At 42.0% G+C, this 121,896-nt stretch overlaps 8 protein-coding genes across 20 annotated transcripts in view; 2 read left to right on the forward strand and 6 right to left on the reverse strand.

Annotated features, from left to right (window-relative positions):
* Positions 1-1,258, reverse strand: part of LOC309699842 (uncharacterized protein) — a 1,629-nt gene extending 371 nt beyond the window's left edge. The window contains exons 1-4 of the mRNA XM_082523026.1: positions 1,115-1,258; positions 591-911; positions 137-206; positions 1-42 (exon numbers count right to left, since the gene is read on the reverse strand). The exon at positions 1-42 is cut by the window's left edge and continues 16 nt beyond it. Of these exons, the coding sequence (XP_082379152.1) occupies positions 1-42; positions 137-206; positions 591-911; positions 1,115-1,175 (494 nt within the window). The 5' untranslated portion in view covers positions 1,176-1,258. The remainder of the gene's footprint in view (positions 43-136; positions 207-590; positions 912-1,114) is intronic.
* A 586-nt stretch (positions 1,259-1,844) lies between these two features.
* Positions 1,845-3,399, reverse strand: LOC309701359 (uncharacterized protein). Its single transcript, XM_082525486.1, has 5 exons — positions 3,282-3,399; positions 2,887-3,195; positions 2,683-2,806; positions 2,474-2,528; positions 1,845-2,338 (listed from the first exon to the last, which is right to left on the reverse strand). Exons 1-5 carry the CDS (start codon positions 3,343-3,345, stop codon positions 2,141-2,143), a joined length of 750 nt encoding a protein of 249 aa, XP_082381612.1. The 5' UTR covers positions 3,346-3,399; the 3' UTR covers positions 1,845-2,140.
* A 1,379-nt stretch (positions 3,400-4,778) lies between these two features.
* Positions 4,779-7,753, reverse strand: LOC309699912 (uncharacterized protein). Its single transcript, XM_082523149.1, has 5 exons — positions 7,702-7,753; positions 7,231-7,539; positions 6,850-6,967; positions 6,539-6,572; positions 4,779-5,014 (listed from the first exon to the last, which is right to left on the reverse strand). Exons 2-5 carry the CDS (start codon positions 7,529-7,531, stop codon positions 4,808-4,810), a joined length of 660 nt encoding a protein of 219 aa, XP_082379275.1. The 5' UTR covers positions 7,532-7,539; positions 7,702-7,753; the 3' UTR covers positions 4,779-4,807.
* A 6,220-nt stretch (positions 7,754-13,973) lies between these two features.
* LOC309700158 (gem-associated protein 8-like) lies at positions 13,974-16,377 on the forward strand. Of its 4 annotated transcripts, none has more exons than XM_082523604.1 (4): positions 13,974-14,078; positions 14,341-14,405; positions 14,600-14,939; positions 15,072-16,374. In XM_082523604.1, exons 2-4 carry the CDS (start codon positions 14,403-14,405, stop codon positions 15,329-15,331), a joined length of 603 nt encoding a protein of 200 aa, XP_082379730.1. In that variant the 5' UTR covers positions 13,974-14,078; positions 14,341-14,402; the 3' UTR covers positions 15,332-16,374. The 4 variants fall into 4 exon arrangements, with proteins under 4 accessions (XP_082379730.1, XP_082379728.1, XP_082379731.1 ...); XM_082523602.1 differs by having other exon boundaries at positions 13,975-14,078; positions 14,597-14,939; positions 15,072-16,344; XM_082523605.1 differs by lacking the exon at positions 13,974-14,078 and adding an exon at positions 14,088-14,189 and having other exon boundaries at positions 15,072-16,377.
* Positions 16,378-18,105: 1,728 nt separating this feature from the next.
* Positions 18,106-67,664, forward strand: LOC309700781 (neuronal membrane glycoprotein M6-b-like). 2 transcript variants are annotated; one of them, XM_082524583.1, is made up of 7 exons: positions 18,106-18,227; positions 57,314-57,500; positions 60,646-60,805; positions 61,336-61,504; positions 63,479-63,552; positions 63,644-63,709; positions 64,356-67,664. In XM_082524583.1, exons 1-7 carry the CDS (start codon positions 18,224-18,226, stop codon positions 64,506-64,508), a joined length of 813 nt encoding a protein of 270 aa, XP_082380709.1. In that variant the 5' UTR covers positions 18,106-18,223; the 3' UTR covers positions 64,509-67,664. The 2 variants fall into 2 exon arrangements, with proteins under 2 accessions (XP_082380709.1, XP_082380708.1); XM_082524582.1 differs by lacking the exon at positions 18,106-18,227 and adding an exon at positions 37,973-38,307.
* Positions 67,665-69,588: 1,924 nt separating this feature from the next.
* On the reverse strand, positions 69,589-74,848 carry LOC309700782 (ras-related protein Rab-9A-like). 4 transcript variants are annotated; one of them, XM_082524587.1, is made up of 3 exons: positions 74,531-74,642; positions 72,395-72,432; positions 69,589-70,520 (listed from the first exon to the last, which is right to left on the reverse strand). In XM_082524587.1, exon 3 carries the CDS (start codon positions 70,476-70,478, stop codon positions 69,936-69,938), a length of 543 nt encoding a protein of 180 aa, XP_082380713.1. In that variant the 5' UTR covers positions 70,479-70,520; positions 72,395-72,432; positions 74,531-74,642; the 3' UTR covers positions 69,589-69,935. The 4 variants fall into 4 exon arrangements, with proteins under 4 accessions (XP_082380713.1, XP_082380712.1, XP_082380710.1 ...); XM_082524586.1 differs by having other exon boundaries at positions 69,589-70,626; XM_082524584.1 differs by lacking the exon at positions 72,395-72,432 and having other exon boundaries at positions 74,531-74,848.
* Positions 74,849-74,930: 82 nt separating this feature from the next.
* On the reverse strand, positions 74,931-117,638 carry tceanc (transcription elongation factor A N-terminal and central domain containing). Of its 6 annotated transcripts, none has more exons than XM_082524579.1 (3): positions 116,567-117,638; positions 92,297-92,430; positions 74,931-79,195 (listed from the first exon to the last, which is right to left on the reverse strand). In XM_082524579.1, the coding sequence occupies exon 3, from the start codon at positions 79,188-79,190 to the stop codon at positions 78,219-78,221; it is 972 nt and encodes a 323-aa protein (XP_082380705.1). In that variant the 5' UTR covers positions 79,191-79,195; positions 92,297-92,430; positions 116,567-117,638; the 3' UTR covers positions 74,931-78,218. The 6 variants fall into 6 exon arrangements, 5 of the variants coding, with proteins under 5 accessions (XP_082380705.1, XP_082380704.1, XP_082380706.1 ...); XM_082524578.1 differs by having other exon boundaries at positions 92,297-92,497; XM_082524580.1 differs by lacking the exon at positions 116,567-117,638 and adding an exon at positions 93,346-93,782 and having other exon boundaries at positions 92,297-92,497.
* A 1,330-nt stretch (positions 117,639-118,968) lies between these two features.
* Positions 118,969-121,553, reverse strand: LOC309701348 (thymosin beta-12). Its single transcript, XM_082525477.1, has 3 exons — positions 121,432-121,553; positions 120,051-120,163; positions 118,969-119,958 (listed from the first exon to the last, which is right to left on the reverse strand). The coding sequence occupies exons 2-3, from the start codon at positions 120,148-120,150 to the stop codon at positions 119,927-119,929; spliced, it is 132 nt and encodes a 43-aa protein (XP_082381603.1). The 5' UTR covers positions 120,151-120,163; positions 121,432-121,553; the 3' UTR covers positions 118,969-119,926.
* Between the last annotated feature and the right edge of the window lie 343 nt (positions 121,554-121,896).

Consider the following 121,896-nt stretch of genomic DNA (forward strand, 5'->3'; position numbering starts at 1 on the left):
GTGTTGTTTCCACGACTGATTATTAGTGCATGATGTTTTCTGCTGAGAAAAAACACAATTAAAAAAAGAAAAGGAGGTTATAAATTTGCTATTTCATACTATTTAGTTAACTATTTGAGCTATAAAAAGCTCTTACTTGTTGTATTTCTTGCTGTAGACCAGTCCAAGAATAACTCCAGATGTGATGATGAACACAGCTGATCCAGCTGCAGCATAGAAGAAAGTTACTTCTGCAGAACTGTTTGTGGTGGCATTGACTCCGTCTGCATTATTTAAAAACTCTGAAAAGTAAAACAGGTTCTAATCAATTATAAGGGAACATTAGGATGCTACGCATTCTTGCCTGTCATGTAATATTAACTTGTATTAAGTGTGTTGTCATATATTTAAATTCTGAACATTGTTTTATAATTGGTTTGGTCAGATTAACTGCTTCACATTTTTCGTTAAATAAAGCTTTTTGATTTCTTTGACAATTACAGCAGACGTGTCAGTGATGATTATTATCACAATGTTACCACTGCAGAAAATTAACAGAGAAATACATAAAGTGTAAATCATAAAAGTTATTAAATAAATCCACAGTTTACCTTCCACAGTTACACTGAGATGAAGCTTTATTGATCCTCCAGTCTGTACACACTCACAGGTGTAGCTCCCGCCGTCCTCTGCTGTTAAATGTGTCAGGTGGAGAAACACAGTCTGATTTTCTGTCATCAGTGTGAACCTGGAGTCACATTCATGCTCAAAGTCGTGTCCATGTCGATACATCAGACTACAGTTTTCTCCTCTGCTCCTCTCTGTTTGAATCTTACACACTATCAGCAGGATAACTTGTGTTGTTTCATTGGTGCACAGTGGAGTGACATCTGCTTCTTTACTAATGGTTTTCACACGGTGCTCCTGCACAGCTGCAGTACAAAAAAATAAAAGTACAGTTCAGTATGAATTACAGCTGCTAAGTTAGCACTTCCTGTATTAAAGTAAATAAATAAATAAAACATTTATTGGTAAAGGAAATATTCTCTAAAAAACAACATATATTAACCGTTCAACATCAAAAACGCTCTACATAAGCGATCCTTTAGAAATAAAAGTAACTCGTGCACGATACCTTTTCTGCCTGTACAGAACGGCAGCAGAAGCAGAGCAAACCACAGTTTCCATCTACCCATACTGGTCAATACATCTAAACAACTCTTTAACTGCTGCTGGTTGTGTACACTGTACTCTACTGTACTGCAGGGTGGATACACCCCTTTGCATGTTTCTGCAGCTACCCAAGTTCAGAGGACTGAGCTGCTGTTAAAGCAGGAAGTACTTTTATGGATTCAAATGTAGCCTCACCCATTATTGTTAGGTTAAAATTATAATTCATGAAGCAAAAACATTGAAGGAAAACCAAACGCAAAGGAATGTAAATATTACATGCGACTGATGTGTTACCAAATAACACTCACATTACATCTGTCAGCCAAATCCACTCAAACCTGCAGTCCTCTAGTGGTTCCACACTCCCACTTAACATCTAAAAGTGACACACCTTTCTCCATCTCTGGAACAGTCTTCCCTCTTTTATAAAGTTTTCCTTTTTTTAAATTCAATTTGAAGATCTACCTATTTTCAAGTGTCTTTCAGGTCACTTTAAAACCCACCCCAGCGGGGCACATCTTGATCTTTGTAAAACATTTCAAAGCAACAACAGAGGATTAATGCACACATGTCAAACCCGGCACATGTACAGCCTCTGGTAGTTTGTGGTGCTGTACAATCCTCTGGTCTTTGAGATGCAGCTGTGTGGATGAGGTGATTGATTTGGGATTAAAAATACTTTATTAGATATTCTGTATTTATTAAATGTGATTTTAATCAAACAAACAGACATGAAGCAATATAATAATATAGATTTGTCTGAGATTCACAGTTGTGGAGTTGATGGTTTCACACAGAATTACATAAAATGCAAAAACAAAACAACAGAACAAAAAAGGCCTCTAAGCACATTTTCTACCCTCTGATTGACATGTTAGTCTATAGGACCCATTTTCTGTACAACAAAATATCTCTCTTTACTTTACAGATATTATAAACAGATATTATCTGCACCTTGTATACTAAGTAGATATTGAATATTTCCAACTTAGTACTTGATAGTTTCATAGATTGCATAATCAACATGTAACTCTTTTCCTTCTATTCCCTGAGTATTAATGTACATCACTGTGACATCACAGGTAGCTGGACTGGAGTTAGCATCATGCTGGGGGCGACCTGACGAGATAGTTTGGTAGACATCAGTGGTCGGGTGTTGAAGGCTCATGTAGGGGTCCACTTCATCCTAAACAACATTTCGGATTTAAACATATTTAATATTTATTATAATATTTAATTACAGTGCTGTTTGAAAATAGACACGCTGTCACATGACCCTAAACATTTTGAGAAGTGTGAAACAGAACTACGTCAAACTCACCAAAGTCTGCAGAGTTTCAGATCTGGTTAAGTTAGATGGTCCTGGTTGGTTTTCTCTGTTAGAATAAAAACATCAGAGTTTACAGGGTGAACATTAAATACCTCCAACCTGCTGATGTGGGCATCTCTTCGTGCTGCTTTCAAAGATGCTAAAAAAATCTGACATTTTTAAATCATGAAGCGTTATTTTACAAGTTAAAAAGTTTTCACCTGGGAGGATTTCTCCTCAGGGTGACACAGCACGTTATCCCAACCACAATGATGAGCGTAGCAACAGCAGAGATGATGATGACTGTTGCCATGAACTTCATGCCAGAAAACGTGTCGTCCTCTACTGAACATTGACGCAAAATAAATAAATCAGAGACGATCAACATTATCTTGAAAAGTATAAAAAAGACCAAACAAGCTTACATTCCACTGTGATATTAAGACTTAAAACCTGAGTTTCTCTTTCATATGAGCATTCGCAGGTGTAGTTGCCACTGTCTGCTGCTGTTAAACTGGTCAGGTGGAGAAACACAGTGTGATTCACGTCTATCAGCGTGAACCTGGAGTCACAGCCGCACTTTAGTGGCTGCTGTAGTCTGTATAGCTGGCAGCAGGTTTCCCCTGTGTGTCTCTCTGTGCTGATCCAACATTTCACTAAAACCAAAGTCAGGTTCTGACTGGTGCACACTGGAGTGATGTCTGGCCCTTTTCCAGTGGTTTTCACAAGAGTCACTGAGTGAAAAGGACAAAATTAACATTTTACCAACATCAGTACAAAGAGTAGAGCTTTCTATCGTAAACTAGGTTTAGTGCCGTACCTCTGCTGTCAGCGCACACACACAGCGGCAGAAGAACGAGCCATCCACGTCTCCATCCGTCCATAGAGCCAAGAGATCAAGCTCAAGTCTACCTGCTGTTCTTTTAATACTCTGTGTTAAGGTACAGTAACCTGTACGTGACCTGATGTGACGTGGATTGAAACAGAAGTGAACCTGACTGCTTCTACTTTCCTGTTAAAATACATCAGTTCCTATAAGTCTCATATACAGTGATGTGATTTAAAAGGCTTTCACAGCACTCTACACAGACCTGTGAAAAAATGAACACACTCTTGCTTTCTCCGTGGGACAGGTTAGCAGTCACGTACTGCTGATCAAATGCACTCTAACAAATAAAGTGTGAGCACTTATATAAAAACAGATGCTTTGACAGTTTTCAGGTCGGGATCACTCAGGTTTGTGCTGATACTCTGCCACAATCCTCTCAAGAAATTCACCTCAAGTTCAGATCGTGCGAAAAATGTAAAAACCCGGTTAGCATGTTAAATATTAAAGTTCATGACAGCACAGTTAGAAAAAGACTGAACAAGGATGGCTTGTTTGGAAAGCTTGCCAGGAGAAAAGAAGATGGCAGTTCACCCGCAACTTTGGTAGCAACGTTGCAAAGCTAACCAGCACAAACACCTCACACCAACTGTCAAGCACGGTGTGGGAGGAGATGTTTTGCACTTGTTTTGCAGCCACAGGACCGTGGCACTCTGAATCGACCATGAACCCTTCTGTAGCAAAGTATTCTACAGTCAAATGTGAGGCTTTCTGTACAACAGTTAAAGCTTGGCCCTAACTGGGTCATGCAACAGGAAAATAATCCCAAGCACACCACAAATCGAGACCTAAGCTCAACTTAAATGCAGCGGTAGGACCTTAAGGCCTAAAAGAAAGTCCCCAAACATCAATGAACTTAAGCAACACTGTAAAAATATAAAAATGATTTAAACGACCGATACAGAAAACGGTTACTTAGTTATTTCAGCTAGAAGTGTTTCTACAAACTATTTGATGGGGGTGCGTAGGAGTGCAGAGGAGTCCTGAGAAACTCTCTTTTTCACAAAGGCTGATGGGTAAACTTCAACTTCTCAGTTCTCACTTTCAGGTGCATGAATGCAAAAATGTTTCATGTCGGCTCTTATTTAAGTTTCATATAAGACGTCTGTGGTCAATTTAGTTTGTGGTCGACGTTTGGTGATTTTGTTTTTTTGTAAACACGTGCATATGTGTGGGAGTAACATCTGACACTGGCCACAACAACACAACTCACACGCAGCAGTGCAAACAGTTAAAAACAGCTGCTTTTAATTGAATGAATATAAAACCCTAAAAGCAGATCCCATATCTTATTGCATTGAAATTGAGGGCCTAGAGGCACATAGCAAAAGAAATAATGATTTAATGATATAAAGCTTGCTCTGTGGTTTTCTTCCATTGTTTAGTTTAACGAAAAACTAGCTGAAGATATGAACACATCAGTAACAAAAAGAAAAAAACAGAAAAGAAATCGTTGTTTCTTAAAAAGTTATATTCTGATATATGTCAAAACTTTGATCTCTCTTTCTTTTCTCTATTTCCTGTTTCAGCTGGGCGGTCACCGTAGTGATGGCTGCATCTCTATCTGTCGCCTCCTCGCTGTTGTAAGCCTGATGTCGCACAGTCTGGTAGAACTCATCTGACTCCCGGTAAAGGCTTGTGTATGTAGCATCATAATCGATTTTACCCTGTAAAAACATCCAAATGTGTAAGGTTTTTGTGCTCATAAACAAACTTTCCATATATATTTGGCAGCCAGTGACTCACTTTAAAAAACACGAGGTCACATAATAGTTCACACTATGAGCTTATGCACTCGGGCTGTGATCAGGAGACCTGTGCTGCTGCTGCTGAGGTTCGCCCTCTCTCTGTGGGCTTTGGCCAGCTTCATTGCAAGCAGATGTTACATGAGCAATAATGGCTGCTTCCCAACTTCCTTCTGCTTCTGCCAGATTAAAGCTAGCATAAAGGTGGGATTTGGGAAGTGATTGCAAAGAGTATCATCAGCTTAAATTCAAATTGAAGACTGTCACCTTTGACCTGCATGCAGGCGTGACCCCATCTGTGTTTGCTGAGCGAGTATCTCGGTGGCCTGAGCCGCAGGGAACACAGACAGCTCAACCAACAAGAGCTTGCTTTATATTTGTAATATATTAAGGTGACTATCAGATTTAACGTCTCCACATCATTTTGGTCTAAAAGTTAAGCTTGATTTAGATTAAAACGAGTGTTTAGGGTCAGTGACTTGAATGGAAAACTGAGGTTTCTTTATATTTTGGTGCTTAAACCTTTGGACAGTTGTTGTTCTATTGTAATTACCGAGTGCTCGGTCTCTGTTCATTTTGCACTTGACTGTCCATTGATTTCCTCGCTGCGTCTCTTATGAGTTTTCCTCGGCCTCTTCATGCCCTGTTAGTTTCTGGAGTTTTGTACTTCTTGGTGATTCTTCCTTTTGTAGCATTTATAGGGACATTACCATCCGCCTCACAGTGAAGCTTGGCTTTTGTTCTGCTCCGTACTCGCGTTTGTGTCTGACTTTAAGCCAAATCGTGACATTTCGAGCATTTTAAAGGTAAATAAAGGTTTCCACATAATTAAGCTGGAAAAAATGTTTCATGTCCTGCTACAAGTGTTGTTGCGAAACCTGAATCATACTGAAAGTCTGAGCTGTTCGCTTTACCAAAGTCCCCCTGGTCTTTCTCTCTCACTACTGACCCTGAACGGAAAGAAAAATCCCTTTGACTCTCAGTTCTCTGTCTCTAAGATGTGCATCCTTTAAAAGACATCCTTGTTTGTCTTAAGTGGGCTCCTCCAAAGCATTATGCTCTAAACACTGGCAGCATAACTGTCAGGCAATGTTTTTGAGAGTGTCGAACATTCATGAGGTTTTATCGCTTAGTGCCAAGTGTAACTTTTTCTTTTACACCATCTCTCTGAATTACAAGTGCACTGCTGCAGTGACATGTGCACATGGTGAAGTGCCAGCTGCCAACTAACTGAGAGGATTTTCAAGTGGTTTCATTTCTCAACTTTTATTTTCTGACTTATACAGAATTTATGCATCTCTCCAAGTGTTTTATGTTGCATTGGATAAGAGGGCTAGCTAGATTTCTAAATGTATAGTTTGTAGGAATGCACACAAAAAATTTGATTCTTTTACTGTGTTATAAGAACGCAGAACAACAGAATAAAGAACAAGAGGATTCACTTACTATTGATACAGGTGGCTCTTTCCTTGTAGGGTATCTGTGAACAAAAGTGACAGTTAGAGCCATGCTTCAGTGAAACAGATGAGGTAATCCTAAATCTATTACAGGTTCAGTTACATACAGTTTGATTGAAATTAGTGTCTAATGTTCTCTCTAATCTCTAATCTCTAAATGTTGACATGCACAATTAAATCATCTTTACAAACTAAAATTGTTTGATTACTGATTGTCCAGTTGTTTAAGTTACAGTTCTTTTCTCTGTGTGTTGTAAACACAAACTGCTTAAATTTAAAGTGCAAGAAACAAATTTTCACCTGCAGCGATTTTGTCTCAGGATAAATCCGAGGACAACTCCGACTACAATGACAATTCCAGTACATATACAAATCACAGTGATAGACATCAGCTGCCTCACTGGAGAAGTGTGAGCTTCTAGAAAAAAATCACAAAAGAAAAAGTTAGAAAACGTAGAAAAACAGAGCAAAACCAGACTTTAGACATTACCTCCAGTTTTAATGTTAGGATCAGTACAAGAGCTAATGTCCCTCAATTAGTTTTCATTTTAGTCATGATTCAAAAGAATGAGTCTGTGATGCAGGTCCGATTTATTCAACAGCAGTCTGCGCACAACTCGAACAGCAGCACAGGAGGCAAACAGAAACAGGTATGAGAGAAAGAACAAAGCAAACACGCACCTTCAGCCGAGATAAGGAGATGGATAATATCTGTCCCATCGCTACGGGAACACTCACAGGTGGACTTCCCACTATCCTCTGCTGTTAAATTGATCATCTGGAGAAACACGACTCGGTTTTCTTTTACCAGCCTGAACCTGGAGTCGCACTCGTTCTCAAAGCCCCGTCCATGTTGATACTGCAGACGACAGCCTTTTGGCCTGTTCCCTTTTGTCTTTATCGTGCACACTATCCAAATGTAATCCACTCTAGACTTGGAGCAAAGTGGAGTGACATCTTTTTGTTCCCCAATGGTTCTCATGATCGTCTCTGCAATTAAAGAAGATGTAATGAAGATCTGTTTGGCCTAATTGCGCCAACTGTCTCCAAAAAGGGGTTAAAGGCTACTTTAAGAACAATAGGTCAGTGCTATAGTCTGCTGTTATTCTACAAGACTTTAAAACTGATGGGATGTGTGTAATCATACAGTACCTTCAGTGTCAAAACTCAAAGACAGAGGCAGAAACAGAGCAAACCACAAAGCCCTCTGGTCCATAGCTGCAGCAATGTCCAAACAAATCAAGACGTTATACCCAGAAGAAAACGAAACCTGCTGAATGCAATCCTTTGACACACTAATCATCAAACCACAAGAGAAAAAGTATCAAGTAGAAGTGGAGTCAAGGTAGAAGTGCCGAGACAGGGAAGCGCAACAAGCAACTGCTTCTAATTGTCAAGTAACATTCAGCCAATGACTAAACTGGAGGGTCTTCATTTTAATCAGAACATTAGTGCTAAAGCACATTGGCCACAGTGTTTATACTCCTCAGAGGCTTTCACATCAAAGGTTTTAGATATAAGGATATAATAATGTATCATAATAACCCTTTACACCTTTAAAAAATATTTTTTAAGTCTCAGATGAACGCTAACAGCCACTTTTAGCCACAGCAGAAAGCTCTGCTGGTTTGTTTTGGCAGCCTTTTACATGGGATTCTTGATGTAATCCCAAAGGGATCTGTGCTTCCTCCTGGAACTTAACTGAGGTGCTTGTCAACCAAATGTGTAACCCACACATGACCTATTACACCGTGTCATGATCTCTTTAACAAACACTCAACGCACTCTTACTGCTTCTGATTGTCAAAGATAGCAGCGAGATGCTGCTAATCATCAACTGATCATCAGCACGTGTGAGAGCCTCTATAAAAGGGGGCTTTGCTGGTCTGGAGCATTCAGGTGTGTTTTAATACATTATGTTCTCATGAGGTCTGTGACAAAAAGTGTTACATCTCAGACGCTACAGGCCTCAAGTATCATGTTAAACGTTAAAGTTCGTGAAAGAAAAGACAGCGAGTATGGCTTGATTGGAAGTGTTTCCTTAAAACAAGCCCCTCTTTTCAAAGAGCAGAGCAGCTTGGGTTAGCTTTGCAAACTTGCATCTCAGCAAACCACAAGACATCTGGAACAAAGATCAAAGTGGAGATGTTTGGTCATAATGCACAGCACCACGTTCGGCTAAAATTAAACGAGCATATCACCACAAACACCTCATATCAACTGTCAGCACGGTGGCGGGGGGGTGATGACTTGGGCTTGTTGCAGGCACACGACCTTACCTTGGGTACATTACCTTGGGTTGACCTTGAACTCTGCTGTGTACCAAAGTATACTCGAGTCGAATGTGAGGCCACCTGTCTGACAGCTAAAGCCTCGCTCAACCTGAGTCATCTAACAGGACAATGATCCCAAGCACAACTCAGCAGCAAATCTACAACGGAAAGTAAAGAATGAGGTGTCGCAATGACCCAGTCCAAATCCAGACCTCTGATCTTGTATGAAAGCTGCATTAAAACATCCTCAGCTACAAGCAGACAGTTGAAAACTGAAACTGCGACAGAGAGACAGGTAAACAGACAGAAATGTAAAATTAGACACCAGACCAAACAAGCAAAGGCACAGAGCGGCTGTTGCTGTTGTCTTCAGTATAGATCTGAAAGGTTGTCACGGCGGTAAATGTGCATGTGATGATATAGTTGAATGATATGGTCAAGTAGTGAACAAATGAAACTAGGTCAAAACATCACAGTAATGCATGCTAGCTGCTATTTCATTTCTGCTTTCAGCTACTATTAATAAACAGAATCATGTACAGGATTGTGTTAATGCAACGCTACATGTATTACAGAAAGAAGCACGTTAAAGTCAACGTGGCTGTCTGGGACAGATGTTGCTCCTGAGCGAAGCATGCAGGCTTTAAATGATGAGCAAAGCACAAATAGGACGGAGACAGAAGCAGCGTTTAGGGTCAAACATTAGAAAACTCCCTCCATGATCATACAGACATGTGACTGTCCAGTGCTCTTACAGTATGGGAGGTAATAAATCTTTGAATGTTGTTTATTTTAAGGTTTCTACTGTCCGACTTTGGTGTGTTGTAACCTTAGTTTTCTGTGCTTAGCTAACAGGAGTGCTACCCAGTGTGCTCTTCTGCTGCTGTGGCCCAATGTGCTGTGCATTCAGAGATGCTCTTCTGCCTACTTTGATTGTAATGATTGGTCATTTGAGTGACTCCAGCCTTCAGCTTATAGCAGTCATGCTCCCCTGACCTGTGGTATCAGAAAGGCCTTTTTCCACCCAGAGAACTCCCACTCACCTGATATTTCCTCGCTCGCACTATTCTCTGTAGAGATCACTGTGTGGGAAAATCTCAGTAAATCAACAGTTTTTTAAAATACTCAGACCAACCAATCTGACACCAACAATCATGCCAAGTTCAAAATCACTTAGATCGTCTTTCTTTACCATTTTGATGCTCAGTGTGGACTTCAGCAGGTCATCTAGATCGTGTCTACATGCCTAAATGCGCCAAGCTGCTGTAATGTTATTTGCTGATTAGCTACTTGCATAAATGAGCAGTTGAACATGTACCTAATAAAAATAGAGCAGCATGGACTATAAGGCTCGCAGTGAATAATGGTCAGGTTACAACAGATGTTTTGATGGAGGCGTTTGTATCATAACAGCTGCACCATCAGCTGAAAGCAAACAAGTCATGAGCCTTTTTAACAGGATGCAACAGATAGCACCCCAGAGCGAGACCCCCTCCTACACAGACAGTGGCAATGATAGTCCATTGTTCCAAGATGCAAGATGCTTTAGCAAAGGCAAGGCTATGTGCACATAAGGAGGGGGCGGTAATACTCCAAAACATACGAAGCTTACAAGAACTTCATAGGAAGAAAGCAAAATAAGAACAAAACCGCAGCTTCAGGAGCCTCTCATAGTTTCAGGTGTGGGTTTTTGTGGCCTCCTCTTTGTGCCGTTTGCTCTTGTTTGTTAGTAATGCTGGTTAGATCGCTGTCTGATAATGGCTTTTCTTTTTCATCTGAGAAATGCAACCAAAAAAGAAAAAAGGGGGAAAGCAAAGCTCAAAATCAAGTATAACAGATGCTGCCTGACCAGCTTCAGCCTTGTTCTATACATTGTTGTGGGTGACACATAAACAATTATCTCTGAGACCTGCCAGCAGAAGGAGAAGAAAAGGCAATCGCAGATATGATTACAAACACTACAGATATCGGAACATAAATCATGCATCACTGGACACAATTAAGTTCTCATTAATTGTGTCGACTTTTGACACTTTGGGGATGAGGCAATGAAATTAATCCAGTTGTTGAATGATAAAACAATAATCCAAACTACTAATCCTCCTCTGTGCGATTCACGAGGTATTATCACTCAGTCAGCAGCTTGGGGTGATATTTAAGGAAGCGTTGACAACATATTTGATGATATCCAGAACCACCGAAATAGAAAATGAAGTACTTATTATTCTTTTTGCTTGTGCTGTTAACACATCCATGTGAACAACACTGAAAAGACACATCTGTCTTTTTGCATTTCCTCTGAAAGCTTTGAAGCCTGAAGCCAATGCATGACCCACTTATACAGTCAGACATCTCAGCAGCACTCAAACACTCTCTTCGGCTTTTACACCCCCTTACTCAAATATGACAGCGTCCTCGCTTGTATAAGGTCACGTGTGGCATTTCTACAACTCTGCGATCAAATCTTTATTTCCAAATCATATTTAAGTTCATTCAAATTACTCCAAACTTTATTTTAAATCAGAATCTTTTATTGTCATTAAGACAAAAGCACAACAAAATGATATCCTGATTCATTCAAATGCGAGGAAAGCAAATCTAACTATTGACAAAAATAGAAAATGAAACTCTTTCTAATAAATAAATACATATGTGTATATACTGTGGCTTGCAAAAGTAGCCCCCTTGAACTTTCCCACATTTTGTCACATTACAGCCAAAAACATGAATCAATTTTATTGGAATTCCAGGTGAAAGACCAACACAAAGTGGTGCACACGTGAGAAGTGGAGTGGCAAGATCTGAAAACTGCTGTTCACAAACGCTGCCCATCTAATCTGACTGAGCTGGAGCTGTTTTGCAAAGAAGAATGTGCAAAGATTTCAGTCTGTAGATGTGCAAAGCTGGTAGAGACAGACCCTAAAAGACCGGCAGCTGGAACTGCAGCAAAAGCTGGTTCTACAAAGTATTGACTCAGGGGGCTGAATAATTACACACACCCCACTTTGCAGTTATTTATTTGTAAAACATGTTTGGAATCATGTATGATTTTCGTTCCACTTCTCACGTGTACACCGCTTTGTGTTGGTCTTTCACCTGGAATTCCAATAAAACTGATTCATGTTTGTAGCTGTAATGTGACAAAATGTGGGAAAGTTCAAGGGGGCCGAATACTTTTCAAAGCCACTGTAAGTTACTGCTTGAGTCATTATTGATTGCAAAGTTCATGAATTCATGAAAAAATTAACTTGGTGTGTTGCTGCTCTGCCTGCATGCATGTAACAGCATGTCATTGTGCATAATGTGAATTAAAAGGCTGCATCTAGTCACATAAATAAATTCAGTGTACGTAATACTGCTTTTCAAAATAAAAGCAATTTATGGAAGAATGAAAAATATTTATTATCGCTTTGAAAAAATAATAAATGCCTATTTTGTCCTTTTGTAACCGCACAATCACACAAAACGTCCTTAAATATAATTCAGTACCAGTGCAGACACTGGTCTATCTAACAGCAGCCCCAAAAGTCAATCCTGATGGACTCACATGTTAAATAGCCCCACTAAGCACCATCAGAAATCATGTGCAACACCTTGGATTTTGCTAGCTTGCTGAATACATGAGTTGCATCTGCAGGCTACTAACCAACCCGCAACCCTTAGCTGACAGCTTATAACGCCACGCTTTCATGCAAGACCTCTGTCTCAACAGTGTACTTTAACTGGATGAATTTCAAGTGTGTCCCTAGTGAACATAACTGGCCCTGAAGCATAAGCAAACTGATAAGCAGGTTGGAGCCCCCCAAGAGCACAGGAAAGATCTATAAATGTGTATTTATTGTGTATGTGTTATATTTATAGTAGAACGTAAAATATGGGGGCCTTTCTGTGTGGAGTGCATGTTCTCTCCATGTTTGAGTGGGTTTCTCTCAGTCCACAGACATGCACTTAGTGGGGTTAGTTGAATTGTTGATTCTAAATAACCCATAGGTGCGAATGGTTGTCCATCTTTTTGCATCAGGCTGGCAGTCAGTCCAGAGTGTACCCTGCTTCTCGACCTGTGGCAGCTGGGATAGGCTCCAGCCCCCTGAGACCCTGATAAGGATAAGCGGAAGAGAATGGAAGGATTTTAAGAGACTGACAATTTAAAGCTACTAGTTTAATCATTTTCATTGTCAGAGCTGGGGTCACATGCATGCACAAAGATACACAAGATGTGTGTCTTTGTGGCTGAAAACAAAAAAAGGAAAAAGAAAAAAAGCAGCAGAATAAATTTCAGTGAACCGTTTTAAAACTGCACCATCTGCTGGGTCATTTTATTTCAGTCCAGCACAGTAAGTCACAATAATGTTTGTGCCAGATGTATTATGAGCAAGAACAGACACTATATAGTCAACATTGTTCATCGGCGTTTGCATTTCAAAGGTGTTTTCACCCACCTGTCTCCCAATTGCATGTCGCTGTACATGGATGATCTGCAAGTCAGATGCTGATTGGTTGACAAGTTGACCAGAATAGGGAAAGAAGTATAAGTGGAGTTTATGGGGGATGGAGAAACCTGAAAGTACAGTGGCTGTAGTGGGCATTGTTGTTAACACTCAGTTTCATTTCATAACTTTGCATGGTAGACCAACAATAGCACAAGCAACACTTCCTCCATCTGACAACAAGCACTGTCTTCAAGTAGATTTGGCCTTCACACTGCACCTGCTGAAGCATAAAAGAAGCGTTAAATGTGGGGCGGTCCCTGAGGCCTGGCATGGTCTCGCAAACAGCTTTTAGATGAGGGACGAGAATAAGGGCAAGTGCACAAATGACATCAACAAAAACAAATAAAAACCTCTAAATTATTTCCTTTACTTACCTTATTTACTTCGTGACAAAACACCTTTGTGTTTCACAATGTTGGAGTGAGATTTTGCAATTGTATTAGATGAATAAATGTGTAATTTAAAAAACAGCAAAGCGAGTGTCTCTTGTGTAAAGCTAATAATTCAAAGCCAGCGAAATAAACTAATCTTACCGTTTTACTAGCATAAAAAGGAAAGAATGAATAAATTCACCAATAAATGTAATATGCAGCGGCGTTTTTATTGTCATGTGCGACGTCCAACTGTTGAACGTGGGTGCATGTTCGCACAGGATCCACTGGGTGGCGCCAAATAGCCAGCAGTTATTGTGCAGGGACTCAAAGGCTGCTGGGAAATTTTCTCCGAGGAAGTAAGATGAGATGCTAAAGTAGCTGGCTCCACAGAGGTAAGAGTTTGATAATGTGAGGCATTTATCGGGTCACAACGCTTACACTGACACATTAATGATGTGAAAAGTCGGAGTGTGTTGTTGGCGTGTGGCTGGGTGAAAAGTGACGTACGTAGCGTCCATTTTTGTTTGCCAGGTGTCAGCACGCGCCTCGCTAACCCGCAATGTGTTTATGAGAGTTTCTCAAACACCTGCGGTGTTTACTTTACTCTCTGTTGGCTGGTTTGCCTTCGTAAACCACTTTGTTCATAAATTGCAGGTTTACCGATGACGAAACATTAACAAAGAGGAACGTCTCAGAAGTTGCAGCTGTCTGCAGTCATGGTGAGTAAACTGAGATAGAAATGCTTTTATTTTGTAGGATCACGCCACTTATTCTACCCTCAACTGACAGACGAGGCATTTTCAGGAGCACTCTTTAGCTCATGTTCTTGTATGCTAATCACTGCGATCAGTCAGAGAGGACATTTTCAAATGATCAAGCTGAGAAGACCTTTGCTCATCTTTCTCATCAGCAGGAGGACATAAGCACTGTGATGTCCTGGTTTTCCAGCCCGGTGTACAGCCGATACTGGCAGCACTATCGGCAGGCCATGGCGTGGCATCAGAGGCACAGGCGCGCCTACAGAAAGGCCTTGGAGGCTGCCTACGGCCCCTGCTGCTACCAGGAGGAGGGGCCCGGTGACCGGCCTCGCTATGCTGACTGGAGCTCTGCAGAGAGCAACAGCGAAGACAAGGAGGACGATGCAGAGGAAAGTAGCTCGGAAAGCGAGATTGAGTGCGATGTGAGCAACATGGAGATCAGCGAGGAGCTCCGGCAGTACTTCGTCCAGACTGAGCGACACAGGGAGGAGCTCAGTAAGTAAACAAAGGGGAGCAGGTGCTTTAAAAGGTCCATTTTTAAAAGCGCAGCCTCTCCAGATGTTTAGTCTAAGGTGAGGAGCCTGTCTGGTATGTGTCCAAAAATGGTCCGTGTTGTCGTTCTTGCAGAGAAGCAGCAGCAGATGGAGGCGGAGCAGCAGGGCAGCTACGTGCCGGCCGATCAGGACCTACACAGCTTCTCGTTGCGGAGCAGTGTCGCCCCTCCCTTGGAGCGACCCGGCGAAAGACGCACGGCCGAGATGAAGAAGCTGTACGGCGGGGATGCGGCCAAGATCATGGCCATGGAGGCGGCGATGCAACTCAATTTCGAAAGAAACTGTGACCTGAAGCAGCCCAAGTACTGGCCCGTGATCCCGCTGAAGCTATGACGCCGTAAACAGTTTGATCTGGAGACGATCCATGCTCTGATCCCTCTGCGAGTTGCTGATGTAGAACTAACGGGTTTAGGAGGTTTGAAGTTATTTCAAGGAAGAAAACAAAACTTCTGCTCGGCCAAACACGAACATCCCCGACCTGTCGGCTGCTGCTCCAGATTAAAAACCTCTGGCTGTGGCAGTACGAAACACGAGGTTTACCCTACTGCATAAATTGGTTTTTAATTTATGGCATGAAACACCAGCACTTAGTCCCCCAAAACATCCTGTTGGTTCGGCGCTAAAAAGTGAGAAGCAGCGTGAGCGGAGGGTCAGAGTTGCAGTAAATTTGCCCCCACAGGTGATGCAAATGTATTCAAACAGCCTGCGCCTGTGTTTCCTCCTAATCTCTTTTTGTTTACCCTCTGGCTCGGTGATGTTTCATGCTGCAGTAGCTCCTCTTATGCCTGTCAACTTAGTTTAACCACAAAAAACATTGTCAGCCCCACGTCCTCCCCCTCCCTCCCCTCCCTGTGTTCAGATTTGGGAGCGTTCCTGCATGGCTGCCTCTGCCTACACAACAAGAGTGATTTGTTGTTGCTACTTCTAAAGTGCGGTTCTCCGATTCTGACATTCACTGGCTTCAAAGCCACTCGTGTGAGTTCTCTGGGGAGGGGGGGTGTTGACTATTCTGTTTTATCTTGTTTGTGTTTGCACCAAGCTGCTCCGTTTTTTTTTTAAACGGGAGGATGTGTATTTTATATGATTTCTGTTTGTAATAAAGTGTTTTCTGTCCACATGAAACTTCCTTTGCTTTCAGTAATTTTTAGTGGCATCGCTGTGAGATGGAAATCCGATTATATAACTGCTCTTCAGCACATTTCTGTACTCAGAAATAAAACTGTGTAATTCAAGTTGGTTGGTTGGTTGTTTAATTAGAATTTTTATTTTCTCAACATACATTAAAGCTTTTAGTGTCAGACTTGGAAGATTTATTTCTGAATTTGTGGGGTAGTGGATGCAAATGCAGTTTTATTTTTCATTAAATGTAATGATTTAATTATTAAGTGTTGACACTAAAAAAAAAATGCAGGCATTTTGTGTTTTTCTTACTTATCAAAAAAGAAAAAGGAAGTGAAACTGTGATGCTAGCACTTTCAGTACTCTGTATTCAGCTGCTCAGAAGGGACGTTTGGTATTTCAGTCCTCTGATTCCCCTCTGCGGGGTCATGAGATAAATCGGATGGGTCGCGAGATTAACGGGAGCGGATCTCTAATCTTTTTGTGAAGTACTGGATACTTTTTCCCCCTCAGTGAGCTTCTAAAGAGCTTTTAAGCACCTTGAGCGACTGATGTTGTGATTTAGTGCTATATAAATAAAATTTAAATTTAAATATAGAAAAATTACATATTTGACCAGTCTTCTTCATTGAGTTGGTAGACTTCATTTAATTTGTTTGGTTTCCCAGCATGGACCCAACCTTTAAACATAGTCCTCAAATTTTCAGAATGCTTGAGGTTGAGGCTTTCAGAAGGGCTTTTCGGAGTTCAATGTTAGCCTGCTTTTCCATTCCAAAACCAGTTTTGATGTATATTTGGGATCATTGTCCTGTTGGAACACCAAACTGGGTCCACATTTGAAACCATCTAACTGTTGATTTAAGGTGAAGTTGGAGAATATGGAGGTAGACTTCGTGCTAAAGAAGTACCAGTAGCAGCAATACAGCCCCAGAGCATGATGACAGCTGATACACTGTTGTTAGGTTGGAAAGCTTCACCTTTACTACTGCAAACTGTGACCAAACACCTCAACTATAAAACTTTTCTCCAGATGGTGTTTGGCTCGTCTACGTGGGCAACTGCAGATTTTATTTGAGCTTAAAGGTGCTGGTTTTGGAGCAGTTGCTTGTATCTTGGTTGGGGTTGGGTTGCTTCTAAACCTCGTAATCAATTTCCTAAAGATGAAGGTTTGGTTCTTCGTCCAGGTCTTTGTAAAGTGGTGACACATCGGAATGACTTACACTTGTTGTTTTAACCAACTGATTAGCCAGTAAATAGAGTAAATAAATGCAAATTAATTTTAAAATCACATTTATCAATAAATAGATACATGATTTAAAAAACATGTTATACAACAAGATAACATGTTTGTTGTCTGCAATTCATTATGATTATGAAAGTCACAGGAACACATTAGAGAACATCGGGTAATTAAATCTTTTCAATTATTTTCAATTATTATTCAATTAAAAATGAAAACTATAAATAAAAACAAGCTCATGTAAAAATATACTATTTTTATTGACAAATAAATATTGAAAAAATTAAATATTTTTCAGAAATATTTTTCATATAAGTTGTATATTCAAAATTGTTATTATGACTCATGAGTCAGTGATTATGGGCGTCACAGGAAAAGTAAATGACATGATGATGTGATGATATGATCATTTCATGAGCAAAAAATAAAGAAATATTTTCATGAATAATTTATTTATTTATTGCCAGTGAATAAATAAATAAATAATAAGCTATTTAAGAAGAAAAAACACATACATAAATATTCAATGAGCGAACAAACAAATGTAAAACAGATTTAAATGAGTTAAAGCTGGGCTGCGCTTTGTTAAAGTGGACCTCTGTCTTATAATTAGGCGAAGAACTGACCAGGACACTTGTCTTGTGCGTTTGGATTAATGAAGCCTTATCCATTTCTAACCCCGGGGTGACGTCACCCCCCCCCCCCCCCCCCCTCCTCCTCCCCCCTCTGATTCCAGAACGGGCCGTGCAGTTGTTTTCATTCTGCCTCCCCCCTCCCCTCTCCTTCCCGACCTCTCCAGACAACCTGTGGACATCACCTTACAGTCACTTACAGTGTCCGGACCAGCTTCCACAACAGCTGAAAACATGGGTAGGCGAACTGTGTTTTTACATGTTTGCTGTTTTTGCTTATTTTGCATTTCAACTCTTGCACAGGGGAGCGGGTTCATTTCGTGATGGATGCTGCAGAGATCTGTCCTGGCCGTGTTGAGCTGCGTGTTGTCGGTGTGATTCTTATTTGCATGTCTGATTATCACTTTGAAGCCTCGGTCTGTTAACTTTCACCGTTTCACTCTGAATATCTTTGCAGCCTTTTGTCACACGATCACTCTTCTGACGCTCATTAGGCAGTTATGGTTTCAAATCAACGTGCCCGCGCTCTCCTGCGCGGTCGTGTATCTGCTGATTGATGTCACACTGTGCCATCAGAAGACGCTGTTGGTGTCTTGGCAGTGGTGCACGCGTGTGAGTGGAAAGGGCATGGATTAAAGCTTTTACACCTTTAGAGAGAGGGTGGATGTAGATTTCATTTTAGATTTAGACTAATTTTCCTTCCAACAATCCGGACATGTTCCAGATCTTTTTAAAGATGTTTTATAAAAGTTCAAAATGTACAAAAATCCCATCCTCGCCAAATCACGTGATGCATTTCTCCTGTTGCAAGGTAAAAATGTGACATTCCTTGGCTCTCGGCTAGCACACAGCGGTTACCTCTCCCCACCTTATCTACTCATGTGAGAGTCGATGTTGATTGGATTAAGAGGGAGTGATCCGCTCCCCGCTGTGGATTAAACGGGCTGGACACGGAAGACAGTTGTTGCGTAGAGGTGGATGCTTGTTCCAGGGTTTTTGCACACTCGTTGTTCTTTTATTAGCTCAAATCTGATTGGTAATCTCATTGAGATTAAGATTTGCTTTGTTTTCAACAGGAAACAGAAAGTATGGCACAGGAAATGAGAAGAGAAATAAAGAAATACAAGAATTGTTCAGAATTAAGGGGTTTTATTTAAACAGTGGGAAGGGAAATATCTTTGTAAGTAGTTGTGCAAAGACAGTTTGATGTTCTCCTCTTGACTCATAAATTGGAAGAACTGATATAAATGGCCACCATAGTTGTATTACTAATGCCATGTACACTATTTAGTTTTATTTTCTAGCTGAAAACAATGAATGTTCAATTTTGGCACACAACTGGACACATTGCCAGTTTAATTTTTTAGGACTTAAAGAGCAGAAATTAATAAATTTTATTAACAGGCCTAAAAAAGCTTTTTTTATTTATTTTTTTTAAATATATATATATATATATATATATATATATATATATATATATATATATATATATATATATATACATTTTTGAAGAATTAACCACACATTTACATAGTATTGGCCCTCTTCTGCCGTGCGCATGGAGCGTTTAATTCTCTGAGGGGCTGTAACTTTGGTTTCTTTTGGTCAATTTACATGATTGACACTTCTTTTTAATCGTTTGAGCCAATAGGATCACAGTAACGGCTCATTCAGTGAATTTTGGTCTGAACATGATGAAACTTGGTGTTTGGAGTCAGTAAAAGCTCTGGAAGCAAACCAGCCTGTCTTTAGCCGGTTACATGAAGTCTAAAGAATTTCTTGTTCATCTCCAAAAGTTGATTCTGTTCATCTGGACGTAGCGTTTTGTGGGAGAAACGTTTCGTCACTCATCCAAGTGACTTCTTCAGTCTCAGCTGACTGCAGGTTTCCCCAAATCTTATAAACAGTATATTTGCATAATGACTGAAACCAGCCCACTGAAGGAACAATGGGCTGGGAGGTCAGTTCCTTAATCATTAATATGCAAATTCGACAACCACTGATCAATGGTCTTGAGTACCATTCACAGAGAGTTGGGAAATGTCTGCAATCACAGCATTAAGATGTAAGATGGCCAAAGATGTACCCTTAGGCCCCCTCCTAGATTCAGAGATGGTTTTTCCCTTTTCACGTAAATGGCCTCCTTGACTCCGCGCTCAAACCAGCGTTCCTCCCTGTCCAGGATGTTACATCCTCATCATTGAACGAGTGTCCACAGGCCTGTAGGTGTAAATAGACTGCAGAGTCCTGGCCTGATGAGGTAGCTCTTCTGTGTTGTACCATCCTCTTAGCCAGAGGTTATTTGGTTTCCCCGATGTATAAATCCTGGCAATCCTCCTGGCACTTAACAGCGTACACTATGTTACTCTGTTTGTGTCGGGGGACCCCATCCTTTGGGTGGACCAATTTTTGGTGCAGCAAATTTCTTGTTTGGCTTTGTTTGTTCAGCGGCCTTCTGCACATTTATGTGACTGCTTGTTTAATCGTGGCTTGTTTTCGGTGTGTTTGGTGGTTGTAGAAATTGTTTTTATGACATTTTAGCTGAGATTCAGAGGTTTCTGTGGATACCACACGTCTTTCTCCCCCCGTGATTAACATGATCTCCTCCTTTTTCCCCCGGTACCGGGGGCGTGGGGCTTAAGGCAAAAACCTTGTAAATAAACCATGTTGCTCTATTATGTTTGCTTGGGAGGACCATCCTGCTTTTTTGTGATACACAGAATCAAGAGGCTTCAAAGTGGACAAGCATTTAAACAATCAACAGATTTGCATATGTACATTGTATATAATGTGTACAAAGATTTGTGTATCTAAAGTGAAACATCTACATAATGTATGCCAATATATACATATTGTAATTTTTTGCTAGAAATTGACACCAAGAAACTATGGCACCAATACTGGTTAGTCCCAACTTATAGTTGCTGTAGTCATTTAGAATTATCTAAAATCAAAATGAACATTTTCTCTAATCTAATGCAGCTTACCTCTATGGGGCACCGTTTGTCAAGTGAAACACGCTGAAATTAACGGCAACATTTTTCCACATTTAGCTCAAAGCCCCATATACCTCATGCTAAGGTTGGTATATTTGAAGTCTAGGGTCCTTTGCTTTAGGAAGAAGATAAACTGAGCTCTGTGATATTGAACAGAGGTTATATACCAAGCAGTGTATTTATAGTATACAGTATTAATTCATGGGTGCAGAGGGATAGCTGTTGACATGCTAACACTTCTTCTTCATGGCATGAAAAGAAAAAACAAACCGAGGACAAGGCGCAGTCTGGACTAGTGCTCACGTTCACGTGTCTTTTTTTTCAGAGGAGAAACAGATTTCAGAAAAACTGCAGAGACGCATGTTTCATGTTTTTGTTAAACTGGCAGTTTCGTCTGTTTGTGTTTTACTGGAGGCTGACCTGAAACCAGCAGCGTTCAAGTTGATCTCATTAGGCCACTTATTCAAAGTGTTTCTACCTCTTACTTCTCTGCCTATTCCCTCCACGTCTGGATCTCCCCCTCTCTCTTTCTTTGCTTTTCTCTCTCCCATTCATAACATCTGTTTCCAATAAGCCAGCAGGTCTGTTTATCTCCTTTAGGCTGGTGAGAAGTTGAGAACAGACAGGATGTAGCCAAATGACATGATTTACTGCAATGGAGAACAGGAGCCATTTTTCTACAGGCAGCCGTCGTAAACTTCTCTACTTTCAGCTCTCCAGTTTTGCCTGTTATTTCCCCCCAAACTGCTACTTTAGTCCCATCATCGTCAGCATCATCATCCCATCTTTCATCTGCATCTGCTCCTCTCATCATCCCCCTGCTCATTGTCTTCATCATTATTCTTTCCACCACCACCCCTCCTCCCCTCCGCGTCCCCCTTCGTGAATCTGCTCTTTGTGCTCTCGTTTTTTTTGCTGCAGTTCGTCTCTGCTCGACTGCGCGTGGAAACTCGTGTCCTCTTCCATCCTCTCCTGTGGATTTTGCTCGGCGCTGATCTGCAGAATGGATACTGAGCACCACAGCCGTCGAGCAGACAGACTTCAAAGGCTTCAGATTTTCAAGGACTGTTTTATTCTGAAGGAATAAATGATCACTGAGCTGGCAAAAAGGGAGAAAAGTGGACCGATCCACTGAGCTGATTAGAACAGCAGAGTACTGACACTAAAGCACTGCTGTCATTATGACAGCTTGACTGTGCCCCAAAACAGACCACAAATACTTGTTTTTTAATCTCTGTTTATTAACTTTGCAAATATGAAGTCACTGCATGGTATGCTTGTGTAGAAAACTGAATAAAGTAACCAACTATGTAATCTCTATAAACAGTTACTATATGTAAATGCATAAAATGTGCACCAATCATTTCAGCAGATTGTTTACCTGCACGCAGGCTAGTTGCGTGCAGGTAAACAATCTTTTTCCTGGAGAAAAGCAGGGTGACCACCTGATAGTCATTTAGCTTTCCTTTTTTTAATATACTCTTGTAAACAATGGCTGGTGCACAGATATGGGAATCTCCAAAGACTGTAGTTTGCTGAATGCACAGGAAGCCCCGTAAAATTGTCCGTGACGCCCAAAGGCTAAGTCAGCAGAGTAGCTGATGGGTTCCCAGATTTTCAGCTGTGCATGTGTACTCAAGAAATAGCCCACTTCAGATGTAGTCGCGCTACTGGAAACGCCTCAGCTGGAAATGCCTTAGTTGGAAATGCCTTAGTTAAGCGCACAGGAAGCTGCTCACATGGTTCCCACTTGCATATGGTGCCCAGTGCTGTTTGCACATCAGCACAATCCAACATCACATGAAATTTGCACTTGGAAGCTAGCAGGTCAAAGCGACTGATCTGATCTACCGATGCTGGATATTTGCATTCTCATTTGCACCTGTGTTGGATGATGTCTAGAGAACTTCAGGGCTGCAGTGTCTGTTCAGAAACAGCAAAATGCTTCCTGTGTCTGCATAGGTTTGCTCCTTGTAGTCCAGCTTCCTCAAACTATGGAAGCTGGTTTCCACCACTGGAACAAGAACATTTGTGATCTGTGAGTCACAATTTTGAGTTATTAACTCAAAGTTTCAATTTAATAACTCTTTTTTTTTCTTTTTTCTTTTTTGGTAGTTTTGACTGATTTCTTAAGACTTTTGAGATAGCAAGTCAAAATTTTGAAATAATAAACCAAAGTTGTGGGGAAAAAATATTATGTTTTTATTACTTCTTTGGTTTTTTTTGCAGTGTTGAAAAATGATTCATGAAGCAATGATTTTGAGTAAACTGCAACTGAAATATATTTAAAAAAAGGAAAACTTTATTCATTCCGATAGTTAATCATGAAAGAAAATGTGCTTGGCAAAAAAAAAATTGAATGTAAATTTCTGAATGAACTGGAACAAGTAAAGTTCATTTTACATTGTGCTCCTGCAACAAAATTACTCTGTGGATAAAACAGCTGTAAGTGTGGTCACAGATTTTATTGCAACCTATTGTAGCAATGCGTTTCTGTCACACTGTGAGGAAAGTCCTAACATTTTAGTGCCAGTCACACCTCTCCAAGCACCTTTCTATTGTGCCGTTATTCCCTGTGCCATGTTGTTCTCAGGCTTGTGTCGTTTTTGTTCAGTCAACAGAGTCAAGGAAGACGCTTGTAACAGTTAGGTGAAAAGCTTGTATGCTTTTAACTCCTGCAACTACCTAAAACAACATCCCTCCCTCTTGAAACTCTTAGAGGAGGTTTGATTTAAACTGACTGGAGCAACGCAGACCTCAGTTTTTAAAGCTGAACTTTGATGAGGTACTGTGGGGCTGGTGAGAGGATTGGTGCCGAGAGCATGGTGGACTGTTGATGATCACACGTGGAGCTTGAGAAAGACAACAACAGTTGACGTGGTTTGCTGAGAGTTAATAAATACCTGTTTGTAAGCCTTCATCGCAACTATGCACAAAGCGCTTCTTTACAGTCTCCTAAATGACGAGAATTAGTTCCTCAAAAAGATTTGCTCATTGAATCGTGCAGTGCTTGATCGGAGCTCCAGCTGTGCAATCACACTCGCTGAGCTCACAAACAGCTGAATGGTTTACACTCCTCATGATTCATGGCCTCCAGGTTTCCCTGCTGAGTATGAGAGAGATGGTCTCTGCTTTGTAATGACTTTTAAGTGTTTTCTATTTCTTTTAAGATTCAATCAGTTTCACTGTTTAACGTGTTGAGCCTGATTCCAACAGATTAAGTGGCCCACTCTCACTTTGAAGTGCATTTAGTAAACTAGCTGTACAGTGGTTTGTGTTTATCTGACAACCTTTAACATCTCAAAAGAGAGGAAAGAACTGCGTATGTGTAAGCACATGAGAGGCCATTATTACCTTGTTCTAACTCCAGACTGCTCATTACCAAGAAGAAAGAATTTAACTCTACCCCTATGAACACATGACTTGAATCTTTTCCATTTTACAAGAGATTCTGACTTCCAGTGGTTGTGAAAAGAAGATCATCTAGAATTACTTGTTTGTATTCATTTTCACTATAGAGCTCTCATTTTGTCTTGTCTTTATGTTCAAATATAGTGTGCGCCTTTTTCTGAAAGAGAGAGAGAGCTGAGTGTAAAAGCAAAGCTCTTGATTTACCGGTCTATGTCTCTGCCCTCACCTATGGTAATGAGCTCTGGGTAGTGACCAAATGAATGAAATTGTGCATACAAGCAGCAGAAATGAGCTTGCTCCGAAGGCTGGCTGGCCTCTCCCTTAGAGATGGGGTGAGGAGTTTAGCCATCAGGGAGGGTCTCAGACTAGAGCAGCTACTCCTCCACATCGAAAGGAGCCACTTGAGGTGGTTTGGGCGCATTCTGGGTGAGGTGTTCCAGGCATGACCCACTGAGAGGGCAGACCCAGGACACACCGGAGAGGTCTGGGAACGCCTTGGAGTTCCCTCAGACAAGCTGGAGGACGTGGCCGGGGAGAGGGAAGCCTGGGCTTCTCTACTTAGGCTGCTGCACCCGTGACCCGTCCCTGGATAAGTGAAAATAAATGGATGGATCAGCTGCAGCCCTTATTGGGAACGGTCTTCACTTGGCTGACTAAAACTGTTGCCAAAGTGCTTGCTCATAGGGGGTCATATGATTGTTGGGTTTTTCTCTGTATCTATGAAGTGCCTTGAGGCAACTTATGTTGTGATTTGGCGCTATATAAATAAAATTGAATTGAATTGAATTAAAACGTGTTTGTCCTACTGCAGCCTCCATAGCTGGGATAGAACTGAAATAGGTAAGAAAACTGAATTCAGTTGTCTTCAATCTACTGGCATCTAGTGATGAGATTTTACACACTGTAACTTTAAAAACTCCTAAATAGTTACAGATAACAAATGTTTGGGAAATCTGTTCATGTTTAATTCGTCTAAAAGAAAAAAATATCAGCCTTTGGAGATTTTTGAATCACCAAATATCAGTAACAGTCTTAAAAACTATCATTATTTTGCCCATAACAATGTAAGAAATGAACTAGTAGTATTTGTTTTTCTCTCTTACTACGCTTTTTATTGATTTTGCTATTGTTTGAAGGCATCTTACTCTTTGTACAGTGTGTTTTAATGTTTTGAAAGCTGTTGCTTAGTACCCGCCCCACTGATTCGGCCTTGACTGAGGCCAATATGTAAACACAGCCCTCACACTTGCTTTCATATTCAGGCTCCTTAAACTCAGCTCAACAGCCACTTTTTATGTGTCGGAATCAGTCGGCGTTGAGAGGACCTGTTGCCTTGACAACGCACTGATGCACAAAGCTGCGAGGCGGGCGTCGTTTCAAATCCCGGCACATGCAAACAGTCACACATCAGATCTCATGAGCCCACTCGGGCAAGAAATAGACAGTACATAAAAATACATACACATGACCCACAGACAGCAGGGGATGCCATTCTGCTTCACCTCCCCTCCCTCCCCTGCTGTTCCCCCACCTCTGCAGTGATGATGATGGTGAAGAAGATGATGATCCCACCCTGCTTTGCATTTCCTCCACACAGTGACTCATGGCGCGCCTGCACACTGTAGATGGGAAGCATCTCTTATCCCACATTGCTGCCAGTGTGTGCTGCAGTTCCGTACAGTAGTTCACAGGTGCAGCAGTCACATGACTCTTGAAGGGGGGGGGGGGGGGGGGTCATATGATGCAGGCAGGCAGTCTGAAGTGGGGTGGGGGTGTGTATATATATATGTATGTTTGTTTGTGCGTGGTTGAGGTCGAGGCTGGGTGTGCGCGCAGTTGTTTGGATGACGATGACAACGTAACATCATGTGGAGCAGACTGTGGACCAAATCTGGGCCAGCAGGATTAGTGGCTCGTCTGATAAATTGCTGAGCGGAGGGTGCCCTGGGGGGATGGGCGTGTAGACGCGTGTGTGTGAGTGTGTGTGTGTCTCTAGGTGTGTGTAGGTTAACCCATGCGTAGTGACAGGAGTCAGCTATTGTAAATAAAATGAAATGTATGGGAGATGCTCTCCCAGTTAGATTTTATTTCTGCACAGGAGAGGGTGGGCGTTCGGTCAAGCATTTTGATTGTGTGAGTGAGTGTGAGGATGAGGGTGAGATGCTGAAACAGAAGCTTCAGTGCTCTGTTGTATTGCAATTAAGACTAAGAAATCACAATCGCAGGGAAAACTCTGAGCACAATGACGTGCAGGCATTTCAGCCAGCATGGATGATGACGAAGCATGACGGGATTAGTTTGCATGAATTTGCATTAAAGTTGCCCGTGTGCCTGTTTCAAGTGTGGAGTGGAGCTAGAGATGGAGGGGACAGGAACATGGAAAGAAATCCCATTTGTTTGGAACATTCCTTTAAAAATCCACAAAAACACTGGCCTGAATGAAATGTTTGTATTTGTGTTGACATCTTTAGAGTTGTGTGTACGTGTGTGTGTGTGTGTGTGTGTGCATTCAAGGTAGATTAACCTTTGTCAGCATCCAACGTTTTGATTCAGGAATGAGAGGGAAGTGTCTCCTTGGCGACCGACGGCAGAGGGCGGAGGCGAAACTGGGTCATCATAACCACAGATTAAGAGACCAGATCTGGACGCACATGCACACACCAATGAGCAGACACACACACGCAGATGAATAAAGCCAGACAAGTCACAAAGGCACATTGTTTCTACTGATAAATTAAAAGGATTGTCTCAGGTTAGAGATGAGCAAGGTGCAGAACTTCAGCCTCACTCTCTGGCAAAGGTTTTCCTTTTAGGGGAAGCCAAAAGCCCATTAAAAAAGCAAGGATTAGACTAAAGCGACAGCGGGAGGCTCATAAAGCCGTCGCTGAGACAATGTTTGTGTGTGCGCGCGTTAGTGTTTGTACCAGTCTTTGCATGTTTTTGCTCGCTTAAGTGATGGTCTGTTTTCAGCATTAGTGATACAACTCTTATATTTGACTAATGGAGGCAAACACCCAAACATCAGCTGCTGTCACACATGAACTCTGGACAGTGTCTGCAGAGTCAGAGTCTCTGGTTGCCCTTTCTCGCATTTAGCAGCAGGAGATTCAGACACATTAGCGCATGCAGGAGGCAGGACAAGTCACACCCAATCACTGGCTCTGAATTTGGCCGACAGTCACCCACTCTGTCCTTATATGGCCACATTGGATTCAACCAGTCTGGCTGAGTAATGTAAAGAAAAATCAGTGCTCCAGTGTATGTGTGAAACTGGTTATTGTGGGGTGAAACAAGCAAGCTGTGGAAAGAAGAACGAGTACACAATACAATTTGATTCGTGAGCCCAATAAGTAAAGTTTACAAAAAGTAACTTAATCGATGCTTTCTATTTACCTTAGAAGTTCGATTTCGAAAACTTTAAGGTGATTGCTTTGGTTGCAACGGTAATATACATCCATCCATTCTCTTTCGTTTATCCAATTCAGCGTCGCAGAAGGCTGCAGCCTATCCAAGCTGTCATAGAGCGAGGGGCGGGGTACACCTTGGACAGGTTGCCAGAAACAGACAACCATTCAGACTTATATTTACACCTATGGGCACTTCAGAATCACCAGTTAACCTGACCTCACTAACTGCATGTCTTTGGACTGTTGGAGGAAGCCAGAGTACCCGGAGAGAACCCTGACAACCACAGGGAGAACATACGAACTCCACACAGAAAGGCGCAGTCAGAAACCCAGAACATTGTTGCTGTAACAGTGCTAACCACCGTGCCACCATGCTGCCAGGGCTGAAAATGAAGCTAAGACAGAAGTGCCATAAACTGCAGTTCCTCTAATGGCTACTTGAGTGATTCAATTTCCCATCAACTCTGATATTAAAATGCACAACTATACAAGAGATATAACCATGTTTGCAGCTTGGTACAAAAATGGCTTTGGTCTGAATAATTAGTATCCTTCTTCATATTCTAAAAGTTTGGCAGCCACTTACTTCAGTTCAGTTCAACTCATGTCAAAGCAGTTTGTATTGTACGATTAAAACCTTACAATAATAGAGAGAAAAAACCCTAACCCATGAGCAAGCACTTGGTAACAGTGGGAAGGAAAAACTCCCTATTAACAGGAAGAAAGCTCCAGCAGAGCCAGACTCAGGGAGGTGAGGCCATCTGTCACTGACCTGGTGGTGCTGTCTTTCTGGACAAATATGGTTGGTTTGTTTTTGTTGCATAATTCAAGCTGAACTGAAACTGTTCAGTTCTGGTATTTTATACTCCACCCTGTCATGCCCTTGTAGTCCATTTTTCAGAAGTTTGTTCCTATGAGCTTACTTGGTTGGCATGGTAGCTACGTACATCACTTAGCTGTAGCTACAGGCTACTAATAACTGTGTCATCATTTCAGCTAAACCTTTTGCCATCACTCAATTTTGTAACAACAGTTATTATAAAATAGGTATGTGTCAACCTGAAACTGAAAGCTTTATATCCATGCAACCAAAAAAGTCGACACAACTGCAAAGCAGAAGAAACGGCCCACCTTTAATTCTCCGTATACTGTTTCTCCTGAAGGATCATTTCATTCTCACTGACATAGAAGTTGCATTAGACAAAGACAGGCACAAATAGCTCTGAGTGGCGCACAACTGATTTCTCTAGGCACGGACCAACAGATACTGCAGGTCATCATGAGGCCATCCTCTGGGATCGGAGCTCATGGCTTCATAGCTCAACAAAACAGATGCTTAATGGTGTTGAACAGCGTGTCAGGAAGACAGTTAAAAGGTCAACGCGATGCCTGTAGTGAGACTGAGCGTCACACACAAGACAAAGGAGCAGATTATGGAAACAATAACAGGCATTTGAACTTTAGTGCTCTTTGTCACTGTACATTCATCCTGCAATTTGTTTGCATTGGTCTTTTGACAAAGTGATGCAACCGTTCAGATGTATTTATTTTGCAGCAAATCATAGCATAAATCATCTCAAGGCAGTTGACACAGTAAGGTCAAGACCCTTTTAACTCTTTTCCACATAAAGACAAACTCCCCTGTACCCTCAATGACAGTTGTGACCTCAGTATATATCAGTAAAGGTGTGGTTTAATGACCCTTAGTATAGTTTCTGGGTTTTGAAAAGGCCATGGGCAGACAATAACTTCTGATGCACACACAGTCATTTTGTTCCAGATGGTCAGTCACATTCGGTGACTCAGACAAAAAAACAAACAAACAAAAATAGTTATATTTATTTATATAGCACATTTAAAACAACAACTGTTGACCAAAGTGCTGTACATGTAAAATAAGATAAGACAGGCCTTCTTTAAACTGCAGCTCAATTCATGTTCAAGCCTTTCACCTCTATCTACCGAAACGCTGTCAAACCTAAAATGAGGACGTGGGCGCAGCGAGTGAAAGATTATCCAGGCAACTTATCAGCTACCTTGGCTTATCAACAACCTTAGGGTTGCCAACTGTCCTGTTTTAGCCGGGCCAATTCAATTCAATTCAATTCAATTTTATTTATATAGCGCCAAATCACAACATAAGTCGCCTCAAGGCGCTTCATAGATACAGAGAAAAAAACCCAACAATCATATGATCCCCTATGAGCAAGCACTTTGGCAACAGTGGGAAGGAAAAACTCCCTTTTAACAGGAAGAAACCTCCAGCAGAACCAGGCTCAGGGAGGGGCGGGGCCATCTGCTGCGACCGGTTGGGGTGAGAGAAGGAAGACAGGATAAAAGACATGCTGTGGAAGAGAGACAGAGGTTAATAACAGATATGATTTAATGCAGAGAGGTCTGTTAACACATAGTGAGTGAGAAAGGTGACTGGAAAGGAAAAACTCAATGCATCATGGGAATCCCCCGGCAGCCTATGACTATTGCAGCATAACTAATGGAGGATTCAGGGTCACCTGGTCCAGCCCTAACTATATGCTTTAGCAAAAAGGAAAGTTTTAAGCCTAATTTTAAAAGTAGAGATAGTGTCTGTCTCCCGAATCCAAACTGGAAGCTGGTTCCACAGAAGAGGGGCCTGAAAACTGAAGGCTCTGCCTCCCATTCTACTTTTAAATACTCTAGGAACAACAAGTAGGCCTGCAGAGCAAGAGCGAAGTGCTCTAATAGGGTGATATGGTACTACAAGGTCATTAAGATAAGATGGGGCCTGATTATTTAAGACCTTGTATGTGAGGAGCAGGATTTTGAATTCAATTCTGGATTTAACAGGAAGCCAATGAAGGGAAGCCAAAACAGGAGAAATCTGCTCTCTCTTTCTAGTCCCTGTCAGGACTCTTGCTGCAGCGTTTTGGATTAGCTGAAGGCTTTTCAGTGAGTTTTTTGGACATCCTGATAATAATGAATTACAGTCGTCCAGCCTGGAAGTAATAAATGCATGAACTAGTTTTTCAGCGTCACTCTGAGACAGGATATTTCTAACTTTAGAGATGTTGCGCAAATGGAAGAACGCAGTCTCACATATTTGTTTAATATGTGCATTGAAGGACATGTCCTGGTCAAAAATGACTCCAAGGTTCCTCACAGCGTTACTGGAGGCCAAGGTAATGCCATCCAGAGTAAGAATCTGCTTAGATACCATATTTCTAGGCTTTTCAGGGCCAAGTACAATAACCTCAGTTTTATCTGAATTAAGAAGCAGAAAGTTAGCGGCCATCCAGGTCTTTATGTCTTTAAGACATTCCTGCAGTTTAACTCATTGGTGTGTGTTAACTGGCTTCATGGACAGATAGAGCTGGGCGTCATCTGCATAGCAGTGTAAATGTATGCTATGTCTTCTAATGATACTGCCTAAAGGAAGCATGTATAATGTAAACAGAATTGGTCCTAGCACTGAACCCTGTGGAACTCCATAATTAACCTCAGTGTGTGAAGAGGACTCTCCATTTACATGCACAAATTGGAGTCTATTAGATAGATATGATACAAACCACTGCAGCGCAGTACCTGTAATACCTACAGCATGTTCTAATCGCTCTAATAGGATATTATGGTCGACAGTATCGAACGCTGCACTGAGGTCTAGCAGGACAAGCACAGAGATGAGTCCACTGTCAGAGGCCATAAGAAGATCATTTGTAACCTTCACTAAAGCTGTTTCTGTGCTGTGATGAGCTCTGAAACCTGACTGAAACTCTTCAAATAAACCTCTGCAGATGATCTGTTAGCTGTTTGACAACTACTCTTTCAAGGATGTTTGATATGAAAGGAAGGTTGGAGATTGGCCTATAATTAGCTAAGACTGCTGGGTCTAGAGATGCTTTTTGAGTAAAGGTTTAACTACAGCCAGCTTGAAGGCCTGTGGTACATAGCTGATTATTAGAGATAGGTTGATCATATTTAAGATCGAAGAATTAATTAATGGCAGGACTTCTTTGAGCAGTTTTGTAGGAATGGGGTCTAAAAGACACGTTGATGGCTTGGAGGAAGTAATTATTGAAGTTAACTCAGAAAGATAAATTGGAGAAAAAGAGTCTAACTTAACATCAATGGTACTAAGAGTAGCTGTAGATAATATTACATCTGTGGGATGATTACTGGTAATTTTTTCTCTAATGATAAAAATTTTATTTGTGAAGAAGTTCATGAAGTCATTACTAGTTAAGGTTAAAGGGATTGTTGGCTCAAAAGAGCTCTGACTTTTTGTCAGCCTGGCTACAGAGCTGAAGAGAAACCTGGGGTTGTTCTTATTTACTTCAATCAGTGATGAATAGTAAGATGTTCTGGCTTTGCGGAGGGCTTTCTTATAAAGCAGCAAACTATTTCTCCAGGCTAAATGATGATCCTCTAAATTTGTGACACGCCATTTCCTCTCCAGATTACGAGTCATCTGCTTTAGGCTACGTGTTTGAGAATTATACCACGGAGTCAGGTACTTCTGATTAGAGACCTTAGTTTTCACAGGAGCTACAGTATCCAGAGTCGTACGTAGTGAGGAGGTGAAATTATTAACAAGATAATCGACCTCTGTTGGAGTAGCGTTCAGATAGCTGCTCTGCTCTATGTTGGTACAGGGCATTGAAGATGATAACAGTGGGTGGATTATATTCTTAAACTTAGTTACAGCGCTTTCAGAAAGACATCTACTTTGATAAAGTCTACTCTCCACCGCTGTGTAATCAATAATTGTAAATGTAAATGTTATCAGGAAATGATCAGACAGGAGAGGGTTTTCAGGAAACACTGTTAAATGTTCAGTTTCTATGTGACGAGTGATGATTGATCACTTCCTACGTGGATACAGCTTAAATCTTAACAACTTGCATTTAAACTGTTGTGCAGCTATGCTAATGGCTCTGTTAGCTCACAACACAGAAGTGGTGTGTGCCAAATGCTAATTCCGAATTAACATGCTAATGGAAAGCAAGATGATGAATAAACACAAGATATAGCTGATATTTAGTATAACTAAAGTACAGTATAAATTAAAGAACACTGACCTGTCAATGATGCTGAATGAAAGTTATTACCGGTCAAAGGAGCTTGCAAAGAAAAGCGTCTGGACTTCTTTAAGTTGCTTGAAGACGTTTCACCTTCATCCGAGAAGCTTCTTCAGTTCTAAGGTCAAATGGTGGAGAGTCCCAGATATAAACCTAGTGGGAGTGACCCCCCACAGAGGGACAAAAGGACCCCCTGATGATCCTCTAATCGCCTGAGCCAAGGTGGGAAACTGGGCGTGGGTCCCAATCAGCCAGAGTTTCGGGCGAGCTCATTGTGAAACCTGGCCCCACCTTATCATGCGAATTCCTGAGGTCAGATGGCCCAGGATGTGAGTGGGCGTTAAGGCGTCTGGGAAGGGATCTCAAAACTGGATTATAGATAGCAGACAGTTGGTGTCGTAAACCCCCGCCTCTGTTCAAAGATGGTCGCTCACAGTGGACATAGATGGCTTCTTTCACTCCTCTTTCAAACCATCTGTCCTCTCTGTCCAAAATGTGAACATTGGCATCCTCGAAAGAGTGTCCTTTATCCTTAAGATGCAGATGGACTGCTGAGTCTTGTCCTGTGGAGGTGGCTCTTCTGTGTTGTGCCATGCGCTTGTGAAGTGGCTGTTTGGTCTCTCCGATGTAGAGGTCTGGGCATTCCTCGCTGCACTGTACAGCATACACCACGTTGTTAAGTCTGTGTTTTGGCTTAAAGAAGTCCAGACGCTTTTCTTTGCAAGCTCCTTTGACTACGATGACCTGGGTGACTGAGAACCTTCACAGACAGAAAGTTATTAACATTTCTCCTAATGGGGAAATTTAGAGTGAACTATCCAGCAGTTGTTGAGAAATTTCACAATCATCAAATTGCTCTCCTGATATTTAGACTGTAGTATTGATATTTTAACCTTTACTGGTGGTGATGAAAAACAAAGCTTGCTGAAGTCAATAGGAGTTATCCTCTGGGGATCATGAACATCTCTGGGAAAGTTCTTCTAATCCATCATGTAGTTGTACAAAGATTTCAGTCATCTCCATAAATGTGGTTAAGGGTGCTTCCTGCTGCACTTACAGATGTGCACTCAGAAGAAGCGAAGCGTCTTGTGGGTGATTCACGCTAGACAACTTGCTTATTTATTTACACGCACTCTAACAGTGCACAAGATGATTCTTCCTCACAACAACAGGAAGCGTTCAATACACTGGCTGCATGTCATCAACAGTAGCCTTCGGCTGAGCTGGTCGTGGGAGCAGAAACGATTTTACTGATAGCACACTGAGAACTTTCATGTCATGGTTATCTCCTTGATTAGATTTTAAGTTTTGGCTGATGGGACATAGAGCCACAGCCACATGAGAAGTTTTCTAGGAACTGATAGGATCGCTAAAAGATCTCAATCACTGCAGCCTGCCGGCAGTGTTTCCCATCTCCATGGAAACAGCAGAGCCTGTATCACTCTGAGACAAGACTGCGCTGATAAAAAGGATGTGACCACCTCCAGAGTATCACGATGGTGTAGAAATATTTAGATTGAAGTCAGTTTGAAGCTGCTCATGGCTATCGTTGCAGAGGCGCTCATAGGCCCGGCGTTCTCCTTTTCTTCCTTCTTTTATTCAACATTAGCTGCACATCTGCTCCCATGAAGGAGCTGCAGTGTGCTCGTTACTGTAGTACGACCCAATTTGAGCGCCACTTTCCCTTCTGTGTCGTTCTAATGAGGGAAGACAGGCAGTCGACAGGCACTCATGCCTTTGCCTTTAATGGACCGAGAGAGTTGTGCAGGCAGATAAGAAAGTTTCTGCAGTGCTGCAGAAGCACAGAGGCTTTTTTTCAAGCTTAACAACTACTTTAAAATGACCTAGATGTTGGATATTTTCCAAAATCAGCTGTTGCATGGGTCACTTCTGATCACGGGCTTCAAAAGTTTGCATTTTAAATATTTACTGGCGTCACTGACATTTCCCTGCATGCCCACAGAAACAAGCACACTGTTTAGGGTCCAAACTACAGTCCTAGTCTCACTCTGTTGTTAATCATTTCACAATAATACACAGAGGCACAGTTCTATACCTGACTGCCACCCCAAACACACAAACACAGTATGCATCCCTTTGATGAGTCAGTTCAGTACAAAGGAGCACGACTCTAAGGATGGCAACATGGCACAGTTGGTGCACCCTTTTCCTTTCATTTTAAATGAATTGCCATGTAATTTGGTACATGGCAATTCATCTGAAGAATATTCATTCTTCAGATCCTGCTGACTTTGGTAATCTTCCCAATTTGTTGTTTTAGTGAAATGTCTGAACAATGAATTCATGCTGTAGAACCACCAACAGATTTTAGCTGCATTTGTGAAGGTTTTGGCTCATTCTGTGACTCACACACTTAATAATGTTACACAATAATCTGTGAGGTGAAGTAAGAGAAGTTTGGAAGAACTCTGTCTTAAGAAATCCTGCTTGGAATTCCACCATAAAAAGAAACAGTTTTGTTGCGCCTTACTTGGTAGGAATTATGAGGACTCTGACTTTCTGACGTCTCTGGAACGCCAAACGGCATGTTGTGTGTGTATGCGTGTGTGTTTTTAACATCGTGCACATGTGCATGTGTGTGGCAGGGTGATCGTGAAGAGTGCCAGGAAGCACTGTATCTCATCTTGTGGACAAGTCCTTAATCTGTGTGACCCAGCAAGGGATTATGGGGGTTCTGAGAGAAAAATGGGACTTGAAGCTCACCCTTCCAGCCTGGTAACTGACAGTTTGAGTTTGTGTGACTCGGTCCTTTTGCATTTCTTCCCTCCTTTCTTCCATTTTTTTTGTCCCAACGCATGACTGTGTTTTGCTACAGATCAAATTAACTACAAAACAGAATTATACCATTTACTGATTATTCAATATCCTCATTGTATGAGCTCTCATTGTTCTATATGGACTACAGAACTGCATAGACTGTAGTGCTTGGCAACTAGTACAGCTAAGTGAAAAGGAATAATCCCCAGACTTAAACTGAAGTCATTTGGTTAATTTGACAGTGAATATAAATGGCCAACTTAAGCATAGCAGCCCAGTAATTTCACATTATGTGTCCGGAGGGAAATTTGTTTAGAAAAAAGCTTCATGTTGAGGTATTTGGATACATTTGCCAAGGTTGTTGCTGATCCTGTTTCTACTGACTTTAGTGGGAAATGCTTTGTTTTAACAAGATGATGACTTTAGCCTCAAGCTATCAGTGCTTAGTGGGCAATAAATGCAAAAATGTATTTATAAATAATCACTTGATGGTCATTAAGGTGGATTTTTTTTTTTTTTTTTGGCTACATTGTAAAAAGAAAGAAAGAAAATTTACTGGTAATTTTCAGCCAATACATGATCCGTTTTTTATGGAAGTTTGCGCAAAAATGGTAATTCAGCTCATAGTTTTTCTTTCCTTTCATTTAAAATGTTTTTTGCTGATTTTTTTATTTTGTATTTCTGTGTCTAAATTCCCTTTTAAAGCTGTATCCATTCATTTTCTCTCACTTTTTAAGCAACAATGGCAAACATTTGCTGTTTCAGGTTCTCGAGCAGAACAGTTTCCTTCATGAAATTATAATGATTAACTTGTTAATTAAAAACTCCAGATGAATCATTATGGGAGCTATTCACAGCCTTTGTATCACTGTGGATTTTTTTTTTTTTTTTTTTTTTTGTGGACCACACAAAGAAATAATTATGCTCTATGATAACTACATGTTTTCGTATGGCAGAAGCTCAACTAATCATCTGGCTCCGGTGCTGAAGTGTGCTGTCATTAAAGGGAATAATACTTCTTACCAAACTCCCTTGACTCCTACATGTTTTCGTGGTGTCTCGTTGGGTGGTCATTCATTTATGCAGCAGGCTCAGGTTTCCTTGTGGTGCTTAGAGCCATTCAAATGTCAAAAAGTCAGTGTGATTGGAGACCCTCTTGCATATGGTGCAGGGCAGGGTGTTAATTTCAACCCTCAGGGTGAATGGACCCACTAAATGTCATATATGTCACGTTAGCCATTCTGGCGTCTGATGTTTTGTTAGATGAAAACATCAGGGGCTGTTGGGGTGGGGTGGGGTGAGGGGGGATTTCCTAAACTGTTTTTGTGAGCTGAGCTTTGTCTAAAACAGGGACGCGTGGGCTCAAATTAAAATCTTATTTAAGAGGATTCGGGACAGATGGTGTCCCATTGTTTGGGGATGTGTTTATTATTAGAAAATGGGGTGAATGATGAAAACTGCACAACACACTCCCTCGACCCCCACTTTGCATAAACACCCCCACTTTGTAGGCATTTCTCTGGGATTCAAGGACCCACCTTGATCGGTTTTTCATTAGATTGTGGGAACAACTAATCAGCAGTGAAATGCAGAGGTGAACGTGTCGCTTTGTACCAGTTCGGAAGCTCTAATTGGTCAAAGATGGTTCGGTCAGAGCTCAAATGAGTTTAATTGAAGCTACTTAAACACAAGAGGAAAGCAAGAGATTGATTTTGAATGAAACATAACCATTATGCAACACACAACCAAGCGTGCTGGCTGTTAATGAGAGCTGGCTGGTTGCTCAGAAGTGTTAAAATAACTGATGTTCAATGTGAGAGAAAGCTGAAAATCAGTCACTACCCCCTTTTCCCAGCCTTCCTGCTCAGGTTCTTGCTCGCTTTTATTTCACACAGTTACACTCTGTTACAGCATCTCCCTCTTTTCCCCTCTTCACTCCCTCCCTTCCTCTTTCTGCCTCTTTCCATCCTTTCCTTCCCTCCCTCATTCTCTGTTTCTCTCTTAGCTCACCAGATGGAGAGGGGGCGGTGTGTGTGTGTGTGTGTGTGTGTGTGTGTGTGTGTGTGTGTGTGTGTGTGTGTGTGTGTGTGTGTGTGTGTGTGTGTGGTTGTGGTTGCATGGTTACTCGTGAGTTTGCATATTGAAATCACCTGCACATTTTGTCCTTATCCAAGCAAACAATAAAACAAATCAAAATCACAGGAATCCACAGATGAAACAGTCTGACAAGATTTTATTATTATTATTAATTTTTTTTTGCAATAATATGTCACCAAAATATATTTAGAGAGTAATTTACATCATGAGGATGATTTTGGGCGCCAAAAAGGGAGTCGGCAGCCATTATTTTGGGGGCATTGTTCTGTAACACCGATGCGTGTGCATTTGCATTTCGAAACTGAATTGTTGATATAGACAGAGAGACGGTGGCGAGCTTAAACAGAGAGAAGGAGAGATAGCGGGAGAGAGAGAGGGAGGGTGTGTACGAGAGAGAGAGACGGAGAGAGAGAGAGCATCCAGTCACCAGGATAGGCTCCATCATCCACACACTGTAAGGTACAAGTGCAAGTAGCCTGCAAGGAGACTATATTCCCCTAAAATAATGGACGGGACAAAGCCTGCCATGGAGTCCAACGCAGAGGAGACTCAGGACGAGGGGCAGGAGAGCAAAGGTACGCTCAATCCGCAGCTGGCATTTGCGCGTTTTTGGCATTTTTTCCCCCTGTCTTTGGAGACATTTGCGTCTGCGCCAGCGCGAGCGGGTTTAACCTACTTGCAATGGCTTTCTCGCTTGCGCGCGACACAATAGCATGGCTTTTTTTTGTTCTGCGGCCGCACACCTATTTGAGGGCGATTTGGCGACGTGGGAATATGGTGATCGAGATTATTTCGCGCGGTTTCGAGCGCAATTTAACGTCTTGGTTTGCGATTTCAAAGAATGTGTGTGCGTGGGGGGGGAGACGGATGCAGGAGAGAGACAATGAGGGGGTGGGCGGCTTGATGCGCTCGGGAAGGTTGCTCGTTCTGGTTTTATGGAGCATGCATTAATGCCAATTTGCTTTTGCGTTGCTGCACGATCGTGAGCTCATTCCTGCCTAATGAGCGGCTGATAACGGGGCCGCGCGCCGTGCACGGCTGCATTATTGTTTTCCGCCAGGTGGATCCTCCCGCCGCAGCCGCTTTGATTGTTATCGGCGGTCTCCATGAGGGCTGAACTGTCAGGAGCGCGATTAATCGAATATAGAAGAGATTCTTATTTGTTGTTGTTTTAAAAAAAATAATTAAAAAAATCAGCTTTTATTAGACGAACCGGAGGCTACGAAACAATCAATGATCCTGTTGGCGCAAAAAGATGGTCGCGTCCATCATTTAGAACCCAGGCGCACTCGAAACAGAGCCTCTGTGTGATGCACGCATGCCGATTTGGACCCCTGCGCCATGCTCGTTTTTATATAATGCAATGAAAATGCAACAATGTATGTCACACCATCAGTGGTTAAAATACATTTAGACCTTTACATGCACATGGAATTAATTTACAGGCGCAAATGTGCAAACAGCCTGTCACCTGTCAAAGACAAGCAAGCAATTAGATATTTTTCCCTCAAAATCGTGCTCAAACTGTTGCTCATACTGACTCTGTGTAGGCGTTTCTTTGTGCGTCGGAGGACTCGACATCCATACAGAGTGGATGTGACTGATTTGTTTTCGTTGTGGCCTGGTAGTAAAAATCACATCCTGCAGTTTGGGGGCAGCTGAAAACAGGCCCTGGTGATTATAGACTTACTAAAATGTGAATGTGCAGCACAAACAGTCTGAGGTGTAAGTCGTAATTTAGTCAGTGATGGGTGTTTTAAAGATAAACACCTTTTTTATGTTTACACCTGGGGAAGGGTTGTGTTTCAGCTGATCAGACATCCTGCCCTTAGGCCTCCTTAGAGAGGAGGATAGGTGACACCAAGTCAGAGTGCATACGCCCGGAGGGCTTTGCACAGACACTCACCTCACAGCGCCATGCAGTGTCTTCTGCAGATTGCATTCACAGTTGTGTGTGAACCCATCTTAAAATGAAGTGTTTATGCTTGAAAACCGGCTAAAAATGACTAGATTGGAAGCAAATATTTACATTTGTACTTTTAGTATTAGATTGGATTCGGTAAGTTTGGAAGGAAATCTTTATTCCTAGTTGGAAATCAAACTAGAAGCACATTCTCTGCCAGTAAGTTTATGTGGTTTTGCTGGAACTCTATTTTATTCCTTGGTCCTGTCTCGGTGATATTGCTGGGTCACCGTTTGTCTGTGACGTAAAGTTCAAAAGCGTGGGGTGTCCCTCAACAGTAATGTTTCAAAAAGATATTACATCATCTTCTCCCAAGGCATCCTGTCACGCGCACGCCCATGTCCAATGAGAGCCTTTTGTGTGACTTCAGCTGAGAGAGTGGGCGAAGCCTCTTTAAAGGCCTCTAAAGATAGAGAGCCATATTTATAGCTATCGATAGATCCCTTGAATTCATTAATGACTATTTTCTGAATTAGCGACATTATAACACAACTGCTTTCTCCCAGTTCTGCAGCCTCGCTGCTGTGCTCCAGGTGTGATGTTGCGCAACCAAGTCCACCTACACCAGTGGCCCAAAATAGACCAGATTGGAGGATGGCCTATTTGTTGGTGTAATCATTTGTGTGTGCCTTTGACATCTGGAATGTGACCATAAGCTTGTAGCATCCCTTAAGAAGCTGAAGACTTAAAGTTGGGGCAACAAGGCGAGCGCTGTCGTGTAAGGCGCTTGTGTCCGTGTGTGCCAGCATTTCTGAATCAGGAAGCACATGTACGAAGTTTGGAGTAAACACTTAAACAATCCCAGATGCTTGGTGTCACAGTCGGAGGCTCAAGGCAGGATTTGTGCTTAAATTGTGATGCTTGAGTTCCTATTTCTGCAGCGGATTCTTCGTGTTTAGTTTTAAACGACTGATTAAAGAACTGCTTATGTCAGCTGATTGCGGTTACATCCATTGTGGCACCGTGGGTAACAGGAAATTGTAGCAAGAGCAACAGAAAGTAGAGTTTCTTCTCTTTGTAGAGGCTTACACTTTTTTCATTGTAACATCCACTCAATGTCATGGACACATTTCGTGAAAATCTAAATGAATGCTAAGTGCTACCTAATAGAATACACCGCAAAAGCAATGGGGGCCTCCACCCCAATGGAGACAGCCACCTCCCGCCAAATAGCTTGAACAGCATCTTTGTGATAGTTCTTATTATAGCAGGCGTTTCCACCTGTACATAAAAGACAGATTTACGAAGTGTCTTAAACCTGCATTCTCTCTAACGGCCAGCAGAGGGCAGCTCTGATGGAATTCCAATTGTATAAAAGGCAAAAGGGAAACTGCCGTTTGTTGCCTTGATCTGTGGCCTCAGGAAATTTTTTTCTCATGAGTTTATGGGCTCAAGCACTAATTTAAAGTTTTATTGAATACAGCACAATGCTCATTTTTTAAATTAACCCCTTATTTCTGTCCAAAGAGATGACCAAGAAGGATATGTTTGAGTGGGTTCTACATTGTGACTGACAAGTTACTATTGAATGAGCACACAGCATCCTTCTGAGCCTGAGTTAAACCCACCCATTTCTCATCCGTTCCAAAACTATGCTAACCAAAGTCCATCTTTTATATACAGTATGTATGTCTTTAGGATCATTTCTGCGACAAACAGAGAAAAAGTGAAAACATTACAATTTAAAAATCTGTCCATAATGTAAATATTTTGAGTTTCATGCTCAAAAGTTCTGTACTTAAGAGGATGTGTAGTTAGATATAATTTTTTTAACTTTCTTGCCAAAGTCAAGTCTGTCAGTTAGCGTTTAGCATGAAGACAGGAAGCAGTGAAGCAGCTGGCTTTCATGGTGTGTCTAGCTTTGGTTATTCTTAGAATATTATAAGTGAACTGAGTCATAAGTATGATATTTTAGCACATACTTTGGATTATTTCTCTTCACATTACTTGCTTCCATTAGCTACATGTTCCCTTAGCTTCAGCTCCATTAGCCAATCATGGCAAACAGAGTCTTGTTCTTAATTGAACCTTCATTGTGTCTGTCTGCAGGGTCTCTGTGTGACATTTCGCTGAGAGTAATTACAAACTGGAAAATGAACACAGAACACAGACGTGGTTTATAATCAGGGGGTGGGTGGCGGGTGGTGTTTGGGTGGGTTCGGATTGATCCTTTTGCTTGATTGCTTCCTATAATCTCTAATCTGTGCGTGTGCGTTTGTGCGTTGAGGTGCTCTGAGCTCAGATAACAAGACATCATCTGTGCTCTCTGAGGTGCAATTATATCAGATTTCATTAGGCTGAGACAGTTTGATTAGCGAAAGCAAGCATCTCTTTTTTAAAAACATTTTTTTACCTTTTTACCTTTTACTCCCTGAAGCGGCTTTAAGCGCTTGAAAGTGCCCCTGAGCGCATTTCAACTTGCTGCTTCTGTCCTGCCCTTTGTTGTAAATGCTTGGCCTGTTCACACACACACACACACACACACACACACACACACACACACACACACCGTCCTTCCCTCTCCTGCTTGTGTGTGCGTGCAGGCCTGCTCTTACATAACCCAGTGCCGGCTCGCCGTCTTTGGTTATGATGTTCAGATCAGAACCGTAAGAGATTACATCATTGTCTGGAAGGATACAGGTTTAGTCGAATTTTCTGCATGGAAGGGCAGAGCTGCTGCTGCAGCTTCTGAAGCACAAAGCGAGTTCCTCTTAATCAGGCTTTGTTTTTTATTTTTTTTGCTTTCTGCTGTCTTACCCGCATCTGCATTTAAAAATTCTGAATCTTACAAGACTCTCGCGCTAAAGCAGACTGAAGGGTCTGCATGTCTTTGTGAATTTCAAAACGCTCCTTTTCTTGCCTAGAATCCAGGCCAGCGAGAATCTCTCCAGATTTGACAGCTCATTTTAGGAAAAAATAAAATTTATTTTAAATCAAATCAATTCACTTCAATCCTTTCACTCTTATTTTGAAAGTTCTGTTTCCGCTAAACAACCAGTCCTGGCCCTTCCTGTCACATGTTTCCTAGAGAATCTCTCGCCCCATGGTCGACAGACTCCAGAGCAACCATAACTAGTTTTCTTTCTGCTCTAGGAGTCTTCTTTGAGCTGAAAAGTCAGTCTAAGCAGGCCCTGCTGCAGGTAGAGAGCTGCTTTGCTGCACTAAGCTCATCCAGGATGCAGTAAGAACTGGTTTCTAAGACCATCGACCGGGCATCCAATCAGAGACTGTGTGATACTGCAAATTTTTTGTATGGATCCGGCACCAAGTAAAGGCAGTGCCAGTAATGCCAATTTGCTCATTTTTAACACATTTTTACATCACAAAAGTAACAATCTGAAAATGTGCTTCAGTTTTATTCATAAAGTGACAGCAAGGTTGCACAAAGAGGAAAATAACCACTGTGAGGTGTGATGACATCCTGGCCTTATACGTGTATATATTTGGGGGGGGCAGACAGGGGTCACTGGAGAAAAAAAGCTTCAGTGCTACAGTCCAGCTGAGCCCAGGCTGACACCTTGAATTTAAAGGCCAACCTCTGTTTGATGATCCTCAATCAGGTGAGGCGGCGGTGAGGAGCCGGGCGGGGCTGTTCTCCCTGCTGACATTTGGTTTGTGCTTCTCGTGAATATCGGGGTAGTTTCTCTCCCCAGCTGTCTTTACTACATCTCGATCAAGCTATTCTTTAATGTCATATTAAAAAGTTTGGGCTCCTCTCTTGACCTCTCATTTTTTATTTGTGTGTGGATGTAAAGCACCAACAGAGGATTTATTTGCCAAGTAAATATATGTCCAATGGAGATTTTTGCTCCTTTTTTGAAGGAGCATGCCGCCTGTGTTCAGTCTTTTTCTGGCTTGTAATCCACTTTACAGACCAAATCAAAGCTCTGCTGCCACACACACACACACACACCCACACATACACATAAATCTTAAGAAGCTTCCTCTCCACACTTGTGAAGGAGTAAGATTTACCAGAAAGCCACTCATTATTCAGCGCTTATATTTGTCTTCAGGGCAGGAAACTGGTAAATTCATCACTCGGCCTACACGCATTTATCTTCAGCGGCTTTGTGGAGCATCCCAATATTTTTCTCTCTTGCAAAGTAGAAATTAGATAAAGTTCAGGTCACGATATACCAAAGTTACACTGATATGAATATTTTTTGAGACGTGTTGGTGTAAGCCATGCTTACAGGTGCTGCTTCCTTTATCGGTGCTTTGACACAGTGTTTCAGTCACCATTAAACTGGGAGCTGACACCTAACAGTCCGGCCAAATGCAAACCTCGCTCTTTCTCTCACACACCCACGTCTACTCGAATGCACAGACTCGCCTGAGCTGGAATCGGTCTCCTACTCGACTTTGTTACAAACAGCCTCCTCTCACTAAGGCTTTTACTCCCTTCACTTGCTTTTTATGGCAGACAAAAAAGAAAAAAGCTCCCACACATCAACTATATGTAGTTATGTCCTTGTGAACTTTTAATCTGTTTGTTCATCAATGCCAAAAATATTATATGAACCTGTAACACCAACTGCATCATATTTAATATGAATTTTTGAGACCTCTACATCATCAGTATGACTTTATTTTTTTATAACCAGACACATTTAGAGCCACTGAAGTAGCAAAAATTATACTAATTCAAACTTGTACATGCAAGTTGGCAGTTAATGTCTTTTATTTTAAATTTGTCAGAAAGTTCAGTTTATTTCATAGTTCAGGCTTTACAGGGTTAAAACAAGGACAAGTTACATTAATAGTGATTCAAGGCTTTATTTATTTATATAGATAAGCATCAAAGACAAATAAGAAAAACTTAAGAAGTATAGTTTGTCTTTTAAAAAGTGAAATCTTATTTGCTAGTGCCTTAAACCTTAATTCTTTCTAATGGCCAGCAGGGGGCGACTCCTCTGGTTGCAAAAAGAATAGAAGTGCATGGGAAGATGACTCTTTTTCCCACTTGATTTAATGTCACAGCAGGAATGTTCCTTATGGGGTTATGGTCTCTATCACCAGTTTAAACTCTGTATTTGGCGACACATGAAAATATGGTCCCATTTTAGTCAAATAGACAATATCGCAGCATTTGCTTTCAGATCGGGCTACCGTGTGATTCTCTGTCACAGAAGCGTCCTGTGTGCTTCGTTTCTCAGTCAGATCCTCTCAAGATAGTCAAAGATGCCAAAGTTGAGGCTTCAAAATATCCATAAATGGATGATTTTACATGCATTTTTATGTAGCTGGTGATTTGCTGTGCTATCAGGTCAATGTTGCATGCAAGGAATCAGCAAAACTAAAGGAAAATCTTTTTTTTTCTGTGCAAAACACAAACTACACTTGTGATTCTGTCTTTACATGCTTTAAAAATCCCTCTGACAAATCTGACCCCACGTGCTCTGGCATCTTCACTGTTCCCACCGATTAATTTGTCATTAATTTTTTTTCTGCTTCTCTCCTCTGCTTCTTCTGTCTCCTCTCTTCTCCTCTTTGTCTTGTCCTTTTCCCTCTCTCTCATTCCCACATTTACACTAATGCGCACACACCCTTCGCCTATCCTCCTCCCGCCCCGGAGGTGTGTGAGGTTGTGGGAGCATGTGAAAGCCGTCACACAGAGAGAGGCTCATGTGTTCCTCATTTGAAGCCATTTGCCCAAAGCATGCTGTCAGCCTCCATCTGGATATGTGTGTGTGTGTGTGTGTCTGTGTGTGCGCTTGTATTTGTTTACGTGTCAATGACCAGGAGTGGTTGAGGGGAATGTCTGTGTCAGTGCTTCGCTTGCACTAAAGGAAAAGCTCTATTTTTGTACACACATGTGGGCGAGACCGTGTGGTGCACCATTGTGCTCTTACTCTCGGTCCCTGCACTGTGGTCACATTTTTTTTATTTGGCTCTGATCTCTGTGTGTACACACAAAACAAGGACTATGTCGTGTTAGAGTGCCTTGCTATTTATTGTCTGCATGAAAGCGCGCTGCACTGAGGAAACTCCCTTTAAAAGAGCCTTTTGTTTCTCACCTTAAAAGGAATCTTTGTATTCGCTGCGTCACAAAGGAGTTTTAAAAAGAAAGCATGGTGTTTTACAACATGTCAACAGAGTTTTGATATTGTTAGTTTAATTTCACTTGGTTTCTGGAGTGGGTTAACTCATTTCAGCTTAGTTTTTATTGTGTGACTTACAGTGGCAGGTCCAGTCTTTTTAATTATTAAAATATGGACATCAGGTGATTTAGGAGATTTTTCTACATCAGCGTGTAAATTTGCCCAAAATGACTAAACTAAACTTGAGAATGTGCCATAATTTCATTCAGCTAATCATATGACAGCAAGTTAATGCATTCAGAAACAGTTAACATGACTATGAAGTTAGCACTTGGGGGAAGGTGATTTATGTGGCTTTGAGCGTGGTTGGTGCCAGACAGGCTGGTCTGAGTATTTCAGAAACTGCTGATCTGGTGAGATTTTCCCACAAAACCTCTCTGGGGTTTATGGCCAGAAAAAGAGAGAATATCCAGTGAGCAGCAGGTGTCTGGATGAAAATGTCTTGTTGATGCCAGAGGTCAGAGGGCAATGGCCAGACTGCTTCAAGCTGATTGGAAGGCAACAGGTAACTCAAATAGCCACTTGTTACAACCAAGGCATGCAGAAGAGCATGCTGGGTGTCACTCCTAAAAACAGATGTTTGGAAAAATGTTGGCTGGTCTGATGACTTTCAAATTTTGCTGCAGCATTCAGATGGTAGGATCAGAATTTGGCATAAACAAGCATGGAGCCGTCCTCCCATGTGTGTCATAAAATTGGTCATCAGACAGTTTGTCTGCAACTATTCTGTAAACTGGTCTTTTAAGTAAATGCCATGTTTGCTTCCTAAAATGGATCTTGGGAGTCACAGTTAAATTTCTTGCCCCAAAAACCTGTACGGAAAACCCTAAAATTCATTATCATCATCATCATGGTTGCACTGGTTTTGTTGTTCCGACTGCATCTTGAATATTATGTTTTTCATGGTGATGTTTGACAGTATACATCCTACCATTCTTAGCTTTTCTTCTTACTCTAAAGTACGCTACCTACCTCGCATTAAATACCTTGTTATCCCCCAGAACTTCCCTGGATGAGGTCCTACTAGGGCCAGTTCTTCCACAAACACAAGTTCAGTTCAATTTTAGTTAACCAGCACCAAATCAGAACAACAGTTGCTTCAAGGCGCTTTATATTTTAAAGTAAAGATCCTACAATAATAGATAGAAAACCCCAACAATCACACGACCCTCTATGAGCAAACACTTGAAGCAGTGAGTGGCAGCCAGCTGGTACAATTGGTCTGAGATGAGGGGTCAAAAGACAGACTGTGAAAGAGAACCACAGATTAATTATAATGAATGAATGAATGCAAAGTGGTGTGTAAATATTAGTGAAGGTGCAGGCCTTTCTAAGACAGCTAGCTACTTCCTACTGTGGAAGACGGACCTCTTAGCTCGCATTAGCCTCACAATCATGCCAACATTAACCAACATTATCCGCTAATTCTAACATTCTGAGGACTAAATTAAAAACAAAATTACACCCAAACTGCTGATGTCTATAACTGTGTTGCCCTAGCAAGAAGCAACAGATTGCTAGAATTTGGAAACACATACCCCTGCTAGTGCAAAAAAACTGTAATCTGAACACATCACCCTCCAACGCTGCATCTATGTTTGAATCCCAGACTGCAGTGAGTGTATGACTAGCAGCAAGTGGCAGGTTGGCGCAGCATGTCTTGTTCCTGAGTGATGCCAACCTCCTCTGGCCCCCGTCCATCACCCACTGATGTCCAATCTGCTTCTCTCATCCATACCTAATAAAATTCCTGACGCCGATTAGCGCTTGTGATCATTAGCCACAGCTGACACCAACAAGTGACTCGCCGGAGTTACGTGTAGGTCATTCTGTGGCTCGATTTCAGGCAAGAGTCTCAGTCCTGCTTTTTTATGTACGATTCATCTCGTAGCCTTTTCTTTTTATATGTATAAGAGATGTAACTATGTGAAGTCAGCCACCGCAGAACGTGCTTTTGTGTTATACTAAATGAGACTTGTAGCTCATGTTTTAAAGTTCATGCTCAGTGGTGCCTTTGTGCCACACACACAGACTTAACGTGCAGAGTCCCTGAGGCGGCTGAAAGTGAATCTCCATGATCACATCGAGTTGGAGGAGAGGCGAATGGGCCAGGGGAGGGCCACTGACTTCTTTGACGTCTCAGGGAAAGTGACATTAGCCAAGTTGGTTGCGTAACCGCTGAGCCATTCACTCCAATGGCACCGCACTTCTGGCCAGAGGGGCCATTTTACATTTTGGTGGAACAAGACTCAAAGTAATAGCTTTGACTGCGCTCCACTGAGCCAGCAGACGGTGGCTCAGGACAGGTGACCCTGCCTCTGCATACGAGACGATAGGAGACAATGGAGAGCGGTTTAAGTAGTTTTCACACAGGGTATGAGGTCAGTGAACTATCTGCCATCAGGCTTTAAATCGTGTCACTGCACGCTTAAGGCAGGTGCTTTTAAATGAACTCCTTTAGTGCTGTGCATGTTAATTGCACTCGCTTCATTATGCCAAATAGCCCCAGAGGAATACAGTGTTCTTTCATCATATTGTGCGATGAAACGCTCCAAATGACGTGACTGCCTGAAGATAAATCAGGGGTCCTAAACTTCATGCTGCTCATTATTTTTGTCCCCTTTTTGGAAGCGTCAGTGTCAACCGTGGTGGTTTGGATGCAAACTGGCAACAAGCTGATTTTGACAGTTTGTGTGTTTTGCTCTACATCTGTGTGAGCATCCGCTCTCATGTGCGCCCCATCTGTGTAGGCATTTCTGTAGAATTTATTTTAACATGGGTAAGTGTGTTTGCTATGTGTGTCTTGGGATTTGCTTCTCCCTCTCTCTCCCAGCTGGCAGCGTTTAGCTCAGATTGACTGCTGAAAGAGAGAGAGAGCTTTGCAGGGGAATGAACACGGCACAGATCAGCAGGATAAAAAAGTATTGATCACGCAGCGGAGTGCCGAGAACGGGATTTGAGCGTCGCACGTTCCATCAAGCTCAGTTACGCCAGGGCAGATGCTGACCCTGTGGCCCTTCGTAATTCTGCAAAATCAGCCAAGGGTTTCTCACAAACACAAGATTTGGGTCAGTTATGTACCGTGGGAAATAAAACAGCAAAAAAAACCCCAGCATGTCCTTTTAATCAGCTACAAGCTGGTATATTCCTCAGAACAGAAATCAAAAGATCAGAAACTATCTCCAACATCAGGAACTTATCATTCCTTTGAACTAAATGCAAATGCTTGTGAGGAGTCCACACTTTCCACATATGAAAGTTCATGTCCTTCTCAGTTGAACGTACTCAGACATCTTCTGGGTAAGTCCATTAACGCACAATGATTAAGCCAGTTGCATATTTTGTTTTTCTGCAAACATGACCTGATGTGACCAAGTCATCGGGATGCTGAAAAGAAAAAAACAAAAATGAAAGATGTCTAATAGTTGCTCTACCACACACAGGTGATATGTAACTTCTTGCTAATTTAAGACGAAACCCCTCATCAGAAAAGCCCTATCCATCCATTTTCCAGTTCAGAGCTGCAGGGGAGCTGGAGTCCACCCCAGCTGTCAAGGGGTGGAAAGACGGGTTGCCAGTCTGACAGACATTTATGCTCACCCAATTTAGAAACACCACTTGACCCACACATGTTTTTGGACTGTGGGAGGAAGCTAGAGGATTTGTGCCCACAAAAGCACAGAGAGAACATGCAACCTCAACACGGAAAGCCCAGCCTGGGGTTGAAACCAGGACCTGTTTGCTTTGGCAGTGGCTCTAACCACCACACACTTAAACTCTGTTGCACTGACAGGATGGTACATTTGTCAAGGTTCTGACACTGATTTGTTCACGGAAACAAATGTTTTCTTTTGAGCAATAAGTGAAACTTTTTGAGTGAATTACAGGCTTTTTGCGGGCAAACCATTATGTGCTGCTTTGTTTCTTATTGTTCTGAAAAGCGGCCGAAAACAACTTCAAAGTGTCGTTTGACAGATGGAGGCAAAATGAGGAGAAAATCTAAAGAAAATAAAACAAAATGAGTATTCTCGTGTTGTTTCTTTGCACAGAACAGTCTGCAGAAGACACATCTGACAAATCATGCAGATACAGCAACTGTGCATGTGCTAATAACCTGCCAGATAATCCGTGAGATAATTATTTTTTTATTACAGAGATGAGAGAATGCAGATAGTCCTGTTTATAGTATATTAGTCAAATTTGATTAAAATTAATTGCAGTGAGTAATTGTTTTGGCTTCTATTTGCATCTACGCCACAGTATACTGATTATCTTTAGATTCAGGACCACGACAGCTTATCATCTGCTGTCTTTTTGATCAGTCCAGTTGCTAAAAGTGCAAGAAATATACCCTAAATTCTGCTTTTTAACATTTTTATCTGCATAACCACTTAAATGGCTTCAGACAAAATGCATATGGCCTACACCGAGCACTGTGCTTGATTCAATCACAGGTAGACACTGAAAGGACTGACATTGCTGCTGTTGTGTAGACAGATCCTTTGTAGAAAACTGTCTGGGCTCCAGGAATTTCTCACGGTAATTTTTTTCTAACATTGTATAGTCAGAATTATTAAAATGTTTACCCAGAACATTACTGGCACATCACAATGGTTGCAACCAATCAGCGTTTGCAACTTTGTGCCAATGTGCATAATCTGGCCTAGCTGTTGGCTTCCTTACAACCAGGCTGATTATCCAACTGTTCATGTTTCTTTTTTGTTGCGGTGATGTAGCCGTGTTCCCAGATTTAGTGAATAATGTTGGTGGAAAAAACTGGTTAAAGAAAATACTGAGAAAAAGCAAATTGAACTTCGTAATGCTGCGCTTTTGATGTTCTCTTTTGCAGTTTTGAAGAAGCTCTGAAGAACATTTTATCCCTCTCCACAAAGTGGAACAATGGAAATCTCCCAAGCTGTAGTTTGTGCGTGGCTGTGCCGGGAGTCTGCAGCCATTGAGCAGATGGGGCTTTTTTTTAATTTCCACCAGAGGAGGCGCAGTCATCCATCCCCCCCTCCCATCTCTTTTTTCTTCCTTCACTTTCCCACACCTTTCCCACTCTCTTCTCTCTTGTGGGAAACTACCCATAATGCACTGTGAGGAAATTGCCCCATAATGAATACAACACTTCTAAATTTGAATGGAGCCTCAGGCAGTGGCCAGATCGGCCACTGAAATATTCACAAAGCTTTAATAACGCTGTTATTCCTGGCAGATGCACTGTGCGCACTCACAGTTGGCGATAATCATGCTGTGCCACTAGGTTTATGGCAAATCATTAACTATCAGGACAGTGGGACACCTTTACTCTCAGTTTATATTTAAATCTGATTTATAGAAGCACAGAAATCGATGTAGCCAGAGAAATATAGTGCATAAATTTAGGCAATATTAACTAGACATTAGCAGATCCTGCTACCGACTGAGAAAACAATGATATATTGACCTCAGTTATTTTTCCCTTCATACCTACTTAGATGTCTGTTATTAAAACCAAATGCTACAAAATGTGACAAAGTTTATAATGCGAAGTGTATTCGAGGGATTATTTCATAGCAAACGCTCTTCATTTTGTGTCGTGGGTGTCAGGTGATTGACAGGAAGCGGAGCGTAATCACAAAAGATGTCAGCAATCTGTGACAGCTTCTGTCTCCAACCACATCCATTGCGTGCCAGGCCTCATTTATCCAGTCAAAGAGCCTCAAAGGCTCTCTTGTCCAATAAGACTTGGGTTAGAATTTGATGAAAAAAATAAGGCTTTGGTTCTAAAACAAGGCTAACTGTTCAGAAAACCTGAAATGAGGATGAAGAAATGCCACTGTTGTTAAATATTTAAGGCCTCAACCACACGGGCCTAGCGACCAGCTGGTGAAACCCTCATAACCTGTGGTTCCTTGGGGAAAACGTGTACTCTTGGTGTATTACCAGTTGGCAACTCTTTGCTGGTTATTGTTGGTGCTGCACCAGAAACCTCCTGTTGATTGCTGTGTTAGCTGCAGTTGATGGTGGTAGGTGTGCCCCACTTTGGACTGTATGCCACTTTTAAAATATTTGCATTGCTTTACACTGACAGTAGGCAAATGGTGGGTAGTGGAAGTTTTTACATCACCAGCTTTCAAGCTTTTCGTGATGATAGAGGCACTTTTACCTCACAAGTATCCGATTTAAGGATGTGCTGAAATAGTGAAATAGTTCGAATGAATCCACATTAATGTCCCGCTGTAACACAAACAGATGTAGCAGCTGACTGTCAACTCCCATGATTTGTTGGAGAAAAGGCGCTGTTTTGGTCAGAGACATCTTTGGAGAACATAATGGCTTCAGTTTCCCTTCATAAGAGACTGCAAAACTGTGAAAATGTTCAAAATCTTAAAATACTCTTTAAGGCTGCACATCTACTGCTGCAGCTCGTGCTTTTCTAAACTGGGGGCTTGCCAGCTTTCACTCACTGTCATTAATACACATGAATATAGACGAGCATCTCACGTACGTCCACTTCAGAAAACTAAGCTTTAACTAGTTCCTGGTGAAGCATCTGTTAGCTGAATTTCCTGCATCACTTAATGAAAGGTGTAACTTCAGACCATGAAAGCTTATCATGGTCAGTAGTTATAATAGTTACAAGTTATAACATGTGTGAGTGGGGCACGATACTTCCACATCAGCAGTCTATGTGGCTTTTTGTGGCATGTACTAACAGTATACTATTCTTACTTGCAATTTCTGTTTGACCCAGTTCCCAAAAAGCGACTTTAGAGTAAACCAGATTGCCTTCCCTCCGTATTTCCTGTGTTATAGCTTCAGTTGCTTTAACGTCCTGCAGCTGGTTGTTATTTTTGTTTTGACTTCCATTAAGCACCGATCTCTGGGTTTTGATTCAGGCTACATCACTCTGAGTGTACGTGTGAGAAGAGCGCAGCGGCTGCTAAGGACTACGCTACCGCTGAACTGGGTCGCGGGTAACACGTTGCTATGGCAACTGCCATTTGCGGCCCTGGGGCCAAGAACTGCTTTTCACTTACTCTTTCTCATTCTTCTCTCTGTTGTTTCTCTCTCGCGTTCCCTTTCTTCACCTCCTTCTCTCTTTCCTTTTTCTTACTCATCCCTTTGTTCCTCTGCTTGCTTTTATCCATCTTGTTGCCGCTCTTCATCTCCATTCACCCTTTTCCTTTTTTTTCTGAAACTCCTGACTTTATGCTGCCTTCAACTCTTTTATTCTATCCCTGTGTCTTTAGCCTTCGCTCTGTGCAGAAAGCAAAAAGAGCAGGCGTCTGTTATCATCCTTTCTCTTAACTCTTACCAGCAGCCACAAATGTATAGTTTTGCACTGTAGGCCGAAGCAGCTCACTTGGAAGGAAAACAAGCTTTTTAACAGTAGGGGGATGTTAATCCTCAGTGGCAGCTTTGACTGTCATATTATTTGCTGCTCTGTTGTTTGACAATATTAGCAGAAAGTCTTTTGTTCTGACTTATTGGTGGGGCACCTTCACAGACAGCCTGTGAAACGTCCCCACAAACTGATGCGTCGTCCTTGGTGTGAGATTGTTGAGGTGATATATGATGCAGCATCGTAGCGGGAGCGTAACATATTGTCTCAGCGATTAACTCCAGTTGGCTCACTGTAAGTGCTGCATGGGCGTGCAGTCATATTTCAGTCGAAGAGCAGAGAAGAAGGCAGAGATAGATGCAGCGAGCTATAAACCAAGAGAGATGGGCCAGCCTCGGTGTTTCACCTAAATTCTACTCTAATGAATAGCCCATTGATTTCCATTAGGGCTGGCTTGAGCTGACCACTCTGGCCTGTCTGTTTCCCATTAGCGCAGTTTTAAACTGAGGCTGACAAACAGTCATAGCCAGAGGCAGACCAGAAGAAGCGGCCTGACCAGTGTTTAAAGAAACCTATGAATTCATCCATGACGCTGCATGGAGCCAAGGAAAATACAGAGTTAACAGCAGAATATAAGCCTTAAAATCCAATCACGCTATCTCAGGATTTGCCTTAAATGAACAAAGTCACCTCGGTCACATCCATGAATAGACCTGGACGATAATATCTCCCGGAAGTTCTTGATTTGCATTTGAAAAAGCAGGGTTATCACGTCTCTTTTGGTTTTATTCTCTTTTCCAAATTAAAGAAAAAGAAAGAAAGGTCAGAAGACTTGCACACTAAATTGCCTGTTGACACAGACGTTTTATAGCAGGATGAAGTGTCAGCCGAGAGCAGCTTTTAAACCTCCTGGTTGTCATTGTATCGACCACCGACTCCATTGCAGGCCCCCTGAGGCCTGGCCTGCTTCTGGGCTCAGGAGTTTAGAGCCATCCAGCCTTATCAGCTGAACTTCTCCATCAGCCCGTTTTCTTCATTAACATTAATAGGATTTGGATCTATTACGCAACGAGGCTCCGCTGCATTATGCAACGTAGAGTCTTCATCAACAGCAACACTCTTTGGAGGGGAGCAGTTGCATCTTAGACTTATGGTTCAGTTATGTTCACGCAGATGTAGACTCTGAGCTTTTAAAGAGGGACATGGGCATTGACCAGAGTGAACATTTCTTTTTAGATCAGAGAAAAACAAAAAACTGTGTGACGTCTGTGCATAAAATCTATTTCAGAAGTTGTTTAAAAATGTGTGTAAGCTTTGTAAAGTAATGCTGTTTATTAAATTGTGAAAATATATGTATGTATATAATCTTTTTTATAATTATTCAAGGGGTGGAATAAAAGTCACACTAAACATTTTTTGTCATTACGTATATGTAAGGATATGTAATTAAATTCAATTTAATTTTATTTATATATCATAAAAACAGTTGCCTAAAGGTGCTTTAAACTGTAAGGTAAAGACCCTTCAATAACAGAGAGATATGTAACGGTTAAAAATGATGCTTGCAAGCTTTTCCTTTATTAGTTTCTACAGTTGAGATTTTTACTCTAAATTCCGCAAGAAGAAAAATTCCTTTTAAACTGTAACAGTGACAGGAAGTGCACATTTTTATACTTGTGCATAGAACAAATCATGTTTCTGGTAGTGAAAGTTTGCTTCATCAGCTGCAAACACAAATTCTCATGTCAATGTGACATTCCCGTGTTCAGCAGGAAAACCTTTTCCCCAGCAGTTTAGCGTGTTAGCATGCTAATCTTTGCTAATAATCAATACTAACAACAGCAAACTACGATAACATACTGAAGCCTGGCTGGTTCAAATTCTAACATTTACAGTAGTCACAGTGTAGTGTGTAAGCAGGTCAACTTTTGGTTTTGGTTTAGAACTAAACCCTGAAGAAATCTGAGGAAGCTAAAATGTTAGCTTTGAAGGCATTTGGTTATCAACTAAAGCATTAATCAAGTAAGATTTGGTGTGAAGAAAGCATATAAGGGATCACCAGTAGTCACCAGCACATGTCACATCGGTTAGCATCATCCACTCTTGTTAAATAATTTAAGTCTGGAACAAATTAATATCCAAAAGATAAGCATTACCATCTGGCTGCACCACTGCATGGATGAATAAAACACAATTTATAATATTCAGGTCGTGGAAGTCAAAGCTAATCCCCGGTCTATTTCAGGAAGCAAAGTGCTATTGTTGTTTTTCCTTTGTCAAGTTATTTATAAGTTAATTAGCTTATTATATAAGTGACTTAATTAAATGGGAACATATAATGTGATAACTAAATTTAAAAGGTAATAATCGCCACATTTAGCTTCAGCATGGTGGAGTATATTTTCTCCCAGCAGTAATTTTATTGATGATTCTTTCCCCCGGGGAGGCTGAAATCCAATCTGCTCCTTTAAGCTCATCAATAACGAGTGTCCACAAGCTTACAACCCTACCATGCTCTCTACTGTGTAGTGGCAGAGAAGGTTTTTTCACTATAAAATGACACTCTTGTTGCATTTTGGTGAAACTTTCTTCCCTTCCGGCCAACCTTGAGATGGTCTTGTGTCTTTCTGCGTATGCACGCATTCAAGTGTGCGGTTTAATTGCTTTGTGTGGGAGGCTATCACCTCGTGTCATCACCTGCCAGAGTCTATTGATTGAGCTTGACGTTGATAGAAGCTGTCAGAGAGTCTTAGCGCCGGCTTGTGTGGATGTTGAAGTGAATTTCATGTTCTGATAGAATCAACTGTCAGATGCATTAAAGAGCTGCGACTAGCACGAAGGGTGTTATTCTCTAATGCTCGCTATCAACTTTAGTAGCAGGGGCTGTCAGCTATAGATCGTCCGATCTCTGCAGACCTTCATGTGCAGGTTCTGAAACACGCGTAATGTGATAAATCACATTTCCAAGGTTTCACATACAGGAATGTCTGAATTGAACAAACTTCTGAAAATAAAATTATGATGCTTCAAAGCTTCCGGTTGGAGCGGGTTGTCATGGAAACAGCAAAGTGGCACGCACAAGACATTTCATTTTGTCTTTTTTCCTGAGTAACTTCGTGGTTTATTCGAGGAGTTATTAAGATTCGAACTCTCGAGCTCAACACAGTGTTTTATTTGCCCTCTTCATCATCAGTCCTTATCCTCTTGATTGTGAGAGGAGCAGAGGCAGCAGGGTGCACAGTGTTTGCAGCACCTGTATCTCCCAAGCCCATAACTCATGCAGGGAGCCTCACACACTGCTGCGGTTAATGGAAAACAAATTTACTAATTCATCATCATCACTGTGTAGAAACTGCTCGTGCACAAGGGATAATTTTAAATTATTCATCACTCTCTTTTGACTTCTGAAAAAAGGCAAAATCAGCTGCAGAAAGCTGGAAAATATGCACACGGGCACAGGCAAATCTCAGTCGTTTTCCGCCTGCCCTAAGAAAATGTCCAATTTGTCAATTTCTTGTTGCATAGAAATCCCAAATACTTAAAGCATAAGAACTCCAAATCTGTTGTAATCATTCTGGTCTACAAAAATAACGTAGCTCATAGGAATTTATTTTAAACCCATGTAGATTAGGTCATGAGTTAATCTTGCAAGTTGGTCATAACAAAGAAAAAAACTAAGTAGTTTTAAGATTTGAGCATGTACAGCATGTACAGTAGCACAGCTTACATGTAATATTCAGCTCAAAGTGAACACACTCTTACTGTGAATGATGCCATGATTAGCCGCTCGACATTCCCGACATGGAGAGGTGTTCTGCTCTGAAAGATGAGCATAAAGCCCTTGAAGCGTGCACGCTTGATTCAGCCCCAGCAGTGCAAACATCCATGCAGGTTTCTGCCTGAGTAAAAATCAAAGAGCGGTGGACAAAAAGGCCCGTCGAGTGTTGCGCTGAGTGTCATCAGCAGAGGCAAACAAGTCTCTATGTGAGATGTCACGTTGCCACAGTCAGCTTTCGTTGCTATCATTAAAATCATACATTTGAATTGCGATTTTGCCATGTGTGTGCTTTCAAATCTGACCTATTTGCTCTTGTATCCTTCCTTAAAGCTTTCTGTCTTTGAAGCTTTCTAGCAGCTAAATGCAAAAGAACACCTATGGCTCAGGCTCTCTTTGTCTCCCCCTATAGGATGCTTCGAGTGCTGCATCAAGTGTCTGGGCGGGGTGCCCTATGCCTCGCTGGTGGCCACCATCCTCTGCTTCATAGGTGTGGCTCTGTTCTGCGGATGTGGCCACGTAGCGCTGACTGGGACTCTGACCATGCTGGAGAATCACTTCTCCAGGGTATCTAGCGACCACGCCACCCTCACTGTGGTGTAAGTCCACTGAGTTTCTAATCCAAGTGTAGTTCATCACTAAGGCGTTCTCTTACTTATGATTTTATCACATGTCACTTATGGAAAAGATTAGACATGGATAAGTCCTGTCACTGTATTTCACTTACTCCCCTTCTTTTACTTAAAAACTGGTATGACCAGAATTTACTGATATTATGCTTGCAATGATCTGCTGAGAAGAACCCGCCACATTGTGTGCCATAACTTAGAACCCTTAAACTGGTAAACTGGTCATGTTAGAAACAGTCAGAAAATTATTACTTAAAAGGTCAAGGTTAGAATTGTATGGAAGAGGATTAGGGCCACTGAAAGGGGGGGAAAAGGGATCTGAGATTAAAATCTGGAAAACAAAAATCCAGCCCCAACCCCCTTTTTTGGCCCTAATCTTCTCCCACAGGACTGAAATATATTTTTTGGTGATTATATTTAAAATGGATCCTGACATAAATATAAATCTTGGGGTGCTTATACACTCTGTAATGTCAGGTATTCAGAAATCTTTATCTAACTTAAGTTAGGCCCACAATGCTGACCTGGATAATCAGCAAAGAAAAGGAGTCGATGGACCGTATAGTTCTGTTTTCATTTATTCAGGTTTTGCAGTTATATGACTGCTAACCACATGACATAAACTATTTTGGATTTGTAAACCAGGTTAAGGTTAAGCAAAGAAAGAAGAAGGAAAAGTTAATTCCATAAATATTTGCTACAGGTTGCTCGCAGCCACGAGGTGAAATTGGTCACAAAGAGATGCAAAACCCAAGAACCTCCTCGTGATTACCTTTAGCTGTGATCACCCAGAGTTTATGTTGAACATGACCCGTCTGCAAACACTTGCCAACTAATTCACTGAGTGATCATGAAACTGTAAAGCCCATGACGCAAAGCAAAAAGGCAAAAAGTGGCATCTACACTAAGCCAACCTCAGGCATGTTTTTATTCACACCTTGTCAGGTGTAGATAATAGACATTTATGCCTTGGAAACACCCAGAGAATCTTGCACTGCCACTGTAAGTTGAGTTGAGTAGGGGTTGCAGAGGGCCATAACAGCCACCGTCTTTCATGCAAACTACATGCATTTGCAGTAATCTGTAGCAACAAGGGTTTTTTTTGGTGCAGCACACTCTTTGTGATGGATTTCTCCCAATTACAGCCTCCGATAATCAAACACCAGCTAATCAGAGAATGCAAACCTTTCCCCAGCAACCAGTGGTTGTATTTTGTCCAATATGGCGAACAACTCTCATCAATGTGCCCCACAAAAGAAACCTCTAACAAATCCCCCTAGTATTTTGGTTTAAACATGTTAAAAAAATAATCCGAAATATAACAAAAGCTCTCATAAACCATAAGTTAGTGGATAGAACTGTCTTTGATTACCTTTCACTATAGTCTACATATCATCATAAAGTTCAAACTCTAGTCAGAGAAAACAGATTTCAGTACGATGGTTATCAACATGGTCTGTTAAGCCTTCCTTTCTGCTTCCTGTTCTCTACTTGTACACATAATAGAATAGAATAGAATTCAACTTTATTGTCATTGCACATGCACAGGTACAGGGCAACGAAATGCAGTTTGCATCCATCCAGAAGTGCTTTAGTGATATAGATATATTACAATATATATTAGCAATAATATAGATATGTGAGTATATTACAGAAATGGGTCTATTATGGTATGTTATAATGTACACGGTATGATGTTGTGAATATTCTATAACTATAAGTATGTACAGGCTGTAGTGAGTACAAGCTATGTACAGGATATGAACAGGATATAAATATGAAAAACTATACAGAATATGAAATAAATAACTTTACAGAATCTGAGATATACAGCTATACAGAAATGGGAACTATGCAAGTTGTAAACAGTTGTAGGGTTAAAAATTATCGAATGTACAGAATGATTATTTACACAGAGCTATACAGTAGTGCAGTTAAGATAAGTGAGATATAATTCCTACAGAGGCTATAAGAGGGGTGTTTCATGTGTCATCTGACTCTTCGTGCTGACAAAGTCATCCCTATGAGTTCTGTCTAGTCCACTCAGAGATGTCGTCAGATTATGATGATAAAGTGGTGATTAAAATTTATAAGGAACATAAAAAAGAAAGAAAGACAAATTCATATTTCGATCTTTATCTATCGTAATCTTGGGATTTAGTGCAGAGCATTAAAATAAACATTTTAACTTAAATTCATGTATTTTAACGCTGCTGTTTCCTTCTTACGTGATGGCTGCACGTTAGAGCTGTGAAACTTTAAATATAAACATTAAACATTACTGTCCCGTAGTCTAACAAAAGAAAAGTTATTATTAAGTTGCCTGAATAGGTGTTTTTGAAAATAAATACCCTAATCCGTTTTTTAATCTAATATTCTAGCTTCAGTTCCAGCAGTGGAGAAAAGACTTAGCAAGAGATTAGAACCAAGTATTAAAACATATATATATTGTCTGCTTCACCAGCTGCATTCAAATGCCAGTGACACTGTGCTGCCGTTCTGCTGCTGTAACATTACACTTCAGCTTCATTCTGAAGCTGCACATATCCTACAGTAGAGTATTTATATTATACTTAAAACATGTTGTGGATAGTAGAATCAGCGAAACTGTGCGATCTGAATCTATTTTAAACTGAAACTCAGAACATAACCTGAGTTATTACAATGATTTAGTCAGGAAAAAGACAGACTGATAGAAAATTCTTTAAGCACAACAAAGCTTCCTGACCAATTAATCCAGCTCTGTATCACATCCCTTTGTCCCAAAAGTCTACATTTTAAGTAAAATTTAAATTATGTATCACAAATGTCTAACCTTAACCAACTTTAGCCACAAAAACTGCATCTAACATTAGCTAAGATGAACCACCATGAGCTAATGGTACTATTATCTAAGGTTACCCAACGATAGTCAATATAATACAATATAATCTTGATCTTTATCTCTTTAAAAAAAGGTAAAAGTAGTTAAATGAAACATAAAATAAAAAGGGTTTTAGCTTACACGAGCTAACATTAAACAGCATAAAACATTAGCTTAGGGTTTCATTGGTGCAGGTTCGTATAACCTTGATGTTTAAAGCTAATTCCTTGCTTTGCCTCTGTTTTTGTTCAGGATTCAGATTTTTCAGTACATCATCTATGGCATTGGCTCCTTCTTCTTTGTGTACGCCATCGTCCTGTTGGCTGAGGGCTTTTACACCACCAGCGCCATCAAGAAGGAGCTGCAGAGTGACTTCAAGACCACCGTCTGTGGACGCTGCATCACTGCCTTCGTATGTGAACACACAAATACACACACGCACACATAAGCAGCTGCAAATCATCACACCCACTGACCCAGTTAGACTTCAAATTAAAGCCTCCAAATGAGACTTAATGACTTTGATGTGTATTTTAAAATGTTCCTGCTTAAAGTAGTTTAGTGGCTTAAAACAACAAACAGAAAACGGTCCTTCAGTATGCTTTACATGCCTGAATAAGGGTCATCAAGTATTTCAGAGACCCAGTCACACGCATTTACACGTTTATGAGCACGTGCGCATGACGAAGACAGATATAAACAAATACTTGCACATACACAAATGCTTAAAATCCCACTCGAGCCTTCAGGGTAACTCTGGCACTGTTTGTCCTTTCTACCCTGATTACTCTAATTGCTGCAGATGTCGGCTAACATTAGCGTAAACCCTGATTTGCCTCTGATTTGTGTCCGTATAAACAATCTCAGCCTTTAAAAAATATTCTTTTCTTTTTTATAAAATCACAATTTTTCTCTTTATTTCCACTTGTCTCCTCTCCTCAGTTCATGTTCCTGACCTACATCCTCTTCCTGGCCTTCCTTGCCATCTTCGGCTTCACGGCGATCCCGGTTTTCCTCTTCTTTAACATGTGGAATACCTGTGCTACCATGAAATCTCCCTATGCTAACATCACTTCTCCTGACTCCATCTGTGTGGATGTCAGGCAGTACGGTCAGTAACTTAGAAATGACGTGAACTGTATTAGTTAAGTTTATGTCTGATGCATTCTTTCGGTGATTGAATGAACCGTACATGTGTGGCATACGTAGATTTTACAAGTGAAATTGGCTGACATTAGCCCATTTGAGCTAGGTTGGCTAGCTAGGTATAGGCTAGCTCATAATTCTCTGAACTTTTATGAGATATTTTGTATCTTTCTGTACTAATATCATAGTTTTCCCTATAAAGGATAAACATTAGTATTGAGAGGCTAAAAAATCGTACATAAATTAGCACTGGAACAATAATAAATGTTCAGATACTGACGATGAGAAATCTGTCAATTTAGTTGTTTTTGAAACATGCAGCCTGTCAAAATAAATTAATCACTTAGCACCAATAAATCTTTGAAAGCCTGGTTTTTATTCTAATAGTCATTGCTGTAAGGCTTTGCAGTTCCCTAGCATTGTTTCTTACCTCCTTCTCCAGTCAACAAGGCCAGTCTGCCCTTTATATTTTTCCTGTAGCTCTTGTTCTGCCCACCTTATGTTATCACAGCTGACACATTTTCATCACAGTTTGTGCAGGAGTAGTACCTGCCAGACAGGTGGGCCTCCATTACTTGGTTATAAACAGTTTGCAAATAATATGTACAGATGATGTGTCGTTTGTAACTCAACAACCATTCCTTGTTGCTCCAAACTCATGTTAGCTCATATGCAGGGCTACATGCAGCCTGAAGGAGAGCTTGTTTATTCAAATGTGCTATATGTAAATTAGGAATAACAAAGCTAAACTGCCTCCTCCTAAACCTATTAGGCTTATTTTATTCTTTTTTCGAATCACATGTAAAACCACATACTGACAATGTATACACAGTGGTTCTTCCTGAGGCAAATGGCCGACCTCACAATGAAAAATATACATATATACACTGTATCTGTTTACTATGTACAGTATAGTATGTATGGAAACATCCAAGAAGATATGCAACATTTGGAAATCATAGGTTATGAAAATCTGTACAAAATATTTTAAAGTGCTGTATAAAATGTAATAGAATTGTGGCATTGCTGCACCAGACCAAAGATTTAGATGATGAAACCTGCTTTCATGCTAATCAGTTCACTTTAAAACCATCTTCAAAAGATGTCTTAAAAAATAATAAATCTGTCATGGTACCGGTCTTTAAAGTTCAGGAGAAATTCCCCTGATCAAGAAATATTCTGGCTAACTTTAAAAAGTCTGCAGCAAAATAGGAAAAACATCCAGGTGCCTCTCTCATTTCCACACAGGCGTTACCTGCAGGCAGAAAACTCTGGAACAATTTTTCAGGCTTATAAACGTCACCTATTCATCTCCAACCACTTTAAATGTCATTGTCTATGCACGAAGAGGTCAAACGAATACATTTAGATTATTGAGAGCGTGACTGGATCTCTATGAAAATCCACCTCAAAGCAGTGTTACAGCACAGCAACACTCCCCTGTGATTGCGTGTGTGGTCATCAGTCTGATGGCCCAACGTACAGTACGTGACCCACATTTGAAAGACAGCTGGCTCGCTTACAAAGTAGGATGAGGATCACATATGCTTCATTGGCTGCGGTGCTGCACTAGCACGGCGTGTGAAATATTAACCCCAATTACTCAGTCGTCAAATTATTGTCAGCAGTTTTGGAGCTCCAGCTGATGAGTGATTGAGGAAAGGTTTTAGAAGCTAAAACAAGCAACTGCACACAGTTTGTTTTTTACAGATAGCAGCCTATAGCAGCAATCCCCTAAAGTGATTCTACAGTAAAAAGAAAGAAAGAAAGAAAGGAAAAAGGGATTCACAATGACCCACATTTTTCCAGCAGCAGCCCTGTTTCCTTTAATCTTTATCTGCGCCTAATGCATAATGCCTTCAATCATATCACACAGTCTCTGGGGAGGAAAAAGCTTCTTGTCTCAGTCCTGTGACGTTTCATCTCTCTGATCCCGCAGGTGTTATTCCCTATAATGCCACGCCAGGAAAAGCTTGCGGAGCCACGCTGGGAGAGATTTGTAACACCAGTGAGGTGAGAGGATGCTGACCTCCTTTGTTTTTTTCCTTATTCCCTCGCTCTCCTTTCCTCCCTTCACTAACCTAGCTTCTCTTTCTCCCCGCAGTTCTACTTGTCCTACCACCTCTACATCGTTGCGTTAGCCGGCGCAGGAGCCACCGTCATCGCACTGGTAAGCTCCTCATGATCCCACCGATGCGGTAGTGTGCCGCTCAAAATATGCATGTTGCTATGGCATGATTATCTGTTTCCACGGCAACCTCTCCGCCTCTCACATATGTCCTTCTATGGGTTTCTGCAGCCCGCCTCTGTGCATGCGCTCACCAAGGGTCAGTGTTTTACTCTGCTGCGGAGGTGGGCTTTTTTGTTTTGAGTCCAGGGAGATGGAGATGCTCAAAAAAAGCATTAAGCAGTACTCCAGATGTTGGCACAGGGTCAGCTGGAAGCTCTGTGTACTTTGATGTGTTACAAAAGGTGGAAAGACATGCTAGAAAAAAGTCACTGAGGAAAACTGGCTTGTACAGTAATGTTGCTCTGGAACATTTTCATTGTTCTCAGGTTGGTTTCTATTAATATATTTGGATGTTTTCTACATTTAGACATCGCTAAACTTCAGTGGGCACAAATCAGTAGTGTGGGATGAGACACTTGGGGATTTGGCACACAGATGTAAAACAGGGTGTAACAGGACATACCAAAAACATGCACGCAGAGGTTTTTGAGCACATTTTGAATGCATGTAATAATAGAAGTAGTAGTAGTAGTATGGAGTTAGTTCCTGTGCTTGAACATGAAGAAAAAATCTTGTATCTCTTCAGATCCACTACCTGATGATTTTGGGGGCCAACTGGGCCTATCTGAAGAGCGCCGCCTCCACGCACGATTACCAGGACATCAAGACCAAGGATGACCAGGATCTGGAGGCTGAGGCACGCTCCAAGGAGGGCCAGAACTCGTCCTCCTACTCATAAGGACAAGAGAGCCCAACACCACCATCCGTCTTCTCTCCACACCACAACCCCCCATCCCCTTGCAACAACTAACACCCACCCTTTCCCTCCGTTAAAACAAACCACCTCGGTCATGTTTGATAGTCCCAAAACCTCCTGATTCTCCATCCTCTTCCCTTCCGCAGTGTTCATTAAGGGTTGTGGGCACGTCCTCACACCTGAGGGGAAGAGAATAGAAAGTCAGGAGAAGTGGCAGGCCCAGACGGAGGCGGATGCTTTCAGAATGGGAGAGCTCGCCCGCGGGGTCGAGCTCAGGTACAGTACATCAGTTCAGAAGCGTCTCTTCCCTCGTGCTTTTGGGCGGCGACTCGTGAACGTGGCCCGGCTGTGATGGCCTCGCGCCCTGAGCCAACACAGCCTCTCGACACACAGCTCCTAACAGCCTAAAAAAGATAAACATTGTTCACTGCCTGCATCGACCATAAAAAGCCAGGCAGTGATCAACTTCCTCTGTTTTTTTGGTGTTTTATATGCATATATATATGAATATGAATATATTGTGCGAATGTGTACGAATGTTGTTGTTTTTTTTAATACTCTCTGAAAAGTATGCCAGATACTATTATGATCTTTTTTCTTCTTTATGTTTTTGCGCTCATAGGTTTTTCTCCTTTACTTTTCTTTCCATCTTTAACTTCTTTTGCTAATGCTCGTTGTTGCACTATTAAATAAAGAAAAAAAAGGGACAATGAAAATCCCTTAAAAAACATGAACCACTCCAATCCCTTCTCTCATAGAAATACCTAAAATTATGTCAAATCATGTGGTATCTCAAGGATTATTATGCATTTACATGATAAGAGTTTATTTACTCATTAAGGCACTCACAGTTTATTTAAGACCGGAGAGGTAGCAACCTTTGAAGCAAGGAAAAGCTTCGAGGAATACGCTCATTTGCTTTCAGGTCAAGGATTAGAGGAAATGATTAAAAGCTGTCTGTATGATTTGTAAAAAGCTTCATCATAGCGCTACGGTTAGCATAAAGACTGGAAACACAAAGACTGGTATTGTGTCTGATTTAAGATGTTTCACTTCAGTGTAGTACACAGTGTACATAATCATGTAGTGTATGAATTTTGATTTGTTTCAGCAAGTCATGCACCTACAGAAACAACAGTTGTAGCGTTGGATCAATTGTTGCGCTAGCTAATGTATTTTGTGAACATTCCTTTTTGTTGAGATGCCGACCAAATATTAACCTAATTCACTCTACAATGAAGATGATTAAGTAATACAAAATGCAAAAATCAATCCAAAAACAAACACAAAAACACTAATGCAAGCAGCTGAAGAAAGATATCTGCTGCTGTTAGCTAGCTAGCTACCTAGCATTGGTAGGGCCTGCTGGCTGAAACATTGTTTGTAAAGCCCTCCTTTTCCAGTTCATAGCTAAAAATTGTTTGATGGGTCCTCCGTTACCACTTTTGGGCTAATAATTAATTGAAGGGCCTTGTTTTTCCAGTTCTTGGCTAATGTTTGCTGGTTCCTCTTTTTCTGTTATTTTTCCGCTACAAGATGGTGGTCATTATTAAAAGTGAGAAGTTCAGCCTTACACACTTCCTGTAGCCATACTTTTTAGTATTAATGCATTTATGCATTCAAAACAGCAAGTGCAAGTAAAGAAGTACATCATTTTAGTACTTTCTTACGCATTTTAGTGCTTGATGTTTATTTACTGACAAAGGTGGTATGGATCTACTCATCTAGCTCTTGGCAAGAAAACATATTAGCATACTTCTGAATATGAAACTGATCTTTTGAAGACCAAAATGGGGTTTTGCTACACTCACCACCAGCCGCAGCAGAAATCAAAGATAAATCTGTCCGGGTCTTAAAAAACAGACACACACCTCAGGTATTAAACCAAGTCTGATTTTCCACCAGTTGTGTACTTTTCCTAAAACATCACCATTTAAACTCTTCTCCAGACTGCAGTCCTGTGTGAATTATACAGTAAAAACTTCTTCTTTCACTTCCTTATTTTGAGAAAGTTCACCTGTAAATAGCCGAATGACCCTAAAAACATGAAATGGCTCCGTTCCCAAACCAATGAGAACACAATCAGTCATTTGCCATGCAATTTTTTTCCCACCAATATATGTAAATGTACCCTTTGAGATATGTGTTTAGCACTCAGATACTAGTTCTGCATTTGATATAATAATTGTAATGTAACATCTTAAATGATATGTCGTGAGAGGGACAAAGTGCAGTCACATGATATGATGGATTGAGGTGCTTGTGACGTATACATTTTAAAATGTGACAAAAAAAAATATAGTGGAAATTGATTTTTAATGTTTTACCAGTTTTAGGCAGCTGAGTTCTTCTTGTAAATTAGTACTAATTATTTTATGGAACATGTCTGTGCTTATTTTTGTTCGACGGCCGACCAAGTGAGTGACTCGAGACATGAGTGGGAGTCACTCTTTTCTTCATTTCTCCTATTTTATTTCCTTTTTTTTTATACGTCATGCCTCTCAAATGAGCCACAGAGACTGTTTTTGGATGTTTACACTGAATAAAACAAGTCAGGAATTTTCAGACATTAATTTTATAACCAGATATTGTTTAATAATCATGAACTATATTCTATATCAGTCATTACTGGTTAGTTCACCCTCAAAAAACACTGAAGAAAACAATTTTTTGAACTTTGATGAGATGAAGCATGTCAGTATTGTCCATGTGTGCAGCTGTCTATTCTGTAAAAAAAAGGACTATATTGCCATGTGTGTTATGTTTGATAAATATACGTGCTTTGCCGCCAGGTCGATGTAAAGGCAAACTTCAATTTCCTATAAGACGATGCGTGTCAGGGTGTTGTTGTTTCCTTGTTATTTGCATGAAGGAGACATGACTGTGTCTTTGCAGTTTTTCAGGTGATGTGTAGTCAATTGTAATGACAACTATGGTAGGCGGTGTTTGCCCCCTTCCTTCCTCCCCTTCCACCCACTCTTTTCTAAAGAAAACTCCATTGTACTTTGATGGCATTGTAGTCCCTGTAGGTGTTTCATTATGGTTTTATTTTTTAAGTTGGAAATAGTTCTATGACTCCTATATAGTGATGATTTTTGTAACCTTCTCTAGTAAAACCGATATTTTTTATTATCGTGACACCGTTGCCTCCCGCCTCTTCCTTGTGATTTTTATGGACACTTATTTAAAAAATTAAAGTGAAAGTATAGATAAGAGACTTCTCTTAAGGCTCCAACTGGTGATTTGAATCAAAAATGTATAAAAAAAAAAAAAGAAAAACACAGCAGAATAGCGCTTGGAGTGCATTTTTGTACAGTAATGGGAACAAAATGCAAAGCTTCAGCTTAAATATCAAACATTTCTCTAAATAAAAAGCAATGTTGAAGGGAAAAGGGTACACATGAGCATATTCTCTTAATGTCGTTATGCTGTTTTGTTATTTTTAAAGAGTGATCTGGATTGATTTGGGATTTAATCATTTTTACTGATCATTTAAACTTTCCAAGTTCATCTTGGTATTTTTTGTGTTATCGTGATGGCAAACAAATGGCATTGAACACTTAATACTTCCTCTTTGGATCGTGCCTTGGCATAGAAATTAATCTTCTGTTCACTGACTGTTCCAATGGATAAATAATCAGATCATCTCAAAATTTTAAGTCAGTAACCTGAAATTTTGACTTGGCTGCCTGTTAAATAAATACATTTTATCTATTTATTTATTTTTCAAGTGGCATGAAGAAGCTTCAATAGTGATCTAACTAAACATTTTAGCGCTAATTAAAACAATCATTTGCATTGTAGCCTTTTTGATCTAAAATAGTAGATAAACACAAGCGTTAATAATTACATTAATTAAGACTCTGTGCCAAATAGCATTAGTAACACCTGTTTGTCTATTATTCTAGCAATGCATACATCAAATTAAAACGTTAGATTAGTTGAATCTTTGAAGTCGTTTCCAGAGTATAAAAATCCTACATGACTCATGAGCTTGGCAGCTTTGCCAGCAGGACAAAAAGAACAAGTCATTTCTGAAATCACAGGTAATTCCAGCTGAGATAATTGTATGCTGCTGCCACCGTCTGTGTCACGGGGAGAGAAAAGTAGATGTTTCTTTCTCAGAATGCCAAAGGAAATTAGCAGATATGATCATTTTTTTCAGGCAAGCATGTGGTTCTAAATATTTGAGCTGTGAAACTACTGAACACCTACAGTTCCAGACTATAAAGAAACTGAAAGACGCCACACAAACTCAGTCTGCCCACACGGGTGTTTTCACTCATGTTCTAACAAAATTGCTGCAAAACATTTTTTATTATTTAATGGATATTATTTAGAGTCCAAGGAGAGCTCTCCTAACATTCAGCCTAATTTCTAACACATCTGAGGTCTAATGCTAACATACAGGAAGAATAGTGTGACGCTGGAACGATCTCACCATTTTCTGACACAGGGGCACCACCTCGTGGATTAAAATGGTACTGCAACACAAGTGAACCGTACAGATACCAGGTGTTTCTCCAGTTTTGGGTTCTGTTTTATTATCAGTTTAAAAAACACAAACTCCTTTAACCATAATTACAGTAATTTAAGCATTACAATAGCTGATGAAAAAATACTAATAAACACAAAACATTAACTCCAGCTAGCAACATTTTGAAAATATCTGGTTTGGCATTATGACGCTGCCAAAATAGAAAATAATATCATTTAGTTTACATCCATTTATGTGTTTATATAGATGGAAAAGAAGGTGTGTCGTGTGTTTCTAAGACAAAAACATTACTAGCTTTAAATTTAGGTTGTTTTCTGAGAGGTATGCATCTAACTCGCAGGTCTGTTTAAGGATAATTAGTATTAAACTGCTGTAAAAGCCATTTTGTAGCTTAGGTTTTACTCCTTCATATTGAGCGCAGCGTCTGCTTCGGTGTGCAAAAACAATCGTAAAGGACTTTCTGTGGCTTCCAGACGCAGCTCCATCAGTGACATAAAAACCATCAGCGAGTCTGAAACACCAACTGGTGGAAATCCTGTGTTTAGTGGTTTAGAGGTGACACAATTTAGCTTGTTTTCTTTGTTTTTTTTAATAAATTGAAAACCCCATTTGAGTTATTCACAATTTATAAATCGAAACATCCAAATGAGAAATGTTAATGATTCAATTTGTTTCTGTGAGAGACTGAATGTAACCGACATCATAACGTGTAGAAATCATGAATAACTGCACAAAACTGCTGATTTGCATCAAGACTCCAGCCGAGGACGTCACAGGCTGCGTTGTGGAGGAGCTGCTGAGCCACCGCCAGTTCCCATTTTCTGCAGAAAACACACTCCCTGTGTGCCCTCTGCAGGAGTATCACATGATCTCCTGCTCGCTCACTTCCTGTCACACACTGAAGGCTGAGCTCAGCAGCAGCTGTTCTGAGCCTGACTCTTCCTCTGCAAGTCCACCGTGTTGGTGTCAGTGCTGATGAGGTGACCATCTCTGTCATCTGTCATCTGAATGCGACGCACTGCCTCCTCAAAGGCCGACGCTACATTCGTAGCGTCCCTGGCGCTCGTCTCAAAGTACGGGTGTCCGCCGTTTTCGCGACACCACTTTCGAGCGTCCTCCCCAGACACCTGACGCTCAGGGATATCCAGTTTGTTTCCCAGCACCACAAAGGGGAAGCTGTCGGGGTCCTTTATGTCAGCATAGTAAGTAAACTCCTTCTTCCAGTTCGCCAGGTTTTGGAAACTCTGTCCGTCGTCCAGGCTGAAGGTGAGCAGGCAGCAGTCGGAGCCGCGGTAGAACGGCGTGCGGAGGCTGCGGAAACGCTCCTGACCCGCCGTGTCCCAGATCTGCAGGGTGACGCGGCGCCCGTCCACCTCCAGCTCTTTGTTCAGGAACTCCACGCCTATGGTGTGGAAGAGGTGCGAGTCGAACTTGTTGGTGACGTATCGGTTCATGAGTGACGATTTGCCCACGCCACCGTCCCCCAGAAGGATCACCTTTAAGAGAGCGGATTTGGACATCATGAAGCCTGGTGCTTTGGACTGACTACTCTGAGCAAGGAGACCGCACGGGACGGCCGAACGATGAAGGAAGCAGTTTGACCTGCAGAGGAAAAAAGTCACGATCAACTCAAAGAATCGTTTTAAATATGGAAATGTTCAAACAAAAGAAAATAAAAACAGATCTATTTATTTTACTTAAGTTCCAAATGTTCATGGTAATATGATGAATGAAGGTGGTCATACCAAATATTCACCCTCAAGCTGGTTGGAATTGCACATGCTCTGTTTGTGCCTCATCTACTGTAATCGCATGTATGTTTGCATCAATTCAGTAAAACGCCCCATTTTCCTAGAGAAACTTTCACAGCACTGCACAATGATATAAAAACGAGACAAACAGACGAATTCGTTCGGCTCTGCACTGCAGTATTAGTACTCTACCAGTATATATGTGCAAAAGTGGGGTACACAATGTAGCTCCAACAGCAGGCGGAGGCAAAATACCTTCATTTAAGGTCATAAGTACAAAAGTATGTTATTGAATGCGCTTCAGAAACATTGTGTTCAAGAAGCCATTCAGCTAAACAGTAAATAAAGGTAAGAATTATGAGGAAGCATGAGAATGAGGAAGGATGAGGCTACCTGCAGGGTGTGGTTGTTTGCTCCACAACACGCTGCAAGGTTCAAAACACTTCCAGTTAGTGACCTTGTGCTAAACAATACTCCCAGTGACATTAATTCCCATTTTTAGCTGCACAATTTATGTTTAAACAGGAACTATTGAAATGATTTCATATTGTTATTCTTGGATTCTACTAAAGTAGCTTTGCATGATTTCAGCGTTCAGAATAATCCTCATTTATCTGATATAGGGGCTTGGAGCAGCCTCTCAGTTCATCTTCTGTGTCCTCTTGTTCTGATTGGCTGCCCATCATAGATTCGAGTTTTGTGAAATTTAGATGTAAAAGAAGTCATATGTGAAAAATGCTAACAGGCACTGCACGTTTACAGTTTTCTAATCAAGAGTTCTTTAAATAATCGAGGAAATAAACTTGCAGTTCAATTATTAAAGAACAAAAGGTGAATCTCACACAAAAAAACTTGGGTTACTCATAAATTACTAAAGAGAAAGCCGAACCCTGGGGTGTGCATTGCTGTTGGATTCAACACTATCAATCCTGCAAATAAGAGAATATCGTCGATAAATCGTTGCACATATGAGCTGGAAACAGCAGCTGAACCAAAGGAGAAGGAAAATTTGTCACATTTGCTTTCTTTGTTTTTCTGTATGAGCATCTTCCACACATTGACACGTTGCTTTACAAATACTTTGAGATCAGATGAACTGTGGGTTGCACGGTCACAACAAAGGAAGGTCCAAATCCATCCTCTGTGGCCTTTCTGTGTGGGTTCTCTCTCAGCACTGTGGCTTCCTCCCACAGTCCCAAAACAATCACGTTAGACTAACTGGTGACTCTAAACTGGCTGTAGCTGTGGATATGATCATGACAGTGGTTTGATCTGTGACAGACTGACAACCTGCCTGCGTATCACAGCTGGAGCAGACTCCTACCACAACCCTGAATTGGAGAAGTGGAAGAAAATGGATCATTAAAACTTCTCCAAGTTCTTTTGTGGCCTTCAAGTATTATTTGCACGATTTCCAACTTGGACCACGTGAACATCTGATTCAAGTCAGTAGACTAGCTAATCCTATTAAACCACCACAGCCCCCTCATTACTCTATGCAACAAATACACTTGCTACTATACCATGTGCACAATGTTGTGCATGAAATGACCCCTGCTAAACATCACATGGACATGATCACAGGACTGCTGAGTCATTCACAAGAGAGTTTTCCTCACCGTTACTTCTGCACATCGATCACTTCAGCATCAGCTGCCTGTAAGACAGACAGAGAGTCGCAGATCGTGAAGTGGCCAAGGGTTTAACCCACGAAGGCTCAGCGGCAAAGACAAAAAACAGCCTAATGAGGATTTAAGTGCAAATGTAATCCTGTCCCACACACTGGCATACTTTTCATGCACCTTCAGGATAACAGTCTTCAGGATCATCTCTGAGGCAAACGTGGGCACTCTAACGGCTTTGTCACACGAACACCATCACCTCATCTATCACAGCCACGGTGAGACTGCACCGCCGCATTACTCACACAGGTACCAATCCTTATGTTCTACGTTTGATGTCATGCATGCAGTGGGTTTCAGTGGCTGAAACACTCCTTCAGCGTAATACAGTCTGTCCTCAAATCCTTTTTACAATGCTACCATTTTGTTTGATTATTCTAAAAGTACACTAATTATCATTTGTAGTTTTCTGCAGGATTTTGATCCTTTGACTGTCAAGAGAACAAATATGGTAGTTCAACCACTGCAGAGACGACAGAGACACAGAAAAGGCGGCATGAACACAACAGGGGACACAGCAGAGGAGGAAGGAGCAAAGAGAAACATTTAAGATTTCATAAAGCACACGTGAGACACATAAAGTGGAAAAAGTGGGTGGTTTTGACTGGTTTAACGCTCAGTTTCACTTCACTACAAAGTCTATTATGACTTCTGCCTTCTCCACACACGGGGGTGAAGTAAAGGAACCAAAACAGCCCATGCTGCTGTTCCACATGTCCATGATGCTGCTTCCAGGTGACGGTGCTTGCTAACGGCTCTAAATAACCATGACTGTGACTTTAAGTTATTGCTCAGACACGTTTCTGAGCATTGTTATATAATATGTCCTACATGTAAAAATCACGTGCTGTCTGCAACAGTTTAGGGGAAGAACGGACTAAACCCACCGCTCCATAGGAAAGTTTGAGTTGCAGAGTCACCTCTGACTGAAAAATAGGCTGAAGGACCAAAGTGGGGCAAATAATGTCTTTGCAATTAAAACTTTAAGCACAGAGCTGCTCAAAGAACCTGTGACAGTTCTAAAAGCAGCAATGCAGCAGAAAAAAGAAACGGGAAAGAACCCACACACACACACACAGTCACTCACTCAAGAGTCATGTGCTTCATTCAGCAGGATACAATTTGAAGAGAGGGCTGCTATGCGTCTGTGTGTGTCTGTGTGTGTGCGCGTCTTTATTTTTCCTCCATGAAAATGTGCGTTTCCTCCCAATGTTGCACTTCTGAGCCTTCAAAATAAAACAACCTTGTATCCTGCATCTTCAAATCAAAGCAGCATCCATTATGCTCAGTCAGCAGGGTAATCATCAGCCGTGAGTCACGGCAGCACAGGCCGTTCAGGTGACACACCTCAGCTGAGGGAGAGCTAATAATTGACAGTATTATATCCGTAAACAACACGAAGAGCTGAAACAGCTGCAGCCACATGTGATACCAGTTAAGCCCTCTCAGACAGCTGGCTGTGTGTAGGCTGTAAACGTCGCCGTGAGAGGCACAGGAAGCGTTTGCACTATAAGTTACTACATTATAATGACAGCACAGAGTCAGCATTCTGGGGCTTTCCAGCTGGCAAACACGCACTAGATCCATTTTCGGACACGCAGGAAACCTCGAGTAACGCTTATGTTTTTCATAGTTTCTTTATTATTATTATTATTATTATTATTATTATTATTATTATTATGATTATGATGATGATGATGATGAATAATGTTGTCATTTGTACCACTTGCTGACAAAACAGCATTAAACAGTTAAAGGAAACACCTCGATGAAACAGCCATACACTAAGTTTGCTTTCAAATTAGGTGTTCATCACTGCAGAATCGGCGCACATGACGTATGAAAATGTTATTATTGTTACGCGTATTTAGTCGACGTCAAAATCTGGAGACAAATCCTTTTAAAGAGAAGTCTGAGCTTGTCCGATAATGGAAGCCTCTCGTAAAACTGTTGCTGTCCGATAATGGGCGCGCTGGTAGTTGCACATTCCCGACTTTCCTAATCCAATTAAACCCACAGAAAGTTGGTATTTTCGCGGTTGAAACTGAACTTTTCGCCTTTCGGTAACCGTACCTGTCGATGTGCCAATCGGTGCTGGATTCTAGCGGTTAAATTCCTCCCGTTTTCCCCGATGGGCCGCTGCTGATAGCCGGTGACATGGCGCTGCGGTGTCCCTGCCGCTGCTCTCTGGCCCCGCAGCTGCGGATGACGCTCATATGACCCGGCAGGGGCTGTCACGCCTCCCGTCACCAGGCGCGTTCCTGGATCAAACCGACGCATCCACAGTCTAGTGTGAGTTTCTCACTGTGAAGAAATGAAAGTGAAATATACAGTTGGCAGTGTGTGTGTGTGTGTGTGTGTGTGTGTGTGTGTGTGTGTGTGTGTGTGTGTGTGTGTGTAGGTTTGAAATAGACACTGCGATCCTCCAAAGTGTTCCAGAATAAGGCAGAAAATGACAGAAAGCATAAGAAAATCAAAGATTTCACAGTTTTATTGAATTATATTAAGATTTTTGTCTTGTTTTTGTTTCGTTAAATACACGTTTACTACTTCAGGCCTCTACAAACCACCACTATGACATGTTTGTATTAAGAGGTTTTAAGCAGATATGAATCGTTTGAAGGGATCATAATCCACAAACTGCAACACCGTCCCTCCTGCACTACAACAACAAGTGCAAATATTAAACATTTATGCACCTCTGTAGGTTTATTCGTCTGCAGAAGTAAAGAGCTCAGACTAATGTTTTGCAAATATGTACGAGAAGGAAAGGAGGTACAGCTGTGGTAAGAAGCTTACATACACTCTTCATGAGTCACATGGCCATTCTGGGCTTTTAATTATTCGTGGGGCTGTTGAATGATTGTACTACACACATGTTTGATGAGTTTAGAAAACTAAAACTGGGTGCAAAAGTTCAAATTTATTTTGGATTTTCTCTAAGCCACACAGGGTCAAAAGTATAAACACACACACTCATATTTGGTTGTTGCTTTGCCAGTTGTACTTCAACCAGATGCTTTTCATAGCCATTAACAATCTTTGGGTATAATTCTGTATATTTTATTAATGATTCTTCCCAGAGGAGTGGAGTTCATTTAAATTGGTTGGTTTCTTTGCACAGCACTGGCTTTTAGTCATAGTCCACACATTTTTAGGACTGAGGTCAGGACTTTGAGAATACCTAAGATTAATGTTAGCCTGCTCTATCAATTTCAAAGCGAAATTTGATAAACTTGATGTGTGTTTGGGATTATTGTCCTGCTGAAACACCCGACTGTGTCCAAGTTCCAATTTGAGGTTTACTTGAAGAATTTGGAGGTAATAATCCTCCTTCTTCATTATTGCATCCACCTTGTGCTGTATACAGAACCACTGGCAGCAAATCAGCCCAAGAACATGATGCTACCACCACCAAAACATACATCATCGGCTTGTCCATGTGAGCAACTGTTAAATTTCATTTGACCTTAACAGTGTCAACTTTGGACCAGGGGATAGAACTCACTTTACCTTGGACAGTGACACTGGTGTTCCAGGATTTTCCAGTCCATTTCAGGCTTGAGCCTTGGTGGTTCCTGGGCTGTTCTGGAATATCCTAACCAATTTCATCCTAACAAATCTGACATTCTGGTTCTTTTTCCAATGGTGACACATCTGTACAATTGTTTGAACTGACAATTATGGAATCTGCAGTTGCTTAGAAATGGCTCCAAGAGACCTTCCCAACTTGCGTATCCATCCATTCTCTTCCTTCCTTCCTTTTAACCAATTCAGGGAACCAGGAGGGCTGAAACCTATCCCAGTTACCATAGGATAGAGGCGGGGTACACCCTGGACAGGTTGCCAGTCTGTCGCAGGGCTAACACAGAGAGACAGACAACCATTCACACTCACATTCACACTTACGTGCAATTTAGACTCATCAGCTAACCTAACCCCTCTAACTGGACTGTGGGAGGAAGCCGGAGTAACCAGAGAGAATCCAAGCAGACTTGGGGAGAACATGCAAACTCTACACAGAAAAATGGTTGATTCAAACCCAAGACCTTCTTGCTACAAGACAGCAGTCCTAACTATCTCGCCAACAGCTGCCACTCCAACTTATGTAAATCTACAAGTCTCTTCAGTGAGTTCCTTGAATTTTCCAGTTGTTCTGAGTATTCTGAGTCAGTCCAATGAGTGCTGTCAAACAAATCCTTTTTATGCTGCAAAGATAAACTCCCTGCTGCACCCAATCATAATCCCTAATGAGGAGCTAATAGGCCTTAGCTTTGTTAAGACGTTGTAGAACCTGCAGCACATGACTGTTCTTTAGAGTAATTAAAAATGGATTCCATACAATCGTTCCACCCTTAAAACAAAACAGCTCAAAGAAACCATTAAAAGCCCAAAACTAGCATCACAGCCATGCCCTTGATGAGCAGATGTAAACTCCTCACCACAGCTGTATGTGGCTGCAGAGCATCAATCTGACAGGCCACGCCACTAAAATGCTCCTTATCTACTAAAAAGATAAGGAGCACGTGCGAGGAGATGGATTACAGACAAATGCACCAGTGTTGAGACACCAAACACTTACTGGAAAGATATGGTTTGTTTGTTTTTTCATATTTGGCCATTTTACCTTCGGCCATCCTGGAATGAGTCTGCTGCAAAGATCAGAAAAGCTGCAGTGGGCCAGGACGTGACATAAATAATGACGCAGGAAGAAGAGCTGAGGATAAAAATAAGTGATTTTCTCTGTAATATCTTCACACACACATAAAGACTGCTTCATGTGACATCACAGTGACGTGTATGTGAGTCATTGTGCCACGCTGGCTGGAGCACCACGGGATATCCGCCCCTCCGGCTGCTGGGGAGGGCAGATTACTGGCTCACATGCTCAGAGTACTTCGGGGGTCACATGTCTCATCTGCTGGATTCAGTTTGCCACAAATGAATGGGATACTGTAGAGCAGAGGCATGTTTTAAAGAATTCCCCGCCAGTGGTCAAGGCATTAATGGATCTTTAGATCAGTAATGTAAGAGAGAGCGGCCAGTAAAAGCAGTTAAATGAGCTACTGTAAGTAGAAATAAAACGAAGGGCTATTACAGAGAGTAGAGACACAGGAAATGATTCAGCGGGAAGAAGATGACGACAGCTGCTTCTTGAAAACCCATGGTTTCAGTCGGAGACTGCAATGACTTGGCATTTCAGCCAGTAAAGATACAGTTTATGCTTTCAGCTGTGGGTTTGAGTGGTCACTTCATGAAAGACAAAGCACAAATCCTGTGGGAAAAATCTGGTTTAAACCACAAGTTTCCACTCTGCATCCCATGTGACCAATCCTCCTGTTTCAGAGCTGAGTTTATGACACTCAAATCATGTAACTGGTCACAGGAAAGCCTTTATAATACCAAATGATGTACTAGGGGTGCAATTTTACAGCGGGCAGAACAGCTGAAACAACCAATCAACTAAATGGCTGGTGATTCATCTGCAACAATGGCAGATTAAGTCAATGTATTATGTAAATGTGTAAAGAAAAGCCTTCAAAATGTATTATTTCAAAACTAGCAACACTGAGTATCTGAGCTAGGAATCTAAGAAGGTCATGTTCCAGATTTCTGAACATTTTTAACTCCATAGACTTCAAAAATAAGAAAGTAAATCATTAATGAAAGTTCTACACAGCATGACTGTTAAAAATCTGTTATTTTCATTATCAGTTAGCCTGCTCTTAGCTGCTGAGTCATGTATGTTATCCATGTGGATTCAGAGGCAGACCCAGCTGCTGTGGTACCACTGCTGGCCACACCGGCTGCAGGTCACAAAGGTCATTGCATCCTCGTCTGGGCCGCCCTGCCTCACCCACGCAGGCAAGAACAGAACCCCTCTGGACACCTGCGTCACCCTACAGTCGGACCCCCCGCATCTTTTGCAGCGAATCTTCTCCGTCCGCGTCCCCTCTATCCCTTGAGGAAGCTGCCTCTCACTCACGCCCTGGGAGGAGTACTCCTCCCTCAGCTGCCGCAGCTCTGCGCTGGCCATATCCTCCGCAGACATGCGGGCGAAGGCCTCGGGGGACAGGGAGCCGCTCAGGAGGCCCTGATGCAGGTGGCCGCTTTTGGGATTCCTCAAGTTGGCCACCTTGCTCCTCACACAGGCTTTATATTTGACCTGGTTGTGTTTATGAAGTTCGTGGACGTGCCGCTCGATGTCTCGCGCCAACTCAGCAGCCTTGTGCTGATCGGGAGCAGAGGGGCAGAGGGCAGCAAGGAGGAGCTGCACGCATTTGGTCCTCACGTTATCTGGAGATGAAGCAGAAGTATGAGCTTTGGGTCCAGGTTTAGCCTGCATAGATGACTGTTCTCCTGCAGCATTCCCCTCTCCACCATCACATGTTTGGGCAACAACCGCACCACCCACGGCCTCTTTTGGTAAAGAAACACCGGCAGGGAGCTCAGGATCCTCACTCTCCTCTGTGCACTTCACCCCTTGCCTGTCCTTCGTGTACTGTCTCTTCCACTTGGACAGCAAGCTCTTGACTGTCTTCTTCACGCTGTCATCATTGCAGGTTCTCAGGAGCCTGTAGAGCACTTTGACGATGTCCGTTGTTTCCAGCTGTTCCGCTGTGACGTGAGACTTCTGGAGGTCACCAAGGAGGGTCATGATGTTCCCATAGCGTCTGTCTGCACTGAATTTCTCTATCTGAAGAGCACAGCGGAGCATCTCCTTTGGATCCATCGTGGCTGCAAAGACACAAAAGCAAAGATGAAACAATGAATGTTTTTTTCTTAATGTGGTGATGTTTGCCCCTCACTGCAAAATGAAGCAGTGCTCTCCTGAAAGCACAGCAGTATGTACCACTTAGAAACACATTAAAATAGACTTTTGCACGTGTTTACCTGAGTTCCTTCATGGTTTGCAGTTTCTTCCTGCTAACAGTGAACCTAGCAAACGTCTACACGGGAGCAGCCATGTTGAATGTGTCTTCACGGGAGAAAAATGCCAGCATTCACCTCTAGATGGAGCTGTAGCCTCACAAAGAGAGGGTAGTGCAGGTAGTTTCCCATCAGTTTCTTAAAATGGAACTATATGTATATGTATGTATGCAATCTTTTTTCCCTAAAAACAGGGATTGATGCAATATTATAAATGAAACCTCTTTGCAATGAAAGTGACCCTGAATCCCCGAATCATCCTTTGAGTACACTGTGGCCTGTTTAATCTGAAAGTATCCCAGCAGAGCCTTCCAGCTGTGCTGTCAGTCTGTGATTTATCTAAAATGTACTGTGGGATTAGTGCTTTATGTGAGGATTTAGGTGTGTGCTTTTGGATTTTGCAGGTTACTCCCACGGCCAAACTTCTGTCTATTTTAACGCCTCTTTCCTGTTTTTCCCACAATAACAAATGTGGATGAACCTGCGCTAAACCACACGAGGAGCTGAGGGTGTTGTCCAGACAAAGTGTTCGATTTCAAATGTGTGTTGCATTAATGGCTATTATTATAGCCTTGTGTTCCTTCTTTTCAGCCCCTGAGATCGAGATGAAAGATATTTGGTTCGGCGTGCAGAAACGTGTAATCCTCGCATCCAAGCAGCCAAATGACCTGCAGACAGGAATTTAGTGGAACACATCTCGTGACAAGATGAGGCAAGTCTTTCAGCTGTGCTGCAATTACATGTTGTGATGGAAGAAGATGATTGAGTGTTTAGGATAATTCATGGTTGTGGAGCTAAGACCAGAAACGTTCCAGCGGACGTATCCGTTCGCACGTAGTTGTTAGTATTTCGTGGAAACCTGGAACATGGTTTGATGTAATCACACCATCGACGGTGACGTGAATGAGAGAAAAATGGAGGCTTAATTGCATGGCTGAAAGGTTGATTATGTATTAATTGGATGTTGTCTGAATGGGAGCATATCTGAATATTGACAAAACAATTCAATAATACCTTTAGGGATTTATGGAGTGTACGGAAATTGCTGACGTGATGAGGGAGGCTGATTTAGTCTGTGTTTGTTTTTTAGACAGTTTGCCTATTTTGCTGCTTTATTCCCTTTTTCCCAACAGCACGGCATATTCATCATCATTTTTTGTTTCCAAACATGCAGCACTGACTCACTCGAACACACTCATACTAACTACTAAAATAATATAACGAAAAGGAGTTCGTGCTTTTCATGGTGAGCAAAGAAGACCAAATGTAAACTCACCGCTAGGACTGGTTTGGACCCTCTTTTGGCTTCAGAACAGCCTCAGTTCTGTGTTGCACAGATTCAACAAGCTGGTGGAAACATTCCTTAGAGTTTTTGATCCATATCGACATGATAGCATCATCCATTTGTTGGCTGCACATGGCTCCGTGATGTGAATCTTCTGTCTAACCACATCTCGTTGGTGCTGCATTACGCTGGGATCTCATGACTGTGAAGGATATTTAACACAGTGTTTAATCCTGGAAGCAGCCAGCAGGAGATGGTACACTGTGGTCATGACAGCATGAACATGGTCAGCAGCAACACTCAAGTAGACTGTGGTGTTTCAATAAGGCTCAGTTGGTACTCAAGGGTCGAAAGGCCTGCCAGGAAAATATCCCCTACACCGTTACACCAACACCAGCAGCCTGAACTGAGGCTGGATGTTGTTTATGCTAAATTCTAAACGCTGGAGCAGAAACGTTTGGTGAACTTGTGAAAATCTTAGACTCAGTTTTCTGTTAGCTGGCAGGAGTGGCGCCGGGTGTGGTCTGCTGCTGCTGTAGCCTTTTTCTTTTACCTTTACATTCAGAGATGCTGAGATGGTTGTAATGAGTGGTTATTTTAGTTACTGTTGCCTTTCGATCAGGTCAAAGCAGTCTGGTCATTCTGACCTCAGCCATCAGCAAGGATCTGAATGCACAACACATCAAACCTTGAAGTAACAGAAGACCACACCCAGGGTCGCCGAGGCTACGATTTACAAACGCTCACCAAAAATTGGACATTAGAAGATTGAAAAAACGTTGACTGATTTGTCTCAATTTCTAACGCAACATTCAGATAGTAGTACACATTTGGAGTAAATAACATGAAAGCATGGATCATGCAGGCCTGTATCACCAGTTGGTGGTGTAATGGTGTGGGGGATATTGTAGAGACGATTATAGCGACTTATCTTGCAACATAAGGCTAAAGGTAAGCAAAAAAATAAACGATGTCAAGAGGCGTTCCTTTACACAAGAAACAAATCATAAAACCCTCTACGTTTTCAAAATCTTAATTATAAGGACAAATGTTTTTGTACAGTCCTTTATAAGTTACTTGAGAATATATGTATTTTTCTGCCCATGTAGGAAGTATTATTTTCACATCTGAGGTGCTGGTTTCAACAAATTTGGCGATAGCTGCAGTGGCAGAAGTTGTAAAGCCTTCCATGACTCCTTTGACTGTGAATTGCATTCATAAATTAGAGATAAACAGAAACCACGAGCTGCCTTTATATCAAAATGAGCTTTTTATTCACTGAAGCACTTTTAATAGTCCTGCCAAACCATATATGTTATTATTCACACAAAAGCCCAGATGAAATGTAATTAGACGAGCAGGGCGCCATTATGCAACTGCTGGTGTGACATCACCCTCCTGATCTTACATTAAAATGTGCTTTCAAGATTCACGCAGCTGGGGCCGATAGCAGTGCAGGCCTCAAGGGAAAATTGATTTGGCGTCTCTTCGCATAAAAGCTTCTGGTTCTCAAGTTCAAAGAGCTGCTTTTAAAACCCCAAATGGAAGTTAAAGCTTCCAGGAGGCTTTTAGCAGCGTTAATGTTTAACTTTTCTTCTCTGGCTTGAGGAGTTTTCTTTGAGCGTGTGAGGAAATGTGCCGTGTGGGATATTCGAGGTTCTGTGAGCGAGCTTTCTTTTGTTAAGTGCATTTTGTGAACTAAAACTCCAACCTTTTACTCAAGCAGAAGGATCCTGAGTGTTGACCCCCTCCGAGGTTTGGATTGAGATGGGTGGGGTCCGGCTGAGCCATCAGTGGATACGTGTAAAACTCCTCTTTCTGTGGTTAAATACATTAAACCTGCTAAATTTTGAACCCTCAAACACATGCGACTGATTTCCATCACAAGAGTCACAAGACTCCTTGCATCTTATCAAGTCATATCAGTGCGGCCTGCTTGCACTTGTGCACTTTCTTATCAGTGGGAATGGAATTTTACCAGCACGCAGCTGCTGTGACAGCCGAGCGCCGAGAGGTGGCGCTCTCTGCACTGCGCTGGTTTGAGCCCTATGAGGAAGTGGAGTCCTGCTGTATCACATCCTGCTCTTGTTGTCCCCGCCTTCTAGATGGCGTGTACGCATGAGCGCACACACATACGCGCACACACTACCCCGCCCTGAGCTTGAGAAATTCTGAGGAGGAGCAAGGCCTTCTTGTTAGAGTGATCAGCTTTTTCATGGTCAGACATTCATGACAACATGGTAAGTCCCTGCACCCGCAACCACGACCTGCAAATACTCCCAACGCTGCCAAGTGCATGTGTGACAGACAACAAAGTGAAAAAGTGTTCAAAGCAATCGTGAGTCACATGCTGCTGAGTGAGTGTCAGTGCAATGATAAACCTTGTTCTTCACAGGGTGAGAGGAGGTTAGAAAACAGGAAGAGCTACGCATATTTGCTTTTTCTTGGCAGAAGTCTGATCGGACTTTTCGGTGGAGGAAGAGGAAATGTTTTTTTGTTTTCTTCCCATTTTTGACATTCCAAAGGAAAAAAATGCGAACTTTACCACAAACAGCAGCATATTTATTGTTACCTATTTGTTTAAAGTGAAACGAGTTTTATCATGTAATGCTCTATAATTAGAGTGCTTTGCCTTTCAGATGTTATTAAATATGATGAAAATGATGTGTTTTATTTATTTATGTGATCTCTCTGTAAAAGCACATGCGACAGAGACTGTGGGGTTTTTATGCTGTGAGAGCAAAGTCAACTCTTATTTTGTATCCATGCTTAATGCTCCTGACAGGTCGTGTGTGTGTGTGTGTGTGTGTGTGTGTGTGTGTGTGTTGAGAGGGACTCTGGCAGTACCCTACCCATCATACCCTTCCCATCCGTCATTACCTTGAGGGTAATCACTGATGACTGGATTGGATTCTGTTTGTTTTGCCTCAGGGTTCATTCTGTTTTGTCTGAAGCGCTGCAAAGATTTTTCTTCTGTTTGTGTGTGTGTGGGAGGGGCAGGAGTAAGGGGGGGGGGGGGGGGGGTAATAAATGTTATAAAGAGGCAAAGTATAGACAAAGTGTTGTTTTTTTAGCTTGTGCTTATTTGGAGTCCTGCAAACCCCGAAGCAGGAAATGAGCCTCCCCAAACATGAAACCGCTAAGAGCACAGTTGCTATGTCTTCTCTTGCTGATCATGAAAATTTTCCCATTTGATTAAGAAAAAACCCCTCTGTTTCATCAGAAGCGATGAGGAAGTGCAGACGATTGTGACTTGTTTGTGCTTTGCTCAACAGCAGAGTCAAAGCAGAATCACGAGACTCACTCGAACCCTTTTCTTGATTATGGTGAAACAATGCTGTGCAAGGTACTTTTTTAAGCAACTCAATTTCATAGCGTCTCTTGGGATGTGACGCAGCACTTGATAGCAGTTCAAAGCAGACTTGGGGGCTCAAACTGTGCACTCTGAAATAGTTTCATTAAATTGTTTCCTTTTGTATAACTGCCTCTGTTAACCCTTTGTACCAAAGAGAAAAATTTAGCATTGATTTTGCTATTCTGATCCTCTGAGGGTTCAACCATATGTTTCCTCCCCTGTACAAATAATTATCCACATTGATTCATCACATTTGTTTTCCCATGAACGCCCCCTTCCTCTCTCTCCCACACACACACACACACCAACTGGACGCATGCTCTGCCTTATGGGAAATCCACCAGCCGGTGGGCCCGGGTTACAAATAACCACATCCTCCCCACGTTGCTCACAGTTGTGCAGCATCCACTGGACTTTTGTAATGTGATCACAGCGGAGGTCTGAGGCTCAAAGTGTGCACAGGTGTGAGGTCCTGCTCTTTGCTTTGGTTCAGCTGCGTGTGACATCAATTACACTCAAATTTAAGACACACACCAAAAGACGAGTCTAAGGGATTCAGAGCAAGTATGTCTGATAGATGATGACACATGTTACTCACGGTAACCACATGACGTCCAACTGCAACTGAGCAGAGAAAAGAAAAGAAACCAAACTTCTCTGCCCAACAAATACAATTTCGGTGACTCATGAAAAAATGCTCATATAGGTCTCAACTAAGCTCGCCTGTGTCACTCCTGAAGCCCACCAACAATCACAAATAAGCATCTAGTGTTGGCTAACATGGTCCTTAACCTTGTTCTTCTACACCTCACACAGTTGGCAGAACAGTTTATTTTATATAGCATTTTAAAATAAATTTCACTTGTGCTGCTGGTGGTTTATTTTTAGCATTTGTTGTTCTGTGCTCATATTTGGACATCTTAGGGCAACAAGAGCAGGAGCAAGAGCCCAAAGAAAAGGGCAGCCATTAGTGGCAGCAGACAGTAAGGAAATGGGGTGGAAGTGGTTTGCAGTGTAGCAGAAACCTGCTAATACTTGCTTAAACCACACGTCCTATATATGATTGAGTAATAGGATGACCAAGTGTAACGCAAAAACATCAGCTGATGGGCACTGACACTGAAATCAGGCGACTTTACATAATATTTGTTGCCATTCACAAGCCCTTCGTGTCTACATTTCAGTGTTTTTTTTGTTTGAAATATTTTTTCAATTCAATTTTAACAGCAGTCACCTCAAACCACTTCATATTTTAAGGTATAGACCCTACAGTAATACAGAAAAAAACAACAATCAGACAACCCCCTATGAGCGAGCAGATGGCAACAGTGGGAAGGAAGAACTCTCTTTTAACAGTAGGACTCGGGGGGGGGGGGGGGGGGGGCAGCCTCCTGCTGCGACAACTGGAGGGTTCCTTATTCTGCTTTGAATTTCCCATTAATTTAATTTGATTTATATAAATGTGTCATTAGATATAAATATCACACGAGGTTGGCTCCGGCCCACTGTGTGTATAAACGGTTCCTATAAAAAATAACATTAAATAATGCTGGAAAAGGTTGACAGTGCTAATTATTTCTGTTCTGATTCGTTGACTTCTGCAGCAATTTTGCAAATCATCACGCACACACATCAGAAAGATTTTTCACTTTCTCATAAAATGTAAACCCGCACATAACCGCCCCCCACACACAGTTAAACATCTCTTTGTAAACAACATTTAAATAGGTGTGACAAAGTGAACGATAACAGCTGAAAGTGCCTTTATCTGGGAGGGCGCTGCCTTGTGTGTGAATGGAACAATAGAAGGCCTTTGTCTGGTGTGAGCCATAATATCTTCTTTCACCCCGACATGAAGCAGAGGCAGGACATATCGAGCTGTTTCAGGGACCAGCTTTGGTATAAACTCCTCGGAGTCTAAATGTCCCAAGATAGCTCTGTTACTTTTTAACAGAGCTATCATTAATCTCTCCCCCGCGAGAGATTAATGATTCATCCAATACGCACTTTTAGCTTTTAGGGGGAAAAGGTTAACACAAGGTAGGGGATACACGCAACAGTCAAACTTGTGATTTATTGTTTTTCAAAAAGGAAAGGACAGAGAGTGCACGTTCTGTCCTTTTTTTTTTTTACATTTTTAGCCGGCCTCCCCCTCCCCCTCCCCTCTCTGGTGATTTCCGTTGGGTGATTGAGCCTGAATTCCTGATATCCCACAGTTAAGATTCATAGCCCTGCGGTGTGTGTGGACAGGACACTTCTTAACCCCTTAACTTTCTTTTACCTTTCCCTTTTCCTCGATTTTTGCTTTTCTTTCTCCTTCCTTTTCTCGCTCTCCTTCACTTTGCTGCCCCCACCACCACCACCCTCCAAAAACCCCCTTGTAGATTTACTAAATGCATTCCTCCCCTCCCCTCTTACATCCTCCTCTCGGCGCCTGTCCTCCACTTCAGCTGTCTGCTGGAGGCACGATCGGGAGGCGCAGTGTGACACAGAGTATGGAAAGCTGAAGGTAGAAAAGAGTGGGGAAAGGAAAAGTGTGGGATGAGGTGTGCTTGTGAGACTGTGCCTGGGCACAAGCCATGGGAATGTACACACACATTTTGAGTTCATGTGTTTGTGTTCACACACACAAACGCGCATGCATGCTCTTACAGATTGCTGATTGGTCATGTGTTAAATACAACAGCAGCCAACGGAGTGCAGGAGTCATCGCCGCTCCCTTTGAGTAATCAGTAAGGGGATGTACACACACACACACACACACACACACACACACAAATGTATGTATGCACACAGACACACACAACAAACACAAACTGTTTTATTCGAGATGAGAGAAAGCTGTGAATAGAAAACGTGTTATAAGCAGTGGAATCACACCTACAGTTCTGATTGAACAAAAATAAAAACATTGAAAAATCATTGCGTTGTTGGACTTCGCTTTCATTATCATACAGCAACACAATATAAGTGAGCAGCTGTTAACACAACGCCGCATTCAGTCTACGTAGAGAAAAAAAGGGTTAACATGAAAGCAGTAAACGCACCTTTACTCGTTTCATTACTTTTAATATTTAGTCAAACAGTCTAACTAAGTACGGTGCGACTAGTAGCTCAAATCAAATCACTTTTACTGTCACATCACATGTGCAGGTACACTGGTACAGTACAGGCGAGTGAATCCTTGTGAATCTGAGAGTAATAAATATCTGTGCAATATAAGAGTGTATGCATTACTGGATGTGTATACTAAATATGTTTTTCTACGTGTGTGTGTGTGTGTGTGTGTGTGTGTGTGTGTGTGTGTGTGTATATACATATTTTACAAATTAAATAGAGTAAACAATAAATAAAATATATAAAATATACAGAGGTTGGTAGTTGGATATTGTGCAAAACAAGTGGACATACATACAGTGTGGAGTGCATAATGTTGAAAGCTCGTGTTAGCTACAGACGTGACTGTGGTCACCGAACATGAAACGCATCTCTAAATTCAAAAGGCCGCACGGCCAAATTTAGCCGCAGTAACTCTTTTTCTGTATGACTTTATCGGCCTGTCGCATCGCTGTGGAGGCTCAGGGTTATGGTTCTTTACAACGTTGCTTCAGTTGATTGAGGTTTGCAGGCATTTGTTTCTGCATGGCTCTTGTAAGGTCCCACCACAGCATTTCATTCTACTTGAGGTCTGAAGTTTGGGTTATTGCAATTCCTTGATTCTTTTCTTTTTCAGACATTCTGTTGTATCTTTGCAGCTCTGCTTGGGATCATCGTCCTTTTGTGTGACCTAATTTGGGCCAAGGCTGCTAAGAGTCACATGACTGTAGTGTTAGCAAAGTGTGGATGTCTTTGATGTACCGACTGCAGCAATAACAGACGCTGAAAACAAACAGGAGGGGATGAAGCATTGCGGAATTAACACAGTATTTATAAGATCAGTTGCAAGGAAATCCATGTTGCTAGACGCCAACCTACACATTTGCCAAACCACAGTGAGTTTGGACCAATCAGCATTCTACAAGGAACTACTGGCCAATAAGGCTGCAGTTCATGTTTTATGTTGCTAGGATTTTTTTTTTTTTTTGAAGGTGAGCTCTTATTACAAAGATAAGGAATAAGCTAACATTTAAGGCTTAGATGGTGACAGACACATGGTTCAGCCAATCATCTGCTAGGTATCTAAATGGAAAACTTCTTAGATGTTTTTTTGTGATAAGACTGGATCAGGTAACACCAGATATGCAAAACCAATCTTACCAAACAGTAAGACTGACTCGTTGAACCTCGACTCGTGTCCCATGTGGACTCTTAGTCACCCGCTGCGTGGTTAGATTCAGGAACTAAAACTTGTTTTGGTTTAGCAGAAAACCGTGATGATACCTGCTCATAATGTTAAAAAAGTCACCAAAGGCATTCACACGCAGGTAATGAACATTCATCCACACGTGATGAAACTGGAAACTTTATGGGAAATTCATGTGAGCTTGAAGATACCTGATGACATCAGCACAATTTTGCAGAGCTGTGTTCATGCCTGTATATTTGGAAGCACCAAACAAATCCAGTCAGGACTGTACTTTTAGTTCAGACAGATAATGGCATTTTTGTCCCAAGTTAACCTCCAATTTCAGGTTCAGCCACTTTAATTCTAGTCAAGAGCCCAGAGTGCGTTTCACCAAATTGAAGATAAAGGCGTAAAGGCTTGCTGTGCACAGGTCAAACAAACCTCTCCAAGCACACACCCTTAAATCTGGACTCCTCCAACTCACGCATTTGATGACTGCCTGTCTGAAAGTCGTGTCTCCTTCAGTCCTGTCAGTTCTACGAATAGTTAACCTCTGCACTGCTGAAGGTGTGGAATGTGTAGTGTGATATGAACAGAGGTGGGACCAAGTCATTGTTTTGCAAGTCTCAAGTAAGTCTCAAGTCTTTATCCTCAAGTCTCAAGTCAAGTCTCAAGTAATGTCAGGCAAGTCAGAGTCGAGTCTCAAGTCACTGGTGTAAAAGTCCGAGTCAAGTCACAAGTCTGAAACTTTGAATTTCAAGTCCTTTCGAGTCTTTAAAAAAAAAAAACAACGAAAAAATAATGTTGCAGTTATGCTAAATGTAAATATTAGACCATGTAATTTTAAAATCTGTGTTTTTCTCAACACATGACAAAATAGTGAACTTAGAAAATATACACAAATTGTGAAATTGCACCTCTTTAAAATGCAGCTCAATTAAACCTAGCTCCAAGAATAATTTTCACCGACAGTTCTGAGATAAGCTGCATGTTATTCTTGGATGCGGTTGTAGGACCGGCTTTAAAATCGCATGACAAAAATATCATACACATTAAAAAAAACTGTATCACCAACGTAGCCTGGACAACATTTGCTAGTTAGATGAAGTCAGCTATCTCATCTTAGCATATTTATATGCATATTTATAATCATACAGTTCTTGGAGTGAGTGCATACACTCATGAAGTTTAGTAACTTCCGGTCACTGCAACAAGCCCAGGTACAGTTTACCGACGGATGGGTGCAGGACCTTGAAATGCACCGTGTAGAAAGTAAAGACCATCGTACGTATCATAAGTTTACCAGTCTCACAAATCGTCTTCATAAATACACATTCGTTAACCGTTTATTAATAGGACCTTTGAGCTCAACGGTAATTAATTAGTAGTGGAAATAATTTCTGGTAGCATCACAGAAATGTAGCAGTGACAATAATACTGTATGCTGTAATCGTACCGGGCAATTAGTGATACAAAAAACCTGTTTTATCCTGTGAATAAAAGTATATGTTTTTGTCAATGTACCATAATAACAGAAGCGAAACGCAATATTGTGTCAGGACAATTCACTATTTATGCACAATAAATAAAGGAGCATAGCGCGACAATTTCTGTTCAGCGCCAGACTTGCTTGTAACCTATATCACCAATTATGTTATGAAAGTGACGTATTAACTACTAAAAAACTCTGACCTTTGTGTAAATGCTTGGAGCAGACTAACCTGTGAGCTGGAGTGTTCTGGGACGTTATATTTGATCTTTGAATGGCTGCAATCCAGGCCATCCGTCGCCTCTTTGTTACTTCGGAAACATGGCTCGAACAATTTCTCTTCCACGACGTAATCCGATAACAACCGATCTCTTTACCCGTCGGCTTCCCGTGGCTGTCATGCGACCAGCTATTGCAGTTAATAATACAACAGCTTCTTGACATTTTTGTGTTTCTTTTTATCGCTGTGTAACTGATTTTAATTGAAAGCCTGCGTGCGCTAGTACCGCTTGCCACGAGTTCCCAGAATCCTTTGCGGTTCTACCCGTGAATGACGTCACATTTTCAATCTCTATATAATATGCATGTTAAATTTTATATTTGGGGTAAAATATCAAGTCTTTTCAAGTAAACCGGTTCAAGTCCAATTCAAGTCCCAAGTCATTGGTGTAAAAGTCCAAGTCAAGTCACAAGTCTTAGAACATTTTTTCAAGTCAAGTCTAAAGTCATAAAATTAATGACTCGAGTCTGACTCGAGTCCAAGTCATGTGACTCGAGTCCACACCTCTGGATATGAAGACGTGTCAAACGGAGGAGGCGAATCTTGTCTGCAGATAAAAATCTATTCAGGGGATGAAAGCTGCTCTTACAATGGAACTGGTACAATAACACACCGAGCAGGGGGAGGAGGCGACATCTGAAGACAGAGTGCAGGTCATGCTCCTTTTAATCTCCTTGGCTTTGAACTGAGTGCTGAGCTACTTGGTTGAGCTGAGGTAAACCACAACATTGCGTCTCACTTCCTCGCATTGAGGCAACACGCGGCGCTTCTCTCATTCCAAAAGGGGAACTTTAGAGTAAAAAAACACGCACACACAGTCACACACAGCTTTGAGGAAGTAACACTTGACAGGAAGATGGTGTATAGATATCCAGCCCGGGGCTTGTTTTACTAAAATCAGGTGGAAATAGTTGCAAGCAGGGAGGAATAACGCAGCTTATTCATTTTTGCTGACGCCACCACATTTGCATCGTGACAGAAAATGTACATTTTGTCTCAGTGTTGTCTCACAGGCGTGTCTCCGCACAAAAGTCTATCAAAGCAGCAAGATGCAGTACTTCAATCTTCACGCCAGCCTCGGTTGCTTCTCATATCAACTTCTTTTAACATTAAAATCAAACTATCTTATAACCTCTTTAAATCCAGGCACTTACATCAGCTCTGGAGACTTACTAAATGACCATTTTAGGCCATCTTATTTCGTCGCATAAGCTCAAGAAAAGACATGTGGAGACTGTTGGGTTAATTGTGCGCACTCTGACAGTCCGTGAAACAGCAGCTGTGGCCAGGGGTGGAAAAGGGGAAATGTTGTCTGCACAAGGCAAAAAAAAGGTTCACAATTTCACCCTGGCTGCCTCGACAGACTTACATAACAGTGAACATATGAAAGCAAAAAAAAGTGCAGGAGAATTTAAACGAGGGAACGATAGAGGAGAGGGAGAAAAAAGAAACCAGATGATGTCATGGCTTTCATAGTAAAAGAACGCGATCAAGTCAGCAGGGCAAACGCACAAACACCAAACTTTTTTTCCCCTTTTGTCTCATTCTTTCGGTCTCATGTGGAGACTCTGAAAGGCAGCTACAAAGCAGCCCTCGAGTTTCAGCAGATGTGGCAACCTGGCCTTATTTGGCATCCCAGGAAAGGGGGGGGAGGAAGGAAAGAGGGCGGCGAAGGCCAAAATTCCACATCAGGTTTTTATCAAAGACTGATCTGGAGTCAGCAGCAGGCTTTAAAGCACAGCGTGAACGCAGAATAACAATATCTGGAGGTTATCAAGGCCGCCATTTTGAAGCCTGAAGTCTTTGCAACACAGACAGGACTCATTGCTACCTTAGCTGCTCTTCCTCTGCTCAAGCGTTGTGGCTAAAATGTGTTAATGTGAAGAAAGTGCAAAATCTGCCATGCAAACTCATGTCGGTGCCCATGTAGAGGTTTCTCTGTCTGTCACTGAGTATGGTGACCTCGGAGCACAAACAGTTCATTTTGACACATAAAGACACATTCAGCCGCTCACATCTGACAAAACAACCAACAGGAAGCAGAACAGACACCTCCTTGTCTGCTCTGTGCTCGCCGTTTTCAGAAATAGCCGCCCCCGCTGTTATCAAGCCTGGGTCACACTTCCTGCCTTTCTGCTGCTTGAATCCACGCGATGGATTCTGGGTAAAGGGACCCATGATGAAGTAGGGTCTGCCCCCCCTTATCCCCGCCCACCTGTGTTAGCAGCAGGAAGTCAGCGCTCCCACTTCCTCCTTGGCGAGGGCAATTGCAGAAGTGCAGAGGGTTTCGAGAAGGAGAAAGGTCGCTCTCAGTTCTCATTCAGAAACTCTTCACCATCCTCTTCCTCCCTGTTATCAGAATTCACAAAGACAGGGATGTTCCACGTTGTTATTATCAGTTTTGAACTGTCTCAACCTACAAAGCAAAGAAGTGACAAGTGTTAATGTTTGTTCTTCTTTTGCAAATTAAAAACATATAAATAACTTAAGACGCATGGAGCTCATATCTGCCAAAACGCTAAGATAGCAGTCAGAACACAAATAAGACAAACAAGTTTATACTTGAAAACGATGATGCATGTTCACAAAAAGTCAGCACAGAAAAGAAACACCTGCCAAAGTGGGATTTCTGTTGTTCAGCTGCAGGTGCATCTTACTCCACTTTCACAACACCTTTAAATATCTTTGCTTTCACATGCTGTCAGATAATGCCTTGCATGAACTAGCTAGCTTGACCATAAGGCAACCTTTATTCGTCATTAGCGATGAGGTGTTATTGTTGTGGGACACTTCCTTCTATGACTGAAATAACACCTGTGGTAAAATTATTTAGACGCACTGTGAGAAAATGCTGTAAATGTTGTTGCTGTAAACAGTATAATACAGTGTTTCTATGGGAACATAACATATAAGCATTATACTGCAAAGCATATGTTGTGTGAAGCAAAGTAAAATACATGTTTTTATAGATCAGATTACGGTAGGCGCCACCTTTTATAACCTCAGCTAGTTTGCAATGCTTGTCCATAGTTGGGCCCCTTGTTAGCTTGCAAAGCCAGCTGCTAATACTTTTGTGTAATTTAACAGGGGAGCTTCTTTCCAGTGTATTTAGATAAATGTTGGCAACTTCCAAAGTATATAGTTCACCTGGCTCGGTGCTCGTACTGTAGCTATAAACTGTTAATAATGTTTGTCCCAAAGGTCACTAAGTATGATCTATGACCAGCTATGAGTCAGCTCCATGTCAGGCGTGTTTATACTTACAACGGCAGAACTAAAACCACCTCCACCAAAAAACAGTGACAAAAAAACAGGCCGACATATTAGAGAGAAACTGCAGACATTAAGCACCATATGCAGTCTGATAACAGATAACCTTATCATAACAAACAGACTGGGAAACAAGTTTCCTGTTGTTTGCATTTCCATTTTGACGACCACAAAAAATTGCACGCTGTTGGAGGACTCTTCAGGGCTCCAAGCTCATATCCTCGCCTTAAAAAACACATCATCCCTCCCACATTCCTGAAACAATGGCTGCTCTCTGTACCAAATACAAAGGTTCCTCAGCTCAGAGATGTGTGGTAGAGAGAGAAAAATTCCCTCTTGATGTGGTAGCATATTGTCCTTGTAATGGGCAGGTTATCTGGCTGGTTTCAGTGTAACAGAGGAAGGGGCAGCCCACATTCTTTAGAGGTGAGCTCATGCTTGAAAACCTTCAATACTTGCTTTAAAATCCAACAACCAGCTGAGACTGAGGTGGATAATTTGCTGCAGCGCGCGTACCTGTTTTCCTTTTACCTTTAATTCATTCCTGCCACCCAGCACCAGGGTGTTGTAAATATTGCAGTCATACCCTCACCTGCAGTTTTCACATTAAAAATGTGTGAAGAATGAAAGCTTTTCACTAAAAACACGCAGAGAGTCTTAATGGAGGTTCCTCCTTTCTGCAAACAGTGAGGAAGATAAGCATATATTTAGCATTGCTTGGTTTTCGGTGAGCTTTGTTTCTTCCTCTTTCTTTTTCCCCAGGAGATTCTGAGCCAGAAGTACGTCTTATCATGGCATCGATTACCACAGAAGAAGGGACACATTAAGAAAATTCCTGAAAATGGGAGCATGTTCGTTCGTGTCCAAATAAGGCTGCACGCTGGCACTTGGCACAAAAGTGAAAACATGAGGTAAGAACGACAAATCTGAGCCTGGACGTGTGTTCCACACAACGCACAAAAGGAGAGAGCTCGTTTTTCAACGCCCACGTCACAAAAACACGAGAAGTGACCTCCTGAGCTCAGGTGTGGTCACAAAGAGTGAGAGTTCAGACTGTTAGGAGGACTTAATAAGAGCTCTGTGCTCGGCACACCTGCTGTGAAGTTTGTTTTCAGTCCCAGCGATGGGAAATTTTCTGGCTTTCTGGGAAGTCTAATGCATATTCATCCTGCGCCTCTTACTTTACCTGCCACAGTCAATTCATCACCCAGCTTTGTGCGCACTCACACACAGACACACACACACAGACACGCACAAAATGAACAACAAAGACTGCTAATGAGCAGGAATGCCCACAGATCAGTGGAACAGCACGGCAGCTGTCGCAGCAGGGGGTCTTCTTGTTGGCTGGCTGTTGTCCGCAACCAACAGTGCCCCTTCCTCCCCCAATAAGACAATGGCGTTTCCCGCCATGGGTGTGTTAACACTGTACAGTGAGAGACGGGAAACAAGAATAACTGGCAGTGAAGGAGCAGAGGGAAGACAGGAGAGGAGGCGGGTGATGGTTCAGAGGGCACGGGGTTGAGTCGCTTCAGCTAGCACAAGCTGGCTTTCCAACATTGCTGTCCAGTGCTAAAAAAAAAAGGAAAGAAGAGAGAGAATCATGGGGGAGTGTCATCAGCTGAATACCACAGGAGCAGGCGTAACAGTGTCGAAGATAAAAGCCCCACATTTGAAAGCTGCCTCCCGTCTTTGTAAATTACAGGGTGCGATACAACAAGTTAGGCTATAAGAGTTTAACTAGCACAAGGTTTGAGTTAATTGCACCTAAACCCAACCTCCTATTGGTGAAGAGAGCTGCAGGTGAAACTGTGCAACTTATCGCCGGACATCTTTTTTCTTTTTCATGTTTTTTATTTGTGGCCATGCACAACTTTAATGAACATGTAGGCAAAAAAGCCTTTAAGATGTAGGAAAATAAGCCACAGGATAGCTGTGCCTCTGCTATTAGCATGTAAACATATTCAAAGATTTAGAGCAGGGAGGGAGTGCATGCTGGAAAATGGGCTTCAGTTTTGCTGCGGCCAGAATAATCCATTAAACAATTTTACTGCCATAATCCCCCCGGCTGTATAATAAAGAGCAGTTTTACTTTCCACATTCCTCGCCATGCAGCGCACATTACCACCTCACAGCATCAACAAAACACCATCGTCATTCAAAACATCCCAAACATGCGGTAATTTATACTTCACTCTTAATTCACATACGATGTGTGTGATGACATAAGTGGAACAGAAGCGGTTACAGTAATTCCCATCTGCTGCAGCGGCTCAGTCTAATGTCTGAGGAATGTGCAGCAGGAGACGCTGGCTCGCGGAGGAGGAATGTTCAAATTACTCTGGTCTGGATTGAGTGTGTGCGTGTGTGTGTGTGTGTGTGTGTGTGTGTGTGTGTGTGTGTGTGTGTGTGTGTGTGTGTGTGTGTGTCAAAGGATTGAAATACTAAAGAATAGAAGAAGAGATGAATATGTCTTGATGGACAGTGAGAAAAAGCGTAGTGTAGTTCAAAGGGAAAATGATGGGTTAACTGCATTTGTGTGTGTGTGTGTGTGTGTGTGTGTGTGTGTGTGTGTGTGTGTGTGTGTGTGTGTGTGTGCGCACGTGCGCGCACCCACATGCACACCTCTCCTCCACAATTTGTCAGCCTGCGCTGTGCTGCTAGATGAATGCAGGGATTACATAAGATGAGGTCTGATTGGCTGCTTCTGAGCACGATAACTGGACTGGCCTGCACAGATACATCCCGGTGGATTATGGGTAATATTGGAAAGTTGCATTAAGGGCAGACTGTCTGTCTGACCGACTGTTCGCTCTCTCTCTGAACTCCATTGATAATAATACTCGTATTTGTGCTGCAAAAAGCACTGTATTTTTCAAAATAAAAGCTTTAAAAATTGTGTTTGCAGGTAAAAGCATAAACGGAACAAAGTTACTAATGAACACTTGGGACAGGATTACATATTGCATAAGGACATGACTAAAGACATATTAAAAAGCCATTTCAGGTGAAGATGATTGCTTGTTTACTTGGTTGTCTCCAACTGGATGCTTGAATTTAGTCAAACTGAGTATTTTATCATTTGGGCCTCTGGCAGGCAGGTGAAAAACAGTGATTTCCTCCATTTGAATTAATTTTAGCCCCGTGTTTACAATATCTGAGAGACCATTGTGCTTCACTTTGTATATGACTTGTTAAGAGGGAGCTGATAAGCCAGCTAGCTACCAGACAAAACAAAGATGCTCGAAAGGCCTGCTAATGTTTTGCTCAGTCGCTGGCAGCTCTTCCACAATGAGGTATTATATAAACATTTAGCTGGGGTTAGCTTTCTATCTCTCATGGGTCATGTTGTGGTGATTGAATAAGACTAGGCTGTAAAGCCCAGCCATCATGTGACCCTGCCCTACAGGCATGGCTGAAAGCATGGATAGGTCTCCCCAGCTAACTGCCAGAAGCAACATAAAGAGCCAAGTATTCACATTTGTCATTAAAAATAACTTTTAAAGGCAAAAAAATATATATTTCTTCAGGTTTAAGCAACCATTAAATGTGTATAGTGTTGATTTCATGTTGGGAACGTCTCATTCCAAGCACCCTTAGTGGAAATATCTGAAATGTCAGACAAAAGTAGAGGTAAAAGACAATAATCTCATGCTCTGGGTGACTGTGGCAGGCCTGTACACGTTTGACCCCAGCTCGCACTGCAAAGACACACACCCACACACGGCGGCACAAACACAAGCTGAGAGCGAGCCCAAACACTCTCCCCCTGGGTCTGAAGCAAATCAGCGGATCAGCTCGTTTGAGTCTCAGCCATCGATTTCTCGAGCCATCTGCTCACTTTTGGCCCTGGTGAACATCTCCATGACAACGTGGTGTTGATAAATGGAGGGGAGTGTTATTTAAGTCTGCAATCTGCTAATGTAGTGAAGTCAGTCCTGCTCTTCTTCCTTTGTATGTTTATTAAAAAGGCCGTCGCTGGCTGATGCAGTTGCCTGACAGAGATGAGCTGTAATCCTTGGATCAAAATTCTCATAACTGAGGGGAAGTTGCTGAGGATGGGAACACAAACACAGATTTTTAAACATTATCAACATCAGGAATGAGAAATAACTTTGCATCCATAATATGAATAAGTGGGGATTTTTTTAGATCTTAAGCTGAAAAGTCACCAAAATAGGATCTCGAGAAACATCCTAAAATGGTTCTCACCCATTTAGCGCAAACCCAAACCACATCACAATATCAATTTGATTTAGAGGAAGTTTACATAGTGGTTTTGTAACTGTACTCTAGACCCAGCAAACAAAACACAGCGTACCCACTGCTACTCCAGTTCCCATGAAAACAAGTTGTTCGCCTTTTGTCTGCGAGGAGATCCGCTTTCCCGTGACCTTTACATTTGTGCTATAACCACAAGTTTTCAATTCCTCATAGGTTTGTCCACTCCCACTCGTGGCACTCATGTTTTATTACAGATTTCAACCTTTTGTCAGACTTGATAGTACAGTGCTATAACCTGCTGAATGAATGCAGAATGAAGGCTATAAATCTCCATCACAATGCTGCACATACTGTAGCATGACTTCAAAAGTGACCAGACAAGTTGTTTCAATGGAAAACTCGTGTTTAGGACACGCAGACAATGAATTACAGGGTGAGGTTTGTCTCTTCTTTCAGGAACAAACAGACCTAATAATGGGTTTTACCACTTTAATTTGCTGTTAATTACAGACTGCATATTTAAAAATAGGAAGTAGATAAAAATACTGCAGCTCTCCATATTAACCATATATAAACTTCCTTACTGATTGTCGAGACAGCACTCTACTTCAAAGACTATTGCACTTCAAAGTAAAAAAAAAAGTGTTATTACAGTTCAGAAGGTACCACAGATTTTGCCTGTTTCACTTGCAGATTTTAAATGCTTTGTAGCTGACATCAGCTTTTTGTCTATTTCTTTCTGCTACAGGGAAAACATGTACATAAAGTACAGACAGCACAGACCTTCAGGAGGCTTCCAAAAGTTGACACACTAAAAGAAATGGGGCTTTTGGAGAGTACTGACTTAACAAGACAAGACCTGAAGTGGTGGACTTAAACATAGGTTTAAGTGAAGCGCAGCTAAAGAGCACGTGTATAAATATAAAGCATTTTTTTTTACTCTGAATCAATCAAATGCAAAGCTCATGCAAACTGAAATACCGAGCCTCCCTAATTATCTTTTAGAAGAACCAGGTTATTTATTTCCAGTCCTTAGTTCCAGTACCTTAGTGGGTTACTTTAGGCCTCAGTAACACAGGCCTAGAGACTGGTTTGCAACAACTGCTGGTAAAAAATTAATATTCCCGGACTGGTTGGTAGGTTCTTGCTTGCTGTCATTGGGTAAAATTAATCTCAAACAGAGATATGAACTGCACTAAAGATATATAAAAGATAAAAAGATAAATGCTGCACTAAAAACCAACAACCTGCAATTACTTTGACTGCTAGCAGTTTGCTGTGGTCACCTGTAGTTTGTACAGCAGACACCAACTTGGCAGCAAACACTTGCCCGGTACCGTATTTTTCAGACTATAAGGTGCCCTTAAAATCCTTTAATTTTCTCAAAACAGTGCACCTTATAATCTGTGCCTTATGTATGAATTCTGGTTGTTCTTACTGACCTCGAACCAATTTTATGTGGTACACGGCGCTCACAAATCTGTCAAAAAATGCTTTAGTACGACTTTGGTAAGCTACGTAGCCGCACCGCTTGATGGATTGTCAGAGCATTATAGCTACCGTAGTCAGGAGCCTCGTGGAGTAATCTGGGTCTTAAACTCCGTCTGCTTCAGGTCCCAAGTCAAACGAACACAGCAGGAAGTTAGCTCGCTGGTTACCACCTAAACATGATATAGCATGTTCTGACTGACAGATTTCTGAGAAAATTCAAACGTACAGCTCGGCTATCACTTAACTAAACAGCAGTGACTTTTGTAACATTACTGAAGTTGGGCTAGCTGGTATATAATGATCGCTAGCGACACAGCTATGTTAGCATAACATAAACACAGTGAAGCTGGAGGATAAATGCTAACTTTTTTCCACTCTATAAAAGTTAATGTGAGGGACAAATGCAATCGCATGGCAGGATGCTGTAAACGGACCAAACTTCAATCAGGAGAACCACCGAGCTAATCCATCCACAATACGAGGTTAGTCATTAATATACTGCAACAACATGGGAATAGAGCAGAAGTGGAGGAATCTAGAAGAATGAGTTGAGTAAAGTTTGACTTATCTGACTGTTTTGTTTCACTTAATGCGCCCTATAGTCCGGTGCACCTTATGTATGAAAACAGACCCGTTCATCGATAGTGCGCCTTATGGTCCGAAAAATACGGTACTTGCTAAGTGAAACTGTGACGAGTGCCGACCAACCCTGAAACTAAGAACGCCTGACTTCAAAGTAGAAGCCGACATTTTTAAAACATGTTAGTTTCAGCAGTAAGGAACAGCTTTTATTTTGAAGGCCAACATCATCCTTTCTGTCTGAGAAGCTTGGAAAGAACCCACACAGATATACATCTTCCAACGCGCTTTTACTAGTCCCTAAGCACCCCAAAGAGCTTTACACAACCAGTCATCCACCCATTCACACACACAAGAAACAGTTAGCCTGAAATCCTGCATATATTTAGCATCTGTACTGATTAACTGGATAGAAAATGTAAGCTTTAGATGCTTGTAAATGTATTACTTTAGCTTACCAGAAGCAGACTGGCTAATTGCAGGCTGTAGTTCTCAAAAAAAAAAAAAATAGAGAAGTGTATTTTCTAAAAGACCTTTAACTGCAAGTTCAGTTTTAACTTCAGTCATTTTATTGCTACTTCAATAAAAACGAATGTTTTTTCATCTCTTTTTTTAGTGCCCTTGCCGGGACCCGTGCCTGTTATTCCGCCAACATTTCAATCTGTGAGGGTGTCAAATAAATGCTTAAAATGTAGGAAAGCCATGTCAGCTCTGCAGAAAGCAGAAAACCTGGACTGTATTGCCCTGGGGTACCTCAAACCCAATCTGTGTGACTGTGTTTCTTTCTGTCTGTCAGTCATGAGTTACATAACATCCAGCCTGAAGTCAAACACACACATACATACACTGCATGAGTCTGACAGGGCCTGCATGTCTTGTCTGAAGTATCTGGCTGCAGTCTGCTCTATCTGATCAGCATCTTGTCAGAGAGGATTAGCGTGTCTGAGTTTCAGTGTGTTTTCTTTGACAGGCTGGTGGGTGCCGGTGGAGTAGTGCCAGTTAAGATGCACTCTTCTTCTTGATTTTGCTCATTTAGCAATAAATATGTGGCTAGATTTACTTTCCTATACTTCGCAGGCAAAACACAATTATATCATATCATCAAAATGATGCAATACAACAAATTCTGCATTGTTTGGCTTTACTGGCCAAGGCTAGCTTCCAGTGACTCAATTTGTATGAAAACACTATGCTTAAGCCAACATGAAAAATCTTCTTAGCCGTAAAAGCATCCTAAGCTCTGTATGCTGTTAGGAACATGTATCAGCATGTTTTTCTGTTCAGGGGAAACAGGGAAAAAAAAGTTAAGCCATAGCTGTTCAGAGAGCCTCCCAATGTGCAGCATTACTGTAGCTAGGAGCACTAGTTGTCCTATTTATCGGCACCAAGCCCGGCCTCGCAATCCAGCTAAAGCATTTCAACCCTCTGGCAACTGGGTGCTCCTGCTGCCGAGCCCGGGCAAGCCCTGATATGACACAGAAGTACAAAAAGCAGGAGTCCATTTAGCAGAGCTGTTCCCATCAATGTGAAAATAGATTTGTTTCGCATGGCTATGAGCTGTCTATTAGGCCACTTGTCTGGTGGATGCAGGAATGCGAGAGGCTGCCAGTTTCCCTATTGTTTCCATATCAGGAGCTGGAGAGTTGACAGACCTTGCATTGTCAGGGAAACTTGATGTTTGATTTCAACACTGTCTAATCTCATTGCCCTTTTAGTGCGGAACTTTAAAACTACTCTTGCACTTGTCTCCACTGAGTCCCACAATGTCACCAAACCTATCAAGCTATCACTGTTTCCTTTTCATGACTCAAAAGTTAGCAAAGTCCTTGTTCTGCATAGTTACACTGATAACACCACTATGTTTGCATTAAGTCTATTCATTTTAGGTACTTGAAAACTGAAAATGGAAGGTAATTACTTCAAGAGCCTAGCTTTGCCTACAGGCTGCATCGGTAAGTATTAGCATAACAATACTGTCCTACAATAGATTACACAGGTAGATTCAATACAGATGTTCACGTAGGGTCTGCAGAGAGTCACTGTGCTTTCATGCTCAGTTTACCATCAGCCACAATGAAGAGTTGACCTAAGATCATTGGAGATGATCCTGTTTAAGCTCAATCCTCCCATGGCTAGAAACTCATATTTTATCCGAAAGCCCATCTGAACCATAGCTGGCTCACATTTGTTGTTCATCTGCCAGAATGCAACTGAAATCTGCCCCCAGGTCATTTACATCCAAAAACAGAGGTGCATTTCAACATCCCAAGATCAGAATGTTGTTTCAAGAACAATCAAAATGATCCAAGAAATACAATTTGTAACTTTACCACACAAACAGAAGCTAAAACAGTGCAGAGCTTTTTGTAATAGGCACAGGATTTAAACCATGTTAATGTTACAAAGCAACTGGAAGCAATACCAAGCATAGCAATACCAAACTGTAATCAGTGAAAAACTGTCCATGCTCAACATTTCACTAAAGGTTTCTCTGCACTGGCTTTTTTTTTTTTTAATTAAATCTTTTTAAGGAGTGTTAATATCTACCTGCACATAGCTGAAAGGTCCAGTTATTTCAGTGTTTTAAACATCAGAATTCGACAGGATCATCAGCTTGCTTCAGTGTAATTGTTATAATCAGTTATATATTGGCACTTTTTTAAATATCAAGGTTCACTTTTGTGAGTTTGGAGAAGTAAACGAACCCTGTTGTCTACTAGCTAGCCATCACACAATGTTGACTTTTCAGAGAACAAATCACGCAGTCATCATGGAAGGAGAACCAAAATTGACCACAAATATGGTGAGTGAATGGAAATAATTCACTTGGCACATGATCCAGAAAATTCAAGCTTCTGGGATCGCTTCAGCACCAATTGCAGTCTAGGAACTTTTGCAAACATTTGAATGCAAATGGAAAAATGTGCAATTAACACTGAATTTGCTGCTCATATAAATGATGTTAGAGTAATCTGAAAAAAGTGGCTACAAATTCACATGAACCCTAACCCCTACCGCTCTTTTGGCTTTATGGTAGTAAAAACACTGTGGAGGAAAGTCAGTGGTGTATACAAAGAAGCTTTTGACTAATTCTCCATATTTACACCTGTCATATAAATTTTTTCTAAAACTTTAAATTGTTATGAGGTTGTAACCATTTATTGCTGGTCAAAGGTGCTACCTAGCTAGAAACTAGCTAGAAATAGCACATAGTAGCAGGCACCCTGAAAGTATGAGAGCTAAAGCGATATTTGAATACTATATTAAAGAACTACCAGTGTCCTATTTTGGCTTAAAACAGATGAATTTACTGAAGTCAAAATGAGGTAAAACAAAAGAAAATGAATGATCAGCATTGCGGTCACAGTTAAGCTAATTAGCTAGCACACTAACTAGCTTTTGTTTCCTCTTCAGTGAAACAATATTGAGTAAGAACAAAACATTTCTACAGACAAAATACAAAAAGACCCAGAGAGCTGTTGTGACTAGCAAAATGGTGTTACTCCAGTCTGCTCAGTTAGCAGTTAGTTTACCAGCTGCAGTAATCCTGTAAGCTATCACAAAGCTTTCAGCACCACAACAAGCATTGTCTGCTTGTTTGTAACAGCTTACAAGAGCACCAACTCTGACAATGAAAACTATTCAGAAATGCGGTTGTTTGAGTCACACCAACAACCGACTTCCTAACACAGGTAAGCAATCTGACAGTGAGCTTTGTGTACCGTAACAAAAAGGATGACAGGACCTCACACAAATTCGCACAGAACCTCAACCGTACACACTGCAGATGACACATATCACTCCTCACACACACTTGAAACATTCCTTAGCTGTGTGTAAACCATCCAGCTACATCAGGCGCACAGTTTTTGTTGCCCTCGGGGCTACGAGCGCTCTTGTGTTTGGGTGGATTTGTAAGGGAAAGACAGAGAGATTGAGGGTCGGCTTGTTTCTGGGAAGCAACCCCGTGCTGACCTCTGAGGAGGAGAAGCTGGGGGAGGGTGGATGTACAAGGAGAAGAGGATTCTTTGGGGATTGTGGCAGACCTCTTTCAACACGCCCCCACCCCACCCAGCTTTCTCTCCATCTCTCACGTTGATCCACTTCTGCTTTGTCTCAAATTTCTCATTGGAGCCGAGGGCCAAGCAATGTTCATAACAATGCCACGGGGTGGAGAAATACTCCGTCTTAATCAAATAAAAACAAAGTTTGGATTGAGTGGGGATTCACTGCACTGGCTCCCACTAGTGATTGTTTTGGCTGCAATGGTGGAGTCTGTTCGATTTTACATATACATCCCTGAGTTAGGGATATACTCAAGCTTCAATCAGCTGCTTTGGTTAAATTAAATACCCAAGAAAAGCGAGCCTCTGGGGTAAATGTTATCAGACCACCATTTGTCTTGCTCATGAATTCATTTGCCTGGCATGGCGGGGGCGCTCGAGCTCACAGCTGACATTCCCTCCCAGCCCACATCAGTTTTCTCCCCGCCTTCATCCAGCGAGGTCCGAACTCCATCGGAATGCTAATCTGCTGTGTAACAGATGGGGGTGGGGGTGAAACCTCAGCTTTCTCCTGCCAATCTAAACATTTACATTCTGATGAGAGCAATTGCAGAAGACGAGGTGATATCTGTGTTTTCTCACCTCTTCGCACAAGTGGTGTACCACTTTTTATTGCCTGTATTCATCCATGCTACAGTTAAAAGGGGAAAAAAGAACAAACTTCAGCTCTTATCATAATGTTTCTGGAGAGGAATGTTGTTATGAGGTTGCACAATTGCAGACATTTGGTTGACATTTGAGGCCTCATTAGATCTTGTTGTTTGTGGTGAAATATGGCTTTCCCCAGGGATTTTTTGATGCTTTTTTTTGCATCATGTGGTTTTGGTTTTGGTTATATGTGTGCACTATTTTGTGTCATATAGTGAGTGTAAACAGGCTTTTAGCCTTTGAACACTTTAAAAAAAAAAAGATCAACATGTATGTCATGTTTCATTACATTCAATAATGTTGCAAATGGGGATCTCATTGGTTTCAAGATGTTCGAATAATTTGTTGTAACAACAATGCTGCTGTGCCAAATGAGGCAGTTGCAGCGCACGCATTACACATGAGCACTGACGCCATGATTGTTGTTGTACCCGTCTTGGCGGCATGCCTACGCTTGAGAGCAGGGAGTTTTTTAGGGGGTAAAAAAAAGGGCACGGGGAACAATAGGGGCGTGGGTGGCGTTTGGAACTCGGCCCACCGTGCCAGTTGCCAGAGCCGCTCATGCGCCAGATCTGCAGACAAAGAGGGTGAGTCGGTGCTCGCCTGGGCAGGGGTCCAGTCGAACTTACGACGTTGGAGGTGGAGTGGATGGAGGGGGGTGCAGGCACACGTCTGAACGCAAGGAGGGGGCTTGAACAGACAACAAAGACACAGGGGCCAGCTGTTTATCCCTGCTAAAACCAAGGGGCACTCAAGCATCTGGGATTCTATTCACCCAACAACGGCTAAAATCTTTAAAGCAAGCATTTTGGACGATTTAGATTTCGAAGCAGTACCCCAAAAATCAGAGATCCTTACGAGTCCCTTCATGGCTCATTGTTGTGCCTAATGACTTGTTTTCATTGGAAATATCTGCTACTATAAACAAGTGTTCTGGCCATAAACCTTCATAATTCACTAATTCAGACCTCAGAACAACGTGGCCTCACCTTTGATACACAGGTGGTGGAAACTTGGCAGAAAAGAGTGCTGCCTGGCCCAAGCTTTGAACCCAAAAACAGGAAGAGCAATCAGCTCCTTGACTTCCTTGTGCAGAAGCACCAGCACAGATACTCCAGTGGGTCGAGAGGGAACCTGCAAAACTCAACATAACAGAACATTTCACCGGCCCACACGAATAGCTCTCATACTTTGAACTTTTGTTGTAAACACGAGGACAACACTGACGTGTTGGTTTGTGCGCACACAAACAGAGATATAATCTCCCAGGCCTCAACAACAGTAACTGGCTGTATCTTTATGATTGAGATTATAACGTACACACTGTAAGTAAATCTGGTGTCATTATCTTTATTGACTGGATGTTGACCTACATTGCTTGCACGATATCAGTGACTCAGTCTGCTAAGTCTGTGACTGGAGCTACTTTATCTGACAATAAAAGAGGTTTGACTGTAGCCTGCAGTTTTTATTGTGATAAAACAGCAAAAAATAGATGACCTAAAATGTCCACTGTTTCCTCCCTGGTTCCTAGAGTTTACAAGCAGCATTGTGTATCAGAAGTGAAAGAGAGAATACAGTCATTTCCCCCAACCATCAGTTTCCATATTAGTTACCCCTTTGTTTAGATTGATTTCATTTTCACAACAGGCTCTAATGAGAGGAGCACTAAAGCTCTCTAATTAAACACATTAGGTAAGATATATTTAATAGTTTGCAGTGAAGATTAAACAGACAGGCTGCAAGATTTTGACAGTGTGACTCAAACCACATGGGACTGGGACACAATGGTAGACTGGCATATCCACTGATATAAAATGTTTTGAAAATCTATTAGTGTGTCAATAATTCTTCATAACTAAGTCGTCCCATTATTCTGTAGCTTCTAGATCAGTGGTGTATAAACCCAGGCCTCGAGGGCCGGTGTCCTACAGGTTTTAGATGCGTCCTTGATCCATCACAGCTGATTTAAATGGCTAAATTACCTCCTCAACATGTTTTGAAGTTCTTCAGAAGCCTGGTAATGAACTAGTCATTTGATTCAGGTGTGTAGATCCAGGGTGAGATCTAAAACCTGAAGGACACCGGCCCTCGAGGCCTGGAGTTGGCCAAGTCTGTTCTAGATGCACCTTTAGCAGCAAAAACATGAAGTCTCACATCATTGTGGACCTTTGGCCCATCTTTCTTTGGTCCTACCACAATATTTTAACTGGATTGAGGTCTGGACTTTGACTAGCCCATTGCAGCACGTTGATTTCTTTTCTTTTTCAGCCATTTTTTTGCAGGTTTGCTGCTGTGCTTAGGATCATTGTCCTGTTGCATCACCCAATTTGGACCAACCTTTAGCTGTCAGCTGGCCTTACCTTTGACTCTTGTATACAGAGTAGCTCATGGTCTGCTCAATAACTGCAAGGTGCCTAGGGCCTGTGGCTGCAAAACAACCCCAAGTCATCATGCCTCCACCACTGTGCTCACAGTTATATGTGTTTCTGGTGGTGTAAATGTGGTGCTCCACTTTGGTCTCATCTGTCCAAAGGACGTCGTTCCAGAGGTTTTGGCTTTGTTCAGATGGAGCTTTGCAAACATATGCCATGCTGCCATGTTCTTTTTAGTCAGAAGAGGCTTTCTCCTGGAAACTCTGCCAAACAGTCCATATTTGCTCAGTCTTTTCTTTTTCTAACTTTACTGTCATGAAATTTGACATATAACATGCTAAATGAGCCCTGTAGAGTCAGAGATGTTCTTTGGGGTTTTGCAGTTTCTCTGAGCACTGCATGGTCTGACCTTGGGGTCCACTCAACGAAAGAATGGTAACTGTCTTGAATCCTTTCTACTTGTGAATAATCTTGCTCACTGTAGAATGGTTTACTTCAAATTATTTGAAAATGCTCTTATAACCTTTCAAACAGATGCTTCCATAAAGCTGATCCTCAAGTCTTGCCTCTTTGGCGTTGCGTTACCATGAACGATCCAGACAGGCAAACTACCAAAACTATAAAGGTCTTCACACTTACTATTTCATTAGCAATATCTGGTTGCAACTTCCCATCTTAACTCTTATGGTAGCATTAAGGGTGCACTTAGCTTTTCATATGACTGCATTTGCATTTTGGTTTAATTTTTGTTAATGAAATGAAACAGTGCCACGTGTCATCTTCTGTTGTTAACCTGACCATAACTAGCTAATTTATGGCTAATACTTGAAGTTATTACTAACAGTATGAAGAGAATTATTAGCTAAACATAACAAAGAGTTGAACTACAATGGACAGTGAAAATGATTAATGAAAAGTGGTAAACTCTTTAGTTAAAGGTCTGCCAGCAAATTAAACTGTCAGGTAATAGTTTGTGTTAACATCTTAAAATATGATTTAACAGCTGACATTGTTAGCAAACAGTAAAAATAAAACTGTTAGCTCAACATAAGTCAGTGGAATTGGTTGCTAAATTGCTGTTAGCAGCTAAACATTGGATAAATAGCTGAAATAGCACAATAGTTTAAACATGGATGCCTGAAAGAGTTAATAGAAATGTAGAAATGATAAGCTGTCTGTCTGCTGAACGTATTTAAACATGACATGAGTAGGGAAGGGTTGTTTTTTTTAGTTCATATGGCATGACTACAACATATGAAAATGGTATAAACTTCTGCTTTAAATAACTCTTGACATTTTAAATTGGTGAAACTTTTTTTTTTGTACAGTTTCATGTATCACATTAACTTACTCTGAAACTTTCCAACTAAAAAGCAGTGAGCACAAGTCATTACTGAAAGGAAGTAAAGTGTAGCCAAACTCAGACACACAAAAGACCTTATTCAACCACACGCTGAAAGGCATGCTGGGACATTCAGGAGGCCAAGGAAGTTGTGCACATCTTGGCTGCAAGCAGGCCTGCGGGTTTGGTTGCTGAGACGTACAAAATCCAGTTTTGTAAACTGCTGAAATGATAATGAATCTCATACTCAGTTGATCCCTGTTGGGAACCAAAGCAGGGGTCAAAGGTCAGGCACCAGTCCTGGAGATTTGTTTCTAATGCCTTAGGAAACCGCACTGTTTTCTCCCTCAAGGCACGAAAACTATTTATTACATGTTCTTGAGGTTTCAGATGTTAATATTATCCTCATGGGGGAGGCGACAATGGGCTATGTTCACTAACCTGTTTGTTAGCAATAACAATTGTGTTTTGCCAGCATGAGCGTTGACCTCGTTTAGACAAAACAACATGTGGTGTGCTGCGGCATCAAAATTCCTCAGATGCCGCAGAAGCTGGTCTGTGTCGGCGTCCTTGACAGTGCCGGGTGGTTGACGGGAAAGAAGCTGACCTCAGATTCACAAAACATGGAACAAGTTTTAATCTCTGCGGTTATTTTTTCAAAAAATTATTGTTTTCTTTGGCAATTTCAATCATAATGTAATCTGACACTTGCATTAAAAGATTATGAACGCCACAAGAACATATCTTTCAAACATCGAGCCATAAATATTAGTTTTTACACCTGGGCTAATCTTTGGATTTGCACTCTCTCGGATGATGGCAGAGCTCCAGCTTCCTTGTTGTCTTACCTTGTACGTCAAGTATGCTGGGCCTTGCTGTTGTTGACACGGCTTAATGGCGACCTTGGCCCAGAGTGACTCACTGCAATACCAGCAGCTGTTATCACCACTTAAATGACCTCAGAAAGGGAAATAAAACTAAACACTGTGACAAGCAACTGCAAGATACGTTAAGTGGATTACGGGTGTGGAGCTGGTGCTATCACCCTGAGATTCAATCAGAGTCTGCGTGAGAGAGCCCTCGATTAAAACATATTGAGATCGATCGTTTGTGTGAATTTCAGACCCTGGCTGGGTGTTGCACAATATAGCCTTTGAGCAACATTGTTTGAGCAACTCTGCAAGTCTCATGTCACACACTCCATATGATGTAACACTCGGAGGAGGCCTGAGAGACGCCTTGAAGTGGGTTAGGCAGTTTTGAATGCTATGTCGAGGAGAGCAATATGTGCATGCCATAAACCTTGGAGCGTCAAAACAAAGTTAATGAACAGCACATTATTCATCCCTCTCCTGTACTCATGTGCACAATAATAAACGTTCCTTCAGGCAAGAACAACTGAGATGTACTGTTGCAAGATTGAACGAGACACACACACACAGGCCCAGACAGATTAAATTATCAGTGCAACCCCACCCTGATAACACGGGCACAAATTGACCAACACTGGCACCTCTACTGAGAGATACCATTCATGCCAGGTTTAATGTGTAAGTGGCAGCATGAGGCAAAAGCCCAGGAACTTCTCTTAATTACAGCAGGAGAAGAGTAGCTTTATTCAGTCGCCCACAGTTTGAGTCAGGACAGTGTGAAAAGCTGCAGCATGCCTTTCTAAAACTGAATCATCAATCAGCATTTGTGCCACACAAACACTGTGGGCTGAAAACGGAGTCCTCGGGCATTTCAGCATCATGTTCAGCTGGAGCGAGAGAAGAATTTAACAATAAATAGGTTTGATCTCCAGATGTTTTAGGTGGAGGCGTACACAGGTGGCAGTGCTTGAGGAAACTTATCTAATCGCTCTCTTTGTTTTTCTCCCAAGGCTTATCTGGGTCTTAAGATAATGGCTCAAGGCAACAAAAGACTTCCAAGTCAAACATCTACAGATAAAAATCAAAAGCCCTAACTGGTTTCAGGTGCGCTGGCACATGGGTTTGTTGGCTACACCAACACTTTACTTGGCGTTAGTCGCACTTGCTAGATTTGCAGGAAAGGGGAGTGGAAAGGTACGAGTTGTCATCGAGCAGAAACGGGAGCTGGAAGCATGTAAATATAATAATAACCACTGCAGCCAAGAAGAGAGCCTGACGAGCCCAGTTGTAAGTAAGCTATTAAGACTCGACTGTACACCGTGTTCGTGTTTTCCTCCGAAAACAATAAGCTCCGTTGGAGCAGTCTTTCAACGCCTCTCTCTGTCTCTCGCAAGAAAAGTGACCCACACAACAAAGTAAAGCTATTTTTCGGCTACGAGCCGACAGGGACCCCGCCGTATTAGTCAGAGGTCCCTTTACTACAGTTTGGAGTCGCGGACCTTCAGTAATAGTAATAAATCACACAGCAATAGTACATTCACGTAGTTGTAAAAAGCATGATAATATATTAAGTAATCCAAAGTATTCAGAATACGTTACTGTCATTGAGTAACGTAACAGAATACGTTACAGAATACATTTTGGGGCATGTATTCGGTAATCTGTAATGGAATACATTTTAAAAGTAACCTTCCCAACACTGCACAGACATGACATTAACTTGGCCATTATTGTGGATGTGTGGTGTTGTAGAGTAACGTGAACAAGGGCCCAGTTACACTGAGCAACTACTGGTCACAAGAGACAAATGTGCATTCTCCAGCTAGTTGGCAAGTGGTTCCTGGAGGTTCACAGTGGTGGCAAGGTGAAATTAGTACTGAAAACCTACTTGTTTTGGTTGCTAACAGGTTGCCACAGTCACCTGTAGTTTGCATGGAAGATGGCAACTTGTCTGCAAACACTTGCAAACTCTCCAAGTTGTAGTGAAACCTGCACTTTTTTAACATGTTAGCTGGAGTGCCAAGGCACATTTACATTTACTTCTCTGTTTCTGGTTTGATTTGCACTTTTTCCAGTTTCACTACCACTCAGAGAGTGAATGTTGAATGTTTGCAGACAAGTCGCCATCATTTTATGCAAATTATTGGTGACCAAGTAATTAAAAGGTGTTTTCTGGTGCAAACCCCTAAGACTGAGGCTGACTAAAGGTGGAGGGTTGCTAATTTCACAGAGGAGGAGATCCAACCGTAGAAAGTATGAAAGATGGTTTCCAGGTCCAAAAAGATTTAGTGATCTTATCTTAAGCTGAAGACGAACCTTTTTTGCCAAGCTTTTGAAAACTTCTGATTTCTACAAATATGATTTAAAGTCTGGTTAATGTTTGGTTATTTTGTGTAAACTTTGTGAATGTGTGTACTGTCAGTCTTATCCGCCTCTCCCGCAACACATCTGATTTCAAAACACCAGCTGGCAAAGTATAAAATGCTCATCTTGAGGCTTGACTAAGCACTGAGTCATATCACACTGGTTTATACCTCCTATGCATCCAACAAGTATCGTAGAGGACACAAGTGGTCAGGATAGTACTTCTAGAAAAGCTCTAAAAATAGTTGCACTAAAAGTGACACAATTTTGCAATCAACCCTTGTACACAGATGGATCACATATGTGGTGGTCAGCAGGGAGTCCTGCACAAATACCAGTAATAATGTTGGGTAAAAATGATTGCTGTCGTTCCCATCATTTCGCCTTTTTTCTGTGACTCATCATACTGGCAGGAATAGCTGTTCGCTCATGCATAAAAGATTTTTTGTCTTCAAACATGGTTGCACAAACTTGTTCTTTTTCACCCTTAAGGAATATTTGATTTCAGTAACAGCCATCAAGCTCCAAAGCTTGTGTACAGTCTGCATGTGGTTCAACTGGTAAAACCTTGATTCTGTTATAAAAAGCACAACAAGAACTGGTAGTGAGCATGTGAAGCCAGGCAGATGCTTTCTTTCTTCGAAAGGTGGTTTCCTGAGCCTCCTGTGCTGTGCTGCTTCATGTTGGTCTCTTGCTGATTAATAAAACCCAAATAAGGGCATGACATGTAAAGCTTGTTAGTTGCAAAGGGCCAGTAATTAAGCAGATCTCTTCTGGGATTAAGAGGGTAATTAACGCTGATGATCAACATTCTCCTAGCGATGAGCTTGGCCTCGGAGAGTCTCAGGGTGCCACGGTCTGTGTCGTTTCAAATTTCATCAGGGTTCAGGGATCATTTCCGATGTGCCCTTTTGCTGCAAATGCATTCCTTGGGTTTAAAAAGTTAGAGAGTAAAAATTGCAACATTTTGTGTAAATTGAAAATTTTTCACATAAGTGAAAAAACAGAACAGCACCGTAGACCGAGTCACAGTTATCAAATGCAGAACATTTCTCTGCTCTTTTGCAAAGTAGAAACCAAAAGTGTCAGGTGTCTGCTTCAGGGAGGAGGAAGAGGAGATGCAGAGAGTGCCCCAGATCTGTGCCCGTGGCGAGGGAGGAAGTGTTGCGTCTGCAGCGTGGCAGCCACAGCCTCTGCGCTCTGAGGAAATGTCACGGCTGTCGCACTGGGTAAGCCCTCAGGAGAGCAGTCGCTGAGAGCTTCTCCCTGTTTACACTTCACAAGTGCACCAAGGTGACTCACCAACACATCTCTTCATGCGATCATGTGTTGATCATGCATGCACTCACACATGCATGCACGGCTATATGTAACCTGCAGGACCAGCTTTTATTCACACTCACTTGTGGTTGTCACGTGAGAAATTATATTTACAGGAGGGCCTCATAAAGTCACAGTGAGTCAGTTTGACACTCTGTGATGTGCTGCACTGAGCTCTACTGCCTGTGCAGCCACATTGATTCTCTACAATGCTAGGGCTAATGCATTCACAAGCAATGGAGAGCGTCACCATCATTTAAACACCATTGATCGAGGCCCCACCTGGGGCCAGGCTAATAGAGCATGTCTGGAATAATCAACCCAAGCTATAGACAGGCAGAGCTGCCTGCTGCACTCTGTAATACGGGCCCACACCCGCTCAGTGTGTGGCTGTGCTTTTATGCATCAGTGTGATGGTGTAATTAGGGTCCCGTACAACTGTTTAACGGTCTGTTACCAATCCATGGGCTCTGATGTAATTATGATTTTGTGCAACAAGAGCGCTAACTCTGGCTTTATGGGGAAGAGAACATGTGTGCTCTTTTTTACAGTGTCATGTTTTACTAGACTTTTTTTTACAACACTCTGTGTCTTTGTTCAGAAAAATGCTATAAAACAGTTCCTGCTTTCCTATAAACCCCAGATGCAGAACATCACTTATCTGTAAACACATTGCACAAAGAGGACATGACTGGTAAAAAAAAAAAAAAAAAAGGTTTTGACACCTGCTTGAAATATTTCAAAAGAATATTTTATGTAGGCCTCCTTGTATAGGAGTATCTTTCGGGAGTAGCACAGACAGAACAGACCATCTGAGCACTCTGTTCCTTAAAAATGTCTGTAAACTGATTTCTAGTCACAGACTCGGGGTTAATTTTCCAGGAAAATCTGAAGGGTGTGCCCTGCCTTAGTTTCTCTCTTCCGCTGAGCTGCACAGTTTACTGAAACAGTAAACTGTGCCAACTATCACTACCTTAAAAATGGAGTCCACTAATCACTGCAGTGTCGACGAAAAAGCACCTTCCAGCACGATACCCCAACACAGCCTCCTCATACGGACAAAAACAAAACCTGATTACATTTCCAGTAGCAAGGTTTTGCTAGTGAGGAGCTACGTATGTTGTTATGTTCTAAGCTGATATCTTGGACAGCTAAGGGCTAGAGAAAAAATGTGCATTCAGTGACCATTTTGACAGTTGTGCCTGGCTGTAGGTGCAATCAGTCACAAAGATACCAAAAACCTCCTTGTGATTCCTTTGTTCTGCAGTAGTTTGTCAACTTTTCTGCAAATCACTCGCCACTTTTTGCCAAGCCATGGTGAAACCAGAAACACGGGGCGTTTACCATCAAAGTAAGCATGCATTATCATTGCAACTGACGCATTTTAAATGGTGCCAGGCTGAAGGCAAATGCTCCCCGTCTTCCAGTTCGCGTGGCACTTTTCACAGTTTTGCTTCTGCTTGGCTAGTTTGCGAGTGTTTGCAGAATGCATGCAAACTACTGGCATCCAATCTGCAAGCATCAAAAGAAATCACAAGGAGGTGCAGCACTATAGTATTTGTATTTGTATTCTATTTTTATCTTATTGTATATTTATTTTATTTTATTCTACTGTATATAGTATATTATTTTATTCTATTCTGTACAGTTGTGTACTGTATTTATTCTTATTGTATTCTAATTTTTGCCTCATAACTTTTGCACTGTCCACTTCCTGCTGTGACAAAACAAATTTCCCACGTGTGGGACTAATAAAGGTTATCTTATCTTATCTTATACACCTCTTTATGTCTAATCTAACAACCTCCAGCAAACACTTGCCAACTGGTCATGGAATACATACTTTTCTCTAACAACTGGTGGTTACTGGGGGAGTCACTGACCAGTCCCTAGCAATGCTTTCACAACCACTGCTAGTGACCACTCACCAACCAGTCAGAGAATAAACAACCACCAGTTGCCAAATGGTTGCCAAGCTGGTTTCTAGGCCTGTGTCACTGGGGCCTAACATTAGGACTAGAGAAAAGCCTGTTTTATCTACCAAGGCCCAAACAGAAATATTACCATTGCACAGAGAGCGCTTAAAGACTGACGAAGCCACCACAGACGTACCTTACACCTGCATTCTTTTTATTGGCCAACAGAGGGCGACTCCTCTGGTTACTTCTGGTTGTAAAGAAAGCCTATGAGGAAAAGGTCCTTGGCTCTCTTACTCTGTGTGCTCAGTAAAAAGCTTCCTGATGATATTATGGGCCTCATCTGTAGTTCCAGGATTATCATGGGGAGTCCTCACTGGCTAACAACTTTTCATTCATAAATTGTTAGCCAGTGAGCATGCAGTGTTTTTTGATTTTACATCGATTGTTACAGTGCATTCAAACTTGCAGCACAGCAGTGCAGGACAGTGTCATGTGCATCTCTTTGTTCCTATCAATAACAATTCTTTTTTCTTTGATTTCTTCTTAATTTCTGTGGTTAAACCATGTCGGGTTGTAAACGTGCAGCCCTTGATGACAAAACATCCCACAGTAGACCACGCCCACCCCGCTATGAAAAATGCAAGAAGCCCTTTTAAAAAAGGAAACCATTTTCCTAGTCTAATCTTTATTAATAAAATATTAAGTTGACCATTAGTGCATCGGCGCTGTCCAGACCAAGCCATGTATCATCATCCCATTTGGTGATTTGTTTTACTGGGTAACAAAATCCAGCACTCATTGTCTCATAAAAACATCATCACAAGAGTAATTCTGTCGCCTCCCTGCAGATCGCTGATTTAAGGACATTTTCTCCACATTATAACCAGCTAAGAAAATAAAGTCTTGTTTGATTTCATGTGTGGATGCTGTGTCGTTTGGTTTACTGTTACGAGCATGGCCAGAAAATCAAATAAACCAATAAAGTTTTCATATTACTTCTCATTCGTTTTCAGGATTCCATCGGCTTTCGTTTCATCCATATGACCATGTGGGAGTCCCCGGGCACTTTGCTAGCTGTATTAAATTACACTCTGGAGTCACATACTATGAGCTAGCCTGGTAGCCTCAACACTACCACATGCAGAAAAAAATCTGTGGGGAGTGATTGCATTCAGTGACCTTTAAGTCGCAGAAGCAGAGAAGGAACACATGCTATATATTAGCCATTGTCTTCATGTATGTGTTTTTACTTCTGGAGGTAAAGCCAGCACACAACAATGACACCACAGATAGTACAGAGAGATACGCTTTGGACAGGAAACCACAATCATGACGCTCACAGAATGTGTTTTTCCTGTTTAGCCCCCTCCGCAGCAGTAACAGCTGAAGACACAGCAGATATGATTAATGATAACGTGAGAGCCACTGCAGGCAACAGAATATATAGCTCCTGGGTGGGTAGTTGCCATGGAAATCCACAGCAGACCCAGTGTTTGACTCAGTCGGCTCAGTGGAAAACCTAGCTGTACCTGCAGCTCTCGGTGAAGGTGCTGCAGTAATACGTGGCTCCTCGTTTCTTTGTTACCTGCTACGGGGGACATTGGATCTGGATTTTTGGGGGACTAAGTGCTTATCTTGCTGTGCAGCAGATGCCGGTGTCATAACAGGAAAAGTAAACTCATTTCCAGGATGCCAAATATCGATGTTTTGTCAAAGCTGTTGGTGCCTCGCTCATGTGCAAAATGTGTCTTATAGAGTTGGTGCCACTGTACAGCGTGTTGAGACAGCTTTTACTCAATTTGCCACATGCAGATGCTTGTAAATGACCTTGTGCCATCTCGCTTAGAACGACATCAGTTTTCAACGTGCATTTGCAGTATTTGTGGGTTTTTTGGATCAATCTGTATTTTTACGTGCAAATAAATAGACCAGACCAATCAGACCACTGCATCAGGCAACAGGTACGCTGTAGCATAAAATGTGTACCAGTACTGAGTATATACCAAAATGATCCTACCTTACTCCAGACACACAACTAAAGGCTGCTCTGGGTCAATCAGCTCTCTGAAATTATTTCTCTGCCTCCTCCGATGTGGTTCAAACTGCATCACTGACGTCCTGAAATATGTACGAAAGCCAGCTCCTGGATCATGTATGAAATTCTCCCTGTGGGCTGTCTGCTGCTGAGAATTGGATGAATCCAGAACGTCTCTTGGACCAGCTCATCACTGCTTGATGTCAACTGTATATTTTTTCACAGTGTGTTTTTTTAAGGATGAATTTTCCATAAAGCACAACACGTTTTGTGTGCGTACACGTCACACAACAAGTTCAGATCTGAAAAATTGTGAATCTTGCATTGCTCTTTGGCAGCACGCTGTGTAAAATGACCTTTAGTGTAACCAAGAAATGTCTGGGGCCTTCATTTAACCAGCAAGTTAAAGTGAAAGTAAAAACAAAGTGCAAAACAAAATGCTCTAAACAGGATACGAAGCACAGATTTCTGGCCGACAGACCTGTGTGACTTATAGACCGTTATCTCTTCCTGCATATTGCAATGGTTGGTCCATTAAGGCACTCCCGCCTTAACTGAGGACTGTTAACGTCTTGTGCAAATTTACATGCAATCCATCCAGCCGTTTAAAAACAAACCGCCCTATTTGTGGCCACAAACAAGTCACATCCAGTAACCGTGTGTCCATTACTGCTAAGTGTAGGGGGACGAACAGCCTGCTAATAGAGTTGCAACTATGGAGCACGTCCACTGAGCAGCCGTTAATCAATCACTTCCCTCTGTTAATTAGGCCAGTTTCAAAGACATGCCTTTAGTTTGAGTCACCGTGCTGCAAGGCCAGATGGTTGAAACGTCTGAACAGAAACAGCACAGCAGAACCCGACGCGTTCATAATCTCCCAAGTGTTGAAAACACGCCAGGAGGACAGGTTTGATGTCGAGTGCGTGCCAGGGAGAAAAGCTCTCCACGAGGACAACAAGCATCCAACCGCCCAACCCCCAGGACGTGACTCAGCAGCAGCTGTTGCCATGGCTTACCAGGCAGGACACCCATAGGTTCCCAACGAGCTCACAGTGCTGACACATCTGACGCACCCCTCCCCTCAAATCTCCCCTTTCCCCTTCATCCCTAGACAACAGCGACTCCACCCCGATTCTCCGTCACTTTCTCTGGGGGTCCTGATGCAGGCCCGAGCGGAGGCGCACAGCATGCTGTTGAACCGCAGGCGGCTGTAATCCCATCCGAGTGAAGACCGGGCCCGCTCTCCCTGCCATAGCCACTACCCCTCCTCCTCAATGCAGATTAATACCTTATTAACAGCCTCTGACTTAACACTAATCCACTTACACTAGCACGTAAGATCTTCGGACTGTTATATGGCCCGAGATCAAGCCCGTCTTCGGCCTGAGAAGAGGCAAACTCTGACGATGACGATGTCTCCTCTTTGCATTTGTCTTTAGTGATTGCGAGCCCCCACCCCGGGGAAATACACAGAGTCAGTCCTGCAGCAAAGACTCATCTGACTTATTTGCAGAATTCATTAGCTGATAGTTCAGGCATTCATCGCTACGCCCGTGCTAAGCAAGCCAATGAGGGCTCTGCTCCTCCAGAGCCTGAATAAAAGGTCTCTTGTGAATTATGTCCACCTTTACAAATGCAGCAGGTTCTCTGCATGCATGCTGCTGACGGGAAGTCTTACAGAAGTCATGGTAATAACAGTAAGGCTGTGTAGGCGGTGGCTAAATTAGGATTAATGCAGTTTAGGGTGAAGGACTGAGCAAATCTCCTGCTGGGTCACGGCCATCCTGTCCCAATAAGCCACCGCTCACCAGTGCACCGACCCAGCTAATAGCTAACTTGTTATAGGTACACCCTTATTCTCCCCTGTCATTCAGTATAGCACGTTCATGCTGCATCAAATCAGACCTGTAGCTGTTAGAGTGCCCTACACAATCAGTTCCTCAGCTGGTCTACTCTACTTCCTGAACTTGAGATTGTTTGCTCCACAGCTCAGGCTTTTAAAGTGTAATTCGAGCTGACGGTGGTGTTCACAGCTTCCTCTAGAGGAAAGATTCATGACAGGTGGTTTAACAACTTTCATTTCCCTTCCGCCACCTCGACACATACACAACATTTAAAAAAAACCTCATCTCCTGTGCTGGTAAATCCCGGCCGTGGAACACATTTAAGCCTTTCAATGGTGCCTCATCCGTTAAGTAAGCCTGTAGGAAGGTAAGAGTGAGGTAGTGTGGAAAGTAGGTTAGACTAAGACTTGAACTGTAAGCTGGAGCCAATTTAAATTCCTGCTAACTACCTTCAAGTGTGAGGATTGTGATAGAGCATGCAGGGTGGGGGTGGGGGACTGGGACATTTAAATGTGCAGATAAACTCTCGCAGCACACCTCTTTAGTAACAAATTTTTTTATTACAACATTTCACTGCTTTTTTTTCTTTCCATTTCTGGTAATGGTTTGTGGCAGAGTAACATGACTGCTGGGAATATACAAAACTCCAAAAGAATTTCGCTCTACGGTTCAAAGCAAACACATGGAATCAATTGGCAGAATCATTTTTTCCTTTTCTCTCATTTGAAACAATTCAGAGACGACAAAAGCCATCCTGAATCACTCCACACAACAAACGAAAAAGGGCCAAAGCACGTTACATTTTCACCGCATCTCCCAGAATCTAGATGGCATCCGTTACACTTTCTTAAATCCTTGTGTACATACAAAAGAAAAAAAGAAAACACTGAAACAACAGTATCAGTTTCTTTTTCCAGGTTGTGGGGGGGGGGGGGGGGGTACATTTTGGCCAGCGTACAGACGAAGTTGTGCATTTCCGAAAATTAGAAAAACAACAAAAACAAAACCAAAAAAAGCTTGACGCCTCAGCTTTGGCGCAAAAGCAGCCACACAGAAAGTTGGGTGGTGGTTGGTGGGTTTTGGTGAGACGGTGATGAGCTTCCTGGGACGCAGGCCACGCCCCATCCCTCAGGCCTCTCGCCCTCTTGACACTGCACGTCGATCTTGGTGGTCTAGGCGGTGTTAAAAGGAGAGACGTGCACATTCACGGACCATCTTCTGCAGTCCCCTCCCTTCCCTCTCTGCCTCAGAGAAATCTTCCTCATCTCTTCCCTGGCGGAAGGACGAGCATGACGGTGGTTAAAGGTGACAGTAGTAAAGGGGTGGGGGTCGGGGTGGGCGCTCTGGCGAAGGCATCATCCATCCACAGGCTGTGCAGCTTGGTTATCGTTTCATAATTTCGGTTACAGAGTTATACAGCTAAAAAGAAGTGACTGAAAACAAGGCAATGCAGGAGGAGGGGTGAGGGGTGTACAGTGCATGACGGGAGGTGGGGGCTTCACGACGTCGCCTGCTTCTCCTGTTCGATGGCTGTGAAGGAGAGGAGAGAGGAAAGGAGGGGTAAGGAATGATACGAAAAGAATCGTGCAAAAAAGGAATCCAGAAGAAACGAGGACACCAACTTTCTTTTGTAGGCAGGGGATTCTTCTCCTGCGTCTCTGTCTTCTTCAGCTTGGACTTGTCGAACTTCTCCACCTCTGCAAGGTCGGGCTTGTCGCTCATTGTTGCAGTTAGTCTGAGAAAAGATGGAACAAGCAGGGAGATGATTAATATTATTCACCACGCAAAGTTGTCCAACAAAAAACAAAAGACTAAATATACACGGCACATCAAATCTGACATGTCAGTGGCTTTTATTTGATTTCTGGAAAGGGCAGAAAGCACCGAGCATGTGGACCGAGCTGACATTTTTAATCAGTAGAAGGGCGTTGCCTAAAAATCTCAGCCACCAGAAATCGACGGCTCGAGATGAAGTTGACTGCGCAACCGCAGACTACTTTTTCCCTCGAATGTGCCGCCGGTGAGTCCGCCTTCTTTTGTTCGCCTGCGGCTCAGCCCTGCCTGATTTGACTGCCTGCCATCCATCCCGTTACCCAACACACGCACACAAAAAGTGCGCACACACAACCCGGGATGTTGCACACAGGGAGGGGGGAAGACAATGAAGCCCGTCCAAGGCGTTCAGCGCGCATTTACATAACAATAGGAGTTCCCATGCTGGGCACAGCGAGGAGAAATATGAGGGAGAGAAAAAAAAAAAGGGGGGGGGGGGGGGGGAGGGGGAGCCAACTTGTGCGCATTATTTAAAATATGACGCTGAGTGAATAAAAACTGTAATATTCTAAATGTTAGAAAATGTGGATTTATGAGCGTCCACTAGCATGGAAACTGCGCACAACATCCGCAAAATTCACTTGTTACGTACTTCTCCCTTTGGTGCGCAATCTTCAAGGAACCACCGCCCTGATTGGCGTTAAAAAAAATTTTTTTTTTTTTTTTTTTAAAACCTCCACCCTAAACATTTGCTCGAACAAACCCACGAGGGAAAATATCTAAATGCGTGGTTTTATGAAGGGAACCAGGTGGGTGCAGGGCTCCCTCTCTGACTCTCTCTCTCTCTCTCTCTCTCTCACACACACACACACACACACACACACACACACGCACGCACAGCAACAAAGGAAATGGGCTGATATGCTTGAGACAAAGACGCTGCACACACGCCCACCCTGCTGTCACATTTACACTCTGATGGGAGCTTAGAAAACCTGCAACCCTCTTAACTCAAGGACAGAAAGAAAAGAGGAAAAAATCTAATCATCTTCTGTCTCCTTTTTCTTTCTTTGCTGTGGCATCACTTTTGGCACAACATCCACTCCACTGCGCATTTACCCGCATCGACTCCGACAGTCTCAGCTCTCCCAGCTGCACACGGTGAAGCACAAAGAGGCTGATCACAAAAACAGAAAAGCAGCATGAGATGCCGAGCAGCTGTTTACTCACCGATGTGTCGGCTGATGTCTGGAAAGGTTGTGCTCGGCGCGCTGTTGCAGCAGTAGTGGCGCGTCTTTGCGCAAGCGTTAGATATACTCAGAAATATGCTAATGACATCTGACATCACCGCTCCCCCAGACCGTCCTCCGTTGCCCCCTGCTGGAGGAAAGCTCTGAATGCTCCATCCACACTCACACACACCACCACCTCTTGTAGTAAGCTCTTAGTATTATTATTATTATTACGTGACAGACGAAAGGAATGGAAAGATGTGGATTTCTGCTTTTTGTGTCTGTTTACTGTGAAATCCCCACTGAGCTGAATGGTACACTCCACTCCTCTAGTTTCATAACATGATGCCACTGCACTGAGTGCAACATCAGCACGCGTCTGACTGAGTGGCTCTTTTGCGTTCGCTCAGTTTGATCTGGAAATCGCTCTCTGAAGGCCTGACCTGTGGAAAATTGTTAAAAA

Source organism: Aulonocara stuartgranti, assembly GCF_965226115.1.
Source record: "Aulonocara stuartgranti genome assembly, chromosome: 23".
Classification (NCBI taxonomy): domain Eukaryota; kingdom Metazoa; phylum Chordata; class Actinopteri; order Cichliformes; family Cichlidae; genus Aulonocara; species Aulonocara stuartgranti.

Bases quoted from the DNA above. Each gene is read 5' to 3' on its own strand.
- LOC309701359 (XM_082525486.1), bottom strand. From the start codon at position 3,345: ATGGACGGATGGAGACGTGGATGGCTCGTTCTTCTGCCGCTGTGTGTG. The intron at 3,196-3,281 runs GTACGGCACTAA...CTTTTCACTCAG, and splicing joins TGTGTGCGCTGACAGCAGAG to TGACTCTTGTGAAAACCACT. The intron at 2,339-2,473 runs GTGAGTTTGACG...AATGTTGTTTAG, and splicing joins CTGAAACTCTGCAGACTTTG to GATGAAGTGGACCCCTACAT.
- LOC309699912 (XM_082523149.1), bottom strand. From the start codon at position 7,531: ATGAGAACCATTGGGGAACAAAAAGATGTCACTCCACTTTGCTCCAAG. The intron at 6,968-7,230 runs GTGCGTGTTTGC...ATTTTTTTCTAG, and splicing joins TCTCCTTATCTCGGCTGAAG to AAGCTCACACTTCTCCAGTG. The intron at 6,573-6,849 runs GTGAAAATTTGT...TTTTGTTCACAG, and splicing joins CTGAGACAAAATCGCTGCAG to ATACCCTACAAGGAAAGAGC.
- LOC309700158 (XM_082523602.1), top strand. The intron at 14,940-15,071 runs GTAAGTAAACAA...TCGTTCTTGCAG, and splicing joins GCGACACAGGGAGGAGCTCA to AGAAGCAGCAGCAGATGGAG.
- LOC309700781 (XM_082524582.1), top strand. From the start codon at position 38,238: ATGGACGGGACAAAGCCTGCCATGGAGTCCAACGCAGAGGAGACTCAG. The intron at 57,501-60,645 runs GTAAGTCCACTG...GTTTTTGTTCAG, and splicing joins CACGCCACCCTCACTGTGGT to GATTCAGATTTTTCAGTACA. The intron at 63,553-63,643 runs GTGAGAGGATGC...TTCTCCCCGCAG, and splicing joins AGATTTGTAACACCAGTGAG to TTCTACTTGTCCTACCACCT.
- LOC309700782 (XM_082524584.1), bottom strand. From the start codon at position 74,737: ATGCGTCGGTTTGATCCAGGAACGCGCCTGGTGACGGGAGGCGTGACA. The intron at 70,521-74,530 runs GTACGGTTACCG...GCTCTCTTAAAG, and splicing joins ACCGATTGGCACATCGACAG to GTGATCCTTCTGGGGGACGG.
- tceanc (XM_082524579.1), bottom strand. From the start codon at position 79,190: ATGGATCCAAAGGAGATGCTCCGCTGTGCTCTTCAGATAGAGAAATTC.
- LOC309701348 (XM_082525477.1), bottom strand. From the start codon at position 120,150: ATGAGCGACAAGCCCGACCTTGCAGAGGTGGAGAAGTTCGACAAGTCC. The intron at 119,959-120,050 runs GTTGGTGTCCTC...TCTCCTTCACAG, and splicing joins TCCCCTGCCTACAAAAGAAA to CCATCGAACAGGAGAAGCAG.